The following is a 144,179-nucleotide window of genomic DNA, read 5'->3' as shown; positions in this document are numbered from 1 at the left end:
GCTAACCCAAGGCCATTCCCAAGGAGGAGTGGGGAATCAAACCCGGTTCTCTCAGATAAAAGTCCACACACTTAACCACTACACCAAACTGGCTCTCTAGCTGGATCTACAATCCAGTTAAGATGACACACTTTGATGGAAGGTCCTTTACAGAGCCAGTCCATGCCCCTATTATATCAGTAACCTGTTAACACCAGCATAATGCTGATGTGGCTTCATTAGTATCCTACACACTTTCACCAGAGCAGTAGAAAGAAAGGTCAATATAATTTAAAATATCAGAGAACCTAGCAAACCCACCAGGCCTATGGCTGAAGTTCATCTGGATTGCCCCCCCCCTCATGCTCGGTTATGCTTTGTCATGCTCTGTCATGCCTTGTTATTAGGGTTTCCAGGTCCAAAAGGGTGGAGCCAGGAGACTTTGGGGCTTAGAGGGAACACTGGTTCCAACCTGCAGCTTTCTCCTCACAAGGTTTTCTGCAGAACATCAAGCTTCTTGCAGTCCTCTGGTTACCAGGTGGTTGCTTCTGTTGATTTTAGCCAACTGCAATGCCCCAGACACAAGAGTGTCTTCTGCAGGGGCAGCACATGGGAGTGGGCAGGGTAGGTGGCCGCCTAGGGTGCCACCCTGCCAGGGTGCGCTGCTGGGCACCCCCTTACTCCCCCTTCCCATGTGGCATGATCTCGCCAGTCAGCAGGCAAGCCGAGAGCCCCAGGCGACGCTGCTGCGCTGCCACTTTTCTTCGCAGGGCAAATGTTGCCTGTGCTTTTCAGAGAGCCCCAATTTACCACTGCCTGCTGCTTTCAGGTTGAAAGCGGCTGGGTGGCAGCACTTTCCCATTGCACTAGTCAGAGCTGATGAGTGCAATGGGGAAGTGCCGCCCGCCCAGCTGTTTTCAACCCGAAAGCAGCGAGCAGCAGTAAAATGAGGCACTCTTTGGAGGCTTCCTTTGGAGCCTCTGACAAGCACAGACAACGTTTGCCCTGTGAAGAAAAGTGGCGGTGCGGCAGCACTTGTGTGCACTACCTGGGGTTCTCGGCTTGCCTGCTGGCTGGCATGATGATGTCATTGCTGGTGTGCAAAGAATATCTCCCCCTTAGAAGCACACCGGGAGGCATGCTTAGGGCAGCAGAACCTCTAGCGCCAGCACTGATCTTCTGCTCCTCTTCTTTTGATATTTTACTAATCCACTTATATCCCTGACTGGCTGTCAAAGTGCTAGAATTGTGCAACCAATCATTGGTACAAAATAATCAATTTAGCTGGGCCCATCTAGATCTTCTCCTGTCAAATACTTGTCAAACTAGATGGCCTCCTGTCAGTTGGAATTGACAGTTCACAGGTGTTTACTATTTTACAAGCATTTGCCATTAAGAACATGGGCTTACTTAAGCTGATAGCAACCCACACAAACACTTAGAACTTGGGTATTGTCATTTTCCAAGTAATGATGCAGACAAAAGCACGCATGGTTGATGAAAAGTTCAATTTCTTGACAAGAGGCTTCTACGACTTGTGGATGGGGCACCATGGCAGTCTAGTTTGGCCCCCCAACCAAATCCTGTAGCTATGACACAGTCATTAAAAAACTAAAAAATGACCAACTGGCATTACATCAAAGAAGCCTCTATCTCCATAGTAGGAAAGCCTCTTCAAAGAAACTTCCTTATTCTTTCATGTCATTCTGGAAGCAGTTAAGTGTTTCCTGAATTGTCTGAACCCTGGAGTCCACTGCTGGCTGCCTGCTTCATTCATTACTTCATATTTCCCACATTCTGACCTTACTTCCCATGGAGCTGAATGAGATAAACAGCTGTTGCTTCAAATACTACTCTAATCTCTGCACTGCTGATGGTAAGTAATGATTTCAAAATTAAAGAAATTGCAAAGGTGACTTTTTCCCAACTATTCATGTGGGGGCAGGGTTCCCATGTCTGACTCAAGAAATATCTGGAGATTTGGGGGGTAAAACCAGGAGCAAGGTTGTGGAGCCAGGAGCAAGGTTGTGACTAGCACAATTGAACTCTGAAGGGAGTTCTGGCAATCACATTTAAAGTGACTGCACATTGTTTAAATGCCTTCCTTCTATTTGAAACAAGGATAGGGGCTCCTTCTTTGGGGCCTCATAGAAATGGTCCCTTTGGTCCAACTGTTTTGAAACTTGATGTTTTGAGTACTGGCACTGGTTGCTATGCTGAACATTTGGTGCATCAACCTCAAAAAACAGCCCTCCCAGAGCCCAAGATACCCATGGATCAATTCTCCATTAACCCTATTTTTATTTTAATATCCTTTGTTATCTTAATTTTTTGTGTATATCTTTTCAAGTTGGAGACTGCAGGGCTGCCAGTTTGTTGGAACTGAATCTATTTGAAAGAGAAGTGAATGAGCAAGACTGAGAAGTAGGACTTTACTGACCACAACGTTTTGCAAGCCAGAACTAATTGGTAAATTGAACTCAGATTGCCTGTTGCTTTTCCTGTTTACTGCTACCTGCATATTTCATCTTCATTGGTTTTGTTGCATTGTTCTGTATGATAGAAGTGATGCATTGTACTATATTTCAACTGCTGTTACCTGCCCTGAGCCCACTTGCGGGGAGGGTGGGATAATAATTATAAAGATATTTCAAAAATTTTCTGTGTATGCAAATGTTACTGTGGTTGATTTTGTAAAACAATTTCAAGTTTCAGTGTCTTCTTTACAACATCTTTACCCTGTGTGCAAATATGTCACTGCATCTTTTAGTCCACTTCTTGAAAGTAGATTTCCAGGGGGGCACTGAGTAATTTTTTTTCTGAAAAAGGGACGTTGGGCCAAATAAGTTTGGGAACCTGGTTCTCCCACACAGTTAACCACTATACCAAACTGGCATAAATGCTGTGGGGCAAAGCAGCTGTCCTACAGCACCACCTCCTGGGATCAGTTGACCAAATAAGAGTGGACACACCTGAGCACAGTGCTCCCTATTCCCAACCCACCTGCCTCTCCAGAAGTCAATGTTATCAAAAGCTGCTGAGAGGTACAGGAAAATCAATAGAGATGCATACCCCATCACTCTCCCAGCATAGTGCCAAAGCAGTTTGTGTTCCTAGGGCTTTTTTTGTAGAAAAAGCCCAGAAGGAACTCATTTGCATATTATGCCACTCACCCTGATGTCACTGGATGTGACATCACCCATTCAGTAGGTTACTTTCTGCATATTGACACAGAACAGGACAGTGCCACCAGCTGCATTTCATGGATGTGCATTCTCATACAGCACAATGAGAGACCTTGCTTCACCCCCTCCAAACACAGGCAAAGAGGGAGAGAGCCACATGTGGCAGAGCAGGCAGCAGCAGGCCCAGCTTCTCCCAGGAGGGGGTGCTCGTGAGCAGCTCTGTGTCTCTCAACCTCTTTGCAAGGCCGCTGGAGGCTGGAGGTGGCAGAGAAGATGGAGTGCATGTCTGGGAGCATGTGGCTGCCTAGTGCCTTCCCTCTGTTAGCGACCTTTTTTGAGCTGGAGCCCTGGCCAAGCCAGCTGGAACTGCATTCATGCTAAAAAAAACCCCTGTGAGTCCCAAAACCAGACCTGAATCCAGACTAAAATGGGTCTAAATAATCCATCTGCTGCAAGACTACGTGAAACTGTATAGCTACCACCCACTAGAGCACCTTGCCCAACAACAGAATATTAGCCACCATGTGGCAGTTGTTTAGGATGGTCATTTCGGTCCAGGATGTGTTCTTTAGGAGGGGTCTCACTGTCGGTGCAGGTGTGTGCAGAGTGAGAAGTGTGATATATACAACAGTGAGCTCCAGTAAGTAAGTGAGCCAGACACCTGCAGCTAGTGCTAAAACAGTGTATTTACAGATTATATACAACGTGTTCACTAGTGCAGTAATATACATCAACCTTAGGATCAAAGTGCTCCACCAGCATGTGACTCCTCGAAGAGAGACCTGTGCACTGGTAGTGCAGTCCATATATAGTTCCATCAGCCAATCCTGGCGGTCCATAGTCATGCTGACTCAGCAGGTACTTTCCACCTGTCCTTTACCGGCTAGAACCGGCTTGTAGATAAGGTCACTGTGACCTAGCCTGCCAGCTAGATCACTTGCTGTCATGTTGTAGTTGTCAAACTGTGTAAAGGCAGACTTAATACTAACACACCTCCTAGTCTAACGTACACAGTTTACATAGACACTTGGCAACTTCACACCATACACAATGTTATGCAATGTTCACTCACATGCCTGTACATTGTTTTCTGGACAGCAGTATCACAGCAACACACTTTTGCACTTTGTTATTTACACTTTACCATTTCCAATCCAGGCACTCATCATCACTGTCCTGGTCAGCCATTTCCCTCTGGCGTTTGGCCTCAGCCTCCTTGTTACGTGCCTCACACTCTGCAACCCAGACCTTCCATGCTTCGGCTTTTTTCTTTAGCATTTCTTGAAACCCTGGTGGTTCTGGTGTAGTAATCAGTGTTACATAAGGTACTTTGTACCTAGCAGGAGGGATACCCTTTGTAGCTCTGGAAGATACTCGAGGCCCTGCACTAGCACTGGACTCGTCTTCTCCAGGCTGACTGCTTGCCACCTCCTGGGCTGGCAACACCACCTCCTGGCTTGGAGGTTCCACCTCCTGACTTGACACTTGAGGCTCTGTACTAGCACTGGGCTCACCTTCTTCAGCCCCCTTTGGTGCTAACTCTTGGTCGGGAGATTTTGGCTCCTGCTTAATCTCCCTGGGCACGGCTCCAGCACTGTTATCAGTACTTGGCAGCAAAACGACTTTCCCCTCAGCACCATGCAACAAAGGCCAGCTGGTATGTTCGTTAAACTTCGCTGAGTGACTGAAAGTCAGCTTGGCCTTCTTATCGCAAAAGCGATAACACTTAGTTTCTGGCTTGTAGCCCAGAAAAGTTAGGCGTACTGCCCGGCCAGCTCCCTCCCTCCTGTTCTCCGAGGGAATATTAACCCATGCCTGCGTCCCGAAGACTTTTAAAAATCTTAACTCAGGCACTCTTCCATATAACCTTCTATAAGGTATGTCATACACAGCTTTACTCCAAATTCTGTTATACAGGTACACCGCAGAGCTAAGAGCCTCAGCCCAATATGCAATTGGTAAGTTGGCATCCTCTAACATAGAATACATCAAATTCTGTAGGATTGATACATGCCGTTCTGCTAGCCCATTTTCTTAAGGCGTGGCTGGATTTGCTAACCTGTGAGCAATGCCTTTGCTTTCCAGCCAACGTTTAAACTCATTAGAAGTAAATTCCCCTCCGCGGTCGCTCTGAATTGATTTGATATGCAAGTCCAACTCCCTTTCAACCGCTTTAGCCCATTTGGTAAACAATTTGTACACCTCGGACTTGTGCTCCATGGCAAACACCCAGGAATACTTTGTATAGTCGTCGGTAGCCACTAGGCAGTACCGCCTCCCCGACAGACTTTTGGGAAATGGGCCAATTACATCGAGATGTATTAGCTCTAAAGCACGTTTGCTCTCCCTGGTGCTTTTTCTAGTCACAGCACAAGCTCTGCTCTTGGTCTTTTTACAGACCTGGCTTGCTAGGTAACACTTGCAGGGCTTCACCTTCAAACCTGGCATCATCTGTAGGGTTTTTTTCAGTGCGTAAAACCCACAATGCCCAAGTCTTCTATGTAACAGATGGATACAGTGGTCGTGCACTGGCACATTGGAAACTTGTGCAGCCTGGGCACAATCACTCTTGACCACATATACATTTCCATCCCTTTTGCCAGTAGCAAGCAGCTTCCCCCAACCTCCTAAGAACTTACAACAGGATTTCTTAAACACCATCTCATAGCCGTCATCAATTAAATTGCTGACGCTTAGCAAATTAGATCTTAGCGAGGGGACACATAATACATTCTGGAATATGCAATTCAATACAGGAAAGTTTACACTCCCAGTACATTTTACAGCCGCAGAAGAACCGTCGGCTAATCTCACATGGGAGAGTTCAGGAATGTCAACATCTCTCAGCAGCCTCTCATCGCAGCAGAGATGGCTTGTTGCACCAGAGTCTAATATCCACAAAGACCCGGCACTCTCTCCTGCTGAAGTGACCAGCTGGGCTTCTTCCTCACATCTGCTGGTGGTCCTCATCCCCCGCTGCCTCCGTCCACACCGCTTCCCTTTCTCAGGGCAAACACGTAAAAGGTGCGAGGATGAGCCACAACCAAAACAACGCCTGACCGACAGTGCTGTCGGCTCCTCTTCAGCCTTTGGTTGTCTACCAGCAGCACAAGCCAGCTCCTGCTTGGACGTCTTCCCAGACGCTCCGATAGCCACACGTTCTCCAGCCAATACTCCCAGATGGGTCACAGCTGCAATCCGCTCCTGGAAATCATGCAAGTGGGCACACACGTACTCCATAGTCAGAGTAGCCACATCAACCGTTTCCAGGGAGGTAATTAGCGGTGTAAACTCCGGCGGCAAAGATGACAACAAGATATACACTCTGTCATCAGGAGCAACAGTTTTGCCCCGGGCTTCAAGCTCCACGAAGCAGTCTGTAAGCTTCTTGATGTGCTGCCTCACACATCCTCCAGCCAGCATCAAAGTGCGGAACATTTTTCTGGTCAAGGCCATTAGGGAGCCTGCAGTGGCACTCACGTATACCCCACTGAGCGCATCCCAGGCAGCCTTGGCAGTGTCCTTCCCACGCACATACACTAATTGGTCATCTCCCATGGCTAGCACAATATTTGCCAGCGCCTTCTCGGCCAACACAGTCTCGTCAGTAGATAACACAGCAGGGGGATTACTCACAAACAGCCATTGACCCTCACGCTTGAGATAGTGTTCCATTCGTAGGCTCCACACCACGTAGTTGGCTGAATTGAGCTTCTCCACGGCCACTGCAAGCTGCTGCTGAGCCATGTCGCAGACTCCTCCAAACAGCTGGCTGCCATCCTCCCCCTCGCTCTCGGACTGAGATAGCTGGTAGTCTTCATCCTCCACGGCTTTCCTCGCCTCCGGCTCCTTCACAACTCTCGGTCAGCTCAACATGCACGACACTCCTCCACGCAGCAGAACCGCACTGGGCCCATAACCCTGTCGGTGCAGGTGTGTGCAGAGTGAGAAGTGTGATATATACAACAGTGAGCTCCAGTAAGTAAGTGAGCCAGACACCTGCAGCTAGTGCTAAAACAGTGTATTTACAGATTATATACAACGTGTTCACTAGTGCAGTAATATACATCAACCTTAGGATCAAAGTGCTCCGCCAGCATGTGATTCCTCGAAGAGAGACCTGTGCACTGGTAGTGCAGTCCATATATAGTTCCATCAGCCAATCCTGGCGGTCCATAGTCATGCTGACTCAGCAGGTACTTTCCACCTGTCCTTTACCGGCTAGAACCGGCTTGTAGATAAGGTCACTGTGACCTAGCCTGCCAGCTAGATCACTTGCTGTCATGTTGTAGCTGTCAAACTGTGTAAAGGCAGACTTAATACTAACACTCACAACCATCTCTTTCAAAGTCTTTGGAACTACACTTTCCTGCAGAGAGGCATTTAACTTCCTAGACCCAGTTAACAAATCCAGCCTGGCATGATATCAGCCATGAGGGGCAAGGGAGGATGTGGGCGTTCACACACTTTGAAGTACTTTGTCTACATCATCAATTCTCACTAACTGTTATGTCACTGAAGAGTCTAGGGTTGCCAGACACCCTCCTCCGCCAATGCAGGTGGAGGTCTTCTGGTTTCAGGTGCTCTCCCCCCCTATCATCCCCTCTTCCTGGCAGGAATCTGGAAATCATTGTGATGTGCCTACAAAAACTAGAAATGACATAGGAACATTGGAGATGTTGGGGGATGATGCTCTGGTTTGAGGGCAAAACTCTATGATTTGAATTTTACTACAGTTTCCCCCAAAAACTGGAGCATTGACCCCAATGTGCCTACATCACTTCTGGTTTAGGTAGGCACATCACATAGCTCCCCTCCACTCCCAAAAGGTCTTTCCCCTCCTCCCCCACCAGCACAACAATTGGACCTGGCAACCCCAGATGAGTCCCATGTGCCAGGTACTTAAAAAAAAAAAAAAAGGATAGCATAGGAGACTTAGCTGGAATTCTAAACCTCTCCAGCCAGTCTTAGTCGGCCAAAAGATCACACAATTAATGCCATAGATTCCAAGGAGAGTTTTAATGTAACCAGGTTTACGTAATTCCAGTGATTTCAATAGCCAGGTCCCTAGTTTTGTGATAAACCATTTTACAGCTCCAGTGTGGAGCTCATGCCATTCTCAGAAGCTGTTAATTATTAGACAAAAGGCAAACTCACTGTGTTAAGTAATACTGGCAGGAAATCCCTCTGGAGCATCTGGTGCTGTATATTTCATTGGACCAAAATAGCTGTTATTTTAAATCAAGAAATTAATCTGAAGAAAGAAATCTGCAGCAATGTGGGCGGGTGATGATTACACAAGGCAAATTTTATATTTATAAGCCTCAAGGTGCATTGAATTAGGAATGCACATATATATTTAGAATATTATTGCTTGAAGTGCTTTAATAATAGTGTCAGGGAGATCATTTATCTTAAATATAAGACTCCTGAGAGTGGTTAGACAACTGCATGGCAATTAGCCCATTTTAGCTTCATGTCAAATGCCAAGTCATGCTGCGACAGTTATTATGGACCTGCAACACCAGTAAAGTAGTTCTCCCCTCCCAAGCATTCATTTTCAGTTTGGGAACCCTGAAACATGTATACTTTAAAAAACCACAGGGAGACATAAAGACCAAAATGGCCTTCTTGCTCCTAGCACAGTGAGTAAAATGAGACTCATGGGAGAGAACACAGCCAGGACTGTGCTGGCAGGACCCAACCACAGAACCTTAAATCAGAGCTTATCCCAGAAACTAAGTCAAAACATATCTTCATACACTGGACTCCCAGGAAATCTAATGGTTCATGTTTTCCCATGAAATAAGCTAAGACGAGGGGCCAAAACAGAAACAGTCCAGTGCCGGATTAAACCCTGTGGAGGCCCCTAGGCAACTGAAATCTTGGGGGCCTCCTTGAAAATTATTTCAAAGTCTGAGCACCCTAGGGTTGCCAAGTCTAATTTAAGAAATATCTGGGGACTTTGGGGGTGGAGCCAGGTGACTTTGGGGGTGGAGCCAGGAGACATTAGGGGTGGAGCCAAGATCAAGGCTGTGACAAGCATAATTGAACTCCAAAGGGAATTCTGGCCCTCACATTTAAAGGGGCAGCACACCTTTTCAATTCTTTCCTTCCATGGGAAATAATGAAGGATAGGGGCACCTTCTTTTGGGGCTCATACAATTGGACCCCCTGGTCCAATCTTTTTGAAACTTGGGGGGAGTGGCACTAGATGCTATACTGAAAATTTGGTGCCTCTACCCCAACGAACAGCCCCCCAGAGCCCCAGATACCCGCAGATCAATTCTCCATGATTTTCTATGGGAATAAATCTCCATAGGGAATAATAGAGTTCCCAGCAGACATTTCCCTCCCCTCCCCCCACTTTCTGACGACCCTGAAGCGGGGTGAGGGTCTCCAAACTGGGGGATCCCCTGCCCCCACCTGGGGATTGGCAACCCTAGAGCACCCACCCCACTGCCCACAGCCCCCGCTGCAGCCTGCAGGCACCTTCTTAAAAGCCCCCTTTACTAAGCTGCAGGGGAGAGGCAGAGAGAGGCAAACTTGGTGACAATGCCAGCAGCAGCCACATCAAGCAAGCTGGGCAAAAAGCAGCTTAGTTGCTGGCTGCACATGCAGGCTGGAAGGGTCACAAGCAGGGGGAAAACCATGGGGGGAAACTGGCCCAGGGCCCTTAAATGTGTGGAGGCCCACAGGCTAGTGCCTACTTAGCCTAATTGTTAATCCGGCTCTGCAACAGTCTTCCTGTTTCCCAGCTGGAGGTGGGACTAGGTAAGGGCTGTGGCTTGGTGGAAGAGCCCCAAGCACCACCAGTTAAATGGACCTGGCAGTAGGTTATGAGAGACCATTGCAGGGCTCTCCAATACTGGCCTTGATGAATCAAGGATCTGATTCTGTATCAGGCAGGTTCATATGTTCATGAAGCCCAGACAACCAAGAACAGCCTGTATCTGTCACTACACTACATACAAAGCCTGAGAGCCAGTTTGGTGTAGTGGTTAAGTGTGCGGACTCTTATCTGGGAGAACTGGGTTTGATTCCCCATTCCTCCATTTGCACCTGCTGGAATGGCCTTGGGTCAGCCATAGGTCTGGCACAGGTTGTCCTTGAAAGGGCAGCTGCTGTGAGAGCCCTCTCAGCCCCACCCACCTCACAGGGTGTCTGTTGTGAGGGAGGAAGGTAAAGGAGATTGTGAGCCACTCTGAGATTTGGAGTGGAGGGCAGGATATAAATCCAATATCTTCTTCTTCTTCTGATCTTCTGAGACAAAACTTGCTCAGATTTCCCCAAAGACTTTCTAAAGAGTAGGGCTCTGGAAATCTCCACAGGTCTACAGACAGAGGTTCCCACTTGGGGCCACTCTTGCTTTTGAGATCCAACTCAAATCAATAACTCTCAATGTGGCCAAATATGTACATATTTAAATGCAGATATTAAAGCCATGAATAGCAAAGATAGACCTTTCTACAAACCTGGAAAAGTACTGGGTTTGTTGGAAAATTTGAAGGAAAAATGGGGGCATTAACCCACCTACGAAATAATAGGAGCAAGACCTGTAGCTTTAGGGGGGAAATGTTCTGCCAATGAATATTGGCAGCCAACTGGGCTCTCCTTCCTTGGAGGTTTTTAAACAGAGGCTAGATGGCCATCTGTCAGCAATGAAGATCCTGTGAATATAGGGGGAGGCATTTGTGAGTTTCCTGCATTGTGCAGGGGGTTGGACTAGATGACCCTGGAGGTCCCTTCCAACTCTATGATTGTATGATTGTGGTTGTTGCTTGGCAACCACAACTGTATTGCAAGCCTTCAAATCTTGGTATTGGCTAGTAAAATGCAGGAGGAAGGGGCAGGACATATTCAAGGACTGTTTGGGCTTTTGAGAGAATACTCATTCTGGCAAAGCCCTGCAGCAACAAGTGGGTAAATTTCTACCACCCAACTTGCATGAATCACCCAGGCCCTGCTGCCACCCCATGAAAACCAGTGCGGTAAAGTAGTTAGAGTTTCACACTAGGATCTGGTAGACCCAGGTTCAAATCATCACTCCGCTGTAGAAGCTCACTGGGTGATCTTGGGCCAATTTATATATCCTTACCCTAAATTAACTCACAGGATTGTTGTGAGGATAAAGTGGAGGAAAGGAGAATAATGTATGTTGTTTTTGTTTACCACTGTGGATAAAAATGTGGTAAAAATGAACTAAGTAAATAATAAATATAGATGAATATGGGAATGATTGTGAGAGAGAAAATGAATCAGGCAAAGCTGAATATATGGGGATTGCCAAGAGAGGAAATAGTAAGAGGAAGAGATATAGGGGCAAATTAGGTGCCCCCCACAAGTCTTTGCAGGTGTCCCACTGCACAACTGGGCCTGTGGTTAGGGTTGCTAGGCCTGTGTTGGAAATACCTGGAAACTTTAGGAGTGTTTGTGGAGGGGTTTGGGGAGGGGAGGGGTCTCAGCATGGTACAATGCCATAGAGTTCACCCTCCAAAGCAGCCATTTAATCTAGGGGAACTGATTACCTGGAGGGGAACCTGGAGACTGGCAGCCCTACCTGTGGCTCGCACCATGCAACTGGATCATAGTTTTCCAGGATATTTTTATGAAGTGGAGCAAACAACAAACACCCAGTTCCATTTGGCTGAAGGCCTCTTTATTAATAGCAACTGTAGGGCAGGTAAGTTGTCTACTTGAATAAAGAATAGCAATATTTAACTAAGCCATTCTAGTGCTAAGCCAGAGTTGTCCTGGTCTGCTTCTGCAGATTCTTGGCAGGCCCTGCACTTCTGCTGGCCATTAGCAGGAAGACTGAGAAGAGAAGCACTGAGTCCCTCCTACTCTCCAGCTTGCTCTGAGGATAGTGTTATGTCTTGAAACATAAGCTGATGTACCGCATGGCGATCGCTACAGAGGCGACCTCACGGGTCCCCGGATGTAGCTCGCCAGACGCCCCACCCATCTAGATCTGTGGCGGGAAGTTTGACTGACCAGGATTGGTGAACTCTCAGATTTGTCAAACTTTCTAATATTACACCCCCACAAAAAATGGGAAAATAACCAAAATATAAAAAAGCAGACAGATGGAAATCTTCATTATGGCACTGTGGCCACATAGGAGAAAGTAATTTAAAAAATATGATGGGAGTAAAGTTTTATTATGACAATTATCATTCAATAAGCATTTTAAGGTAAATTTAGTACACCTTCCGGTGATGTCAAGGGTGTGTGGCATGTGCAAATGAGTTGTGCTAATGAGCTCCAGCACCTCTTTTTCTATGAAATGACCCCTGCCTATATCACATCCTGTCACTAAATTGTGCCTTCCTCAGACTCCACCCCCAAGCCTCCAGATATTCCCCAACTTGGAGGTGATCCAGATCCATACAAAAACTAGCTAAAACAAGTTAAAGGGAGAAAATAATCTGTTCACTGTATCTTCTTGAGGCAGCCAGTTTTTGACCAGTGGTTCCATACTCTATGCAAAAGTGAGTAAGAAAGAGAGTTGAGGTTAAATACTTGGAAAAACTTTACTTCAGTGCTACCAAGTAGCTGTACATTTAATATGTGTGGTTTTTTGGAAAATCCCATTCTGCTTTTGTAAGGTCTTCTTTTGTTCACAGTACCTCACTGCATGTTTTTTTTTTCTTTTCAAATCCTAGTGTGAGGTAGAAAGACCATAAATTACTAAACTGGTTGCTGAAGACTTCATTGTGAAGTTTATCTTGAGACATCAGATATGATTATCCTACAGGCTTCGTAAATATACTGTAATATATATTCTTTTTGCTTCTCTGTATGAATTTAAACATTAATTAATTTATGTGGATTAGATTTGTGAAGAAAGAAACCATTTTTATTTCAAATGCCTCTGTAATGAAATAATGCTCTTTGTTTAGGACATTATTTTTGTTTCGCTGAAGAAAAACTAAACTCCTGGGGAATTCTTTGCAAAATTCCAATTTGTACAAATACAAAGTCTCATGAAATGTTTGTAATCTTTAACAAATAAAAAATGTTCTTGCTGTTAAGCAATCTTTGAGGAGAAAATGCTGTGCACAGTTTCAGTTCTTTTTCTATATTTTCATTCTACATGGTTTTTTCATTGTATTCTTCATTTCTGTTGCTTTCAATAAGAAACACATTTCTGGCTGTAGCTTTTCTCCATCCAATTAGGAAGAAATCCTGAATGACTCTAATCCCTTACTCAAAAGATCCTTTCTGTACAATTCCACACATTGTCCCAGTTTCATATTTTTATATTTTTATTTATATTTATATTTTATTTATATTTATTTATTTATTTGTTTTATATAAAACATTTTTATGCCGCCTTTCCACCCAAGCCATAAGGAGGCAAGTCCATAAGGAGGCAAACGTAAGAACATTAAAACATTCAAGCAATTAAAATGCAATTGAAGATAAAATAAAGATAAAATGCAATTAAAGATAAAATAATTCAATCAAAACACATAAGCAAACAACACTAGGAGCAGTAACCAGAGATGGAATTCTAGCAGGAGCTCCTTTCCATATTAGACCACACCCCCAATGTAGCCAAATCCTCCAAGAGCTTACAATGCTCTTTTTTGTAAGCTCTTGGAGGATTGGCTACATCGAGGGTATGTGGCCTAATATGCAAAGAAGAACCTGCTAGAATTCCACTTCTGGCAGTAATCATTATTGGGGGCATGGCAAATGAAACAAAAAGTCTTTGCCTGTTGGCAAAAGACACAGATAGAGGGAGACAGATGAATCTTACTGAGCAAGGAGTTCCACAGTTTTGGTGTCACAAGTGAGAAGGCCCTTTCTTGGGTCACCATCAGTCTATCTTCAGAGAGCAAGGGCAACCAAAGCAGGGCCTTCAAAGATGGCTGGAGTGTAAGGGTAGGTTCATATGGGACAAGGCAGTTCTTAAATGCATTGGTCCCAGACCATATACAGCTTTAAAGATCAATACCAGCACTTTGAATGGAGCCTGGAAGAAAACTGGAAGCCAATGTAAAAGGAACAAAACTGGATACAACTCATTCCTGACAACAGTCTGGCCATAGCATTATGTACAAGCTGTAGCTTCCAGAAAGTCTTCAAGGCAGTTGTGCGTAGACTGCATTGCAGTAATCTAATCTAAATGCTATCAGGATATGCACCACAGTAGCAAGACTTTTTCTGCCCAGGAAAGGCTATAGCTGGCTCATAGCTGTAGCTGGTGAAAGGCACCTCTGGCCATTGCTGCCACCTTTTTATCCAACAGGAGACTTGGGTCAAGGAGCATGCCCAACCTAGGAATATACTCCTGTAGAGAGAGTGCAACTCCATCTAGGTGATAAGCCATTTCCTGAGTCAGACCTTTCCCTACGCCAGTAGCACCTCCATTTTGTCAAGATTAAGTTTCAGCTTTCTAGCCATCCATTCCAAAATGGCATGGGGGACAAGATGAAGCCTTGAAGAACCCCATAAGCCAAAGGCCAAGGGGCAGAGCAGCACCAGACTCTCAAACCAGTCTTTAAGATAGGACCAGAACTACCACAGAACAGTGCCTTCCAGTCCTGAAAGGTGATCCAGAAGGATACTTCTGACTTGATGGAATCAGAAGTTTCCAAGAGGTTCAGAAGCATTAACAGGATTGCGGTCCCTGGGCATATCATTCACCAAGCCGACCAAGGCCATTTCAGTCCCACAACTGGTCCTGAAATCAGATTGGGATAGATCTAAACTATCTGCTTATAGACAATTAATACTCTTTCTTGTAGAATATGTGAGGGGAAACATTTGGCAGATATAACAAAGAAAACTGGCACTTATGAAGAAACATAACCTACAAACAGTGTTCAGACACACCATAAAAATATATCAGATGATATGATCTGCAAAAGACAGAAGAGACTCCCTCACTTCTGCAGGAGTATAACACATACCCTGCAGTTGTGGACAAGTTTACATCGGGACCACACAATGTAGCATCCAGACAAGAATAAAAGAACGTTAAAGACACTGCATTGCAGCGCCTGAGGGAGTTGCCTCATTCTAAACCAACATGCTTCAGTGGACATAGAATGGTGTAACTGCTCAGGACTGTACTGTTTATAAACTGGACCAGGAAAAATATTAGTTAGATGTGATTATGTATTAATTCATTTATTAAAACATTTGTATCCTACATTTCCATGTAGTCCATGCAGCTTCCAAAACCCAGAGGGATCTGAGCTTGTGCTTCTCACATGGCAAGACAAACATATTGGCACAATCTTCTTCAGCAGTAGGATCTCTGGTTATAACTCTGCTGATTGATAACTATCCCTGTCAGTTTCCAAAATATTTCCAAAATATCACCAAATGTTTTACTCTTCATATGAAAGCAAGAAGCATTTTGGCTTGAGTGCTGATCACTTAATAGCAAATATCAAAGCTCCTCTCCCCTGCCTTCCATTCCCTTGGCATTTATCCTTCTTGACTTCCTTTCATTCTCTACCGTGAAATGAAATGTGAACACATTATATATATATACATAAAAAGATGGCTTGGCAATGGTATTTGAACTTAAAAAGCAATATTGCTTGTAACAAATAGTCACCTTTTCAACAGTTTTCACAAGCTGCCACAAATTGCCATTACACTTCAGTACTTCCTCTCATTCTCTTTTTCATTCTCTCTACAGTACTTTGGGGTAGAAATCCTACCACAGCATGTGAAACAAAAGTTTCTTCCAAATTCTCACAATTGAAGTAGACAAGCAAGACTCCCTGCTGCTAAGCATTTCAAAACTATATCTGTAATATCAGCGTGTCCTGCTTTCTTGGCTTCCTGTTGGTTGAATGTTAATGTTATCAGAAAATGTCTGCTCTGTCATTGCTGTCTTCTTAATGTCATTGAGCACTGAGGCACTACAAGATGCCTTCTGGATACCACATGGTCATTTTTTTATTATTCTTTGTGAACTGAGAGGCAGAGGTGGCTGAACTGTAACTACAATACTGAATTTTCAAGTACCAATTTAGTCTCTTTTTTCTAGCATGAAAAAGTTTTATACTGGCAACATGAGGAAAGAGCAGTTCTCAAGAGATAATTTGATCTGTGGAGTAGATAGGATTCATATTTTAGGTTCAGCAGTGTGTCCTGAATAAAAAAACATTATTAGTCAAATATAATAATTAAAAATTGAATTAATTAACAAGTTGCTTTTTGCTAATCACTGGGTTAGGTATAGATATCTAGATACAAATTATTGATGTTATCATTGAAACACTTTTTGCTGTGTTCCACTTTAAAATACATGAGAGTGACAACTGGGCCCCCATCAGGTTCTCAGTCGTATGTAATTTAATGGGAACGTAATCCACTAAAATATGTTAGACTTACTTCCTGTCTTGCTCCCAAGGTGCATCGAGGAGGTTCTTTTTTTAAAGGAGCCCTGTGGACAGAGCCATTTTTGTATTCCTGTTCAGTACCATTTTTTTCCATCCTCCATCCACAAGATGCCAGATGGAGGGCAGAATGTGTCTCAGTCACTTTGATATCATGTCAAACATTATCACATAGCTAAATAAACCACACAATGGTTTCTTGGCAGGGTAGGACAGAGAAAGTAATAAGTATCTTAAGGTGCAGCAAGAAATGTAATCGCCTCAAATGCACCTAGAATTATTTATTTATTTTATTGGTTTATATCCCGCCCTCCCTGCTGAAGCAGGCATTAAGGGTGGAACAAAAAGGGTGAACCGGGAAACCTTTCCCTCCCAAGACACACTCTGCCTTGATCCAAGGAAGCTCACTGAAGAAATATTGGCTTAACTTGACCAAAAGTGCAAACATTGACTCTTAAGCGACAGTACACCAAGTCCATGCTGGGTTTTCCAAGAGAAGTAGCTTTATGGCTATAATAATTAGTGATAATACTTAACATGGTGGAAATGACTTCCCACTAAACAAGCAGTTAGGGAAATATATGCATCTTTTGAACTGAACTCAGAGTCTTGATTCAGTACAACTCACATGACCAAGTGAGCATAAAGAGATTGTGGATTTAGTGTATAATAGAGCCCTGTGGTGCAAAGTGGTAAGCTGCAGTACTGCAGTCCAAGCTCTGCTCACGACCTGAGTTCGATCCCAGCGGAAGCTGGGTTCAGGTAGCCGGCTCAAGATTGACTCAGCCTGCTATCCTTCTGAGATCGGTAAAATGAGTACCCAGCCTGCTGGGGATAAATTGTAGTTGACTAGGGAAGGCAATGGCAAACCACCCCATAAAAAGTCTGCCATGAAAACATCATGATGCAACGTCACCCCAGAGTTAGAAATGACTGGTGCTTGCAAGGGGACTGCCTTTACCTTTTAATGTCACTATAGCACTGACGAGTGCTACAAGCACTTCACGTGCATTATCTTCTTATCATCTTTTCAGCAATCCTGTAAAGAGGGTTGGTCTTATTTTCTGCATATCACAGATCGAGTGTGGCTTGTCTAAGACTAAGTGTAAATTGATGGTTAAAGGAAAATTCAAAGCTGGGATTCCCTGAATTATGGCTTGGACCTTCAAGTATTCTGTTGAATCATCTCTAATTAGCGTGCCTGGCCTGAGTTGTGCTTCTAATAAAGGGGCTGTGTGATTGCTTCTTGATGCACACAGGGTTTCTGACGAGCAAAGAATACAATCCCATAGATAAATACAGTAATACAATACAGTCAAGCAAAGGGAGGTGACTGAAAGCTCAAATGTGCTATCCAAATGCACATGATTCTTTTTCAGGGTCCCCCCCCCATCATCAAAAGCTCCATTAGGCCTCTCATTTACCCATCCACTCCAGACTCAATTTCCCACTTTTAAGGAAATGAAGAATAGGACAAAAAAGTGGCCTCCACATAGTAATGCTCTAGGAATTTTCCATTGTGTCTTTGGTTTAACAACCAGGGCTTTTTTTGAGCAGGAAAGCACAGGAATGTTGTTCTTGCTGGCTTGGTGTCAGGGTGTGTGGCTTAATATGCAAATAAGTTCCTGCTGGGCTTTTTCTACCAAAAAAAGCCCTAGTAAAGACTATAGCCTGGAGTGTGGCCTTGAGATGACATCACATCTCCGTACTGTAATCTCTGCAGAAACCTAAGCTGCATGCAAGCAGAAAAAAGTACATGAGAAGGCTGCTTCATGTCTCTTTTTTCTGTTCACATGCAGTCTATGGTTCTCAGTATTGCCCTGGCAAATGCTCCGAGATTTGGGGGCAGGTGACCCGCAAAGGAAGGGTTAATCAGCCTCTCTCTGTGCAATGACTCAAACTGTCCAGGATAGTTTGGGTTAAAAAGGAAAACAAAGGAAAGAATTATTGAGCTCTGTATTATGCATTTTAAGCCTGAAAAATGGTACAATTCTCATACAGACTGAAGCTTCTAGTTCAGCAGAATAGCACTAAGATACTAGCATTCAGTTTTTCATCTTACAGACAATATCTACGCTATCTAATGTTGGAGCTTTATACTCCAGTTTTAAACCTACAGAACTGAGATTGAGATGGTGTGATTTGCCCATGGCCATTAAATGAGTTCATGGATGAAAAGAGATTTCAACCCAAACTCAACATTCTAGCTAAATTAAGGTATTCTCTCTCTTTCTCTGTGTGTGAGAGAGAGAGAGAGAACTGGGGAGCCTTCAGCTCTCTACTTCCTATACATTTTGGTCAGTTATTTTGATTCAGATATCTGGAATTCATCTTCATTTAGGAAAATAAACAAAACACCTCTTTTTCTCATTATCATTTGAGAAAACTGCCTGGCTTATGCTTTTCTGTCCATCCCGTCTCTCAACAGTTGGAACCAAATACAGGGCCAGCCCTCCCACTAGGCAAACTAGACATTTGCCTAGGGCACCGGGCTGGGGAGGGTGCCAAATTGGGCCCTCCCGGCCCAGCACCATAGGCAAATGCCCACATTTTGCTGGCACACAGTCTCTGTATTGCTCCCTGAGCGTCCTCCACTGGGAGAACGCTCAGGGAGCGATATAAAGATTGTGTGCGAGCAGGAGCCTTTCCTGCCCCTCTCTGATGTTTCCAAACATTAGAAGATAAATACAGAGGGGAGGAGGGAGGGGGCTGAAGCACAGCACCAAAGATAAAAATAGGGGAGGGGCAGTCCCAAGGGGTACACCCTAGGGCTACCCCTGACTGAATAAGCAGTTCTAGGTAGAAGACTGGAGATAGAAAATATGTGTGCTTTCTCTTCCAGACACAATAGCAATCACAATAGTCAGGGGAATTGCATGTAGCATGTTTTTCCTGGATGCAAGTTCAAACATGATGGAAAGGGCTTTACTCATTGCAACAATAAAATGTGTATTTATTCATCCTGGGAGTTCAGGGCAACATACCTGGTCCCATCCACCCATTTCATCCTCCTATGAAGTAGGATAGCCTGAGAGAGTAAATGACCCAAAGTCAACTTAATATCATAGCATGGATTTGAACCCACATTTCCCTGATCATAATCTGCCACACTAACCACCAGACTACACTGACTCTTAGTCCTGAAGGAGTTGAAAGCTGCAGTAGATATACCCATTCCCAAAGGATGCTACACTGTTATGTATTAATGACAACTAGGAAGAGGCTGGTCCAGAATATCACCCCAATCAGAGAGATAATAGATGATTCCCTTTAGGAAACTCAGATTAGTTCTCAATACTTTGTCTATGACTCTTGGGAACAGAAACTATTTGGCTGACTCTAGTATAATTTCTTACAGTGTTTCATTTAGGACTCATTATAACAGGGTTGGGAAACGTCCGTTTATGACCCTCGAGATCACTTGTTGCAGCCCCCAGGGATTCCTTCCTTCCAACATCTGCTGTTCATATCTTGTGGCTCTCAAACATCTGACATTTATTCTATGTAGCTCTTATGTTACGTTTGTCCACCGCTGCCCTAGAAAGACATAGCCAGTCAGTGTAAACAGGATTGGACTTGATAGACAAATGGTCTAATTCAGAATAAAGCCATTAAGAGAGGAGGGTTGGGGGCTAAAATTCGGGGGAAGGGGGGGGGGTCCAAGTCGGCTGGATGGCCCCTCAAGCCAGCAACATGCTGTATTCACTGAATGTATTTTTTAAATTCCTGATACAATTCTGACTGTAGTCACTAGGGGTGCAGGAAAGCCTTTCTGCAGAGTTTACTAGGAGGCTGAGGGAAAGCATTTTGTGATCAGATCTTATTAGCCAAACTACCACTGGAGCAAGACATGACCAGCCAGGACAAGCTTCTCATTGCAGGACACTAGACTCCTCATAAGGTCATTATTTATGGTTTCTTTCTTTTTTTAGTTTCACCCAGCTCTTGCACAGCCAGATCTTGCAAAGGGGCAGTACTATTAAAGTGTAGTAACAACCCCCCTCCAAAACAAACTTTCATTGTCTATCCCTACATTTCCCTCTTTTCCACACTTTTCTCCTTCATTTTGCTCTCCTCCTTTTATGATCTGCTATTTGTCTATCCCCACTTACAATTTTTCTCTCCTCACTCCTTATTTTTTCAGTCTCAACTCTTCATCTATCCTGTTTGGCAACTTAGAATGCATTTAAAAGTAGTACAGCAGCAAACCTTTGTTAATGTTATGAACAGAAAGGGGGAAGTTAATATTTCCCCATAATCAAAGTACTAAAAGCATCCTTCCCCTCCCTCCACCTTTTACATGCATAATAATAGAATGTTAATCTGCCTTAGTGGCAACAAATGAAAAAAAAGATATTGGATTTATATCCTGCCCTCCACTCTGAATCTCAGAGTCTCAGAACGGTCACAAACTCCTTTCTCTTCCTCCCCTGACGTCACTGGCACGATGATGGCACTTACTAGTGACGTCATTGCACCAGCGATGACACGTGCCAGCTTCTCTAGGAACTTCTGAGGAAACTCTATGTTTTTCCCGGATGCTCTAGCAATTTGGGAGGAAAACTTTATGGTACCAACTCTATGGTAAGAGGCAGCAAAACCATAGAGTTTTCCCAGAAGCTCCTAGAGCAGTCAGCGCACATCACCAGCACGATGATGTCACTTATGTGTGACATCATGATGCGCCTCATGCAAAGTGCACGTGAAAACAGTCCCCTGCCAGAGGCCATGGGGGACTTGCGAACCCTAACCTAGCATTGTCAGGTCTGGGTTGGAAGATTCCTGGAGACTTTGGGGTGGATCCGGGAGAAGTTGGAGTTTGGGGAAGGGAGGGGCCTCAGCATGGTACAATGCCATAGAGTCCACCCTTCAAAACAGCCATTTTCCCCAGGGGACCTGATCTCTACCAGCTGGAGATCAGTTGTAAAAGCAGGAGATCTCCAGGCCCCACCTAGAGGCTGGAAACTCTAGATGGGCCAAAGCCACCAAGTAAGCTTCCATGGCAGAGTGGGGATTTGAACCTGGGTTTCCCTGATCCTAGTCCAACACTTTTACTGGTTACACAAGCTTAGCTTTCAGTGCAAATAACATGGGGGAATCTGGAGATAACAAGGCCAGAATATTCCAGTTCCTTCATTTTTGGCCCTGGAACTCCCACAATCATCCTGAACTTAGCCAATTTTGGAATTTCTGGTTTTATTTTCTGATAAGCTATGCCTGCCACATGGACAGACAGATGGACATGTGGATCCTTTTATTATTATAGATGTGTGGTAAGAGCCAGCAAAGTTGTTTTGTTCTGATATTTAGTTTGGATCAGGGTCATACGGGGGGACCAGATGGAATCTTTGTCCAGGGCCCCATGACAGCTCTCAGCAGCCCTGGCTTTGTGTTTTCATTATAGATTTGCATGGAGAAATTCTGTGGCAATAAAGATGCAAACATGCTGCTAAAAGAAATCTCCAGAAATATTTTGTAGCTTTGATCTTGATGTCACAATAATATGTTTAACAGTATGATGCTGATCACGTACATGTGTGGATGGGCAGGGGGGCATCTATTTGCTTTGGAGCTTGAAAGAGATAGGACAACATGTGTTGCATCTATCAGAGCATAACATTACAGCATTCGCAGAAGCTGGGGAAGGAAAACTAGCAGTGATTCTAGCAAACTGTTTGTCAACATTTTATTAAAAAAAAAAGAGAACTGCAACACCTGTGCGGTGTGCCTGAGGCCAGGCTTGTCAGGAGCAGAAAGACAGCAGCAGGAAATGGGCATGAGGAGAACCATATGCGCCAGACATCAACAAAGCTGAAAATAGCAGTTGTGGAGGGAAGAAAGGCAGTTATCTGTCCTTGAAAGAAGAAAGGAGAAAAGAAATGAAGTCCTACTGGCTGAGGAACAGTGGCTGAGTATAAGCTGCTGAGTCTTTCTATTATTTCATATTTCTGATTCTTTCCCTGTGAAAATGTCCCAAATGTGTCTTCATTTTCAAAAGCCACCAATCTAGTCTTTTCTTCAAAGATTATGTAATGGTGCCCTAGAAGGGCTTCCTAGTTAAACAGCAACAGTGAAACTGCAATTCCCCTTTTCATACTACCTGTGAACAGGAGAACAAGTTCATGATTTTTGTGAGATGTTCTCCTTGTATTAGAGTTTCCTAGCCTTCTCCTTGCTCTCCAGAGTACAATCTGATTCTGCCCAGGTCTTTTCTGTAACAGTCCTTGTAGTGAAAATTAGATAAGTGGTGAGCCATACAGCCCTTCTCCATGTGAATGGTAGTCCCAGGACAGCAAGAGGTTAAATCCTACACAGCATTGTAAATGAAGAACACCTGGGATGGGAGAGCTGTGTAGATAAGAAGCAGGCAACTGTGGAGAGAGGGCGGTGGTGGCTTTGGTGATGGATTCAGCAGCAGCTTTGGAAGACAGGGGCTTTGGATGGCAAAAGGAGAACAGCTTCAAGAACAGAAGACAGCTCAGGAGTGAAGAGGCCTCACAAGGCAGAGGACAAACTTCTAAGCTGTGTGCAAGCTGTAGAAAAACCCTGCACTCCAGCCTGGTTTTCTGGACAGTCTGCTAGCCTTGTGAAGTAGACATTTCTTTCTCCTTATATATGTCACTGGGTGGGTGAGGGATATTTGTTAGAGTATTTTGCACGCAGCAGAAGAGCTGAAGGAGAGGGACAGGCAAAACACAGGAATTAATAGACAAGAGAAACAGCTGTATTCAATGGTAGATATATTTACCAGGAAAGTATCCAATATTCAGAGTCGTTGCCAGGCCAAGGTCATACACAGTAATCAGTACACACTTCAGTAGATAACAGTATACAGCAGTAAGTATACACAGCACGATCCAAGCACAGTAGCCTAGGATCCAACACCAGCAGTGATCGCTGCCACCCAGATAGTGGGCCGCACAGTACCCACAATCCTTACAGGCAGACTGAGCAGGCTCACTGAGCTTCCCTAAGTACACGTACCAATCATGCAATCTTACCAGAAGGTTGCATCAGCTCTGTGAGTCAGCACAAAGCCTAATTACAGGTGAGGTCATCCCACCTTACCTCAGTAACAGGTAACAGCTGGATCATGATGCAGCATGACTCAGCATGACATTGCAGAAACAACATTACTATTACTAAGATGGAGTCAGTCAGCCATTTTAGGACTGAGTTCCAACATTCTCCTCTTAATAGTTCTGTTCGTTTCTCAATCCGAGCTTTTTACAGTGCTCATTATGCTTTTCCATAGTCTGGGGTTTCGTAAACATATCTGCTGTATTGTGGCCAGTATCACAATACCTTATGTTTATCAACCCTTCCATGATACATGATCTGACATTCTGGTACCTTATGTCAGTGTATCTATTCCTTGTCTTTACTCCTTCCGCTTTTGCAATCTCAATCACAGCTTGATTGTCTTCCAGAACTTCAACAGGCTTCTCTGCCTCTATATGCAGGTCCTTTAGTAGCTGTCTAAACCATTCTACCTCAGTACAAGCGGTAGAAAGGGCGCAGAACTCTGCTTCTGTGGTGGACAAGGCAACTACACGCTGCTTTTGTGTCTTCCAGCATACTAACACCTCTCCCAAATATATGGAAAGACCTGTTGTTGACTTTCTGGTTTCACAGTCACTTGCAAAACTTGCATCTGTATAGACTTTCAGTGCTAGCTCCCCCCTAGGTTCGATATAAAGACACCAGTCAGCAGTGTTCTTTAAATATCTCAACACTCGCTTAGCAGCAATCCAGTGATTCTGCTTAGGGTTCTGGGTAGCTCTTGCCAACAGATTACAGGCTACTGATATGTCTGGCCGTGTCCAATTACTGATATAGCTCAGACTACCAATTAACGACCTGTACATTTCAACATTACATGGTGGGCTATCTGTAACATCATTTACAAAGCCAGTCACCATAGGGGTTGAAACAGTTTTGCAATCAGTCATGAGACACTTCGGTGCGAAGGGCGGGGTATAAATCCCAATATAAATAAATAAATAAATAAATAAATAAATAAATAAATAAATAAATAAATAAATAAATAAATCTTGTACTTGTCCAACAAATCTATGATTTTAGGTTTTTGTGACAGTTTAAAACCTTGTGTAGTTTTTGCAATATCTACACCCACATAGATCTGTACAGTACCAAGATTTCTCAGTTTAAACTTCTTACTTAAGGCTGAAACAATATCATCTGTTTGTTTCTTTGTCTTGGTTAGAATCCCCAAGTCATCCACAAAAGTAAGAACAATACATCGTGTTTCACCACTTCCCTTGGTAAACACACATGGATCAGCAATGCTCTGGGTAAACCCTAGCTGTTTAAGTGTACCCACTAGGCATTTTGACCATTGATGACCACTTTGCTTTAGACCATACAAGCTCTTATTTAGCAACCAGTATCCCTTTCCAGTACCAGGAATACCTTCTGGTCTCTTTAAATAAATTTGGTGCTCCAAATTAGCATTTAGGTATGCCACACAGACATCCAAATGGGTAAAATGGAGTTTTTCTCTGGCTGCCACAGTTAACGCAGTCAGAAGTGAACTGCTCTTTAATGTTGGAGCAAACACTTCGTCATAAGTCTCATTAGTCTGTCTGCAACCTTGTGCTACAAGCCTCGCCTTATACTTTTTTCCCCCAGACTGGTCTGTTTTCACCTTGTATACCCATCTACTGCCTATGGGTTTTACACCAGCAGGTACAGTATCAGTCTCAACATAAACATTTAAACGTTTCAGGGAAGAAAGTTCATCGTCCATAGCAGCCTTCCAGTTACACTGCTCTTCATTGGACAAAGAGAAAATGTCGGTATATTTCTCAGGCTCATGTATAGCAGACATTACAGGACTAAATCTCTCAGGAGCTCTTCTTTCACGTGTAGATCTCCTCAATGCAGGCTCATCGGTTGGCACATTCCTCCTGGATAATTCCTCACTGGTAGGCATCATATCCGTCTCCTCCTCGTCAGGCATCTCTTCTTTTGGGGTTAACTCAGCCGCCTCTCCCTCCTCTGGGTTGCTAGGCATCGAGCTGACTTGTAACCGGATTCCCTGGTCATCCTCAGGACAGAACGCTGGCGATTGGGTGCAACGATCCCAGCCCTCTGATCTCTCCAGAAACGTGGCTGAAGCACTAATCACCACCTCACGACTGTCGAGCGTGCCAAAACGATAACAGCTCCCGTTTCTCTCATACCCGAGAAACCTCATACGTCTAGCCTTCAGTTGGCCTTTACGTCTGAGCTGTTGAGGAATATGAACAAAAGCTGTAACTCCAAATACATGCAAATTTGCCAAGTTAGTTACCTTGTCATGCCATAGGCTTGCTGGTATTTTGCCAGTAGATGAACACCAAACTCTGTTCAGGTTGTAGTTGGCACAGCACATAGCCTCTGCCCAAAATCTCCAGGGCATATCTGCATCACGTAACATACACTGGCACATGTCTTGCAATGTACGGCCTCTTCTCTCACAAAAAGCATTATGGGTAGGTCTGTACGGAGCAGTCAATCTGTGCTCAATCCCAAGCTCTGCAAACAAACTTTGAAAACGTTTATTAACAAACTCAGAGCCTCGGTCAGAAATAATGCATGCAGGCACATTTCCAGTTTTTCTCTTAACAAACCTTAGCCAATTCTGCATATTTTGAAAGGTTTCAGTTTTAGCTTTCAACAGGTAAACAAAACCATACCTTGAATAGTGATCTTCTATACTTAAGACATATTTGGCCCCGCCCACTGACTCCTTAAAGGGCCCTATCAGGTCTAAGAACACTAGGTCAAGAGGTTTCTTACTAGTAAATTTACTTGGAGTACGCACAGGAGCTTTTGTAGACTTCACAAGCTTGCAGATTTCACAGTCAAGAAATTCCTTGCAAGGTTTAAGACTAAGGCCTTCTGCCTGTTCCACAGTCTTCTTTAGAGCAGGAAAACCAGCATGGCCTAATTTCCTGTGTAAAAGATGACAGCAATTATCATGCACTGGTTTATTCACACAGACGTTATTACACGTTTGTACCTTGGTATGCAAGAAGTATAAATCTTCCTTCAGCATTGCCTTGACACACACACCATCACTGGTCCTCAGCTCACAGCACGAGGTGTCAAATTGCAGTTTGAAACCTTCCCTGCACAGAGCAGACACAGACAGCAGATTCATCTTAAGTGAAGGAACAAAACCCATTTGAAGCTCCTTCCTTAGGCTTGGCAGGAACACTTTCCCTCTGCCAAAAACAGTTGCTTTAACTCCATCTGCTAAAACAACAGACTGGTTATCAACAGGTGTGTAAGTAGTAAACAAACTCCTCTCTCTACAGAGGTTCTCCGATGCTCCGCTGTCTATTAGGAAAGATTGAGTGTGGTTAGTTGACTTACCAGTAGTAACGAGATGCACATTACCACTCTTATCAGCAGCTGACCTCTTTTCAGACCGTCTCTCTTTCCCTTTCTGGCCTTGACAATTCCTAAACAAATGTTTAGATGAGCCACACCGGAAGCATTTCTTCCTTACAGCCATTACATTACCTGTTTGACAGTCAGGATCCTCCTTAACAGTAAATCCACTGCCCCTCTCTGGCTTACAGACAGGCTTTTTCTCCACACGTAGAGAGGAATTGGACTATCTCTTGCCATATTCATCAAGAAGCCGTCCAGTTACGACGTTCATGGTTAACCCTGTCTCAGGCAAACCCTCCAGGCTCGTTATCACAGCGTCATATGATGCATCTAAGGAACTTAAAAGTATGCACACCTCCTGTGATTCAGAAAACATTTGGTTATGCTCTCTTAGCTCTAGAAACATCCTACGCATAGACTCTATATGAGATAACATATCAGCATTAGCTGCCAGCCTGGTATGCAGAAGCTTCCTCACCAAACGAATCTGAGAGCCGACAGTTCCTCGGACGTAAATTTCCTTCAAAGCATTCCAGCAGTCATGAGCCGTCTCCAGTCCTGCTATATGCACCAGCTGGGAGTCGTCTAGAGAAAGACCTATTAAAGACAAAGCCTTAACATCCTTTTTACGCAAAAGGTCCACAGCTTTTCTGTCTTCAGCAGCTGCCAACAACCCCCGTAAAGGAGCAGCCACTACCTCCCACAGCTCTTGGTGCTTTAATAACAGACTGACCTTCTGGGACCAAGTAGCATCGTTAGTCCCGTTCAGCTTAGTAATGCTGAGCCCAGAGAAGGAAACAACATTTGCAGCTTCCATCTCTGCTACTTATCACTGGACACCTGGGCAACTTGGCAGTCTGCCTCCGTCTCTTCCAAAAACACTGTGCTGCCTCCTCTGTCTTCAGAACAGCAGCACCTCTGGAAACACTGGGAGCACTGGGAGCTCTGGGCCCATAACCAATGTTAGAGTATTTTGCACGCAGCAGAAGAGCTGAAGGAGAAGGACAGGCAAAACACAGGAATTAATAGACAAGAGAAACAGCTGTATTCAATGGTAGATATATTTACCAGGAAAGTATCCAATATTCAGAGTCGTTGCCAGGCCAAGGTCATACACAGTAATCAGTACACACTTCAGTAGATAACAGTATACAGCAGTAAGTATACACAGCACGATCCAAGCACAGTAGCCTAGGATCCAACACCAGCAGTGATCGCTGCCACCCAGATAGTGGGCCGCACAGTACCCACAATCCTTACAGGCAGACTGAGCAGGCTCACTGAGCTTCCCTAAGTACACGTACCAATCATGCAATCTTACCAGAAGGTTGCATCAGCTCTGTGAGTCAGCACAAAGCCTAATTACAGGTGAGGTCATCCCACCTTACCTCAGTAACAGGTAACAGCTGGATCATGATGCAGCATGACTCAGCATGACATTGCAGAAACAACATTACTATTACTAAGATGGAGTCAGTCAGCCATTTTAGGACTGAGTTCCAACATTCTCCTCTTAATAGTTCTGTTCGTTTCTCAATCCGAGCTTTTTACAGTGCTCATTATGCTTTTCCATAGTCTGGGGTTTCGTAAACATATCTGCTGTATTGTGGCCAGTATCACAATACCTTATGTTTATCAACCCTTCCATGATACATGATCTGACATTCTGGTACCTTATGTCAGTGTATCTATTCCTTGTCTTTACTCCTTCCGCTTTTGCAATCTCAATCACAGCTTGATTGTCTTCCAGAACTTCAACAGGCTTCTCTGCCTCTATATGCAGGTCCTTTAGTAGCTGTCTAAACCATTCTACCTCAGTACAAGCGGTAGAAAGGGCGCAGAACTCTGCTTCTGTGGTGGACAAGGCAACTACACGCTGCTTTTGTGTCTTCCAGCATACTAACACCTCTCCCAAATATATGGAAAGACCTGTTGTTGACTTTCTGGTTTCACAGTCACTTGCAAAACTTGCATCTGTATAGACTTTCAGTGCTAGCTCCCCCCTAGGTTCGATATAAAGACACCAGTCAGCAGTGTTCTTTAAATATCTCAACACTCGCTTAGCAGCAATCCAGTGATTCTGCTTAGGGTTCTGGGTAGCTCTTGCCAACAGATTACAGGCTACTGATATGTCTGGCCGTGTCCAATTACTGATATAGCTCAGACTACCAATTAACGACCTGTACATTTCAACATTACATGGTGGGCTATCTGTAACATCATTTACAAAGCCAGTCACCATAGGGGTTGAAACAGTTTTGCAATCAGTCATGAGACACTTCGGTGCGAAGGGCGGGGTATAAATCCCAATATAAATAAATAAATAAATAAATAAATAAATAAATAAATAAATAAATAAATAAATCTTGTACTTGTCCAACAAATCTATGATTTTAGGTTTTTGTGACAGTTTAAAACCTTGTGTAGTTTTTGCAATATCTACACCCACATAGATCTGTACAGTACCAAGATTTCTCAGTTTAAACTTCTTACTTAAGGCTGAAACAATATCATCTGTTTGTTTCTTTGTCTTGGTTAGAATCCCCAAGTCATCCACAAAAGTAAGAACAATACATCGTGTTTCACCACTTCCCTTGGTAAACACACATGGATCAGCAATGCTCTGGGTAAACCCTAGCTGTTTAAGTGTACCCACTAGGCATTTTGACCATTGATGACCACTTTGCTTTAGACCATACAAGCTCTTATTTAGCAACCAGTATCCCTTTCCAGTACCAGGAATACCTTCTGGTCTCTTTAAATAAATTTGGTGCTCCAAATTAGCATTTAGGTATGCCACACAGACATCCAAATGGGTAAAATGGAGTTTTTCTCTGGCTGCCACAGTTAACGCAGTCAGAAGTGAACTGCTCTTTAATGTTGGAGCAAACACTTCGTCATAAGTCTCATTAGTCTGTCTGCAACCTTGTGCTACAAGCCTCGCCTTATACTTTTTTCCCCCAGACTGGTCTGTTTTCACCTTGTATACCCATCTACTGCCTATGGGTTTTACACCAGCAGGTACAGTATCAGTCTCAACATAAACATTTAAACGTTTCAGGGAAGAAAGTTCATCGTCCATAGCAGCCTTCCAGTTACACTGCTCTTCATTGGACAAAGAGAAAATGTCGGTATATTTCTCAGGCTCATGTATAGCAGACATTACAGGACTAAATCTCTCAGGAGCTCTTCTTTCACGTGTAGATCTCCTCAATGCAGGCTCATCGGTTGGCACATTCCTCCTGGATAATTCCTCACTGGTAGGCATCATATCCGTCTCCTCCTCGTCAGGCATCTCTTCTTTTGGGGTTAACTCAGCCGCCTCTCCCTCCTCTGGGTTGCTAGGCATCGAGCTGACTTGTAACCGGATTCCCTGGTCATCCTCAGGACAGAACGCTGGCGATTGGGTGCAACGATCCCAGCCCTCTGATCTCTCCAGAAACGTGGCTGAAGCACTAATCACCACCTCACGACTGTCGAGCGTGCCAAAACGATAACAGCTCCCGTTTCTCTCATACCTGAGAAACCTCATACGTCTAGCCTTCAGTTGGCCTTTACGTCTGAGCTGTTGAGGAATATGAACAAAAGCTGTAACTCCAAATACATGCAAATTTGCCAAGTTAGTTACCTTGTCATGCCATAGGCTTGCTGGTATTTTGCCAGTAGATGAACACCAAACTCTGTTCAGGTTGTAGTTGGCACAGCACATAGCCTCTGCCCAAAATCTCCAGGGCATATCTGCATCACGTAACATACACTGGCACATGTCTTGCAATGTACGGCCTCTTCTCTCACAAAAAGCATTATGGGTAGGTCTGTACGGAGCAGTCAATCTGTGCTCAATCCCAAGCTCTGCAAACAAACTTTGAAAACGTTTATTAACAAACTCAGAGCCTCGGTCAGAAATAATGCATGCAGGCACATTTCCAGTTTTTCTCTTAACAAACCTTAGCCAATTCTGCATATTTTGAAAGGTTTCAGTTTTAGCTTTCAACAGGTAAACAAAACCATACCTTGAATAGTGATCTTCTATACTTAAGACATATTTGGCCCCGCCCACTGACTCCTTAAAGGGCCCTATCAGGTCTAAGAACACTAGGTCAAGAGGTTTCTTACTAGTAAATTTACTTGGAGTACGCACAGGAGCTTTTGTAGACTTCACAAGCTTGCAGATTTCACAGTCAAGAAATTCCTTGCAAGGTTTAAGACTAAGGCCTTCTGCCTGTTCCACAGTCTTCTTTAGAGCAGGAAAACCAGCATGGCCTAATTTCCTGTGTAAAAGATGACAGCAATTATCATGCACTGGTTTATTCACACAGACGTTATTACACGTTTGTACCTTGGTATGCAAGAAGTATAAATCTTCCTTCAGCATTGCCTTGACACACACACCATCACTGGTCCTCAGCTCACAGCACGAGGTGTCAAATTGCAGTTTGAAACCTTCCCTGCACAGAGCAGACACAGACAGCAGATTCATCTTAAGTGAAGGAACAAAACCCATTTGAAGCTCCTTCCTTAGGCTTGGCAGGAACACTTTCCCTCTGCCAAAAACAGTTGCTTTAACTCCATCTGCTAAAACAACAGACTGGTTATCAACAGGTGTGTAAGTAGTAAACAAACTCCTCTCTCTACAGAGGTTCTCCGATGCTCCGCTGTCTATTAGGAAAGATTGAGTGTGGTTAGTTGACTTACCAGTAGTAACGAGATGCACATTACCACTCTTATCAGCAGCTGACCTCTTTTCAGACCGTCTCTCTTTCCCTTTCTGGCCTTGACAATTCCTAAACAAATGTTTAGATGAGCCACACCGGAAGCATTTCTTCCTTACAGCCATTACATTACCTGTTTGACAGTCAGGATCCTCCTTAACAGTAAATCCACTGCCCCTCTCTGGCTTACAGACAGGCTTTTTCTCCACACGTAGAGAGGAATTGGACTATCTCTTGCCATATTCATCAAGAAGCCGTCCAGTTACGACGTTCATGGTTAACCCTGTCTCAGGCAAACCCTCCAGGCTCGTTATCACAGCGTCATATGATGCATCTAAGGAACTTAAAAGTATGCACACCTCCTGTGATTCAGAAAACATTTGGTTATGCTCTCTTAGCTCTAGAAACATCCTACGCATAGACTCTATATGAGATAACATATCAGCATTAGCTGCCAGCCTGGTATGCAGAAGCTTCCTCACCAAACGAATCTGAGAGCCGACAGTTCCTCGGACGTAAATTTCCTTCAAAGCATTCCAGCAGTCATGAGCCGTCTCCAGTCCTGCTATATGCACCAGCTGGGAGTCGTCTAGAGAAAGACCTATTAAAGACAAAGCCTTAACATCCTTTTTACGCAAAAGGTCCACAGCTTTTCTGTCTTCAGCAGCTGCCAACAACCCCCGTAAAGGAGCAGCCACTACCTCCCACAGCTCTTGGTGCTTTAATAACAGACTGACCTTCTGGGACCAAGTAGCATCGTTAGTCCCGTTCAGCTTAGTAATGCTGAGCCCAGAGAAGGAAACAACATTTGCAGCTTCCATCTCTGCTACTTATCACTGGACACCTGGGCAACTTGGCAGTCTGCCTCCGTCTCTTCCAAAAACACTGTGCTGCCTCCTCTGTCTTCAGAACAGCAGCACCTCTGGAAACACTGGGAGCACTGGGAGCTCTGGGCCCATAACCAATGTTAGAGTATTTTGCACGCAGCAGAAGAGCTGAAGGAGAAGGACAGGCAAAACACAGGAATTAATAGACAAGAGAAACAGCTGTATTCAATGGTAGATATATTTACCAGGAAAGTATCCAATATTCAGAGTCGTTGCCAGGCCAAGGTCATACACAGTAATCAGTACACACTTCAGTAGATAACAGTATACAGCAGTAAGTATACACAGCACGATCCAAGCACAGTAGCCTAGGATCCAACACCAGCAGTGATCGCTGCCACCCAGATAGTGGGCCGCACAGTACCCACAATCCTTACAGGCAGACTGAGCAGGCTCACTGAGCTTCCCTAAGTACACGTACCAATCATGCAATCTTACCAGAAGGTTGCATCAGCTCTGTGAGTCAGCACAAAGCCTAATTACAGGTGAGGTCATCCCACCTTACCTCAGTAACAGGTAACAGCTGGATCATGATGCAGCATGACTCAGCATGACATTGCAGAAACAACATTACTATTACTAAGATGGAGTCAGTCAGCCATTTTAGGACTGAGTTCCAACAATATTTTCATTTGTTAAAGTTGAATAAAGCTTCATTTTTTTGGTCACAATTTATTTTTTGTAGGAATCTCTAAAATCATGGGTAATGCAGTCCTGCTGTTTAGAACCCCATCAGGGATGAAGCAGACACCAACCCTGGGTATCTTCCAGAAATTAAACCATTAAAGCAGGGCTTTGTTTGTAGAAAAAGTCCAGCAAGAACTCATTTAGATATTAGGCCACACCACCTGACATCATTGTTTTACATAGAGTTCTTTTGTAGAAAAAGCCCAGCAGGTACTCATTTTCATATTAGGCCACACCCCCTGATGCCAAGCCAGCCGGAACTGCATTCCTGTGCGTTCCTGCTCAAAAAAAGCCCTGCATTTAAGATATCTTATTGAGCAGCTAGATTAGATCTGTCTTATCTTTTTAATGAGGTGTTTTTAATAGAAGTTATATTGTATTATACTGTAGTTGAGGATCCTGACTGTGATTGGGAAAAACCCTCGGTAAATGGCGAGTGGTAACAAACAAGGGTCCCCTCAGTAAATGGAGAACAGAGAACTATATTCTGATTGTATAAGGTGTGGAATTCTACCCATCGGTAATGAAGAAGGCTTGTGCGATGTCTGCTGGATATCCAGGAGAGCAATTAAACAGGAACTAAAGATAGGCAAAACACATACTTTATTGTAAAATCCAACAGCCAGGAAAACAGAAAGAAGATAAAAGACACGCAGACCAAGGATACTAATAAAATACTAGAGTTAACAAGCTGCAGGAGCATTAATTCAAGAGAAGGAACACTTAAAGAAACACTACATCACATCTTCCCTCTCAAGACAAACAATAGACAAATCTTCTTTGCACAGAAAAATATACAGTCATCAATAAAAAGGAAAATGCAACAACTAATAGAAACTTGAATATGTTGTTCAGGTACATATCTTTCTGGCAAAAAGACAACTCTACCCCGAGATGCAACATACTTAGGGTGCCTATCTTCAGTTTGTGAGACAACTGTCTCATCCTGTGTATCACGCATATCCTCTTCCTGATGCACATTTTCCTCTTCACTAGAATCACCCTACTGTTCCCCCTTTTTCATTTGAGAATCCAGATCTCCTTCTGCCTTAACCTCCTGCCCTTCACCATCATACCCTATTTCTCCAGAGTCCCTGCGTTGGTACTTAAGCTTACATCTATTTCTCCTATAAACAGATCCATTGGAGTCATAATGTGATAGGTATGAGGTTGATCACATTTTTCTATTATTTTGGCAGGAAACCATCGCTCCTTGGACTCCACCCACACTGAATCTCCCACTTGTAAGGGTTTAAGGGATCTTGCTGCGCGATCATGGAAAAATTTCTGTTTTGTTTGAACCTTCTGGAGATCCTCTCTCACTCCAGTTGGTATTTGAGGATGCAGCAAGCCTTTTGATACAGGGAGTTTACTTCTTAGCATTCTACCCAACATTTGAGCTGGTGAATGCTTAATTCCAGTGACAGGTGTACTCCTAATGCCAAAAATGGATCCTATTGTGACTCTTCTGCCTTCCTCATCAGCTGTTTTATTGAGCCAATTGCTCTTTCTACCATCCCATTTGTCTGTGGGTACCCTGGGCTGCTCAAACACTGCTCAAAACCCCACTCATAGGCAATTTGCCGAAAGTCTCTGCTGGCAAAAGGCATATTATCACTCACCACAATTTTAGGAATGCCATGATGCGAAAAAATAGCCTTAAGCTTATTAATCACAGTTCTTGCAGTTTTATCAGTGAGAGTTATTACCTCTGGATATTTTGAGAAATAATCAATTACAAGAAGAAATGACAACCATACTCAAAAATATCCACTCCCACTTTCTCCCATGGCAACTCAGAAACCTCATGTGGTATGAGTGGTTCCTTTTGATTTCTTGAGGAAAAATGAGCACACACAGAACAATTTCCAAGAAATATTTCAATGTCATTAGACGTACCTGGCCAATACATTATTTCTCTTGCCCTGGCTTTAGTTCTCTGAATGCCCTGATGTGAGTCATGAAGCGGACCAAGCATATCTCGCCTCTGCCCAAAGGGAATAACCACTCTTTCCCCCACATACAGAATGCCATCCTCCCTATGGAGCAAGTTCTTAACTGGTCAGAATGACTTAGCCTCACAAGAAACATCTCTCAAGTACTGTGGCCATCCCTCTTCTATCAAAGTTGCTACTATCTGAAGTTGATTATCTTGTTTTGTTGCCTCCTGCAGTGGGATCACTCCCTCTTTGTGCATGGCTATCGTATTCACTTGATGTACCACTCTCTCACCTTCTATAGCCTCTTCATCACTCATGGGAGGATCTACTGTAGCATGTGACAATGTATCAGCCAAATACATTTGCTTTCCTAGAGCATACACTACATTTAGCTGATAGCTTTGTAATTGTTGCAACATATGTTGCAACCGTCCAGGTGCACTCCCAATTGGCTTCTTAAAGATTACTTCTAAAGGTTTATGGTCAGTCTGAACTAAAACAGTTTTACCAAATACATACTGGTGAAACATTCTCACAGCATACAACACAGCCAATAGTTCTTTCTCTATTTGTGCATAATTTTGTTCAGCTACATTCAAGAATCTTGAGGCATATGAAACTGGCATATTCCCTTGAAGCAAACAGGCTCCAAGGCCATTTTTTTTTTTGGGGGGGGGGGGGAATCTGCTTGCACCATCACAGGTTTCATTGTATCAAAATACTGCAGCACAGGTGCTTGGCACAACTTTTGTTTAATCACTTCAAATGCTTTCTGATGCTCAGACATCCATTGGAACAACACATTACTTTTTAACAGGCTCCTCAAGGGTGCAGTGAGCTCTGCTTCCTGTGGGACATATCTTGATAAATACTGCACAGATCCCAGGAACCTCAAAACACCCTGCCTATCCTGTGGGGGCGGCATTTCCCGAATGGCTCTCACTTTTTCATTATCTGGGCGAACTCCTTCAGCTGTTACAATATGTCCCATATATTTCACAGAGTATACCTTAAACTGAATTTTTTCTTTATTAAACCTGATGTTTTTAGACCTTGCCGTCTCCATAACCTGATGAAAAATATGGTCATGCTCTTCAGATGTTCTAGGTGCTATAATCATGTCTCAGCTATGATATGCACCCCTTTTATATGACCAAAAGTCTCATTTTTTTTGCTGAAACACTTCACTTGAAGACTTAAGCCCAAAAGGTAACCGGTGAAAGCAGTACCTTCCCCAGGGAGTATTGAATGTACACAATCTTGATGAGGCCCCATCTATTTATTTTATTTATTTATTTTGATTTATATCCCGCCCTACCCCATCAAGGCGGGCTCAGGGCGGCTCACAATACAAAGATTCTAACATAAGATTCAAATTTAAATATAATAACAATTTACATAGTTAAGAAATTAAAACATTAAAAAACATTATTTATCTAGCTTCACTTGCCAGTATCCATCCTTTTCATCAACAATGGTAAAAAAATTCATCCCAGCTAATTTACTCAAAACATCATCCACGGTAGGAATTGTATGATGTTGCCTATGAACTGCCTTATTTAAATCACGTGGATCAAGGCATATATGCAGCTTTCCATTCTTTTTTTCTGTTATGACTAAACTACTTATCCACTCTGTGGGCACTTTTACTCTAGATATTACTCCTGATCCTTCCATTTGGCCCAGAGCTTCCTTTAGTCTATCCAACACAGCAAATGGTACCTTCCTACACCCATGGATAACTGGGGGCACTGGTGGATCAATCTAGATATGATGGTAACCTTCAAATTCTCCCAGTCCTTCAAAAACATCAGGATATGCTGCAATTAATTGCTCTTTTGATGACAAATTAGCTGGGTGTATAGCATCAACCTGACGAACCAAACCCAAATTTTCACAAGCTGTCCTATCCAAAATTGGGAGACTTGATGTATCAGTTATATATAAAACAATAACTTAACTGTTTCCTTTCCAAGACTGCCTTCAAGGACAATTGTCCCAAGAGGCTTTATTCTTTCCCACCATAGGCCACAAGTACTACATCACTCTTAGCCAAAGTTTTCTGACCAGACAAATCATTAAATATCTTCAATGGCAACACATTCACTTCAGCTCCTGTGTCCAACTTAAATCTCACTGCACACCCTCTTAAAGTTATAGTGGTGTACCACCCTGGTGCCTGAGTTGCAACAGAATCATTGGCATTGTAAGACAACACTCCAATGAACAAGCCATGTATATCTACATTATGATGTCGATGCCTCTGTGAGGCTCTGCTGTCAGTTGCAACATTCACACTGCAGAACTTGGCATAATGGTTCTTTTCTCTACACCTGAAGCAGATTTTCCAAAATGCTAAACAGCTTCGAGGTTTATGCACATTGCCACACCGAACACATCTTTTTTTTCTTACATGATCTTGTATAGGCTCTGCACTTGACTTCTCATGTTCAAAAACCTGAGCAAGAGTTCCAGAAGAGTCCTTATCAGCAGCCGACACTTCACTGAGTTGTTTTGATGACGTAGACATAGCTTGTAATTGTGTTGTTGTCGCTGCAGCTAGCTGACAAATCTCAACCGCCTTCTCAAGAGTAAGGTCAAATTCTTTTAACAGTCTTTCCTGTAACTTCTCAGTTGCACTGAATACAATCCTATCTCTAATCATTTTGTCAGCTGTAAGACCAAATTCACAACCTTGGGCTTTCAGTTTGAACTCAGTCACAAGTTGCTCAATCGTCGCTCCCTCCTTCCACAAATAATTCCAAAACGAGTAACGTTCAAATACAACATTTTTTCTGGGAGTGCAGTACTTTTTAAACTGCTCCAAAATTACTTCAATATCATCTGGCTCTCCACCAGGAAAAACAAATGTATTGTAGATAGACACAGCATCCTCTCCCACAGAACTCAACAGGATGCCAAGTTGCCTTTTCTTCGAAAACTTCTCAGCTCCAATGGCTGCAAAATAAAAATGAAATCTCTGCTCCCAGGTTTTCCACTTTTCAGCCATATAACCTTGAAACACAAAGGGAGTGGTGGTCGAAGAGAGTCCATACTTCTGACACCATGTGATGTCTGCTGGATATCCAAGAGAATAATTAAACAGGAACCGAAGATAGGCAAAACACATACTTTATTGTAGAATCCAACAGCCAGGAAACAGAAAGAAGATAAAAGACATGCACACCAAGGATACTAATAAAATACTAGAGTTAACAAGCTGCAGGTGCATTAATTCAAGAGAAGGAACACTTAAAGAAACACTACATCACAGCTTGACTGTTCTGTGTCATAAATTATTGAGAAGAATATTTCCAGCTCCTGAAAAAGGTACTTATTTGAACTTTGAAATGATTGTCAGGTGATGGGACCTTGACATCTTCTGTATTCATTTTCTGGTCTTCTTGGGTCTGGTGTTCTTGAATATTGATATTTCTGGAACTTAATTTTGTACACCTATGGACTCATGATGAAAGACCTTGTTTGCCTCCACATGGAGTTAGGATTGTATGTGCTATATTGTTGGTATTTAGTGAATTATGATATGAGTTTTGTATTTTGATATTGTTTAATGGTGATAATACATACATACTTGCTAATAGCATTAATATTTTCCTTGCTATTTGTGCTTGTGTTTGGGAAAAGGCAGGATATATGAATATGCCAAATAAACAAGAGAATAATGTATTTAAAATATTTCTGTGTTGCCTTTCAACCCAAACAGTGTCTCCAGGAAAGCAACCATCAAACCATTAAAACAGTGTTTAAAATAAAATATATAAAAATAAACAATAAAATAGAAACATATAAGCACACAAACACATATAACAATATAACCAGGGAGGAGGGCCAATAACAATAATTGATGTTATGCTAAACAAAACAAAAAATGTCTTCAACCTGCTGGTGGAAGACAATGATAGAGGGAGACAAACAGATCTCCCTGGAAAGAAGCTCCAAATATTTAGTGCCACAATCAAAAAGATCTTTTATTGAGTTGCTAACTATCAAGCCTCAGATGGCAGGAGCACCCAAAGCAGGCGGTCCAAAGATGACTCCACTGGTCAAGTAGGTTAATACGGGAGAAGGTAGTCCTTCAGATATGCTGGTCCCAAGTCATACAGAGCTTTAAAGACCAATGGCAACATCCTAAACTGAGCCCAGGAGCTAATTGACAGCTAGTATAGATGGAACAGAATTCTGTATCACCTGTAGCTTCTGGGTAGTCTTCAAGGGCTGCTCCACAATAAATAGATTTCAGTAATCCAGGACGTTTTTTGTAGAAAAAGCCCAGTAGGAACTCATTTGCATTTTAGGCCACACCCACTGATATCAACATTGTTTCACACAGGGCTTTTTTGTAGAAAAAGCCCAGCAGGAACTTATTTGCGTATTAGGCCACACACCTAATGTTAGGCCACACACCCTGACACCAAGCCAGCCAGAACTACATTCCTGTGCACTCTGGCTCAAACAAAAAAAGCCCTGTAGTAATCTAATCTATGTTACCAAAACATGTACCACAGTGGCAAGATCTTTCTCTCCCAAGAGGGGCTGCAACTGGCTCATCAGCCAAAGTTGGTGAAAGGCACCTCTGGCCATTGTTGTATCTGTTTATCCAACATGAGGCCTTGGTCCAGCACCACCCTTGGCTATGAATGCATATAAAATTTCCCCCCATAAGATTAGCGTTTCCAGTTTTCAAATGACTTGCTATTTACTTGGAGAACTAAGGTTGTTGTTGTTTTGTGTTTTTTAAATTAATGCTAAAAGCAAACCTTATAGGTAATCATATTTCAGTCTTCACAGGGCAATGAAGTCACCGAATTCCTTTTAATAGCTTCCATTGGCCCTGGCTAAACAGTTTATTCAAATAAGGAAAGTCTGATCTGGCAGCATGCATATTAGTAATCTATATTTTCCAGTCACTATCCACATCCTTTTGGCTTAGTAAATAAAAAAATCTCTCCCAAACTAATTAAAGATTGAATGCTCTTGGACTGGTTTTCACATTGTCTTGACTTATTGTGGCATCTTTACCACAATTTCATTTACAGTCTAATTAACCTCTCACGGTATAAATTTCATTATTAATATTATCAAATACAAACGGATCAACAGAGTCCAGATTCCCATCCAACAAAGGCCTTTTCTTCATACTGGCATACCTAAAATCTGAAGGGAAAATAGAGAATTTAAGTAGAGGCAACCCAGGCATTATTTAAACTGTTATATATCATTGTTAAAATATTTAAACACAGTATTACATTTCTTCTTTGGATGCTCTATGAAACGACATTTTCTTGGCAACTTGGCAACTATTTAGAGAGAAGGAATAACAATAAGGGCCTTATTGGACACACTGACTTTCTTACAGTGACTTTGCAATGGTGACTGAATCAGACAGATGATTTTACTCCAGGAAGTGATCCTATTCCTGGAAAATCAGAGTCTGCAGCAATTATACCAGTAATGATAGATGCTGGGAAACATTAATTTTTATCCCTAGCCAGCTTGACTATTGACTATCAAAAGCATTTTTCTGTAGGGACTATGGTCAAAGTGTTACCAGCATCTACTAAACATGACCCAAGAAGGCAGTAGTTTCTGCCATACGCTTTTGCAGTACAGTGACAAAGTTACGTTTGGGCAATTTTAGGCTTTTGGGCAGCTGTTCATTCAGGACAGGGTTGTCAGCTTGTATACATTGAAGCTTTGTTTTATGACTTGACCTGTTTATTTACTGTGAACTAACATTAGGCCATTTGCTACACTAACCCTAGAATGGTAGAAGACTCGTCGGGAGGGGGGAGGCCAGTACTCCAACAGGCCTTTGAAATGTAAAACATCTAGCCATTCCCAGGCACCTGGAAGAGACAAGCAAGGCCATCGAGGCGAAGGAGAGGCGGCTATGTAGGTGGGAGATAACAGATAACTGCCCTGGCTTTTCTCAGCCAAGAAGTCCCAGGTTTATGGTGGGAAATGATTTAAACCCCCTAGCCTTTGATGTGTATGTATCCTTATATACTCATGCTTGCACCCTTTTCGTTATTAGTATCAACGACCCTGCGTTGTGGTATGCATTGCTGTAATCAATAAACAGAAACTTTGTTTTCAACAAAGCTAGCCTGTCTTATATTGAAATCTTCAATGTCCCTACGCTGACAAGGGTTGGCCCACCAGTCAACTCACTGCCCATTGTATCTGTGGACAGATGTAGACAAATATTCCATGCAACCAAGAATGCCATTCTGTAGCTTAACTTCTTATTTCCTGTGTGTCATATGTCAGCAAGGGCAGTCTCAAGGACAGCTGGGCTTGCCCACTTTCCTGGTGGCAGAGAAGCCCAACATATTAACGTAGCTAGATTCATGGCCAGTAGCACCTTATAGACCAGCAAGATTTTTGAGCTCCCTTTGTCAGCTACCCAAGGGAATTTTGACTCTCCAAAGCTTGGAGACCCAAATCTTGTGGGACTCCAAAGTGCTGCTGGACTCAAATCTAGTTGTTCCACTGCACACTAACATAGCTACCCTCTGAAATGCTCGAGCACAGAAAAAGAAGGCACATGCTAGAATTGCAGGCATTTTCAAACAAACACATAGGCAGTCATCCATGGCAACAGCCAGCACATAAGGTATTATATAGTGCAGTGTAAGAAAATACCCCCAATATTCAAAACATCGTAGTCACCCGCCTGGTTGCCAGGGTGCCTGGAAACTGAACTCACACACATCTGCTAGGAGAACGTGGGTTTGGCTACCAGACTGGAAAGGACTTATGAGTACTAACAGCCACAATGCTAAAGCAGCACTCCGTGTTTCTGGAGGAGTGCTAGCGAGAAGAATGGATGGTTTCCAGTCGCTTCATGCGAACACCATCTATATCATTGGAGCGGAAGAAGGTGCACCTCTAGGAGCTATCCAGGCCATGCGTTTTTCAGCCTTGACCATAGAATCTACTTTGGGAGGCTAACACCAGCTATCTTTCAGCAGTGTCAAGACTCCATTTCAGCAACGTGGGAGGCTCACTTACTCAACAGATGTCACCTATCCATGAGGCCATAAAGCTTATCTAGGTGTGGACCCTGCCGGACCGCCTAAGCCTTTGTCCAACAGAACTAAGGACAAAGACTGATGTGAAGAAGAACACTGAAGAAGAGGAAGACCATTTTCAACCAGAGCCAAGTTCTTTGTGTAAACCAGGTGTTACCTAGGTAGTAATTTGGCCATCTATTGTCATCTTTTTAGATAACTTTAATAGTCTTAAGTACCCCTCCACCCAGTGATTTCCCCCATTCTTCTCCCCAACGGTCATCCTGGAGCTTCCCCACCCTGGCTCATTGTTACCTAGAGGTCCAATCAGGTAACCAGGGCCCAAGCTTGTTCATTGGTCAGTTATGGGTACCCAATTAGGTGCCCCCAATTAACTTGATATTGGCTACTGCAGAAGTCCAGCCCTTATGGTCACTGCAGAGCCTCCCCTTTTTCCACCCCTGAACCTCCCATCCCCTGAGGGTCTAAGGTAGTCTATTTAACCTCTGACCCAATTCCACTCAGGTGTACATCTAGCAGTACCCCAGTTTCACTGTCTAGATCCATCCCGATTCTGGCCACAGTTGAGGGTCCCATTTCCCCCATCCTCTTTCATCGCCATTGGAGCCTTCCTTGAAGACTACAATTGGTAATTATCACCCTGTTTGTCTATCCATGTGTTGTCTCTATATCTCTCTCTATTTTTCCTAGGACTGTATGTATATTTCATGAGCACATTGCCTTGTATGTATGCCTATATTTTTATGGAATAAATTTTAAATTTTTTACTTAATTAGAGTCCTTGGTAAATTTAAGCATTAATTTCTGGGCGTGGATCCTGTATACATAGATAAAAGATCCTGATTAAGCCAGGTGCCCACCTGACAATTCCCCAACCTCGTTTTGAGGGCATTTTGGCTTACAGATATTGGTGGAGAATGCAGGCAATCCTGACTGTGTGAATACATGCCAGTCAACACGTGTGTCTTCAAACAGCCAGACGTGGGATTACACCATCCAGAAAGTCTTGCTAGCTAGGCTATTGTGTGAATAAATGAGTGATTCTTGACTTGTGTGAACGGCTCTAGAGAGCATTTCTATATAGTGGGTTGGGCTGCTCCCCCTCTATCATTCAGTGCAGATTCTCTAGCCGCACCCAGAGGGCCAGATACCACCGAAAGAGGCTGAGCCTGCCTGGAAGGCAAGGGGAGAATCTCGTGAATCCCGGCCGCTGTCCTGAGGCCTTCCTAAACATGTCTGTCTGGGGAGGGAACATCAGGATAGGTCAGGACTGTTTCTGAATGGATAGGGCTACCTTCCCCACATTTTTCTCTTTGTCTGGAGCACCGTGTATTATATACACATGGACATATACACTCTACACGCATCCACACATGTAAAAGTCCTAAGAGCTGGGCAAGGTAAATGGATCAGCTCTAGGCAAACACATAGAAAAAATCCAGGGGTTCTCCTCTGCCAGTTGCAGACAACCCCAGTGTAGGGCACTGAAGCAAAAGTCCTAGGACTGAGCAGGCTGAACAGGATCAGCTTCTACTAGGCATTCCCCTTGTAATTCCCATGGTCCAGAACAAGTCCCACAGTTAGGAGAAACTGAATGGACCAACTGGCAGGGAACTTTCCCTTAGATTCTCGGGGCCCAGCAAGTCCTACAGTTAGGACAAACTAAATGGACCAGCTGGCAGAGAACTTCCCCCTGTAAGTCCCGGGATTCACTTCACCATTGCAAAGTGACCTTAGTGTTAGGGCAACGAACTTCCCCCAAGAAACCAATCCACGCGTTTACCATGGCTTTCTTTGCAAGAGGAGAGAAAGGACTTTTGCTTAGTTGCAGGGAAAACATCCCTGCAGTCAGCAAGTAGTTTTAAAAATCTCCCCTCCAAATTCTTAGGAAAATAGCACATAGGAGCCAGAGAGCATCTGGAAATATGCTGCTAGTTCTTTCTCTTGGCACCTGAACCCTCCTGGCAGAGGCAGAGGCTAGAGAAAAACCCCTCCTGAGGAGCTCAGCAATGTGTGCAAGGCCATAAGCCCATACCACACACATTTGTTAGTGTTGCAGAGGACTAAGGAAGGTCCTGCAACTCTCTCCTTCATTTGTGAGACACACAGAGGTGTCCTGCAAGTTCTTTGCTCTCCAATAGGCAGGAAAGTGCCAGGGAAAGCTCCTGCATCAGTTAATCTTGGTGGCCTGTGGCTAGGCACCTAACAGTGCAGGAAGACCAGCCCTGCAAGTAAAGTAAGAACTTTGAGAGGAACTAAAGTGTAAGCCATGGCATTTTTAGCACAGGAAAATGAAGAAGTTCTAAAACTAGAGAAATGGCTAGCCAAGAAGGGAAACAATCTGTGGCTGGCAGGATCTTTTAAGAGCCCCGATCCCTACCAGGTCTTCAGAAATACTTTCCAAGATCACTGCATAAAGGCAAAACTTAATACCACTAAGTGGGACCTTTTTGCATCTTGGGGATTATTTACAACCTTGAGAGATAGCTCTGCTGTTATTAAGCAACTGCAGAAACAGTTGGAGCAAAAGGACCAAGAGGTAGAACAGATGCGTAAAACATGTGAGCAAACAGTGGCCAAAGCCCAGAATAAGATAGTAAAACTGGAAAAGGCCCATGATGCCTATGCCCAAGAAGTTATGAAGGAAAATAATAGCTTGGAGATAAAAAAATGGAGATTTGCAGGAAGAAGTGTCGTATGTTAAATTGGAAAAGCGCACTTTAACCATTGCCCACCAAGATATGTTGCTAGCCTTAAAGTGAGCACAGCAACAAGCAGCCAAATTTGAGCAAAAATTTGAAGAGATCCGAGCTCAGATCAGCAAACTACAGCATGCTGCTGAGTATCTGGCAGAGAAAAACAAGAAGACACGTGATGTGGTCAGTCACGTTGCTTGCCAAAAAGAGATAGCAGAACTCAAACAGAAGTTGGAAGTAAAGGGAGCTCTGATCTCAGCAATTTCTCCCTCTGCACTTTATGATTTCTCGTCAGACGAGGAGTCAGGAGAGGATGAAGCGGTTGAGTTCCACAACATAGAAGAAACAGCCCCAGTTCGTCCCGTGGTTACTAGGAAAACTACCACTAGGAAGGAGGATGGATCTGAGTCTGTAAAAGTAGTGAAGGAAACTAGAGCATGGCGATTGGAGGATGTTAAAATGGCACATCAGTTCTTAGGACCATACACTCGAGACACATCCATCATGTGAATGGCTCGGGCTCAGAAGCAATATCCGGGCATTACAATTGGCGAATTGAACCAGGTCCTAAAGGTAGCAGCAACAGGCCAGGAATTGACTGCCATAGAACATACCATAGATCGTAGAACGCTAACGTCCTCACTACCCTGGAGTGGATGGTTGAGGTAATATCCTACACGTGTGATGGAGATACCATGAGGCACATCTACTACCACAATGTGCAGAGCCCAGACGAGGCCCCTGATGCATATTTAACCAGGAAGAAATTCCTAGCAGCAGCAGCTAAAGTAGTATTGCCCAAAGACAGTGGGGAACCAGATTATGAGAATCAAGATTTCATATCTGATGTGATCACAGGTCTCAATATACCCACCCAGGAGTTGTTAGGCATAGCAGCCATGAGAGAAACCACCTGGAAAGATCTAGAGGCTAATCTCTACCAAGCTGACAAATTTATGTTAAAAAAGAGTCGAATGAAAGCTGACTATGCAAGAAGGGAAATATTTCATGAAGACTACACAGCTAGAGTAAGTGATTATGAGAAGGAGATAGAAAGGTTTAGGGCTGAGAAATATGAGTACCTAATAGACAAACAAAATCTAACCCACACTCTCCATGAGGTCAAATGCAGACTGGAGAATGCTTTAAAACATGTCCAAGTCTCTGAACAGAAAGTTGCTGTTTTAGAAACACAACTCACTCAGGCACAATATAAGAATAGCAGAGGCAGGCACCCTGCTTACTGGAATCAAGAACAAGATGAGCATGGAGAAGAAAGCCAGAACTGGAAGTTCCAAAACAATGGCCTTGGTTCCAGCTCTTCTTGCCATCCCCAGCTTGCCCCAAGGGTTCCCCTCCACAGGCGGGCTTATGCTCCTAGGCAGACACAGTCAGCCTCCCCTGTCCTCACTCGGCCCAGTGGACCCCTCGAGACAAAGTCAGAATGGCAGCTTGGTCCCAGCTTAGAGCCACTGGAGCAAAAATGAGGCCATTTGATAAGCAACCCACACATGTGCTGTTAGATGCCCTTTCAGATGCCATGAAGCCACCAGGGCACATGGCTGCCAAAGACACAGGGTTTGCAGAAAATGGATATAGCTTCCCCAAAGCTACTGCTTTGGAAAATATTCACCCAAAAGGAAAAATAGGGGAGCTTACAAATCCTACCCATGAAAAAGATTTAGAAATCAAACAGCTTGCTAAGAAAAATCAGGAACTTCAGCAAAAGTTAGAAGCTAGTATTAAAGAAAGGGCAAACCCAGCTGTGCAGCCCCAGACTTCTTTCCCCCATGAAAATGAGAAAACAGTCTCTGTTTCAGTTCTCTTACCCCACAATCATGAAGGAAATGTGGTCTCTGAGCCTATACAGAGTTCCACACTCATGGCACAAGGTATTCCTTTTAGCAAGGACTTGCTCCAGGCACTCCCACATGAGATAGATGAGATAGATAGATAGATAGATGAATTTATTGTCATTGTTCTCAACAAAAAGAGAGCAACGAAATGAGCAAGCCTCAGTCCTTTTTGCCAGAATTTTTCTGTCCTTAGCTCATCCCATTTGGAGAACCTGAAAGCCAGAATTCTGTGGAACTTCAGATAATGGTAGTCCCACATGGGCAGGCAAGGTTCCTTTGTCACTGAGCCTCCCCCTCCCCCAAGGAAAATCTAACTTTTTTGAGGGTCCCATTCCCCCGTCCTCTTTTGTCGCCATAGGAGCCTTCCTTGAAGACTACAATCAGTAATTATCATCACCCTGTTTGTCTATCCATGTGTTGTTTCTATATCTCTCTCTATTTTTCCTAGGACTGTATGTATGTTTCATGAGCACATTGCCTTGCATGTATGCCTATATTTTTACGAAATAAATTTTAATTGTTTTACTTAATTAGAGTCCTTGGTAAATTTAAGCATTAATTTCTGGACGTGGATCCTGTATACATAGATAAAAGATCCTGATTAAGCCAGGTGCCCACCTGCCAATTCCCCAACCTTGTTATGAGGGCATTTTGGCTTACAGCAGGGGTGGCCAACGGTAGCTCTCCAGATGTTTTTTGCCTACAACTCCCATCAGCTCCAGCCATTGACCATGCTGATATAGTGAGTTCAGTCAGCTTGAGGTAAGCAAGAACATTTATTGAACAAGAGCAGAACTGAACACAAACAGGCAACACCACTCCTTATATACATTTGGCCTGAGTTAAACATGCCCCCTTATGCGGGCAGCAATCCACCCTATTAGTCTTTCCAGAATCCTTCATTTGCATTTCCTGAGAGAAATGTGTTGCATCCTGATTGGCTGGTTCTAAAAGAACAGCCATTCAAAAAGTAGGCATCAGGATCCTGGAGGGCCATAAACTTGCTTCAAGGTCAACTAACTGACATAACAAATCAGCAGTCAAAACAACAATACACAATATAAGGTCACCCATGTTCCACTTCACTTGTAAGAACCAGGGAGGGACTATTCACTCCATGTAATCTGGCAAATGATGTGTTGAGCAATCATCTTTCATGATTTTAAATATAGAACATCATTCTGGCTGCCAACTAAGATCCAAGTAATAGATGGCTGCGCCTGAGTATTAAAAGTATATATATATATAGCTGTTGGGTTTTATGTAAGAAAACCTGTTTTACCATATTAATTTACGAGGAGACAGTTTTGTACAGATGGCACATAGAAAGTCATTCCCTGATCGAAGTCCTGAGTAAGTTGATCTGTGGTTTCAGAATTTTTATCAAAATTAAATAAACATTTGATCTTTGGATTTGATCTGCCTTTTTCTGCAGCTGCTACTGTGCTGCAGCAATTACTTACAGACTGGGCTTAAAGTCCAGGCAAATGGAGTTCATTCTTGTTGCACATCTCATTGGACTCTCTGAAAATACATACAGTAACCTTCTACACATCTTCTGACTTGAAAGCTATGAAAATACAGTACAGTTTTATTCAGACTTGGCAAACTAGCTGTGTTGAAATTCATTGTGAATATCGAAGACTATTCATGCCAAACATGTTTTATTTAGTTATGTATTTCATTTCAAATTCATGACCTGCCACATGCTTTTCAAACTCTCCATTTATTTTCTATTCAGAATTTATAGCAGCTATTACTAATAACACAATTAAACAATGCGATAAAATTCATATCACCTAAACACAAAAATGTGAAATTGCTGAAATTCACTAGGGAGTTCATAATGAGGTCACACACCCCCACACAAAAAAAATCCTGTCCTTTGTACCTGTCAACCTAACATCAAACAATATTGGTGCTCTCAGTAGGGTTTTACCTGATAACCTTTATTTTTGGTGTCAAAGCCTGGCTGATTTATAGTCATCCCCTAGGATTTTAGAGGCTTCAGGGGTGGTTTGTCATTATCTGCCTCTGTGTTGTGACTTTTGTACTCCTTGATGGTCTCCCATCCAAATACTAACCAGGGCTGACCCTTCTTAGTTTCTGAGATCTGCTAAGATTGGGCAACCTGGGCCATCCAGGTCAAGGTACCTGGTAACATAAAGGACAGAGAAAGGTCAGTTGAGATATGTTGTACAGAAGCTGCAATCTTAAAGATGCTTACCTGGGAGTAAGCCCCACTGAATAACATAGGATTTACTTTTGAGTACACCTGCTTAGGACTATTTTCTTTGTGACTTAAAGGTCAAAACTATCATTTTGAATTGTGTCCAGAAACAAATTGGAAGCCAATATAGATATTTTAGCCCTCTGGCCAATTCCTGCCAATGTGGATCACTGCATTCTGAACCAAGTTCACAACCAGTCTTGGAAAGCAGTCCTACATAGAGTGCATTACAGTAGTCCAACCTGGAGATTGCCTGAATAGGTATTAAAACAACAGTCAGGTCACTTTTTTCCCCAGGAAGAGGTGAAGAATATGTTTGTAACCAGTCTAAGCTGGTAAAAAGTACTTCTGACTACAGATGCTTTTGGACCCTTTAAAGCAGAACAAAATCTATTAGCATTATCCACATGAGCATATTTCATAACCTCTACTGCAGAAAGAAAAAAGTCTGCAGCCCCCAGTGAACTATTAAAAAGGCTGGGTGAGAAAACGAGGAATGTGTTGGGTTTATTTTTAAAAATAATTGAATTTGAACATCGTATGGTATAGTAGCTAGGATGGATTTAAACATTTTAAAGTTAGATGATGTAACAGATTTCAAATTAGGCATTCACTTCTTAAAGGTATACAAATAAGACAAGAAAAAGAAAGTCAAACAGTGGTCCTTTAATGTGTTCTCTAAGTGAGTTGATTACTATAATGCCCTCTGCATGGGGCTGCTCTTGAAAATGGTTTGAAAACTTCAATTGGTCCAAAATGCAGTGGTGAGTTACACCAATTGTATGTCTTCTGTATTGAAAGATCTTCACTGGCAATCCATCTGGCACAATTCAAAGTGCTACTTTTAATGCCCTAAATGGTTTGGGCCAGGATAGGGTTGCCAGCTTCCGGTTGAGAAATGCTTAGAGATTTAGGGGATGTAGCTTTAGGGCAGGGTTTGGGGAAGGGAGGGGCTTCAATGGGGTATAATCCCACAGAGTCCACTTTCCAAATTGACCACATTCCAATGCTGAGGTTTAACAAATCAATAATGAAACCAAAAAATAGCTGGAAGAATGTTTAAAAAAAACAGCTGGCAAATAGTTGGCAACCAAGGCTCCATATTTCTGGTAGTTTCAAGGTGCCTTCTTCAAAGCCAGCAAGCTAATGCGATTTTCCAATTAAGTCAGAACCATGCCTATAATGAATTTCTTAGCAGCGTTAATTTTAGAAAAGCAAGCAACATTCCTCTCTATGGCATAAAGGTGTTATTTATTGTAAATATTCTCTTTAATAACATTCACAGTAGTATTTTTGTTTACATTTCCCAACAGACTGTTTCTGCTCAAACAAAATGTTTACCAAACTTCAAAGCAAGGAGGAGTAGAATTCTCCTGCCTTGAAAACACTGTTTCAAACTAGTCAGGTCAGTTGCAGGTTTTCCCCCTCTCCTTTGCTAGCATTCCTTTGTGTTCACTTATCATTTTTTTTGCACAGAGTTTGCAAAATCCCACCCCTCTTATTTGGATATGTGACTCAGTCCTTTTAAGCTTGCAAAGCCAGTGGCACTGGGTTCTGCTCGGTACTCTGTGATTGCACTGGTACTGCTGGAAACTCTATACATTGTACTGTTTATGCTGGGGTTGCAGAAATGCCCCCCCCCCACTTAGATTGTGATTGAGCTGGCATTGCCACTGGGTTCTGCTGGGCACATTGTACTGGTACTGCTGCGCTTTCAGCCTCACCCCCTTGCTTGGATTGCTTGGATTGTGATTCTGTGCTTGGCATCAGTCCTGTTGAGCTGGCATTGCCACATTGGCACTGGGTTCAGCTGGGGTCTCTGTGATTGCACAGGTATTGCTGGGCACTCTGGAAATTGTACTGGCTCTGCCAGACCTGCAAGATACAAATATTAATTCTGAGTATCAGCTTTCATTTACACACACAAGTGTGCCTGCTCATGAAAGTTTATACCCAGAATAAACTTTTGTTGGTCTCAAAGATGCCAGTGGACTCAAACTCCGTTCTGCTGCTTCAGACTAACGTGGCTACCCACCTGAATCAAATTGCAATTCACTGTAACTTAATATATGATAAATTTCACTATCAAACCATTTGTAAAAAGAAAAAAAGCTCAAGCGAGCAGAAAACTGTAATGAATTGATAAGTTTAAATATTGATTTTATTAATCCACATGGTCTCCCACTCTGGGGATTTTCTGGGCTCAAAAAGGACTGTTGGGGAGGGAGAGAAGCAAGAGAAGGGTTTGCAATCCATGTGTACAGAAATTGCTGGATGCAATCCATGGAATCTGTTCTCTCTGCCTTTATTTTGCTTTCCTTATTGACTAAAGCCAGCATAACAATCCATTTGCCAGTCAGTGGAATAAAATGTTACATTTTGATAACTAAATTTCATAGGCTGCTATTTTAACTAACCCAGTGCATGCTTTTTAATGTAAATATATATTTTCAAATTTACTTTGTCAAATGCTCTTTGGAGTGTTTGCACTCACTGACATATCAGACTAAACTTCCAGAGATTTCTAAATGCCCAACTCGATAGTTTTCTTACTAAACACTAGGCAACTGTTATGACATTTCAAAACAATTACTCCAGGGACCCTGATAAATATGAAGCAGCTACTACAGCAGTCACTGTGCTAGAGAAACTGCCCATGGCCTATTGATCAAATATATGTGTATCAAAGAATGTCATCAGAAAACTTGTCCATTCTTTAGACTAGCAGAGTGCTTCACCTGGACACTGCCTGTTTCAAGAGAGTGCTCTCTGATGCTAATTAATCAATCCAAAAAGAATTTTTTTCCAAGAAGAAATGGATAGCATGACAAAATGCTCCCACCCATACAAAAACATTACCAGCACATCTAAAACTAGATGTCAGGAAGAAGGATGCCGACATGTTAGTTTAACATGGAGGAGTGTTTATTTATATAGCACCACCACCACCACACCTAGTACTACCACCTGCACCTTGAAATGGTACAACCTGGTAATGATTTTACTACCTCATCCATCCTTTGTACGTACTGTGCCTGAACTTAGATTTCAGACAGAGAACTGACCCAGGCTTTAGTCTGGTTGATTCATACTGGCTGAAATGGATGCATCAATAACTAAATCAGTCCTCATGTTGGGAGCGTTCTCTACACCTGTAGAGCTGGGCATAAATTCCAGGGAAATGTTTGAGTCTACTGTATACCCAGTTCTTATATTGGCCTAATAAGTCTTCTGGAGGAATAAAGGGGGGAACAGTTACTTACCCAGAAAGGAACTCAGTTGACCTAACCAAGACACAAATTAGCAAAGGGAAGCAAAATGATAACAATACAAGACAGCAAGACAACAATGCAGCAGTCGTGTTTCAAGAGACCGGCGGCTAGAAATATGTGGAAGGACCAGTATTTCAAGAGAAGGGGTTTGGGTACTGGAAAGAGTGTACCAGCCTTCTGGAAAGAGTCCAATAATATTTAAAGAAAGTGTACTGAAGTGTTTGGTAAAACACTGGAACAAAAGCTTCTCAACAAAAAGATTTAAGTAACTGTGAATAGCTTAAGAAACTCAAAATATCATACTGTGACAGGGTGGGACAGCCAGAATTCTTCAGGAAAGAAAAAATATATATTAAAAGGGCAGCTGGGTGAGTCACCAAAGGGGAAAAAAACAGAGGGAAAATCATGCCTCTGAGAAAGGGAAGTGGACACGGCTGTCATAGCATCTTTTTCATGTGGAGATGAAATAAGGTTTTTTTTTCCTCTTGCCACCTGAAACTGACAAAATGGGCTGACAGCCTGGACTGGAAGCAAACAGGCATCATCAGCCCACACTGCAGGTGGGAGGTGGGAAAGCAATCTGCTTGGGAAGAGAGTAGCAAAGTGATTCTCCCACTCACCCCCAAACTGAGAGCTCGGGCTGCAGAGAATAGTAGTGGATTGGTTCTCCAGCAGCTTGAGCTTTCAGTTTGCAGGGAGATGGATTTGGTCCTATTCTCAGCCCAAACTTTCACCTGAAGGGAGAAGTGCATTACTTCTCACTCCACCACAAGCTGCAGTTTGGGCTTCAGATGACAGGAGCAGCTTTGGGCTGTTTTCCTTGGTGGAGAGATGGAGATAAAAGAACAATCCTTCCCATCCAATCCTACACTTCAGTGGAAACCCAAGCTGATAATCTGGGGTGAAGAGAACAAAAATCAGTGGGATTTCTGGTGCCTCTGCTGCCACCACCCTTTTGCTACAGCACGGAAAGGCTGGGAGGCATCAGACTTTCCAGGATGGGAGAACTGAGCATCCAGCTGATGTCTGCAATTATCTGAGAATTGCTTCCTGATACTTTGCTGGGTATATATCAGAATTTCCCCAGGAGATCAGAAGATGAGTCTTAGCTGATCCCTCCTCAAATAGTCAGGATCTGACAGCTAAAGGCAGCCTCTTTCTGTGAACAGACTGAAAACCACCAAACCACCTGTTGATTATCTGACTGACTGCACGGTGTATAGCTTGTGAACCAAACCAGCAGGTAGTCAGACATCCCTACAGTTAACTACAAAGATGGATTTAAGCAGGGCTTCTTTTTGTAGAAAAAGCCCGGCAGGAAAGTATTTGCATATTAGGCTACACTCCCTGATGCCAAGCCAGCCAGAACTGTATTCCTGCTCAAAAAAAGCCCTAGATTTAAATATGAATTAGGTTTTCTCAGTCGTTGAAGAGTGTTAGATGGTTTTGACAATTTTGCCATTCTAAACATTGACCATCACCAAACTTTTAGAGAGATAGCTTAGTCTATAGGGAGATAGCTTGGTGGCCTGCATGCTAGGAGTTTAGCTATAGCTAAAACTCTGTCTCTGTGCACACAAAATTAAACTGGTAATCTACCCCAATGGGTGTCTAATAAACACGCAAGAACATGGTTGCCTTGTTTTGTATCTACCCACTTACCCTCTGGTAGTGCTGGGAAAAGAGAGCACTGATCAGAAGTACGTGTGCTGGAAGTGTTACAGTATCTTTAGCAAATGAAACTATTCTTGCTTCTTAATCCAAGGAAATGAAAAAGCTCTAGTGATAGTGGCATTACCCTGCCATCTGCTGTTCCAGGTGCTCCCCTGCTTTAAAGGAGATGAAAGAATGTGACCTAGAATCCCATTACTTAACTTGGCACATTCCCAGATGTCCTTAGTTATATTTTCCTGTGTGACACAGGATAATGATGGTAAAACATGTGTCTGTTGTACATCTCATTGAGCATTTATTGTAAAGTATACATTCAGACACTGTAACAATTAATAGCAACCAGGATAAAGAGGAGACACCAAGCAGGATTCCATCGGTGTTCTGTGTCATCATCATTATTTTCTTTTTTACAGTCAGGGGGGCATTGGCCATCATCTGACTTCTCAACTAAGTGTGCAGCACTCCTCTAGCCCAAGGAACTTAATCTAGAGAAAGAGCCTCTACATCTGGAGGAAGTCTCCTTGGAACAGAGGAAGGGTCCACACTTAAGATGCTACTGTTATAATTGTATATAAATAAAGATATTCAAATCCAAAGTCTTTGCAATATGATTTTTATAATCTTTCCAAGCTTATCAAAAATAAGTGTTTTTATAAAATATTATGACAAGGTATGAAGGTAAAGGTGCAAGCACCAGTCGTTTCCAAGTCTGGGGTGACATCGCATCACGGCATTTTCATGGCAGACTTTTTACTGGGTGGTTTGCCATTAGTGTAGATGACTGGAGAAGGCAATGGCAAACCACCCCATAAAAAGTCTGCTGTGAAAACGTTGTGAAAGCAACGTCACCCCAGAGTCGGAAAGAACTGGTGCTTGCACAGGGAACCTTTCCTTTCCTTTCTTGCCATTGCCTTCCCCAGTCATCTACACTTTCCCCTCCAGCAAGCTGGGTACTCATTTTACTGACCTCAGAAGGATGGAAGGCTGAGTCAACCTTGAGCCGGCTGCTTGAACCCAGCTTCCGCCAGGATCGAACTCAGGTTGTGAGCAGAAAGTTTGGCCTGCAGTACTGCAGCTTTACCACTCTACACCATGGGGTATAGCCAAATGTAAAAAACCATATACACCATGCCAAAATACAAGAAATGACATCAAATAAACAAACAAGAGTCCACTTCAACTACAAGAAACCAGTCCATAAATACACTAGAACAGTCCTGAATCTTAGCAACGTGTATGTTCAGCAGTAACCAATCTGGAGCCCTGGTAGAATTTTGGTGGGCAACTCACTGTTGAGGTCTCACAGTGCAGATAAAATTAGCAACATTCTGAATTCCAGTGGCCTGATGTGCCACTCAGGTATGAATCACATTTCATTCTTCTTCATAGTCATCAAATGGAACTTCAGATCTGGAGCTGAAATTATAGAAACAGGTAGAACATCAAATCAAATGTATGTATCAAGGACGAACCATGGAGATGCATAGATATTATGGCTTTGAGGCTAAAACTAAAAGATGTCAACAATTCTTCTAGAGCAGAGTGTACTGACAGAATAGGAGAGAGATGCAAAGCCTTATGGGGAAAAGAACCAAACAGAAATGGCTATGAGACAGGAATTGGTCCAGTCTCGCTTGGAATTCTGCCACAATAACAACACACACCATTTTCAAGCCCAAGGAGCAATATGCTTCTAACTCAAGAAAGTTGATCACAGCTCTCATAGAACCTCAGCTTTTGCCTAGTATTAATAGCCCTTCTCAGTTATTTGCAGCTGTGTTAAAGGAACCAATCTGAATTTACTTCATACTAACTTAGTTAAATGAAGCATGCCAAATCCAAAGACTGATTTAATCGCATTGCTGTATGTGACTAGAGTCTATATGTCCACATGGTTTCTATTTTTTATGAGTATCTCCATGATTGTATTGTTGTTTAATGCGTTTTGCTACTATGAAAAAAATGCATATCTTCTGCTGAATGACCTTGTTCTACATAATTTTATTTATTTCCTTTGATTTATATCCCACCCTTCCCACAATATATTTATTTATTTATTTATTTATAACTGACCAAGCAAGCTTCAGTCCACTGGAATTTGGGTCTGCTGCACTGTGTGACCTCAATGTGAGATCTCAACAGTGAGTTGCCTTACAAAATTCTACCAGGGCTGTTCTAGTACATTTATGGAGCCATTTTTTGTCACTGAAAAGGACTTCTTTTGTATATTTTATATAATTTTTTTGTATTTTGGCATGGTGTATATACAGTTCATATATTTGGTTATAATTTGTCATTATATTTTTATTAAAACACTTATTTTTGATAAGCATATAAAATTATTAAAAATCACATTATGAAGACTTGGTTGGGTTTGAATATCTTTATTTATATACAATTATAACAGTAGCATTATTCAGCCATTGGTTCTATCACAGTGGAATTGTTTTTTTCTGTAGTTACTCACAATACGTTTCCCTGGTTCTTTTAATTCCACACTTAGATAAACAGGGTGGTAGGAGACAAGCCTTTAAAAAAACCACCAGGGTGTTAAACTATGATCTAGGGGGGGGCAGGTTTGAATCCCCACACTGCCATGCAAGTTTGCTTAGTGACCTTGGGCCAGTCACAAACTCTCAGGCTAACCTTCCTCACAGGGTTGTTGTGTTAAGCCAAATGCCCTCAAAACGAGGTTGGGGAATTAGTTAGGTGGACACCTGGCTTAATAGGAATCTTTTTACCAAATGTATACCAGGCTCAATCATCCAGAGAGTGAATGCTCAATAAAAGGACTCTAATTTAATAAAATCAATTGTAATTTATTTGGAATAATAGTTCTTTCACACAAGACAAAACACAAAACAATCACACATTCACACAGGTCTAGGAAATATAGATAGATCGATAGGGGAACATATATGGATAAACAGACAGGGCGATATTTACCATCGTAGTCTTCCAGGAAGGTTCCAATGGCGACTTAAGAGGACAGGGGAAATGGACCCAAAACTGTGGCCAGAATTGGGGATGGATCTAGACAGCGGAACTGGGATACTGTTAGATGCACACATGAGTGGAGTTGGGTCAGAGGTTAAATAGACTCTCTTAGACCCCTTAGGTGCTGGAAGGTCTTGGGGAGGAGCAGGGGGGAGGCTCTGTGATGACCATGAAGGCTGGACATTAGCAGAGCCAATGGTGAGTCCCTTGCTGACACCTAATTGGATGCCAGTTTGGGCCAATGAACTTCACCTTAGTCCGGTGAACCTGGAAATTTCCAAGCTACAATGCTGCCTGGGGCGGCTCCAAGGTATTAGACTGGGGTGAGAAATGGGAATGGCTGGATACTTAAGTTTAAATGGGATTATTTGGGAAGGTGACAATAGGGAATCAAATACTGGCCTAGGTATCACCCGGGTAGACAAAAGAGTTGACAATGACAGGAGATGTTCTTCTTCTTATCCCATCATCTTATGGGCAGGAAACATTGTTTAAGGTTCTGCTAAACAATCAGGACTAACAGTTGGGCTATTAATCCATTCATGAGGCAAATGGGTTGCTTGCAGGCAAAGGGTGACACAGGGTGATTACGTGATCTTCCCACTGAGAAGGAATGGAGTCTAGCCTGGCAGGGTATGCTTGGATCAGGAAAGCAAGATGGATTCTGCTGTTGTTAGCCTTAGGTTCATGGAGGCAGGCTGGAAACATGGTGGCCTGGCTTCTTCCACTGCAGTGGCCAAGACTGGGCACACAAGGAGCAGCTGTAGTTCTGGCTAACACCCTTCAGAGATGTAGAATGCTGCTGCAAAGCTGAGGCTTATAATGTCCTCATAAGCTTTAGAAACTGTAAGCAAAGTCCACTTCTTAGAGCAGATGTGTGAGAGTCAAAACTCCAGGCACACTGGCAACCATACTGGTGATCACGATGTCCATATGTATGAAAAGTAGGGGGCTTTTTCCTCACAGTTGTGAGGACAAAACAGAGGAAAGGAGAACAATGTAAGTCAGTTTGGGTCCCCATTGGGAAGACAGGTGGCGTATAAATGAAGCAAAGAATTATTTAAAATTGAATTTCCAAAACTTCCATCCAAAATAACCGAAGTGTTGGCCAATTTTGTTTTGTTTGTTTTTTTGTTTGTTTTTTAAAAAGGTGAGCTTTTGGGAATCTGCTTCCGCTTCATTCTGTTGGTCTTTGCTGTAGCGGAACATATGAGCTCTCCCTGAGAGATTTCAGCTGATGCAGATGGAATGTTACAAAGTGCTTTACTCTAAACAGGGGAACCCTTACTGGAACAATTGTCAATACATCCCAAAAGCAAGCCAGATGGTCACCATCAGCAGCCAACTCAAAGCCATCCAACACACTTATATTTCCCACTTCATGCCTGAGGGATGCCCACTCGGTTTCTTTACACTATTGCTGTGGGCTGAATTTCTGACTGGTTCATTTGAATAAACGATGATGACTCATTTTCAAAGGCTGTGATGGATTAAGTAGTCCTAAACAAGCAGGTTGTGCATGGCTGGCTAGAAAGATATTGCAGAGGGCATATCCTGCCCTCTTCCAAGCTCACAGCGACTCTCATCCAAAAGCAGCAGAACAGATGACAGACTGGAAACAAATGGACTCTCATAGAGCCAAATTTTTTTAAAAAAACAAGACACACACACTGAAGGATATTCCTTGAACTCATTAATGTTGTAAGGCCTTTGATCAATCTGTGTGCCAAAACACTGAGTTATTTTAAGGCCGATCCTTTCAGCTATGAAATGTTCCCTCTTGACCCACTCTCCTGAAATAATAATTCTGCAGTTATGCATAATGAACCATTTCACATCACTGACTACAAGAGACCAAGTTTTATAGACTTGGGTCTCAAGCCATTTTTTTTACGCTCATTGGTATTTTAACAAGCTAGTAATACAGCACTATGACTCTACCCCCAATTGGTTTTATAGAAATGATTTCAGACACAGTTCAGAACTACTAAAAGTGTTTTTAGAGTCATAATGCTTAACCTGCAGAAAAATAACATAATTGTACAAGGATCTCCTCCCCACTCATACCCATTCCAGCAAAAGAGATCTGTGTGCACAAGTAAGCTTCCTCCTTATGTACCACTTCCTGGATCACCCTCTGGAATTGAATTTATATATGTGTTAACCTTAATTGTTGGTAAGTTGCAGTAGAGAAAAGGAGGTGAAAGAGGGTGAATGAGGCAATTGGTTGGTGACTGAGTGTGGGTGGAGCTAAAAAGTATGTGTGTGGAGAGACAGAGAGAGAGAGAGGGGTCAGCAGTTTGCTCTCAGCAGAGTGATAGCAGTTAACTGTCAGTCGTGGTCAGTCAGCAGTCCTCAGAATCTGAGAAGCATTCTTCTCAGATTAGAATCCCACACGAGTGCAGTTAGGATCCCACACTAGTGCTGTGAAAGGCATTAAGATTCCAGAGAAGAAAAGTAGAATACTTTAGAGTGCATATTAAGAGCTAGATAGAGAATGAAAACCTAATATTGTCAGAGTATTATGGGAGTGTGAGAGACAGAAGCAGTCAGAAAGTTGAGTTAGGAAGAGAAAGGAGGATTTGAGAGTGAAGAATGTGTGAAGTGAAAGAGTGATACCTCAATCAAAAGTTGTTATTATTAACTGAAGAATTAAATTATAAACATCTTGAAACCAATACGCTTATTGTATAAATAAAGTTTTATTTTGTTTTATATTAATTCTGAGTCCTATGATTTTAAAATGTAAGAGTCTCATTCTCAGGGCCACATAGTCCAACAAAGAAGCCTTGGGATTTAGGCACAATTCAGTGGGAAATCTTAAACTAAGTGTTTGGAAGTAAATTTCTCATGGCAGCATTACATATACCGTTTTCGCACACAGCTTACCTCACAGTCACAATCCTGTTACCTCCGCAGCATCCGGTCGGATTTCCCACCATCTGCGCCAGAGTTACAGGAAGTGCCGCGGCTTTTGCATAGCAAACGTAAACCGCTAAAACCCAGTTTACGTTTGCTACGCAGAAGCTGCGGCACTTCATGTAACTCCGGCGCAGATGGTGGGAAATCCGACCGGACGCTGCGGAGGGAACAGGATTGTGACTGCGAGGTAAGCTGTGTGCGAAAACGGTAATATTTTGAAGAGGGAAGTCATGACACCTACCAACAATGCATTACTTGCCATGAGATGCATATTTGAATACACAGGGGTTGCACATTGGAATGTGCATGTGAATGTTCAGTCTACCACATGTAGACTGAACATTCTACATTCTAAATGTAGATAGACATCATCTGCATTAAGAGGAACATGTGCATGCCCTTTACTCCACAGCTCCTGATGCAGCAGGTGATGTGTGCAGTAGCCTGTTTCACTGCAACAGAATGAAATTGTCTCACACAACAATAATAGGTGAATTGGATTGTGACCAGTTGCCTTACCCTGATGTGACTGTCGGTGAACTACTCATTAAGAGGGAATCCCATTTTTCCTTTTGAGCCTAAGTATACAGTAGTAGCACATGCAGGAGACAATTGTGGAGGGGGAGTGCTTAGGAAAAGTTGAGTCCTCCTTCCACTTTCTAATCATCACGTAAAGTGTTTCTCACTTCTACGTTCCTATTAACCAGAAGACATATGTTTGGCAAATAGGTGTGTCGGTATAGCATCTAATTCTGCTCTCACTTTTTAAATTAATTTGCCCTTTAAGTTCCTTTAAAACTTGGAGGGCAGAGCAATTTTCAGCCTCAATACAATGAATGCATGGATTCAGACAGTAAATCACTAACTGGTTATAAAGCTGTAGCTTTGTATTTAAGTCAAAGTGTCACTATAAGGAAGACCAGTCTGACATGCAGTGGCCTCATACATATCAAACTGTGCATATCATTATCAAAATAATAAGACATATTCTCACCCTATGGAAGTACTTTTAACCAAAATCCTTACACTATATGTTTGTATATGTAAACACTTCCTGATGGCCAAAGTAGATTTCAACAAGTATATGTTCAAACTGTCTCATATTCCTGAATCTGGTAGAACCTAAATTGATAATTTTCCCCATATTCATGACTTCTGTGCATAGATTAATGCTTTCTGTAGGAAGATAGGCTTCAAAAAACTGGATTGGTAATTAAGTTTTTTGGACCTTTGTATAATATGCTACCTAAGTTCAAGATGTGGCATGGTATCATTAGATCTCGAAAGCTAAACAGCATTGGGACTTGGATGGGAGACCATCAAGGAAGACTCTGCAGAGGAAGGCAATGACAAACCATCTTTGCCTCTTACCTGCTTTGACATCCCTTTGCTGGGTTTGTCATACATCAGTTGTGATTTGACAGCAAATAGTAGTATCAAAATTCTTCAGCAATCCAGCTTCAGAAAGTTTTGTACTCATTTTAACTAATCATCAGTTGGTAATGTGAACGCTTTTCAAAGAGAACTACCTAGATACAGCATCCTATCGTTTCCTTGTCAGCCTACTTCGTATTTCTCCAACAAACACAGCAGTTTAAATGCATATCCACCACTTCAACAGATATTTGTTTACTTCGTACTCAGATACTTGAAGTGAAACACAAAAGGTGAGATGCAACCCTTAAGAACACAGTAACCAACATCCATTTGGTTTCAATAGCCTTTGAATGTACCTAATTCAAAATTGGATTGTGGTCATTATCTTCAGGAAATAGATCTAGGCTTTTTCTGCATTTATATTTACCCCACAGTATCTGCATAGCTGATTCTGTTCACCTTTACTTCAGGTGCAGCGCTTGTAATTCTGCACCTCCAGATATTTCCCCAGGAATCGCAAAGTATGTGGATTATGCATCTACACCCAAAACCCACAATTTTGCTTAATTGTGGTTAATGTGACTTGTGGGAGTGAGCGTCCAATTGACAATACTTGACTGAGTTCACATGCAAAGGATGGGGCACATCACACCCTCCTCCTCTCCTGTCCACTAAAGCATTACATGGAGAAACATTTCCCATTTCAGTGTCAATCATTCCCCCTTTATTTTGTGTATTTGTGCATTTCCATTCCACCCCTCACTCCTCCCACCTTCCATTTATATCTTCCTTGTTCAGTTCTGTGAATGCAACTGACACAGGGAAACAGTCACTGAGTTCACTGAGCTGGTGCACAAGCAATGGGGCACACCACAGCCTCATGTTTCTCTGCTCTGCACTCCCCCACCCCCTTCAACTTACCGCTGCTGGGCTACTCTGGCCATGGGTGACCAGAGCTGATGGAGACATGGTTCTTCTGAGGGGGGGGGGGAGGAAAGAAATCTTTCCAGCAGAAACACTTCCAGAGAGCAGAGTTTTTCAACTTTCAGGAAGGAGTCCAATAAAAAGTAGATCTTTCACTCCCTCCATTGTTCTGCCTCCAGCTGTGCATAGAACCATATGGATGGGCAGATGGCAGCTCCCAGCAATGGGAACCAGCTTTGCTGGTGTGAAGAACTCATTTTTGCAAAAAAAAAACCCCAAACAAACAAAACAAAAAACCAAGAAATCTGTACCTGCTTTCCCCAAAAAAGTGAAACAAAGAAAGAAAAAAGAAAGACAAGACAACCAGATTTAAGCCCAACCACACTGCTGATTACCTCCCTGGACTGGATGCAACTTACAGAGGTGAGCTGAGAGCCCTGGCCATTTTACAGAATGCAGAAAGCCCCATTCAAAACACATGCTGCACCCATACAATACTTTCCCTTCAGTTGCAAGCACAACAAAGGACTCCCACAGGAGGACATAGAACGGAATGCATGGAGGAGTGGCCTCCAAAGGTGCTGGAAAAGGGGCAGGGGAGGAAATTCGAGGAAATGGTTCTGCATTCCAGTTAATCTAGTGTGGAAGCAGGACCAGGGGAATGTCTGGGGTTAAATAGCATTCAGAAAATCCAGGGATTCAGAGGTGTGAAATCAAACTGAGACCTGGGTAATGCAGAATTAAAAAAATAAACTGGTGGAAATGCAGCGTGAACCCCAGAGGCAATGTAGAATTAAAAAATATATAGTGAATTTAAAGCAGGAGTCATTGCAGAACCAAAAATATACCATGAGGTAGAACAGCTGTGAGTATGGGGGGAAACCCAGTGCAGAAAAAGCCCTAGTGTTCTTGAACTGACCATGGCGCTGAAGTTATTAGCCGATATCTTTGCCTTAGTTAGGTTTTAAATGTTCCTGAGTAATGAACCCCGACCAGGATAGCCCAGATCCAAGTGGGCAGCTGTGTTGGTCTGATGAAGTTGAACAAAGCAGGAGTCAAGTAGTACCTTTAAGACCAACAACGTTTTATTCAGAACGTAAGCTTTCGTGTGCTAAAAGCACACTTCTTCAGACGAGGGAATAAGGTACCTTATTCCCTCGTCTGAAGAAGTGTGCTTTTAGCACACGAAAGCTTACATTCTGAATAAAACTTTGTTGGTCTTAAAGGTGCAACTTGACTCCAGGATAGTCCAGGTCTGCCTGATCTAGGGAACTAGGCAGGGTTGGCCCTGCTTAGTATTTGGATGAGAGACCACCAAGGGTTGCCAACCAGAGGCAGGCAAAAGCAAATCAGCTCTGAATCTCTCTTGCCTTAAAAATCCTATGGGTTTGAAATAAATCGGTTTTGACTTAACAGCAAAACAAAAACAAAAAAACTCCTGTGATGAACTAGTAATTTTGTGAACATTTATGAATTTTGGCTGGCTTAGCAAACATCTTCCAATTACAACAGAATCAGAATATAGATTGTATTAGAAAATAATGTTTTGAGTGGTAAAAAACACTGCTTTCCTACATCCTAATTCATGCTTCTTTCCTTCTCTCCCATCTCTCTCTTCTCCATTATACTATCCCCTTATCTCTGCTGCTCTTCTTTCTCCCCATAATTCAGGTCAATCTGTCATGTCAGTTATCATTTTGAGGAGTGGACATTGTGCCATGGCCTACAATAAACAAAAATATGGCTAGATAAAATGTCATGTGTGTCCCAAAATTTCCCTGGACATTGTTTTTTCTAGGCAGCTACAAAACGTGTAAAAATAAAATGAAAGGTTGCTGCAAATCATATTGATAAAAACGTGCATTTATTATTATTTTATTATTATTTATTAAATTTAATTAGTCATCCATCCCAGCTCACGCCAGGCTCTGGAGAATTTACAATATAAATAATCAGACAATAATATACAGCATAAAACTTTGTAAAAATTATAAAATTCAGATGGTGCCCTATAGGTTTTTCTTTCTCTATCCTGGACTACCAGGGCAAGAGGAAATACTGGCAAAATTTAGAAAATTTTGCTCTCTAGACATGAATTTCAGTGGATCAGAATCAGTCTAAAAACAGAAAGAGCACTTGCTTCTAGTAGCAACTGGTTTCTTTGTTGTTCTTAAAGGTGGAGAGCAGAAACTGGAAAGCAGTGGAGGAGTGACAAGTGGAGTGCCTCAAGGATCTGTCCTGGGACCTGTTCTGTTCAGCATCTTTATAAAAGCTGTTGTTTTGTTCAACATCCTTATAAATGATTTGGATGAAGAAATAGAGGGAATGCTTATTAAATTTGCCAATGATACTAAATTGAGAGGGGTTGCAAATACAGTAGAAGGCAGAAACAGGATACATGATGACCTTGACAGGCTGGAAAACTGGGCTAAAATCAATAAAATGAATTTTAACAGGGATAAATGTAAAGTTCTGCATTCAGGTAGGAAAAATCCCATCCATGGTTATAGGATGGGGGAGACTTGTCTTAGCAGTAGTATGTGTGAAAAGGATCTAGGGGTCTTAGTGGATCATACGCTGAACATGAGTCAACAGTGTGATGCGGTGGCTAAAAAGGCAAATGCAATTTTGGGCTGTATCAACAGAAGTATAGTATCCAGATCATGTTATGTGATAGTATCACTTTACTCTGCTCTGGTAAGACCTCACCTGGAGTATTGTGTTCAGTTTTGGGCACCACATTTTAAGAAGGATATAGACAAGCTGGAACGGGTCCAGAGGAGGACGACAAAGAAGGTGAGGGGTCTGGAGACCAAGTCCTATGAGGAAAGGTTGAAGGAGCTGGGGATGTTTAGCCTGGAGAGGAGGTGGCTGAGAGGTGATATGATTACCATCTTCAAGTACTTGAAGGGCTGTCATATAGAGGATGGTGTGGAATTGTTTTCTGTGGCCCCAGAAGGTAGGACCAGAACCAATGGGTTGAAATTAAATCAAAAGTGTTTCCAGCTCAACATTAAGAACTTCCTGACCATTAGAGCAATTCCTCAGTGGAACAGGCTTCCTTGGGAGATGGTGGGCTCTCCTTCCTTGGAAGCTTTTAAACAGAGGCTAGATGGCCATATGACAGCGATGAAGATCCTTTGAATTTGGGGTAGGTATTTGTGGGTTTCCTGCATTATGCAGGGGGTTGGACTAGATGACCCTAGTCATAATCCAACTCTATGATTCTATGATTCTTTTTCAATGGTAAATTTAGCTTTTACCATAGAGTTTTTGCCAAATACTTGAGCTTCACCCAGACATCAACAACTCAATGACATCACTTCCAGGTCACATCAGAAGTGACATAGACACGTCGCTGGGCCTCACTCCTTTTCTGCATAAGTCTGCTCTGCTGGCCAGCTGATCAGTGGTGGGGCAGTGGAGCCTGCAGGCAGGGGACCCTCACCTCCATTGAGGGGGGGGGGGGTGGCAACCCTATGTGAGTGAGTCAAATCTCCCCTTCCCAGCTGCTTCTCAGCTGAGCATTAGCTGGGGATTTAAAGGGCCAAGCCACAGAAACTGCAGTCAGTTCCCAACCTCACTTGCCATTGCTTGTATTGGAAACTGGCCTGATCCATGAAAACTCTTGCCCAGTGATCCCACCCGGCTGCAGCCCACTCTCCCAACAGCTCAGCTGGGCATCAGGCTGGTGGCAGGAGCAGGCTGCTGCAAAGACCATATGACCCCCTACTTCCCAATGGCCTGGTTTTCAGGACACCCTGGCTAGTGCCTGTCTCACCCCCCCCCCCCCCCGCCCCAAAGAACATCCATCAGTTCAGCAGGGCAATGCCATCATCCCTCAACACATTGCACAGTTGGAATATTTAGGCATCCTATTTATTAACCAAAACACAAAATTTTAACGATATAAATCACATGGTAATTAACCAACCATTCATGCCTCTGCCTAAACATCTGAGGGCTGAAACTCTTGCAGTCCCTATTTGTATGTCAGTTGATGCCTCTACAACTCAAGACAAAAAAAGATCATTTTGGACAAAGAGTAGCATACATTTTGGGACTGTCCAGGAAAGAGGGTCTCATGCTACATACTGCTACCAAAGTTTGAAGAAGATGAAGAAGAAGATATTGGATTTATATCCCGCCCTCCACTCCGAAGAGTCTCAGAGTGGCTCACAATCTCCTTTACCTTCCTCCCCCACAACAGACACCCTGTGTGGTGGGTGGAGCTGGAGAGGGCTCTCACAGCAGCTGCCCTTTCAAGGACAACTTCTGTCAGAGCTATGGCTGACCCAAGGCCATGCTAGCAGGTGCAAGTGGAGGAGTGGGGAATCAAACCCAGTTCTCCCAGATAAGAGTCCACACACTTAACAACTACACCAAACTGGCTTTCTTTGAGAAAGTTTGAGAAAGAGAGCAAACCCTTCTTCTTTTGTAAGAATCAGTCTTTCATTGCTCTCTCCAAAATACTTTTTCATAATTAACAGCACAAAATACCACCAGGATCCAGGTTCATTCCCTAACTCATTAGGTTAAAATGCCACAAACACAACATCGGGAAGCACTGGAACATGTGGGCAAATGAACAGATGGCAACAAAAGTATACAAATTCAATCTTTCCCCCTGGACTGCCAAGAAATACAAACAGGAGATGGCTGCACAGAGCAATTCCCACAACTTAACAAATTGAACATTATAATTACAATAGCTCATCAGGCAAATATATAAAGCTCCATCTTTGAAATTCAAGTCACACCAGAAAGGATCACAAGCACAGAGACAAAGTGCATACAAAGAAGCCAGATTAGAGGGGCTATTGGTTATGGTGGGTGGAGGAGAGGGATATTTGAAAAGATGTTAAACAGAAGTTAATCAGCTTTTGTATAATTTGTTTCCCTATTCTTTCTGAACTGGCTCACTTTGGGGACAGCTACTTGTGAGGTTTACAGCCTGCATATGGTTAGAGGGGCTTCACTTGGCAGTCACCCCAAATGACAGAATAATGAGTAAATGGGGGAGGAAAGAGCTGAGTATATCATTTAGAAAAGATACAGCTGTATCAAAGCCAGTGAAAGATGAACAATTCATTTTTTATAGTCTCCAGTTATCTGCCATGAACCTTCCCTTTTACGATATGCTACTTTTGATTTCGCTATCAATAAGCCACACATACTGCTGCCAGCTCTGTGAACAACAGAGATTTCTTTCTGATGACTCCAAGTAACTTCATCCATGTTATGTGCTAAAGGAGAGATTCTAATGTACAGTATTCAGGACACTGGATGGTACCTTGAAAGATAATATGGTAATAGAACTGGTTGGGAACAGCCTTTTTAACCTAACTGGACCTACCTAGAATTCTGTGTGGCTTTCACTGATCTAGATTGCTGTGTTCAGCCATGGTGCCGACTCTGTGACTTTGGGCTGAAATTTTCCTCATATGGAATTTTCCAGGGTTTGGATTCAGTTGCTTATGCTCATTGGGGACAGTCCAGATTCCTTCATGTTGCAGGCCCAGTCTTCTGTACCAGATCTATGCTATAATTTTTTGTTAGCAATGCATTTATACCTCTCTTTACTGAGACTTATATTTGTGCAGTACAACCATTCCAGGGCATTGCACTGAGTGCAGTGGATATTGATTTCTACAGGAATGCTGCTCATAGGAGTGGAGGTTTTTATAGTGGGATATGGGACTCCAGCCAAAAGTGGGAGTTGTAAAATATGAAAATAGTCATATTATTTAAGACACAAGAGTAGGGTGTTTTTATGCAGTATACTTCAGCTTCTTCTGAATTCTGCTGGAGGAAGCTTTTATACACTTAACGTATGCTGAAATATATTTATCAGCTTCATAGTCAGGCACTTGACAGCTAAAACCATCCCTCAGAAAAGCTGCCACTTTTGCTTTAAGCCAAGGTTATTTTTGTTGTCCGCTGTTTCGAGAAAGAATGGAAAGGAAGGACACTTTGTGACCACATTTCCTCAAACTTGGCACACTTGTCTAATAAGCAATGTTCATACAATGCAAGAAACCTACCCCAGAAACAATCCCATCTTCCAAGTTTTAAAAGGAAATTTCTTGGCTAAGATTCAGATTCCCCATCTGGACTCTCCCACTGTTTGTGTGTGTGTGTGTGTGTCCCAGCAAACAACAGAAGTAATGATTTGGGGAGGGGCATTCTCTGTTAGCCGTCAGAATAATGTTATAGTTAACTCAAATACATGTTACAATTTCTTTCTTCTATGTTCATTTTAAACAATGACTTTTTTCTTTTGCAAATTTAGCAATGCAAATGTTTCCCACAATGGGGGCAAAGGCATTCCAAGAGTAGCTTTTTCCCTCAAGAAAATGGCAGAAGAAAGGCATTCATGTTTCCCTCTTTACCCATGCCACTCGTTTCCTTGATAAAATAATCCTGGCACCTAAATGTGTAAAAGGGAAAAACAGTCCTTTAAAAGAAACATGGCAGATATGTTGTTGTGAGTTCTAACAAGCAGCACAAAGGAACATAGGTGCTAAGCTATCATAGCTTCATAGAGCTAAGTTTCATAGAATCATAAAGTTAGTAGATACCTCCAGGGTCATCTAGTCCAACCCCCTGAACAAAGCAGGAAATTGACAAATATCTGTCTGCACACACACACCCAGTGACCAGTGTTTCCTCTAAGCTTCAGAGTATTGTGAGTAAAAATTCTGTTTTGTGAGCTACTGGTTTTAAAGTAGTGAGCTACCGGCATTAAAGTTGTGAGATACTGCATAAATTATTGTGCTCTGGGGCCATTTTTCCTGAGCTAAAACAAACATGTGTGAGCTGGAGACTAAAAATATGTGAGCTAGCTCATGCTAACTCAGCTTAGAGGGAACAGTGTCAGTGACCCCCTGCTTCATGCCCAAAAGATGCCAAAAAACTCTCCAGGATTCCTGGCCAAACTGGCTTGAAGAAATCAAAGATTGCAGGTTTTCACGGCTGGTAACATCATTAGGGTTTGTAGAATCTTTCGGGCTCAAGTGCCGTGTTCTACTGGAGAAAGTTTTCCTTCCAGACGTTTCGTTCTCAGCTGCGGAGAACATCCTCAGTGGTATTGCAGCCAGAGCAGGCGCTCTGACCTTCTTGGCTGCTGTGCATTGAGTGGGGCCAGGGCTGCTGGAGAGCTGCTATTTCTAGGCTGGAGAGGGTGTGATGAAAGGGCAATTGGTTTGTGGATGTGCCCATTGTTTGGTGGGGCTTCCTGGAAGGGTAGTGATAAGGAAACTGGCTGTTGAATGTGACCATTGTTCTGTGTTAATTGCTGGGAGGGTTGGAAGGGGTGTGAAGATAAGGAAGATAGTTGTTGACTGTGCTGATTGTTCTGTGGAATGTGCCGGTTGTTCTGAGACCTTCTGCAATTTATAGTCTGTAGGGTGTTTTGCAGAGCTGGGTACCAAGATTGGTGGATGAAAATGCCTTCTTCCTTTCTGTTAAAATTGTGCTGCCAAGAAGCTCAGAGCGCCTGCTCCGGCTGCAACGCCACTGAGGATGTTCTCCGCAGCTGAGAACGAAACGTCTGGAAGGAAAACTTTCTCCAGTAGAACACGGCACTTGAGCCCGAAAGATTCTACAAACCCTAAAGATGTTACCAGCCATGAAAACCTTGAAGAAAATTGCTTCCTTACCCCAAAGAGGTGATCAGTATTTCCCTGGATATGTAATAAGGTGGCTGAGGGCCTCAAGAACTAAGCACAGATGCAACCCTTCCTGCCCTCCTTCCCATGATCTGCCTAAGTTCATAGAGTCAGCATTGTTGTTATATAGCCAGATAGCCTCTGTTTAAAAACCTCCAAAGAAGTAGAGCCTACCACATCCAGAGGAAGCCTGTTCCACTGAAGTACTGCTCGAGCTGTCAGGAAGTTCTTCCTAACATTCCTTTTCATAAAAATAACTTGTGATGGTACCTTCAATATTTCTCTTTTAAGAAACTTCCACCATTCTTGAACTTTATTCTCCTTAAGTAATTCTGACCATGAGATTCTACCCAGCATAAGTCTGTCAAATTTTGCTTTCCTGAAGTTCAACCTATATGTCTGACTACATACGGCTTTTCCCTTCCCCAAGTCTGTAAATCCCAAAATTACATGGTCACTACTACCCTCTACTTTCACCTCATCAACCAGTTTTTTTTCCTGTTGGTAAGAATAAAATGGAAGACAGCAGATCTCCTTGATTCCCTCTCCACTTTCTGGAAAATAAAGCAAGGCAAGTCAGGAATTTATTTGACTTTTCATTTTTAGCAGAATTGGACTTCCAGCAGATATCCAGGTAACTGAAATCCCCCATGACCACTGTGTTCCATTTCTTTGAGAACTTTGTAATCTGTTCTAGGAATGTCTCATCCAAGTTTTCTGCCTGGTTTGGTGGTCTATAACACACCCCACCACCACCATAATATCACTATTATTTCTTACTCCTTTATTTTTACCCAGAGACTCTCAACTGAACTTCCATGCCCAGATTCACATACTTCCTCACAAATATATACCTCCTTCACATATACTGTGATTCCTTCACCCTTATTTGTCTATCCCTTATAAACAAGTTGTACCCCTCAAGTAGTAAAATTGTGAATGTCATCCCACCAAGTTTCAGTAATGCCTATTAGTTCTGTATTAGGACTTCAAGTTCCTCCTGCTTGTTTCTCATACTTTGTGCATTAATGTAGAGACATTTGGAATCTATGTTTTATGCTTTTTGAGGTTGTCATTTCTGTACTTTCTTGTGAGTTAATGTTACCTAGCTATGTGCCACTCCATGCAATACTTTAGAGTTCTTTTCTCCAATTACTGGCTTCATACTAGGCTTTTAATTTTTGTCTCACTCCCCCATAAGACTTAGTTGAAAGCCCTCCTTATTAGGTTTTTAAGGCTCTTACCAAACACATTTTTCCTACCCTCATGTTTCCACAGGGCCCCTGTGCCTAGAACAGTGCATGTATGTCCCTATGCCTATAACAGTGCAAGACAAATACTTGAATGCCAGCTACATCTTTCCTCCCAATGGATGCCCAGAATGAGTACTGAAGTGTTCATACACAGCTGTGTATCAGGCACTCTAGAAAGAACTAGTAGGAGGACTGATTCAAAATGGGTTTCCCATTCATCCATGCTGTTGTTGCAGGCTTTGCTGGTGAGGATTAGGGGTGAGGAATATCTTAGTCACTGTGAAATTTGGGACCTAGATTACCAACCAGATCATGAATTTTTCTCTAACAGTACTGTAGAATATGTGCCTCCAGAAACAATAACGTCTCCTTTCAGTGAGATGCATTCGGAAAGAATAATCTATCCCAATTAGGCTTCCTTTAACCATTTTCTGTTGAAAATAACAGTATCCATCCACATTGAATTAGAAGGCATTATGCCATAAATTGCTAGCCAAGCAGTTAAGAACCCAGTTCATTGACGTACATGCAAGACTCTCATTATGTCATTTTCTGTTCCAGACCCTAGATCCCTATGCTGAATCAGAAGCTCATTATTCCTGAAACTTGGATGATGCAAGCAAAAAAACAAAAACAAAACCAGACAATGAAGAGGAGCTGTTATTTGGAAAGAAAATAAGATACCTTGCAAGCCTGTACATGAACACAAAAATATTATAGGATTGGAGTTTTGATCTATGGGTGCGCAGGTAGGTGTTTTAGTTTGGTCCTTTGCAATCCCCATCCACCTTCATTTTGCTGAGGATCCCCACTGTGTCCTCAGATGGAGAAGGAAACATATTCATGAACATATTCATTCTCCACCCTTTGGTTTCCATTCACGGTTTGTAGCAAGTAGCTGAGTGCTGGGACCCACCTCCCGGCTTCTTTCAAAGAAAGCATGGCACACTGCACATTTCTTTTCATATTCTTCAGCCTCTAGTAAGAGTGTTCCATCTCACCAAGAGGCCAAGAGACAATCTGACTGCCAAGACAATTGCTTCTTACAGCCATGCCTTGCCTGCCATCTCCGCAGAACTGCTCTTTTGACTGCTCTTCAAATGTCACTTCTGTTGTGGTGGCCACCCATCCTCCTTTCCTTCTTTCCCAGCATAATTGCAGCAGCATCCAACAAATTAAGTTTATCTTATTCCCGGTGCAATTCAGCTATGACACTGCATACATGGCAAAACTGCTCAGATATTTGTCAGAGTTTAAATAAACATATAGAAAGTGGCAGTTGGGATTATACCTGCTGGCCCTACTAAATACTAATTAGTATTGATATTATATTATCAGTCTTATCAAAATATCAATATTATAGAATTATAAAATCATAGGTCATCTAGTTTGACCCCCCCCCCTGCACAATGCAAGAATAACTAAGCACTGATGCAACCCTTCCTGCCTTACCTCTCATGATCTGCCTAAATTCACAGAATCAGCATTGCTTTCAGATGGCCATCTTGCCTCTGTTTAAAGCCCCCCAAAGAAGAGCCCACCACCTCTTGAGGAAGCCTTTTCTTCTGAGGAACTGCTCTGTCAGGAAGTTCTTCCAAAAACTCGTTTGATTTAATTCCAACCCATTGGTTCCGGTCTATCATTCTGGGGCAACAGAAATTATCAGAAACTATCAGTATATTCAGTATTATCAGTACAGATCATTGAAAAAACAGTGCATGTAACCATTTATATGCCTAATGTAATTTTGTTCTGTCCTGCCACCTACAGAAGGATTGATAATAATAGTTAAGCATAAAATCCTACATTTTTGCAGCCATCTTACCTTCCTCCTCTGTTGCAGTTCCACTTCATTGGGATGGTTAGGCTGATTTCATGAAATGTACTCACTCTTGAGCATGCATTGGGATCTATAAATATGGTAGTTTTCAAGATGTGGTGGGTAGGACCATGAAAGAGTAAGCTTAAATGAATACCAAAACAGGAATTGTAATAAGCCACTTTGTTTCGGTAGAAGGTGTCCCTTCACAAAATCAGCCTGCCTATCTAGCAAAAAGAATAAAATCTCCCTAGCTACCAAAGATATGTATTTAGTTCATTTTTGCTGATACCTTGCAAGCAATGATCAGATATTTTCTCCTGTTTTTAATTTCATCCTCTGATGAGCTTGGGGCAGCATGCATGGTTCGCTCTTCTCCATCTGATTCTCATAACTCGGCTAAGAGATAGTAACAGTGCCATTTCGAACAGAGTGCACCCTACTAGCCCCAGTGACTTCAGTGGACTTAAAAAGTGTAATTCTGCTTAGAATAGCACTATAATTGACCAAGGTCATCCAGTGGGCTTTTTGGCTGAATGGATATATGAACCTGAGTCTGCCAAGCCCCAGTCCAACACGCTAACCCTTCCACCATACTGGATCTCTCTCTCTCTCAGCTTGACTTCGCGAACAAAGATTTAAGAAGGGTGCAGTAGTCCACGTCTGCTGCAGGCTCGCTGGTGGCTGACAAGACCAATGCGGGACAGGCAGATCCGGCCACAGTGGCTGCAGGGAAAAGTCTGATTTGGGGTTGGTGCTGTAGCAGTGCGATTCTTCCTCAATCTCCTTTTGTCCTCAAGACCAGCTATGCATGTGTTCTCAAAGGAAGATACAGCCTGGTGGATGGTGTGCCTCCATGCTTTGCGATCTGAGGCTAGGTCAAACCACTGGTGATGGTTGATGCGACAGGTGCCAACGGATTTCTTCAAGGAGTCCTTGTACCTCTTCTTTGGTGCCCCTCTATTTCGATGGCCGGTGGAAAGTTCCCCTGCCCAGTGCAGCTGCGTCTTCAACAGCAGTGCCTCGATGCTTGTAACCTCCGCCCTCTTGAGGACTTCAGTGTTGGTCACAAAGTCACTCCAGTGGATGTTGAGGATGGTACGAAGGCAGCGCTGATGGAAGCGCTCAAGGAGTCGCAGGTGATGACAGTATAAAGCCCACGATTCGGAGCCGTAGATGAGGGTTGTCATCACAACCGCTTTGTGAACATTGATCTTTGTGCCTTTTTTCAGATGCTTGTTGCTCCACACTCTTTTGTGCAGTCGGCCAAATGCACGGTTTGCCTTTGCCAGCCTGTTGTCAATCTCCTTGTCGATCTTGGCATCTGAGGAGATGATGCACCCCAGGTAGCTGAACTGCTAGACTGTCTTCAGAACTGATTCACCCACAGTGATGCAGGGAGGGTGATAATCTTCCTGAGGTGCAGGCTGGTGGAGAACTTCTGTCTTCTTCAGACTAACTTCTAGGCCAAATAGCTTGGCAGCCTCTGCAAAGCAGGACATCAAGGCCCAGTGAGCTGAAGTATCATTTCTTGCAGTCAGGACACAAAGATGGACTTTCAGAGAATGACTGTCTTTATCTACATTGCTTAAAAATGAAAGCAATATAGAGTTCAAAGTGTGCTTGAAACATCTCTAGGTTAATCTTTTTTTCCCGTTGTTGCCAAGCTACAGGACAAAGCAATTTCTCATGGATGAGATTACGGACCTTTTAAGAAAATGGGATTTGTGATGGAAATATTGGTGCTTCTCTATTGATTTCATACTTTAAGGCTGCAAAATGGCACTCGTGAAAACTGCTGTAAATAAATTAAAATGAATTCATAACAAGCTCACCCACAGCAAAGGCAGGGGAGAGACTAACAGCACTATATTCTTCAGGAACACAAAATAAATGCTGTACATGTTATTCCTGGGTTCTGGACATCTTGTTTATTTAGCTATATACTCTGTAGGGAGGCAGAAAGTACACAACATGAAGATTCCCATCTTCTTTCTTCAAACCACATCAGATTTCCTGTCCAGTGGTCTTTCTTTCATAAGAACATAAGAGCCCTGTTGGGTCAGACAAGTGGTCCTTCTAGTCTAGTCTTCTGTCTCACACAATGGCCAACCAGTTAATCTGGAGGGCCAACAACAGGACATAGGAGCTGAGTAGTGCGCTAAGTCTTACTTTGCTCCAGGTGGAGAATCTTTTTTCCTATGGTTATCATAGAGCTTAATCTATGGTTATCATAGAGGTTTTTTCCAAATGCTAGAATGTTCCCTCATGACATGCCCTGTGCAATTACATCACTTCTGGGTGATGTCTATCAAGCATCGGTATTTCAAATAAACAAGCAGTTGTTTGATACAAAGACTCTTGTCCCGCCCAGCCTGGGCGGGGACTGCACGGAGGAGACCCCCCGTCACCTGCCAGCCGTTCCAAGCCCTCGTCGTCGCCCCAAGAGCCTTCCCCACCTCTCCGAGCCCGACTCCAAGTCCACGAAGTCTGGCCAGGGCAAGACGCTGGGGAGCAAGAGGGAGAAGCTGAGCCCAGCACCGAGCCAGGAGGAGGAGAGCCGTTCGTCTCGTCGCAGCGTGAGACGCCCCATCGCAGCACGCAGCCGAGGGCTAGGACGCCCGAGGCACGCCCAGTCAGCCCAGCCCTGGCTCACCTCTCCCGGGCGTCTGGGGCTTTGAAGGGGGGAGGAGCCAGAGAGGGGCAGGACCCGGGGAGGGGGAAGGTTGGGTCGGGAAGCATAAAAGGAGGGAGGGAGGAGGTCGCTGAGGAAGCTGGCTGATGCGCAAAGAGGCCGCCTCGCGAGAGAGAGGGACAGGAGCCACAGCACAGCCGGGAGGGAACGGGGGCCTGCGGTGAAGTAACCCAGTGCCCACCCCTGTTTCTGAGACCTCCGGGGAACGCCCCAGAGTGCCCGGGAGGGGCAACGGCGACGCCGGGAGGGGTAGCGAAGACCCGACAACTCTTTTTACTGATAATCCGTTGTTGGCTCAAGGTAGGATACCTTGAGAGTGATACAGAGCATCACACAGCATAGTGTTTTAAGGGCTACTTCAAAGGCAATAGAAAAGATAGCTTCAAGTCATAACATACAGATGTGAATTACTACAGATATTTAAAAATACTACCCATTGCTATCATGCGGTTACAACTTCCTTGGTTCCCAGACATTCCTGCTTCTTTTGATAAGCAGTATGAATGAGACCAATTCGGGGGAGGCGCCTCCTTTCTTTCTATCATCAAAGCTACTGGCATTCCTACATTTTCTACCCAGAGGTGAGAAAAGAAAAGGAGAGGCAAGAAAAGCGGAGGGGGGGGGAGCAAGCTTTGAAATGCAATTAAGGGAAAGAAGAGCTTCCAGGACAGAGAGAGAGGAATTGGATACCAATAAATGTATTGATCTAGTAAACAGAAATAGCATTCTTGACATACTGCCTCCCCTAAGACTTTTTCCGGGGTGTATTTGGGTTTAACTTATAAAATTTCTTTATCAAATTTGCTGCTCTCACATTTGAAGCCTCCACCCACTCATTGTAACTTGGTGGGAAATGTTTCCATCTAATTAGAAGGTACAACACCCCTCTTTTCAATTTGGCATCTAGAATTCCTTGAACTTCATGGCGACTCTGATTCCCAATCTGGATAGGTTGTGGAGCTTGTGGTCGAGGGTGCCAAGACATAGCTCCAGGATCCCGGTGTAATAGGCTGCAATGAAAAACAGGGTGGATTTTACTAAACATTTTTGGTAGTTCTAGTTCCACGGTAACTTTATTGATGACTCTCTTTATTTTGAACGGACCCAGAAATTTGTAAGCTAGTTTCCTTGAAGGTTGAGACATTGGTAAGTTCTTAGTTGATAGGAATGAGGTCTCCCCTACTTTGAAGTCCCATACTGGAACATGATTTTTATCATAATGTCTTTTGTAAGTGTCTTTAGCTGTTTCCAAGTTCTCTTGTATTACTTTCCACACTTTCCCTAAGTTTCCCCACCAATGTTCAAAGGATGATGGTAACTCTGGGGTATCTCCCTCTGGTAGCAGGGGAAAAGGTTTTCCTTCATAACCATTCACTACTCTGAAGGGAGAGATTTTTGGATTCAGGAATATGTTTTAAAATAAAATCAAACTTGGCGAAAAATCCTGCCCACCAAATTTGTTTTTCAGTCAGTTTCCGGTGTCCCATGAGTGCCTCTAAGTTTTTATGATCTGTCCAAATTTCAAACGGGACTCTGGCTCCCTCTAGCCAAGACCTCCAGTTTTTTAATGCAAATGTCACTGCAAATGCCTCTTTATCCCACATGGACCAATTTCACTGTTCCTGAGAGAATTTTTTAGAAATGTATGCACAGGGCCTTAGTCTCCCTTCATTGTCTGATTGCATTAAAATGGCTCCTACAGCGACATCGGAGGCGTCGTATTGGACCACAAAGGGTCGTAGCTCATCTGGGTGACCAAAAATGGGTTCATTAGTAAATAGTCTTTTCAGTTTATTAAATGCCTCTTGACACTTGGCTGTCCATTCTAGTTTTGCACCTGGTCTCTTTTCTTCTGGGTCCTTCCCTTTTGTTTTAAGGAGGTCCATCAATGGTAACATGGTATGTGCAAATTCATGAAACCGAGAAATGATTGGAGCTGCCTATGTGTCCTCAGGGGTTCCCAATCTAGTACTGCTTGTATCTTAGCGGTACATTGCTAACCCCTTCCTGGATACTCTGTACCCCAAGTAATCCAGTTCTGTTTTGTGGAACTCACACTTAGACAATTTGGCATATAGCTTATGTTCATATAGAGCGTTGAGTACTTTCCGTACTAATTTCACATGAGATTATAAATCTTTGGAATAAATAATTATATCATCCAGGTACACTACGACCCTTTTATACAAGTATTCCCTCAGTACTTCATTTATGAAATTCATAAAAACTCCAAGAGCCCCTTGTAATCCAAATGGCATGACTAAATATTCAAACTGTCCCATAGGAGTATTGAATGCCGTTTTCCACTCATCTTCTTTTATGCGCACTCTAAAGTAAGCATCTCGCAAATCTAATTTTGTAAAGATTTTTCCCCCAGACACTGTGCTTAATAGATCCTTAATTAGAGGTATAGGGTAGGCATTCGAGGTAGAAATCCCATTGATCCCTTAAAAATCCATGCAAAGTCTAAGCCCCTCGTCCTTCTTCTTTCTAAACAGTACTGGGGCAACATGTGGGGCGGTCACAGGTCTAATGAAACCTCTCTTTAGGTTTTTATCTAAAAACTTCCGTAATTCGGCCTTTTCTGCCCACCCCATGGAATACAGCTTAGCCTTAGGGAGTTCTTGCCCTGGGATCAGTTCTATAGCACAGTCGGTATTCCAGTGGGGAGGAAGTTTGTTTGCCTCCTCTTCGCTAAACACCCTTTTCAAATCTTTATACTCCTTGGGGATGGAACGTACTTCTACTGTTAAACATAGTCTTTCATTCCTTGAGGGTGGCTCCACGCCCCAAGTCTTGTCCCATTGGTGGCGTTTGCATTTACTATCGGTAAAGTCTATAGTTTGGTCTCCCCATTTAATGTCTGGTTCATGCTTCGCCAACCAACCCACTCCTAATACCACGTCGAAAGATGCTGAGGGGACTATTACAAAGAGTTCGGTATCCCAGTGGTTTTCTATGCCCACTGGCACTGCTTGAGTTTGATCAACGCATGGTTCTCCTTTCATTACTGTCCCGTCCATCTGCTCAAATTGTGGTAATGGGATCTTGGGGAGACCCAAAGCTTCCATTAACTTGGGCGTGATTATTTCTCGAGTGCATCCTGAATCAATCAGGGCCCGCACATGTACAAATCTCTTTAGTTTCGAGTATAGCAAAGTCAATGGGACAAAAAATAAAGATCCGGTTATTCTCACCCTTAATGGTGCCGTTAGTTCCACGACCTGCTGATCAGTACCTCTCAGTGCAGGTCGTTCCCGTTTCCCGCTGGCTCATCTTTCCAGGACATCTTGCTCATTTCATCGATTATGATGGTTTCTTCATCCAGTGAAGTGGCGGCCACAGTGCTCCCTTTTGCTGATTCTTTAGGATGACTGGTAGTCTTCTTTGGTGCTGATGCGCTGGGCTTCAGAGTAAGGGGGGGCCTCGAGGTCATTCTGGCCAGTTAGCAGCCAGATGGTTTGAATCCCTACACCAGATACAACATCGTGGGGTAGCCGGTTTGCAGGTTCCCTGGGGGGAGTCACTTTCTTCCCTTCAGGTGTTGCCCCAGACTGAGACTCACATCCCCCCTTTCCCCCTTGCTGCTGTTGGCGTTGCAAGGGCACTCTTTTCATGTTGGTTTCTACTTCGCCTGCTAATTGCACCCATCCCACCAGCGTGGCGGGACGAGCTTGCTGTAGAGCTCTATCCAGCACGCTCGCATTCAGGCCCCTCTGGAACTGCTCTATTTTCATCAATTTGTTCCAACCCCGGACTTTGGCCATGTTTGCACCAAACTCGGACGCATACTCATGTACCAATTTCAACCCTTGCTGCATGTCTCGTAGTTCTGTCAGCCCCCAAGTCTCCTGAAGTGGGTCTTCGTACTGCATGAGTAAAGCTTGGAGGAAAGCGGCCACTGTGTCTAATTCAGGGCTTCTGGTCTCATACAGACTCACATACCATCATTTAGCGACCCCTTTCAACTTCGACCCCAGGTAGTCTACTCGACTGAATTCATCAGAAAATGTATTCCCCCAATAGTGCATGTAACTATTGGCTTGGATAGAGAAGTATTCCACTTCTTCAGGGTCCCTGTTGAACGTCATGTCTAGCTCTCATCCTTGACCATAGTCTCGAGGGACCTGTAACGGCGCCATCGGTGGTGGCATTGGGGCTGGCAGTGGTGGTGTGGCAGGTTGCCTCACCAGGAGAGGTATTGGTGCTCCCCTCGGGTTGGTGGGTCTTAGTACCCGATTGAGCTGCCTTCTAATTTCTTGCGCCATGAAGGTGGCATTGGCTTGAATCTCGTCCCTCAAGCCTAGGGTGGCCAGACCGTCCCGGTCTCCCGGGACATTCCCGGTCTGGCCACCCTAATCCCGGCTCCCGGGCTGCCTATACCGGGACCATTAAAGGTCCCGGTTTAGGCAGCCCCGGAGGCGGTGGGCCGCGGGCGCCGGCGGGGAAGGCGGCGAGTGAGGGAGGGAGCGTCCCTGCGCCTGCGCAGGGACGCTCCCTCCCTCACTCGCCGCCTTCCCCGCCCGCGCGCGGGGCCGGCAGCGGTGGCGGAGGCCTCCCCGCGGCCTCCGCTGGTCCCTGGAGGGCCTCCAGAGTCTCTGGAGGGCCTCCAGGGACCAGCGGAGGCCGCGGGGAAGCCGCGAAGCACCCGGCGCTGGTCTCGGAAGGCCTTCCAGAGCCTCTGGAAGGCCTTCCGGGACCAGCACCGGCCAGCGAAGGCCTCCCCGCGGCCTCCGCTGGTCCCTGGAGGCCCTCCAGAGTCTCTGGGGGGCCTCCAGGGACCAGCGGAGGCCGCGGGGAAGCCGCGGAGCACCCGGCGCTGGTCTCGGAAGGCCTTCCAGAGCCTCTGGAAGGCCTTCCGGGACCAGCGCTGGGCAGCGAAGGCCTCCCCGCGGCCTCCGCTGGTCCCTGGAGGCCCTCCAGAGTCTCTGGAGGGCCTCCAGAGACCAGCGGAGGCCGCGGGGAAGCCGCGGAGCACCCGGCGCTGGTCCCGGAAGGCCTTCCAGAGCCTCTGGAAGGCCTTCTGGGACCAGCGCCGGCCAGCGAAGGCCTCCCCGCGGCCTCCGCTGGTCCCTGGAGGCCCTCCAGAGTCTCTGGAGGGCGTCCAGGGACCAGCGGAGGCCGCGGGGAAGCCGCGGAGCAGCCGGCGCTGGTCCCTGGAGGCCTCCAGAGGCCAGCGCCGGCAGCTCCCTCCCTCCCTCGCCGCGAGGCCGCCGCCGCAGGCCCGCAGGACTCGCCGCCGCCGCTGGACTCTCCGCCGCCCTGGAATCAGGTAAGGGGGCCGAAAGCGCGGGGGGGGGCGGCGGCCTTCCTTTCTTCCCTCCCTCCTCCCTCCCTCCCTCCCTCCCTCCCTCCCTCCCTTCCTTCCTTCCTTCCTTCCTTCCTTCCTTCCTTCCTTCCTTCCTTCCTTCCTTCCTTCCCTTCCTTCCTTCCTTCCCTCCCTCCTCCCTTCCTTCCTTTCTTCCTTCCTTCCTTCCTTCCTTCCTTCCCTCCCTTCCTTCCTTCCCTCACTCCCTTCCCTTCCTTCCTTCCCTCCCTCCTCCCTTCCTTCCTTCCTTCCTTCCCTCCCTCCCTCCCCCCTTCCTTCCTTCCTTCCTTCCTTCCTTCCCTCCCTCCCTCCCCCTTCCTTCCTTCCTTCCCTTCCCTTCCCTTCCCTTCCCTTCCTCCTTATGTTCTTATGTGACACAGAGTGTTGGACTGGAGGGGCCACTGGCCTGATCCAACAGGGCTTCTCTTATGTTCTTATGTGACACAGAGTGTTGGACTGGAGGGGCCACTGGCCTGATGCAACAGGGCTTCTCTTATATTTTTATGTGACACAGAGTGTTGGACTGGAGGGGCCACTGGCCTGATCCAACAGGGCTTCTGTTATGTTCTTATGTGACGCAGAGTGTTGGACTGGATGGGCCACTGGCCTGATCCAACAGGGCTTCTCTTATGTTCTTATGTGATGCAGAGTGTTGGACTGGATGGGCCAGTGGCCTGATCCAACAGGGCTTCTGTTATGTTCTTATGTGACGCAGAGTGTTGGACTGGATGGGCCACTGGCCTGATCCAACAGGGCTTCTCTTATGTTCTTATGTGACGCAGAGTGTTGGACTGGATGGGCCACTGGCCTGATCCAACAGGGCTTCTCTTATGTTCTTATGTGATGCAGAGTGTTGGACTGGATGGGCCACTGGCCTGATCCAACAGGGCTTCTGTTATGTTCTTATGTGACGCAGAGTGTTGGACTGGATGGGCCATTGGCCTGATCCAACAGGGCTTCTGTTATGTTCTTATGTGACGCAGAGTGTTGGACTGGATGGGCCACTGGCCTGATCCAACAGGGCTTCTCTTATGTTCTTATGTGATGAAGAGTGTTGGACTGGATGGGCCACTGGCCTGATCCAACAGGGCTTCTGTTATGTTCTTATGTGACGCAGAGTGTTGGACTGGATGGGCCATTGGCCTGATCCAACATGGCTTCTCTTATGTTCTTATGTGACAATACTGACTTTGGTGGACCCAAGCACTGATTCAGTGTAAGGGAGCTTTGTGTTTGTGACTGGAGTGGACAATACTGACTTTGGTGGACCCAAGCACTGATTCAGTGTAAGGGAGCTTTGTGTTTGTGTCTTCTGGTGCAATTTTGTTCTCAGATCCTGTATTTACTTCATCAGTATATGGGATAAGGCACTTTCTCAACTGTGCTGCATAATGCAGCCTATTTATTTTGTCCTGTTTGCTCTGTTGGCTCTATCTGCGCCACCTTCATCACTTTCGGGGTGCGGATCCCCCAGTGGGGTGGTCTCCCGACTCCCTCCGCCGGCTGTTTCTGATAGCCCTGCGCCCCCTCTTTCATTTGATATGTGTCCCGTGCGGGTGCCACCCTCCCGCCGGGAGATGCCGCAAAATGAGCCCCCTTGAGGCTTATGGCGGCAGGGCTCGGGGGAAGCGAGCTAGACTGCTGTTCTTTTGAGGGGTTATAGAGTGTTTCGAGCCCGTCCCTGTGGCATCGGTCCCATCGTTGTAGGGCCCAGGGGGCCGGCGCAGCGGCCTGCTGAAGCAGCCTGTCGGTCACTTCTGGGTTCCTGTCCTGCATCTCGACCTGTGTTATTAGTGACAGGCTGCTTCGGCGGGCCGCTGCGCCGGCCCCCTGGGTCCCACAACGAGGAGACCGATGCCACAGGGACGGGCTCGAAACACTCTATAACCCCTCAAAAGAACAGCAGTCTAGCTCGCTTCCCCCGAGCCCTGCCGCCATAAGCCTCAAGGGGGCTCATTTTGCGGCATCTCCCGGCGGGAGGGTGGCACCCGCACGGGACACATATCAAATGAAAGAGGGGGCGCAGGGCTATCAGAAACAGCCGGCAGAGGGAGTCGGGAGACCACCCCACTGGGGGATCCACACCCCGAAAGTGATGAAGGTGGCGCAGATAGAGCCAACAGAGCAAACAGGACAAAATAAATAGGCTGCATTATGCAGCACAGTTGAGAAAGTGCCTTATCCCATATACTGATGAAGTATATACAGGATTTGAGAACAAAATTGTTTCCGGCGGTGATATTTGGGGGATTTTTGGGGACGTCACAGGAAGTGCTGTGAAGTCACTTCCTGTTTCCGGCAGTGGCATTTGGGGGAAATGATGTCATTTGGGGGAAGTGATGTCAGAGGAAGTGACGTCACTTCCCGTTTCCGGCAGGTGACGCGGGGAAATGATGTCACAGGAAGTGGTGTCACTTCCTGCTTCCGGCGGTGGCATGACATCACCGGAAGTGACGTCACCGGAAGTGACATCACTTCCTGTTTCCAGCGGCGCACGCGCGAGGCGCGCGCACACCCCTACCTTCCCCCCCCTCCCAGGTGTCCCTGGCTGGCCTTCAGACATTATGGTCACCCTACTCAAGCCCCTCGCCAGGTCGTCCATCTCATTTCTCACCATCTGAAGTATTCCTCGATCATCGGGTTCGACCTCCTCCTCCTCTCCATCAGGGCCAGGTTGCTCTGGAGCTTCACCTTCATCCCCCTCATCAGGTTGCAGTTCTTCTTGCTCCCCACTGCCGATGGGTCATGCGCTTTCGTGAGCGCTTTCTTGCCCACTCTCCCTGATCATTACTCTTACTCTATGGGAATGTCGCAACAGGATGGCCTCCCTCCGGGCTGGTGCCTCCTCCATCAAGGTGGTGGAGGTTCATGGTTCCCAATTTCACAGTGTGATCAGAAGTTGCTGCACATGCAGAGGGGATCCTCTCCCTGTGGCCTGCTGAGCGTCTAGTATGTGCCACGGGGGGGGGGGGGGCACACCTTGATCTCTTGTTTCAGCCAGAAAAATCAGCTGTAGCTGAACATGCACTTCAAGAAGGAGACCATGTCATCCATTTTGAAAGAACTGAAGTCCTTTCTACGATCTCACATTATCATACCCGCCTGAACAGAGAAGCTATTGAGATTTACAAACACCAGCACAATTTTAACAGAAAGGAAGAAGGCATTTTCATCCACCAATCTTGGTACCCAGCTCTGCAAAACACCCTACAGACTATAAATTGCAGAAAGTCACAGAACAACCAGCACATTCCACAAAACAATCAGCACAGTCAACAACCATCTTCCTTATCTTCACACCCCTTCCAACCCTCCCAGCAATTAACACAGAACAATGGTCACATTCAACAGCCAGTTTCCTTATCACTACCCTTCCAGGAAGCCCCACCAAACAATGGGCACATCCACAAACCAATTGCCCTTTCATCACACCCTCTCCAGCCTAGAAATAGCAGCTCTCCAGCAGCCCTGGCCCCACTCAATGCACAGCAGCCAAGAAGGTCAGAGCGCCTGCTCCGGCTGCAGCGCCACTGAGGATGTTCTCCGCAGCTGAGAACGAAACGTCTGGAAGGAAAACTTTCTCCAGTAGAACACAGCACTTGAACAAGAAAGATTCTACAAACCCTAAAGATGTTACCAGCCGTGAAAACCTGAAATCTTTGATAAGACAAAAATGTGTGAACTGGAGACTAAAAATCTGTGAGCTAGCTCACACTAAATCATCTTAGAGAGAACATTGTCCATGACCCCATTTCTTGCTCAGTATCCTAAAGTTCAGACCCCAATAATGTATACTTGAAGTTGGGATTTTTTTTTGTACCAGTGTGCATGACTTTACATTTACCAATACTGACCTTCATTTACCAGCTTGTTGTCCACTCAGGGGTATCAAACATACAGCCTGTGGGCTGGAACTGGCACAGGAGAGATACAAAGCACCTTTAAGACCAACAAAGTTTTATTCAAGGTATAAGCTTTTGTGTGCCTTACTACAGTGTATTTGTTTCTATGTGTGCATGTTTTGTTGGGCTTGTTATACCTGGCTCCCTTGGACCTCTTTCTAAAATTTGGAATAATATCTGCTGCTCTCAGGTCTTCTGGTACAGTGGCTGGTTTTGGTGATAAATTATGAACCTGCTGAACCATTATGGTCATCTTCAGAGGCCCTACTTTGGGTGTTCCTACTTTCTGAGATTAGGCAGGTGACAGCCCAGGAGATGGCCTTCTTGGTCATGACACCAAAACTTTGTAGAATATGTAGATGTCATAGCTGATATATGGATTTTCTCTCCACAAATCTGTCTAATAATTTTAATACCATTTAACTCAGAACCTGCCCAGGATGTGGCTTTGTATTGTGTGTGGGGGAGGAGTATTTTACGTTATTGTTGTTTATTTAAATCAGGTATTTTTGTAAGCCACGTTGGGTCCATATCAAGAAGAACAGTGGGGGAATAAGCTAACAAAAAAAATTGTGTTGATAGGGAGTCAGATCTTGATTCAAACCAAGGTTCAACCCTGTTTGTTTTTTTTCCATTCAATGCTATGTGCACAAGTATTTCAGGACTGAGAGTAGGAGCTTCAAAATCCATCCTGAGTATTCTAAAACAGATAATACAGTCTGAAGGAGGCTCCTGTGGCTGTCATAACTATTCTGAAGAAGATCTACCAGTTGTTTTCATTACTGGGACTCTTTGGTGCTGCTGCAGCTAAATAAAATCTTTAGGAAGGAAGCTAGCGATACATATATGCCTTATTTATGAAGGTCCATTAAATTATGAGTAGCTCTGAACCTGACCATTGCTTTGATATTACTTCTGCATTAGCCAGTGAATATCCCTTAGAACAATGAACTATTACAATGAACACTTATTGTTCAACTTGTTATAGCATTTGTAGCATGATTTATAGCCAAATCTATAATCACTGAGCAGTCTGAATAGCCCAATTTAGCCCAAAGTTGTCAGAACTTGGAAGCTAAGCAGATTCTGCCATTATTAGTATTTGGATGGGAGACCACCAAGGAAGACAAGGGTTGCTATGCAGAGGAAGCAAACTACTTTTGCTCATCTCTTGCTTAGAACATCCCATGGATGGGGTCACCATGAGTAAGTTATGGCTTTATAGCATGTTCTTCTTCTTCCGTGAGCTCTCACAACAGGGGGAATCAAACCAAAGTGACATTGAAGCAATAAGGTCTTTATATAGCTGAACTGAAACTACTCTCCTGGAATTGCCCAGGAGCTCTCACTTTTACTGCTTAAAAGAAGTATAAGGGCTTTCAGTCTTAAAGCTCTGGCTTCAAATGGAAGTATTTCAGAGAACCTTTGACATCTATCAAGGAAGGTTCCCATGCTTTCCATGTCTCCACATATGCATCCCTGCTTTCATAACCCATCAAATTTCTCTATTCATCTTTGCTGCCTTTACAGCAAAGGGCTGCTGGCAAGGTTTATGGTTTTCTGTCATTTATTAAATGATGGAAATACATTTACTTCCCCCTTGACAGTTGTACGGAACTTACCATGAGTGATTATCTTATAGCACAACTCTTAGCTCAGTGATTTCCCATACCTGTTACAACAAAAGCTTATGTTGCCCCCAATCTCACTTGTAACTCTGCAAGTGACCCCTTCTTTCTTTCTTTTTTTACCATTTGTAGATATTTTTCTTTTTCTATGGGATTATTCTAACCTATTGATTTTAAAACTAAAATAAATAGATTTTGGGTGGTAATCATCACCAGAATAACAGGAAATTTTTGTTTACATCCTAGAGTCTTTCCTGTAGTTTTTTTTTTAAAGGATGCTTTCTGAAGAATAGTTTAAACATAATTAATCTATTTTATGGTTGCAGAAATGTTACTATAACTGCAATGACAACCACCTCTGTTTCTCACTTGCCTTGAAAGGTCCTTTATAGGATCGTCATAAATTGGTTGTATGATGTGATGGCGGTGGCCCGGAGGGGCTAGCAGCAGCGGCAGGGAGGGGGGAGGGAGGCAAGCTAAGTGCTTGCCTGGGGCACTGGAGGGGGGGCGAGAGCCCAATTTGCCACCCCTCACCTCTCGGTGCCCTAGGCAACTGCCTAGTTTGTCTGGTGGGAGGGCCGGCCCTGCTCACAATCCTCTCTGGTTCTCACCACCCTGAACAATTTAGTGTCGTCCACAAACTTAGCCACTTCACTGCTTACTCCCAATTCCAAATCATTAATGAACAAGTTAAAGAGCATGGGACCCAGTACTGAGCCCACTGCTTACCGTCTTCCACTGCAAAGATTGCCCATTTATACTCACTCTCTGTTTCCTATTAATTAGCCAGTTTTTGATCCACAAGAGGACTTGTCCTTTTTACTCCATGACTCTCGAGTTTACTAAGGAGCCTTTGATGAGGAACTTTATCAAAAGCTTTCTGGGAGTCAAGGTAAACAACATCTATTGGGTCTCCTTTGTCCACATGTTTGTTCACCCCCTCAAAGAACTGTAACAGATTAGTGAGGCAAGATCTTCCCTTACAGAACCCATGCTGAGTCTTCCTCAATAACTTGTGTTCATCAACGTGCCAACTCATTCTGTCCTTGATAATGGTTTCTACCAACTTTCCCGGTATTGAAGTCAGACTTACTGGCCTGTAATTTCCCGGATCTCTTCTGGAACCCTTTTTAAAGATGGGGGTGACATTTGCTACCTTCCAGTCCTCAAGAAAGGAGGCAGATTTCAATGAAAGATTACATATTTTTGTCAGGAGATCCACAAGTTCACCTTGGAGTTCTTTCAAAACTCTTGGATGTAAGCCATCCAGACTTGGTGACTTATTAGTTTTTAATTTGTCTATCAGTTGTAGGACCTCCTCTCTTGTCACCTCAATCTGACTCAGGTCTTTCAACACCCCTTCCAAAATTAGCGGTTCTGGAGTGGGCAAACACTTTTCATCTTCCACAGTGAAGACGGAGGCAAAAAATGCATTCAGCTTCTCGCCATTTCCCTATCCTCCTTCAGTAATCCTTTGACCCCTTGGTCATCCAAGGGCCTCACTGCTTCCCTAGCTGATTTCCTGCTTCTAATATATTTGAAGAAATTTTTATTGTTGGTCTTTACGGTTTTTGCAATATGCTCCTCATAGTTCCTTTTTGCCTGCCTGATCACAGTCTTGCATTTGATTTGCCACAGCCTGTGTTCCCTTTTATTAATCTCACTTGGACAAGCTTTCCACCACTTAAAGGAATCCTTCTTACCTTTTACAGCTTCCATAACTTTGTTTGTTAACCATGCAGGCCTTTTCTTATACCTGTTTGTGCCTTTCCTAACTTATGGTATATATTTTATCTGCGCTTCTAGGATTGTAGTTTTAAATAGCCTCCAAGCTTCCCCAAGGGTTTTGACTGCATTTACCTTTTCTTTCAGTTTCCTCTTCACATGCCTCCTCATCTCAGAGAATTTACCCCTTTTAAAGTTAAAAGTGGTTGTGCTGGTCTTTTGGGGCAACTCCCTCTTTATACAAATGGTGAAATCAATAACGTTATGGTCACTGCTTCCAAGCAGTGCAATCACTTTTACATCTCTCACCAGGTCTTGGGTGTTACTTAGGACCTAATCCAGGATCACCCCACCCCTAGTAGGTTCTGTGACCATTTGCTCTATAGCACAGTCATTGAGAGTGTCTAGAAACTCAATCTCTTTCTCTCGACCAGAACACATATAGAGTGGAAACTATTTGGACCTGCTTTTTAAAGGACCTCCCCCTTAATTAAAGCACTGCTTCTTTAGAACCTGATAAGAAACTTGTTTTTCAGGTGCATTTAGGAATCCATTGCTGGTTCCTATTTAATGTGTCTTTATTTCTGGTCTGTGTTTCCAACTTTTAGAAAGAAGTTTCTATTGTATGGACACTATTGGAATTTTAAAAGGCAATTTCAGTTCTATAGGATTCCAACGTATTGTATCCTTGGCCATAAAAAGGGTTGCAGAGAGAGCCAGTTTGGTGTGGTGGTTAAGAAGAAGAAGACGACATTGGATTTATATCCCACCCTCCACTCCGAATCTCAGAGCGGCTGACAATCTCCTTTATCTTCCTTCCCCACAAGGTAGGTGGGGCTGAGAGTACTCTCACAGCAGCTCCCCTTTCAAGGACAACCTCTGCCAGAGCCATGGTTCACCCAAGGCCATTCCAGCAGATGCAAGTGGAGGAGTGGGGAATCAAACCTGGTTCTCCCAGATAAGAGTCCATGCACTTAACCACTACACCAAACTGGGTCTCGTGTGGGGACTCTTAAGTGTGTGGACTGGATTTGATTCTGGAAGAACCAGATTTGATTCCCCACTTCTCCTCTTACACCTGCTGAAATGGCCTTGGGTCAGCCATAGCTCTGGCAGAGGTTGTCCTTGAAAGTGCAGTTGTTGTGAGAGTCCTCTAAGCCCCACCCCACCTCTGTTGTGGGGGAGGAAGGTAAAGGAGATTGTGAGCTGCTCTGAGATTTGGAGTGGAGGGCAGGATATAAATCCAGTATCTTCTTCTTCTTAAAATGGATCTGACCAGACATTTTTGTTGCTGGTAAATATACATATCCTTGAGGTCTAATTAAATCTGTAATGCAAGTTCATGATAGGGTTGACAATGCTTCTAATCCTGACAAAATCTTTCAGTGAACAACAATGACCAGAGAACTTCCTTTATGCTAATGAATCCCCCAGTTTATTTTCCATTTCTGACCATTTGTTATGTGTCCAGTAATTCAGCAGTCCAACCAATGTTTCATCTTGGATGCTTTGGTTTAATGCTTCAAATTGGATGTGGATTCAGTGAAGCTTTTAATCTTCTTCCTTCTTCTACCTTCGCCCATCTGTAGATAAAAGATTATCTCTCCTGCCTCCCAGACACACAGTCTTGATGATCACTCGCATTTTGTACAGACAATTACTTTTCACAGACTTGGAAGCAGCATTATAGAGCCATCACAGACTCCAATGCACATATCAATTTATTTCCCCATTCCAACCAGTTTGAAATATCTCCATTTGAAAGATGGGGGCATATTCACTTATCTACATAATGATTCATACAGCATTTTTTTTAAAGTTAATAGTACTAGGCTAGCTGTCAGGTCAGAACAACAATCCACCAATTTACCGATTTTTAAAATCCATTTTTAAAAAATCATTTTGCATAGAACTGTCCTTTGATAAGCACATGCAAGTAATGTTTATTTCTTTCCCTTTAAAGGTCCTGCAGAACTGAAATTGACTAAATCAGGTAGATTACATTTACAGTGCAATCCCAAGAAGAGTTACACCTTTTTAAGTCCCTTAAAATCAATGCGCTTAGAATGGTACAGCTTTGTTTCAGATTGCACTGTTAGCTACTTCTAGCACTCCATTGACTTTTAATGGGCTAGAAGAAACAGCTTCTCTTTTAACTGTTTTTAGCTCTTTTAAAATTCAATACGGCCATTTGAAATAGGAAGACTACTTTTATTTTCCTTGGATCTGCCTTGGCTTGGCAACAGGATTACTATAGAAAGCTATCTCATGACACATAACATAGATTTGAATGCATAAATTTTATATTTAGTTTCCAAGTTGACTAGATTTGAAGTCATTCTCAAGGTTCCAAGAGACCTTTAGAGTGTCAATTAAGATGTTTGTTTCATGAAGTGAAGCAAACTGCTAAATTTAACCCATTCCTATAAAAAAGACAGTAACAGAACACCACTAATAGTCACATACAGCAATCAACTCAAAATGCATCATTAGTGACATAACCTCTATGGGATAATGACAGTTCTCTTTCACAAGTACTGGAGGGGCAAACTTTTTCTTGCACACAAACAATTTCTCACCCACAATAATACAACATCTAATTTGAACATAAGCACTAGTACCAGAACTTGCAATGGAATCCCCAGGACTTAACAGGGAAATTGGTCTCTTATCTCCCTACCAGTGTTCCCTCTAAGCTGAGTTAGCGTGAGCTAGCTCACAGATTTTTAGCCTCCAGTTCACGCATTTTTGTCTTAACTCAGGAATAATGGCCCCAGAACACAATAATTTATGCAGTAGCTCACAACTTTAATGCCAATAGCTCACAATGTTAATATCAGTAGCTCACAAAGTAGAATTTTTGCTTGTGAGGGAACATTACTCCCTACATATGCTAACCTCATTCAGCCCTTACATTTGTATTCTCATCAATCCCCCAGAAGGGCAATGTTATTTTATCTCTTATTTGGAACAATGGATTATAATAGTAGATTGTACTGTAACATAACAAATAGTAGAACATGGAATGTATTTGTCTGGGAACAGGGGAAATAAATCTGCACAGTTAATTACCTTGCTTCAAAGAAGAAGATACTGTAAAGTCACTTCTATACTTGAGAGGAGATCACTGGCAGGGTCTCAATTAATTACTCTCAACATTCTACAATTAAGGATACATCAATCTCTAATTTGGACATATTTATTTCCTTCACTGTTTTTGCCTCAGAACTGAACCCAAACAAATTGGTTATCCTGTAAAATAAGCTTCTTATTCCTGTTTGATCCTTGAATTGGTGGAACATCTTCATTATGCTGTGTATGGTAATTTACTTCTCACTCTCTACCTCTATGCATGGACTGATAATTTCCAATTTTATTCCTGTCTCTGTTTTGACTTTAATCAGTCAATCCTGGCAATTAACCCACCCATCCCCTCTCTATCTATATGTAATGACTGAGGAAATTCCATTTCACTGTATCTGGAGAAGTGTGCTTGCAAACAAAAGCTTATACCTTGAATAAAACTTGGTTGGTCTTAAAGACGCCACTGTGTTGCTACCTCAGATCAACACAGCTACCCACCTGAACCAATCCTATAATGATTAGCTTGATCCAGGGTTCTTTCTGTATTAAATTGGTAAGAAACTGCCAATTTGGATTCATCCAGAGAAGTAATTCACACAAGATGTATGCCTTTCACAGGCCACATTCTAATTACCATATTTATCAGGTGATAATTGAAAGTCATCCTGCAAATGGTTCTGCGGTATGAACAGGCTATCCCAACAGTGATCATAAACAGAGTTTTTCTGTCAGTTTCAGACTCAATGGGCTGAACTTGTCAAGACTACCTATTAACAGATGTGTCAACTAAAAAATTTAGTCCACTGTTGAGTAGGGATGTGCATTCGGTTCGGCCGAACCGTATTTACAGCCGAATCACCACTGATTCGGCTGTATACGGAATAGACTGCAGCCGATCCCCATAGGTGCCCATTATACGGCAGCCGAATACAGCTCGCCGTATACTTACGAATAGCTATTCGTAAATATATGGCTGTCAATTCAAAAGGCGGGAAAGTAGCTTCTGCAGCCTCAAAGGAGCTGCTTGCCTACTTTCCTGCCTTTAGTTGCCTTTTCCATAGCCTCCCTGGGATCAGGGAGGGGGGGAGGGGGGAGAGGAGCCCCAGCAGTCAATCCAAAGCATGCATTTGCAAAATGCATTGCAAATGCATGCTTTGCAGGGCTTTTTAAGGAGTCTTCCTGGCTGGACTCCTCCATTGCTGCTTTGTTGGTTGGTGTGAGAGATTGTGCTGCTGGCTGGCTGGCCCTTGGCTTCAGCTGCTGCCTGCTGCTCTCTCACTCAGCCTTACCAGACTTCCCTGGACTAGAGAAGACAAGGTAAGACAGTATTGGGGTTCTTGTTTTTATTTATTGTTGGTAAAATGACTTTTTAAGACTCAGAGTCCCTTTACTTATCCAGATTTGGGTGGTGGTGGTCGTGGGGTAGCTTATTTGGGGTTAAGGGGTTAGGGGTTTCTGCTTGGGGAGGGGGCCTGGGGTGGGGGGTTTTGCCAGTTTGCCCATATCTTAATTTAGTGAGAGGACTTTTAAAAGTGCAGTGTCCTTTTACTTCTCCTGATTTGGGTGGCTTGGATTTCTTGGGGTTAGGGTGAAGGGTTTTTTTTGGGGGGGGGGGGGTTGGCAAAGTTCCTGTATTGTTAAAAGATAATTTTTTTACTGTTTTAAAAGTATTCAGTGTTTGATTTGTTGCTGCTGTGTTGTGCTGTGTTGTGCTGCTGCTGTTACTAATTTCCATTGTTTAAAAGGCCACTTTTGTCCCCCTTTTCCTGGTTCTGGTTTTAGGGGGGGGGTGTAGTTGACTGATTTGGCCTGAGCTTTCTTATTGGTGAAAAGGCCACTTTTTAACACTTGGCCTTTTGTGATTCTGCTGGTTTTGTTTTGTTTTTTTTAAATTACCTCAGGTTGGTGTGGGGGTTGGCGAGGGTGTGTGTGGGCTGGGTCACTTTCTTGTTTTTATAGAGTAGATTGTGTGTTCTGTGGCAGGGAAGCTGGCACCTGGGTGAGAGACCCAGAACCAGCAGGCTTGTTGTGGTTGGCCAGCTCTCCCCGTGTTGTTTGGGGCAGGGCTGGAGAGCTGGCATCTGGTTTTGCTGCAGACCTTGAGCAGATTGTGTTTTGTGTGGCAGTGACATTGGCAACTGGGTTTACATTGGTTCCAGGCATGCACTGCAGGGTTCATAGAGTAGATAGAGGGATGGCCCATAGGGTATAATGATGGAATAGGGGCACCCTCTTTGGGTGCCCCTGGAATGGGATCCCCTGGCCCAATCTTTTTGGGACTTGGGGGGGTTGGAGGGGAGAGCCCCCTGCAGGTCCCCTGCAAACTTGGGGGCTCTCCCTCAAACCCCCTCCCCTCCAGGTGGCTTCAAATATACCCTATTTGCCATTGATTTCAATGGCCCATAGGGTATAATGATGGAATAGGGGCACCCTCTTTGGGTGCCCCTGGAATGGGATCCCCTTGCCCAATCTTTTTGGGACTTGGGGGGGGGGGTTGGAGGGGAGAGTCCCCTGCAGGTCCCCTGCAAATTTGGGGGCTCTCCATCAAACCCCCTCCCCTCCAGGTGGCTTCAAATATACCCTATTTGCCATTGATTTCAATGGCCCATAGGGTATAATAGGGCCGTATATTCGGAAATAGCCGCGCATCTACGGTATATGCGGCTATTCCAAATGCGGTATTCAGGAGTATACGGGGATTCTGAATTCCCCCCCCCCCCCCCGTATACTTCTGAATCCGTGTAAATCCAATTTTTTTTTTTTTGCACATCCCTACTGTTGAGTTGTAAATAACTGCTTGATAATCACTTGAGGTCATATTTATGGAAGAGCAGCAAACAAATAATAATAGAAATACCAAGTTGCAAACAAAATATGAACATTCTTTTTTGGTGAAACTTTATGATTCTGTCTTTGACAAGTAATAAAAAGTAAATTCTAGCTGTTACTCCAAAACCAATCTCCCAGTAATTCAATTTACAAATCATGCACAAATACCATATAGTTAATTTATCTGTATGATACCAATTTAAACTATCAAATTTTATTGATAATTTAAACTTTTGTTTCTGAACCATCGTCACCATTCTTGCAGTGTTTCAATCTGTTATGCAGTATGACTGTAAGAAAACATGCAAAACATTTAAGAGCATCCAAGACCTTTAAATTAAATCAGCAAACTGAGAATACTGAATCAAAATGGTGTACAAGCAGAGAAGACTGAAACTAAGAGGGACAGTTGGATATTACATGATCATCTACAGCTAAGATGAAAAACAGAATTCTTCTAGATAGGTTCATTCATGCCTGTTGACAACCAGCACCTCTTTTCTTTCTGTTGAATTGACTGCAGACTAAGACAGGCTATAGGGTCTTGGAGATATTTATTTTATTTCAGTGTCTGAGTTCAAAGCTCTTAAATGCATAACAATCCTGAAACAACCAATTTGTCACAATTCTTTTATGAAACTTGCGATACATCTCTTGGGCAGAAGCATCCTCTACGAATGTTTATCAGCAGAAACCTCTCTCAAGAACTCCACAGATCCCAAATTGGGCTGAGATGCAGACTAAGAGAAAGTCTGCTTCAGAAGTCATAGGTCCAGGCTCTTTGAATGAGAAAATTGCTGCAGTACTACAGTGAGCATCCAAGGGTCCTTATAGTCTTGTCAGTTCTTGCAGCCCAAACAGTAAAGTCATCTGATAGCTATCCAGGAATATCAGAATATGCAACTCTGTTCAAGACTCTGTCCATTTAAATTCATGTTATTATTTTACTAAGGCAGAGTTTACCAATATTAAAAAATCCCTCTTGTAGTGCAAGATGTGGAGTTGGCATGAGCCCTGTCAGGAAGCTGGGGCCAAAATGTGCCTCTTTTTCCTCTCCAGTGCCCATTTGGTGGGACATTGGAAGCCACTACCTCTTGTAAGCCAAAATGCCCTCAAAACGAGGTTGGGGAATTGACAGGTGGGCACCTGGCTTAAAAAGGATCTTTGAATCTATGTATACAGGATACACGTCCAGAAATTATTGCTTAAATTCACCAGGGACACTAATTAAGTAAAAACAATTAAAATTTATTATAGAAAAATATAGAACACACATACAAGACAATAAACTCATAAAACATAAATATAGTCCTAAGAAAAATGGAGAGAGATGCAGAGATAACACTAGGATGGACAAACAGGGTGATAATTACCGATTGCAGTCTTCAAGGAAAGCTCCAATGGTGATGAACGAGGACTAAGGGGAGGGGACCCTCAACTGGCCAAGAATCGGGGATGTGTCTAGACAGCGGAACTGGGGTACTGCTAGATGCACACCTGTGAGGAGCTGGGTCACAGGTTACAAGGACTACCTTGAGCCCTTAGGGGATGGGAGATACAGGGGCGGATGACAGTGGTCAGCTGGTACATGACCTCAGAAAAGGGGAGGCTCTGAAATGACCATAAGGGCTGGACTTATGCAGTAGCCAATAGCCAGTTAATTGACAGTCCGTGATTGGATGCTCATAGCTAGCCAATGAGCAGACTTGGCCTTAGTTACCTGATTGGACTTCCAGGTAACAATGGGCCAAGGGGGAGGCTCCAGGAACACCATTAAGGGAAAGAATGGGAAACATTATTAAGGTGGGGGGTACTTAAGTCTATCAAACTTATCTAAAAAGGTGACAAAAGATGGCCAAATTGCTAGGTAACACCCAGTCTATACAAAGAAACTTGGCTCTGGGTGAAGATGTTTTTCCTTCTCTTCAATCTTTTATTGGCACCAGTCTTTGTCTTGAGTTCCACTGGACAAAGGCTTAGGCGGTCTGACAGGATCCATGCCTAAGATAAGCTTGATGGCTTTATGCATAGGTGACATCTGTTGAGTACGTGAGCCTCCCGCTTCGCTGTGATGGAGTCTGGCACTGCAGGGAGATAGCTGCTGGTAGTGTTAGCCTTCCAAGATGGATTCTATGGTTAAGGCTGGAAACCGCTTGCCTGGACCGTTCCTGGCGGCACACCTTCTTCCGCTGCTATGGCCAAGATGGGGATCGCACGGAGCGACTGGAAACCATCTGTTCTCCTGGTTAGCACTCCTCAAGAGACACGGAGTGCTGCTGCAACGTTGTGGCTGTTAGTACTCATAAGTCCCTTCCAGTTTGGTAGACAAAACCCATGTTCTCCTGGTAGATGTGTGTGAGTTGCATGGGCACACCAGCAAGCAGAAAGCAAAATTCCACTCACACTCCAAAAGCTAGCCCTGACACATGAAAGCCTCTCTTTTCACACAGACCTTCCACCTTTTCCTGAGCCTGATCTCTACCTTCTCCTCCTCTTTCTACACAAAGGGACAACTCTTTTTCAGATCTCATCCCACAGGGGCTCATGGGGTATTAGATAATCTGGATAACAGGTGGTTCTCAAATCAAGAGGCATTTACATCAAAGAGATGCCATGTTTTCCCTTTAGGTTGTAAAATCTTTTGTCTCTGGTGGAGTGGATCAATTTCCAGACTCTGCCACTCCTTGGGATCTATCCTGGCTGTCCATCTCTATAACTGCCGAATTCGGTGTCCCCACCCTACTGGCCCTGGGGCCACAGTGGGCAGTCAGTCCTGGGGCCAGTCCCTGCAGCCAAAAAGGTTGGGGACCACGGCTTTAAATAACCTCCAACTTTCAAATGAATTGAACCAAGAAGTCATATTCTATGGGCCCCTGAATAAAGTACCACCAGCCATCCTGCATTGCTTTCTAGAGGGGGAAGGATTCCATGCTTCCTCCAGTGCAAATAATAGCCGGAGACGCAAGAGCAAGCAAAACAATCCTGAGCAAAATCTTCTCAAGGCAAACAGAACCAACAAGCCCAAAGAATCAGTGCAAAACCAACAATGTGGCAAGCCTAACACAACTAATGTTGAAGTAGATAATCCATTTAACAAGGAGATGCTGGAATGCCCATTGGATAAAATGGGGAGCCAGGAATGCCTATTGACTTGCATGGGCTCCATCAAAATGCAATACAGCACAAAAAATGCATTATAGCACACACATTACAATCACTGGAATCAGTGCTCTGGGTCTGGAATGGCAGCCCCCAGAGTGGAATGACAACCCCCGGGAGTAGCAGGAGTGTTCTGGGCTGCCTGGCATGACAGCTCCCAGAGTGGAATGATTGCCCTGGAACCAGACAATCTGCACTAGGACTGGAATTACACTCTCCTGAGTGGAATGACAGCCCCTGGGAGTAGCATGAGTGTTCTGGGAGTGGAATAACAGCCCCCATGACAGCATGCTACAATAACTACTGGTCAAATGCCTCCCAAACAGAACTAACAAGCTCAAAACAACCAATGCAGAACCAGGAAATCTCAGCAGAACCACAAGCCCATGTGGCTAGCCCAACACAAGCAATATCAAATCAGAGAATCTTAGCAGAACTTTACTTTTGCAAGCCCAACAGAACTAAAATCAATCCACAGACACCCAGCAGAACCCAGGGCCAGTGTTGCAGCACAAGCCCAACAGAACCAATGTCATAGCAGAAAATCCCAGAAGAATAAATTTAAGCAAGGGGGGCATTTTTTTGCAAGCCCAACAGAACAAGTGGCAGTCCGCAGAAGCCCAACAAACTTATGAGTGCACATCTCTACTCTGTATGACCATAAACATAACAGTAGCCAAACACAATGATCCCACCCTGCCCCGCCTACTTTCCAGGAGCACAGTGCTTGAGAGTGCCTTGGTGCGCAGGATGCCACATTGGGGAATCCTGGGCTAAGGGATGGATATTCTGTAAGCCTTGCTCAGTCAACTTTAATTATTGTTTCTGGTTTTGTTAATTTTATTGCATTGTTTTTAGTCTTAATTTGTGGCATTTTATTGTTACTTAAATTATGTTGTGATCTACCCTGAGCCTGCTTATAGGAAATGGCAGAATATAAGCTTACAAAATAAATAAAATAAATAAGGTCAGATCACTGTCAAAGAAGCAGCATCTGTATTGTCTGGAGCCTTTAAGAAGTCTCTTTAGTCCTGCAAAACAAATCTGTCTGTTGTTTTAATCCCATTCACGAATTCTATTTTCTGGCACTTCAAGAATAGTAACAGAATACTTTTGCTACAGCCAAGCCTTGTTCATGCTTGTGCAGCATCCTACAGGCACAGTGCTCAACTAGTACAACCAGCACAATAAAACAAACTTAATATACTAATTATAATTATAAGTACAGAGGATTAAAATGACCGCATGCATAACCCTGGTAATTGAAAGTCAACCCAACCAAATAAAATGGACAGTGCTTCTGGAAAATGTTTAGCTAGTTATCAATTATAAAGTGGCCAGTCTTCAAAGCTCAGCCAGTATTCTATTTTGGCTGAAATCCCAGTAAGGCTTGTGAGGACAATATTGACAATTATGAAGTCTACTAGTTTTGTTGTTGCTGGGTTTTTTTAAGTAAAGCAAGAAGATGCTGCCTTGGATCTAACCATGGCCTTTTTGAGCAGGAACGCACAGGAGTGCAGTTCCGGCTGCCTTAGTGTTAGGGGGTGTGGTCTAATATGCAAATGAGTTCCTGCTGGGCTTTGTCTACCAAAAAAGCCCTGTGTGAGACAAGCATGATGTCAGGGGTGTGTGGCCTAATATGCGAATGAGTTCCTGCTGAGCTTTGTCTACAAGAAAAGCCCTGGATCTAAAAGATCATTTCCATGGGTTTCCTCACCTCTCTCTCCCAGCTGGAGCCCCAAATGAGCTCTGAAATGCTGATCTGGGGGTTCCCCTGTCTCACAGAAGTAGTCGTTTGAGACACTGCAGAATTTGGAGCTACAGTGGGAAGGAGGAGATGACTTTCTAGTCATGCACTATAGATGGAAATCTTTTCATCTGCAAGGAAACGTTCCACTTGATCCAAGAATTATGTATAATGATTCCACCTAGGCTTTCTAGCTATTTGGTTTGGAATACAAATTCACCCACATTGCAAGGCTTAAATTACAAAACTATTTTACAAATCAATTACAATACTATTTCTCCCCAACAAATTTCATCTATGTAAAGTCAATAGACCAGAACCAATTCTGCACTTAGCGCTTTGCTCCCTTTTGTGAGGGACTCCTCAAGGCAGCTCTTTTTCCTGGATTCTGCATTGGCATCTCCAGAGTGGGGCTACATCTTCTCTGCTTGCTCCTTGCCCCGTGCAATCTTGAGAGCCAAAAAAGAGACTGGAACAAAGGGTAATGCAGAATCAGTCCAGGTGTCCAACATTTTGTAGGTGCATTTGCTCTATAAATATGAGTATTACTTAATCTCACTATAGTATGCATAGGTTGGTGTGAACTCTATGTCCACCAAACTATCTGATTAGACAGTCTTTTCTTCCCTGAGCATCTTCTCTCTGAGTAAATTAATTCCATCACTTCTTCCAGACATTTCATGTGGTTGTTGTGTCTCCCACATTCATACCTAAAATTTTCTCTTGTCTGTGGGTATGTTTTAGGGGAATGATAGTTGAATTTCCAAATGACTGAGTGCCATGGATAGTGCTGGGCAGGGGGGGGGGGGGGTTGTAGCAGGAACTCCTTTGCATATTTGGCCACACACCCCTGATGTAGCCAATCCTCCTGGAGCTTACAATAGGCCCTGTACTAAGAGCCCTGTAAGCTCTTGGAGGATTGGCTACATCAGGGGTGTGTAGCCTAATATACAAAGTAGTTTCTGCTACAAAAAAAGCCCTAGTACTGGGATCTATAGTCTATATTGACTTTTAAACCACATGTGTGCAGTGCCATCAGAATGCATATGTGCACATTATAAGCCAGATGAGATCTCTCAGAAAACAGATGAGCTTTCCTTTTCTGAACACTCACCAAGAAAGTGCTAAATTGCTGAGCCAATTTCAAATCAAGGCAAGAAAATTTGCCCATTGCTAATTATGCAAGTTAAACAAAAATCACACAGTCAAGCCAACTCCTCTTCTCTTTGCTCCTGGGTGATTTGCAAACATTTTCAATCTCCATCTCTGTCCCCTAATGACTTTTCAGTTTTATGATATACAACAGTAATCATTTTCCATTTTCTTGCTGGAAACATAAAAATGTAAGCCCATCTGCAATGCAACTGCTTCAAATTAAATTTTGTGGTAAAAAAAAAATGAACAAATGAGGGGTAATTGAGAGGAGGAAAGAGAAACTTGTCTCAAGAAAAGAATGAGAAGAAACTTAATGCAGTAATTGCACAATGCATTTTGTTCTTCTACAGCAGACCAAATGTTTCTGCTCTCTATGATTCATGTTTTACGCTGCACTGTTATAGCCATTTACTGGTGTTGCACAAGTTCTGTCTTTTCCTAGCTGTGCAGGAGAGAATGTCTCCCAAAACATAATGAGATTTTACAATTATAGTGCTGGGAGAACAGGCTTCACAATAATTAAGTACAGATTCATAATCACATTCACTTTGAAGTCTTGGCCATAGAAAGCATATGTATTCTCCTAAGATTAAAAAAATACATTTACGGTGATTCATGAGTTTAACACGACTGCTATCAAGGCAATTCCTCACCCTTATTTCAGATCACAAGGATTATTCAGAAAACATCTATGCATGTGACTAAATTACTAGTTCTAAGCAAAGGGTAACTATTGAGGTCCTTGAAGACAACTTAAAGGCCCTCTGTATGGATTTACATGTCAAAGATGCAAACCCCATGGTTCCAAACACCATGGCTAACACATGTGCTTATTTATTTACTTCATTTGTCATCCTTTCTCATTGAGACTCAAGGCAGATTACAAAATTGTAAAAGACAATGCAATCAAGACAGCATAACACATACAATGAACAATGCAAGAAAACTGGATTACTCAAATCAAAGAACAATGTAATAGGAAGTTTAAAAACTGTGTGGTGTGTATTTTGCAATCAGAGAGCAATGTTCCAATAAACTGGATTCCACAACCAGAGAACAGTGAAGTACATACGGTATAATGCACCTAGCACACAGCTATAGTTGTTGTGGGTTATAGAAACAATTAACATTGAACATCTCCTAAGGAAGCTTTGAATCTTTTAAACAAGCACTTTGACAATTTGCAAATTGCAAAGGGATTAAAAGTGCTTCAGTTTAGCTGGACTATGTCCTCTAGAATGATCCAAAAAATATTCAATTCCTTGTTCACCATATTTTTATCAGCATTTTCCAAGATGCTAAATTTTGTAATAGAAAGAATTAAAGAAGTAATGCAATACAGTTCTGCAGATCCAAAGGTCTGCAGGAACTTCAGTGCATAGATAGATCCGATAATCCTGTGCTTTCCATTCATTTCAGTGGAGCCCAGTTCCGCTTGGATAAAGGGATGTGTTTGTGGGATGTGTTTCCTCCTACTCAAAATCCCATATGTATCCATGTATGCACTAGAGCTCTCACATGAGCAAGGAGATGCTAGGGCAGACTGCATATGCATTTTAATTCTCCTGAAACTGAGCAAAAAATTTAAGGTGTATATAAATTAACGGGGAATATATTCCTATGGTCACTGAGTATAAGCAACCTTTGGAGCTTATTTTTCTCACAACACTTTACATCAGAGGTCTCAGCAGAGTGGTAGTAGGCATGAAGATACCAGCATTGGTAATGAGACAGGAAACCTAGGTCTCAGATTAGTATAGGAGGATGCAAAGACTAAATGGATATAAAGTCTGACATTAGAAACCACAGCATTCAAAAACCAGTGGGGGAACATTATGAGCAAGTTTGGTGTAGTGGTTAAGTGTGCGGACTCTTATCTGGGAGAACCGGGTTTGATTCCCCACTCCTCCACTTGCACCTGCTAGCATGGCCTTGGGTCAGCCATAGCTCTGGCAGAGGTTGTCCTTGAAAGGGCAGCTGCTGTGAGAGCCCTCTCAGCCCCACCCACCTCACAGGGTGTCTGTTGTGGGGAAGGAAGGTAAAGGAGATTGTGAGCCAGTCTGAGACTCTTTGGAGTGGAGGGCAGGATATAAAGCCAATATCTTCATCTTCTTCTTCTTATGATTCCCTACCAAAAAACCTTTAAATCTGCAATCTTAAAGACTGACTATTGGATATTCTACATTTAAAAGACAGGAGTATATTTCTACCATGTTTATTCTTGCTTTCTAACTTCAAAGAGCTGAAAAAAATGCCCCTTGAATCAGGATAACTCCTGTATCCATCCCCTTTCATTCATGTTATTTCTTCTGCACATATATTCCTACCCTGGAATGGTGAGGGCAGTTTATATTGAGGGGAAAATGCATTGTACAAATCAACCCTAAGTCAAGAAAACACAATAAAAAGGAAAGGAGCATAAATTGATAAGTGGGCCATTTGTCATAATATTGGCCACCAGCTTTAGAAAATTAAACACATTCAATGGTTATTGACAATGATAGCTAAATGAAACCTCCATGGTGAGATGCATTGTTCTGAATAACGGATGCTTAGAAAACAGCAGGCAAAGGGCCACAGACTTCCCCCTGACTTGTGAATTTCCTACACCAGCCAGCCAGATACCATTAGAAAAAGGACTATATTTAGCTATTATTAAATTTCTACCATTTTGCAGATGAAGCCCTCCAAGCAGTTAGCAGAACCAGAGTGTGATTCAGCAAGGTGATTCTTCTCCACAAATTGGGAGGGACGGCTATGTTTGGGTGAAACAGATTATTTAAACAACAGACATATTCTTAAAATGAGCTGGAGAAAGAGAAACACCATGGTCAACTGACACAAACCCATAATCCAAGATAGCAACAAGGTGAAATAAAGAACATGCAAAGCAAATCTTTTTAACAGTTACACGTCATAACACAATTTATTACTCTGTTCCAGCTCAAATAGGAAAGATTGTTATTTTTGAAACATTATGTTTGATTTAAATAGCATAAAGTAGCTACCTCTTGACTGAGCCAATAAATTGTTTTGAAAAACTTGAGACCTGGATAATTCACTTATTAATTTTTATTAAGTCAAATTGCTTACAAGGTAAAGAAATGTGATTCCCTGTGGATGGAGACACTAAATAGAGACACAGTTCCCTTTTAGAGGCATGCCAGCAAAGGATCTGCCAGGACTTGCATTATTTTTTCTTTTCCTTCCTGAAAACCCCCCAAAGCCTATTCTATTTTCCTTTTTCCTTCTCTTTTTTCCACCCACAAGACGCTCTACCTTTTTTTTATTCCCCAATATTCAGCTTTCCCTCCTTTTCTCCCTTCCAGCCACTGCCCAAGAAAACTATGGTCTACTTGTGTGCTGCTAGCAGCTGGGCCAAGCCCAGTTGCATGGGGGTGGACCACCAAAGACTTGCAAAGGGCACATCATTTTCTCTTGTATCCCTTTTCCTGCACTACTGTAGTGTAGTACCACTACTAAGAGCCAGTTTGGTGTAGCAGTTAAGAGTGGCAAACTCTAATCTGGTCTAATCTGGAGAACTGAATTTGATCTTCCACTGCTTCACATGCAGCCAGCTGGATGACCTCGGGTTAGTCACAGTTCTTTCAGAGCTGTTCTTTCAAGAGCAGTTCTATCAGAGCTTTTTCAGTGCTACCTCACAGGGTGCCTGTTGTAAGGAGAGGAAGGGAAGGAGATTGTAAACTGCTCTGAGAGGTCAAGTGAAGGGTGAGTTATAAATCCAGTCTCCTCCTCTTCCTCCTTCCTTTTCTTCTTCTTCCTCCTTCTGTTCTCATGGCAAACCCATACCCTCATGTTTTCCAGTTTCTTTCTCTCCTTCCCACACATCTACTAACCTAACTTCAATCTGCCCTCTAGCTTCAAGTATAATTATTATTTACTTTAGCCATATGTACCCCACCTTTAACCTACTGAGGAACCAAAGCAGCTTGCATCATTCTAATCTTCTCCATTTTATCTGCACAACAATCCTGTACAATTGTTTAGTCTAAGAGTGTGTGATTGGCCCAAGGTGAGCTTCCTCAGCAGAGTGAGAATTTGAACCTGGGTCTCCCAGATCCTAGTGCAAAACCCTAACCACTACATCACACTGACTTTCATGGAGTCACTGCTGTTGAATAACAACAAGTAGGTGGATTGGAGGAAACGAAATTACGGCCAACTGACCCTTATATTTGCTCTCCAGCTTCCTTAGGTCTTTATGCTTTTTGTGGCAAAATGCCCAATTATCTATCAGACCTAACCACTCCAAGTCATCACAGGGCATTTATGTTGGCTAGACTAAACGCGTTTCCCTCCAAAGTTTTACAAGGGAGATATCAGCGAGTCCCTTTAGCCGACAGATTTTGCTCCTATGGAGCAAATACCCCTGACTCAATCCAGCATATATTGCTTGATTGTTCTTTGTACCATAACCTCCGTAAATATTTATTTGGCAAGCTTTCTTTTTCTCCAGATTTGTCTATTCTGCCACCCTGTTATTATTTATTGAGTGATACTGAGGGGGTGGTTAGTGAGGCTGTGGCAAAATTTCTGGCTGACATCCTTAAATTTAATTCTGACCATGTTTGAATGCATCTGTAAGCTTGGTTTTATCTTGATTTTATCTCCAATGTTTAAATTTTTATATTCTGTGTATTTTTATCTGATTCTATTATGCCATTAAAGGTTTGGTATGGAACAAGCAGTTGGGTCCAGGTAAGTCACGAAAGCTACTTGGTAGCATGTAATCTGGTGGTTGCTGCTTGGCCTGATAAGTCTTCCCTCAAAGATTAAGGCAACCCCAGAAATAGCCTTGCCCCTCCATCTGCCTTTTACTGACAGAAATTAAGGCCAGCAATGCCATTGTGGTTACCTAGCAAAAACCACTGAAGACATTTGTTTCTTAAAGCTACAGGTACTCTTTTTTATTGGGGGGGTGTTAACACCTTTCTTTTAAATTTCAGTTGGGGGGGTTGCAACCCTGGGGCTTTTCTCAGGTTTGTAGGTCTTGTTTGACCATGGTCCCAGTTTCCAGAGTTAAGTATCCACAGATTGGACCAAATTGAGAACTGGATATATTCATGATGGCTGTTTTCCAAAACAGAAGTTATAGCTGCCCAGTTAAAGCTGCCAAGTGTATACTAAAAGGAGGGAAAGTTGGAAGATATTCAGTAGCAAAGTGATGGATGGGGTAGCAGCAATGAAGAAGCAGAAGAGAAAGTAGCAATTTGGAAGAGCTGTAACAAGTGGTGAGAGTAAATGTGTAATTTATCTTTCATCTAGTCAATGAAATTGAATAAATGGCAAGGAGAACCAAGACTATACAGTATTATGACTACAGAACCAAAATCTAGCCCAATCTAATACTGATGTGATCACCAAGGTAGTCCCATAAATGATAGATACCAAACAGATAACATGATATATTGAATCCGCTTCTGTTATGTAGCAACAAGCTTATCAGTCCTATAGGACTATTCTTTAGCAAACACAGAATAAGTGGCAAAAGTGCATTTGAGTATTTAATTTATTTGAAGGTTACCTCTTAGCTTGCTTGAAAAAAATCCATCAACAGCATTGACAGAAGAGCCAGTTCTAAAACAGACTTAATGTAATCTCCTTTGTGCTGTTAAGTGTGAGTTCCACGTGTGTTCTAACATGTATATGGAGCTTCTTTGAGAGAGGGTCAGCTTAATGGAAAGTTCAGAGAACATATTTCTTTTTTGAAATTAATGTAAGCACTTGTTTATTCAAAACATTTATATGCTGCCGCTTCAGAGGCAGCTCACAAAAACAAATAATAAAAATATTTAACAAGCACAAAAAAAGCTCCACAAAACCCCAGCAGCATTTCTCTCTCGTGCCGCTTGACTTCGCGAACGAAGATTTAAGAAGGGTGCAATAGTCCATGTCTGCTGCAGGCTCGCTGGTGGCTGACAAGACCAATGCGGGACAGGCAGGTCCGGCCACAGTGGCTGCAGGGAAAAGTCTGATTTGGGGTTGGTGCTGTAGCAGTATGATTCTTCCTCGATCTCCTTTTGTCCTCAAGACCAGCTATGTGTGCGTTCTCAAAGGAAGAGACAGCCTGGTGGATGGTGTGCCTCCATGCTTTGCGATCTGAGGCTAGGTCAGACCACTGGTGATGGTTAATGCAGCAGGTACCAAGGGATTTCTTCAAGGAGTCCTTGTACCTCTTCTTTGGTGCCCCTCTATTTTGATGGCCGGTGGAAAGTTCGCAATACAGGGCAACCTTGGGAAGGCGGTGGTTTTCCATCCTGGAGATATGCCCTGCCCAGCGCAGCTGCATCTTCAACAGCAATGCCTCGATGCTTGCAACCTCCGCCCACTTGAGGACTTCAGTGTTGGTCACAAAGTCACTCCAGTGGATATTGAGGATGGTGCGAAGGCAATGCTGATGAAAGCGCTCAAGGAGTTGCAGGTGATGATGGTATAATACCCACAATTCAAAGCCGTAGATGAGGATTGTCATCACAACCGCTTTGTAAACATTGATCTTTGTGCCTTTTTTCAGATGCTTGTTGCTCCGCACTTTTTTATGCAGTCGGCCAAATGCACGGTTTGCCTTTGCCAGCCTATTGTCAATCTCCTTGTTGATCTTGGCGTCTGAGGAGATGATGCACCCCAGGTAGCTGAACTGCTGGACTGTCTTCAAAACTGATTCACCCACAGTGATGCAAGGAGGGTGATAATCTTCCTGGGGTGCAGGCTGGTGGAGAACTTCTGTCTTCTTCAGACTAACTTCTAGGCCAAATAGCTTAGCAGCCTCTGCAAAGCAGAACATCATATGCTGCAGAGCTGATACCGAGTGTGAGACAAGTGCAGCATCATCAGCAAACAGTAGCTCTTAGATAAGTTTTTCCATTGTCTTGGAGTGGGCCTTTAGTCGCCTCAGGTTGAACAGGCTGCCATCGGTGCGATAGCGGATGTAAACACCATCGTCATCATCTAAATCTACTGCGGCTCTTTGAAGCATCATTCTAAAAAAGATCGTAAAGAGAGTTGGCGCCAGAACACAGCCTTGCTTTACACCTGTGCCTATTGGGAAGGGCTCCGAGAGATCGTTGCAGTGTCTGACTTGGCCTCGCTGGTCTTCATGTAGCTGGATGACCATACTGAGGAACCTTGGGGGACATCCTAAACGTTCCAAGATTTGCCACAGGCCATTCCTGCTAATGGTATCAAAAGCTTTGGTAAGGTCGACAAAAGTCACATATAGACCCTTGTTCTGTTCCCTGCATTTCTCTTGGAGCTGCCTGAGAACAAATACCATGTCGGTGGTACTCCTGTTAGCTCTGAAGCCACACTGGCTCTCTGGGAGGAGTTCAATGGTGGGCACCAGTCTGTTCAGGAGTATTCTAGCAAGGATTTTGCCTGCGATGGAGAGCAGGGTTATCCCCCAGTAGTTGGAGCAGTCTGACTTTTCCCCTTTGTTCTTGTGTAGAGTAATGATGATTGCATCGCGAAAGTCCCACGGTAGTTTGCCTTGTTCTCAGCAGGTGACAAGTACTTTGTGAAGTGTGCTATGTAGTACTGTGCCCCCATGCTTCCAGATCTCTGGTGGGATTCCATCAACTCCCGCTGCCTTGCCACTTTTCAGTTGCTTGATGGCTTTAACAGTCTCTTCTAGGGTGGGGATCACATCCAACTCTGTGTTCACTGGTTGAAGTGGGGTGAGATGGATTGCTGAATCTTGAACTATGCGATTGGCACTGAAGAGAGCCTGAAAATACTCCGACCACCGGTTCAGTATGGATGTCTTGTCTGTGAGGAGCACTTGGCCATCTGCACTATGCAAGGGACTCTGAGCCTGACATGATGGACCATATACTGCCTTCAGGGCTTCGTAGAACCCTCTTAAATCACCAGTGTCTGCACACAGCTGGGTTCTCTCTGCAAACTTGGTCCACCACTCGTTCTGAATGTCTCAAAGCTTGCGCTGGGGGTTGCTACATACAGCGCAAAAGGTTGCTTTTTTCCTGGGACAGGAGGGCTGAGCAAGACCCCAGCACCATAAAAGTGCATAAAATACCACAGCATAAAATACCACAACATTTGTCAACTGAAATTATTCTCCTAATCTTTGATCTAGAAGTGGATTGTTAAAACAATTAAAAGGTTCAGACCCCTAACTGAAAGCTTGGGTTAGAAAAAGAAAGCTTGGGTAAAAAGAAATGTTTTGGCCTGGTACCTGAAAGAAAGTAGGATAGGTGCCAGATGAGCCTCAAGGAGGAGAGCATTTCACAGACAAGGTGCCACCACTGAAAAAGCCTTGTACATGGGGGGATTTTGTGCAACTCCTGGAACTTCCAAATGTCTCAGCAAATCATTCAATCAAAATTCATAAGTTTCCTTCATTTAGGATGTGAAAAGCTAAAGCTGTCTGCATTGTAGAAGACAAGTTTAAAAATTGTCTAGAGAAAACACTTCAGCAGGTCATGTCCTCTCAAATTTACTTTGGAGCGCCATGCAGTCAACAGCTTTGCTCTTCCTGGTGATAATGTTGAAACTGAAATGCTATCTTACCTCAGTCTTCTGGATCGTGCAGCTAAATTATGCAGGAAATATCATCCATCTTGATGGTTTGGACAGAAGTTTCAGTCTTTCCACTGGGATCGTATCTCTCTTCCTCCTTGAAAGCTACACACATGGCTACAGAAAAATGTCAAATATGCTTCATAGTGTACTATCAGTGTAAGGAGACAGATTTGAATAAAAAAAAATATGCCATGATCATTCAAATATTTTTCTCTCTCATCTTCTTTCTAGACCCACAAGGCAGCTGATGAAGTAATTTAAACTGCTTTCAATTGGTCCTTTGCCAATCCAGAGAATAGTCTTTGGGACCAGGAACTGATTGCTAGTTGCAATGCACTGGGAGAGACCTGACTATTGTTTTGCTTGAATTTTAAACTTTGTGCAGTGCATGTTTTAGAGCTCATCCTGGCTGGCACAAGGGATCTAGTGATAAGAAAACCCTATCAAGGCATAGTGGTATGCTAAAATGAAATGTAAATGCTCGGAAATTATCTTCTATCAAAATATTTTATTTCTGTGTAAGGCACCATATATAATATGAATGTCCTTGATTATAATGTAAATATTCTTATATTTTTGCTTTCATTCCCTATATATCTCCTCTTTTTTCTGTACTCTTATTATCTTTTAAAATAAAAGATATATTTTAAAAAGAGGCATAATGGCTCTTTTGAGAGCCAGAGAATGATACACTAGGCTGAATGGTGCAACAGGACTATTTTGACTACACGATATCTCATAATATCTTACCTCTTAACACAACCTATCTTCAGTTCCTTCCACTATGTATGTATAGCACTTAAAATATTCTAAATATGCATGCATGTGTGTGTGTGTCCTTTGCATGCCCCACTGGGTAAGAATTCCCAGGGTTAGCACTTTTCATGTGGAAAAGAGAGCACTAGAGACTTATGGGTTTTTTGTAGTTCATGCTTTATCTACAAATGTACAAGTAGAGCACAGATGTAGGCAAAAGGGGCACTCCTGTAGGGCCACAAATCCACCACCCAAAATCAGATCCCAAAGAGAGACATCTTATTTCCCCCTGTTGCTTCAGCCAACTCTTTGCTCTTTCTGACTCTTCCACCATCAAAATTGAGCTTTCTTTTCACACCGATATGTATCTGCCTTTTCCATTAAACTAGAGGGGTTCATCTCTTCCAATCCCTAATAGGCATTTGACCACGGCCATTTCCCGCCACTTTAGTCTCACTGAGGAGATATCTACAGTCATTGTCACATTTATAATTCCTTTTGTCATGTAAAATAGACTATTTCACAGTAATCAAAGTCTAGGCCTGTAATGAAATATACAATATTATAAGAAACATGAGTGAAGAAACTTTCCTTGCTTCTGTGATCTTTGAAAATGTCATATCTTTGGGGTTTGCTCTTTCTTTCTGGATTGGCTAACAACATTTAAAACTTCCTCCCCATTAGGAATACGTTCACTGTTCTGGCAGTATGTAGAGCCAGAAGGAACACATAGCATCACTACAGCAGGGGTGGCCAAACTGTGGCTCAGGAGCCACATGTGTCTCTTTTACACATATTGTGTGGCTCTCGAAGCCCCCACCACCCAGTCAGCTGGCTTGGAGAAGGGCATTTGTTTCTTTAAATCACTTCTCTAAACCAAGCCAGCCAGCAGCTTAGAGAAGGCATTTAAAGTTAAAGCTGCTTTCTTTCCACCTCTCCACCCACCCTCCCTCCATCTATTTGTTTTCCTTCCTTCCTTGTATTTTGACTCTCAAACTCTCAAACATCTGACGTTTATGTCTTGCAGCTCTCAATCATCTGACGTTTATCCTATGTGGCTCTTGTGTAAAGCAAGTCTGGCTTGCACTACAGTATTTCATTAATGTTTCTCTGTTCTTCAAGAAAATGTTTCCAAATAAAGAACAATATATGTTATACAAAATTACCCTTATATAATCATGTAGAATCATTTCCCAATTTATTCTCTCCATAATATTCATTTTGTGTGTGTATACACTTAACTTTTCACACAATACATATGTAAATTTTGAATGCCAGCTTTTCCAAATTGGCTCTCTTTTCAATGGAGCAGTGCTCCTACTTGAGCTTTTAAAAATATAATAATACAGGGCACAGTAATCAGCAGTTTAATCCCAATTAGTAATCCACCTTTTCACAGATTTGCATCCATGTCCACTAACCTGATAATTACAATAATTAATTCCCAGAGCTCTTTGTGCACTTTTGAACAGATATTTGGCACTTAAATCACCGCAGCTAAAAAGAAAGTTCACAGTGCAGTCATGGCTCATTTGAAATATTACAATCAATAACCTCAGGGTTAAACATGACACCCACCAGAGAAATATGCCAAAAACTGGGTCATACTTATTTTAACTTCACCATTGAAAATTACTTTTCCACAGACACGAAGGCTATGAGAAAGCCGGTACTGAAAAGTGGAGATTAACTCTCAAATGTAATTAAGCACCTTCTTCAGCTCTGAGACCACATCAGAAATATAAATAGAGGGGCCATGGCACAGTACCACTCTGCCTGCGGGATTGGGGAACAACTTTGAGTCAGAGTAGACAATACTGTCAAGATCAAGACAATCTATACTATAGTATTCCAATATTACTATGAGAAAGCTGGACAATGAGGAAAGTGGACAGGAAGAAAATTGATTCATTTTAAATGTGACATTAGAAGAGAGTTTTATGGATACCATGGACCACCAAAAAAACAAATAAGTGGGTTCTAAAGGTAGTCTCCTGTGCAAGCACCAAGTCGTTACCAACTCATGAGGTGATGTCACATAATGACGTTTTCTTGGCAGACTTTTACAGGGTGGTTTGCCGTTGCCTTCCCCAGTCATCTACATTTTACCCCCAGCAAGCTGGGTACTCATTTTACTGACCTCGGAAGGATGGAAGGCTGAGTCAACTTTGAAGCTGGCTACCTGAACCCAGCTTCCACCAGGATCGAACTCAGGTCATGAGCAGAGCTTGGACTGCAGCTTACCACTCTGTGCCCAGAGTGGGTTCTAGATCAAATCAAACCTGAACTTTCCTTAGAAGCTGTTGCAAGGAGGCTTTTTTTCAGAAGGCTCCCCCCCACCTGCTTAACTGACACTATGTTTCTATATTGAAAAAGGACTTGTTGAGCTGGACTTTGTTGTCCTTTTTGGAATGTGGTTGTTGATTGGTGTTTTTAACATGTTTGCTTATATTTGTATAAGGTACCTTTGGCCTCTTTTGGGGTAGGGGAACAGAATATGCGTTCCCCTTCCCAGTAAATAAATAAATATTAAGCTAGAATGTTAGCAGCATAATGATAAAATACATAGTTCATACAGCAGCCTGTCTCTTCTTCAGTTGGGTGACAGCTTTTATAACAGTTTGTCACACAGTTAAAGAGCACGCTTCAAAATGAAAACACGCACATGTAGAAATCTTTTACCTAAGTGAGGCTGCTGTCATAGCAGTCCTTGACATTTCAGGAAATTACCTCAGTCTCACCAACTGGTCTCTTTGCTGCTTATTTAGTGGCTGGATGACAGAATCATGAAAGACACAACTTTAGCAAATTTGCCAACCTGGATGGCATTCACAATTAAACATTTTGTCCTTTGTGCCTTCACGAAGAATGGCTCAGTCCCTGTACAGCATAGGAGTGGGGGAGGAGTTGGTTGGGCCCAGAACCTCTTGGCCTAATTCTGTGCAAGATTTTCTTTAAAGTCTTAAGTGTCTATTTCAGGGTGCCCCTCAATGAACCTAGCCATTAGGTGAAGAAAGGGGAGAAATGAGAAAGAATGGTTCATTGTCTGGTGAGCTCTCTGGTTATTTTCTAGGTGGATTTCATAGGACAAGCTGGATAGCAGTATGAAGGCTTTGTGCCTATGAGCATAGAGCAAGGGTTACAAAAGGAGTGGGAGGAGCTGCGAATTTCAAGTATTGTGCAAGCAGTTGGACTAGATGACCCTTCAGGTCCCTTCCAGCTCTATGCTTCTTTGAAACTATTATGTTTTTTTTAAATAAATATTTTTATGTTTTATTGACTTTAGTACAATTGGCCATTACAGCATATGGATGTTGAAATTACAAATAACCCTCGCCCCCCCCAACCCTCCCCATCTTCTTTTAGTCTTTTCCCCTCAGCCAAGGGCACAGAGTCCTGATCTTCCACTGAATGTCCTTCCTTGCTTCTCCTGAGATCCACTCTAAATAAGGGTTCCATCTGGTCTCGATTTCCTTGACTTTATCTTCCCACGTGGAATCCTTGTTTATTGTTGCCACGATGTCAGACTGTATGTAATCAAACAAATAGCTGTGCCAGCTTTCTATTGACCATTTACTTTTATCTTTCCACCCCAAGGCGATGACCGCCTTCCCCGCTAGTATCATTGCCTTGACAAGGTTTTGCATGGGTCTACTTAGTGCCGGACTTCCTATTATGCTTAACAACATCATATTAAAGCCAATGGTTAATGGTACATTGCAGACTTTTCTAATAAATTGAATAATTTCCCCCCAAAAGGGTTTTACCTCTTCACACTCCCACCACATATGTGCAAACCAACCCTTAAATTATTTGCAATGCCAGCACTTGGAGCTCACTCTTGGGAGTATATTGGCTATTTGTGCGGGAGTTTTGTACCATTTTGTGAAAAATTTATATTCCAGTTCTTTAAATTTGGTTACTTTAATCCTTTCTAGACCATCCAAGATTTTCCCAGCCAACCCCTCTGTTAACTGACCTTCATGACTCCAAATCTTTTGTAAATGTATTATTATTTTATCTTTATTTGAAATCATTTTTCTGTATAATAACCCCACTAGACCCTTCCTTTGTTTGGCCATTACCTTATATATCTCTTCCATTGGAGTGTCTAACCAAAGCTCTCCCTTTTCACTGATCATCTTAACTCTCTTATGCAAGCCTGCTATGTTTAACCAGTATTGATTACCTAAATCTTCTATAATTTCCTGTAAGGGTTTTAGCTTACCACCCTTAAACATATCGTCCACTCTAAAATAGCCTTTGTTTTTAAGCCTTTCCCACCATTTTATAGCATGCACCTCCTTAACAATAGCTTCTAGGGGGCTCCACCTTGAAACCTTCCCTAGCCACTGTGGGTACCATTTCATCCAGGTTTCTAATGCTGCTCTTCTGGGCCCTATAGCTAATTTTAGATCTTTTGTCGACACTGTGGAAAAAAATCCAAATCTTCCAATGCCACTGTTGACCGCATTCTCGAAATTAATCCACTTCTGTACCTTATCCTCACTCAAATCAAGTAACGCTCTCTTTGAAACTATTATGTTATTACACATAGCATTGTAAAAGCAGAGCCATAAGCATAATACAGAGAATAGAGGGAAAAGGAGTAATGCTCATTGGCTGTTCAGCTCACTAACAGGTCTTGACAAAACTAAGGGAGGAGAAGAACATGAATATTAAGGAGGGGTCATGGTTCAATGGGAAAGCATCTGCTTGCCAAGCAGAAGATCCCAGATTCAGTCCCCAGCATCTCCATTTAAAGGATCTGGCTGTAGGTGATGTGAAAGTCTTCTGCCAGAGAGACCCGAAAGAGCTTTTTCCAGTCTGAGTAGGCAATACTGATTCTGGTAGACTGAAGATTTGATTCAGTATGTTTCATGAACAAGGTTAAAGAACAGAGAAAGGGAAGGCAGGCTAAATAAGAGCAAACCATATAGATCAGGGGTGTCAAACATACAGCCCGCAGGTTGCATCAGGCCTGCAGAGGGCTCCAATCAGGCCCTCCAGCAACTGGCTGTTGTCTGCTTCATTTTCCCTTGCCTGCTTTTTTCGGTCGCCATTTTGTGTTTCTTCCCAGATAAGCCAGAGCAGCAAAGCAGCCCTTCCCTCTCCCCCTCCCTTTTCCCAAAGGGAGGAGGAGGGAGGAGCAGCCTCAGCCAATGAGGGAACTTGGCTCTATAGCTCTGCTGGGTGATTAAGTTTGCCAGGCTCAATTACTCACTCTGCAGAGCTACTGAGACAAGCCTCTCTTCCTTCTAATGAATGGCTGAGGCTCCTCCTCCTCGTGCCCCAGGGAAGGAAAGAAAGAGCCAGAGCTTCCTTTGGCAGTCCCCACCATCAGGAAAGCTACAAAGAGTGCTTTTAAGACTAGCAACGTTTTAGTGAAGGTATGAACATTTTGCCTTGCTACAGAGAGAGAGAGAAAGAAAGAGAGAGAGTTTTGTTGGGCTTGCTATAGTTGTAACAGTGTTCCCCTCCTCTTTTTCACTGTGCTCATGCCCTTCAGTCTTTCTCAATAGGAAAGCATGTGAACTATTTAGAAGAGAAATATCAGCATTAGGCTGAGAGTGTGTTCCAACCCAGGTTTACCCAGCATATTTTCCTTAATTTTTCTTTCACATTTTCCTTTGATTGAGGGTCTTGAATTTAGACTTTCCAGAAAGTAACCTGACACACTGACCACTGTACATGGATGACTCTGTTCTTGTAGTTGTTTTTTGGGGGGAAGTTGTATTTTTTTAAGTTGTAGTCATTTTTCTGGGGAAAATGATAGTTCGTAGGTAAGCACATAGGCCTCAGTCTGTGCCATGGTGCCTTCACATGTTCTTGACTAGTACGTGAAGCAACTTCTGTACAAAAGTCCACAGTGCCCAACTGCTTCATGTTCCTCTGGGTCTTAGGCTCAAAGCATTGACCATGAGATGTCTGTAATGAATGTCAATGAATCAAAAGTAGGTTTGCAACTTACAGAGGTGCACACCTGAACAGCACATATTCATGACTGGTACAGCACAGACATTGTCTGCAGCTTTTGGCCGTGCTGGCTGGGGCTGATGGGAGTTGTAGGCAAAAAAACATCTGGAGAGCTACCATTGGCCACCCCTGCAATAATTCATAGCCAGAGGTGACATTTATCAGAGACTGTAAAACAAAATATTGCAAGCATGCTAATATTTTAAGCATGTTTTATTTTAAGTTAAAAAAATCTTTAATTGTGTGTCTGTGCCCTTTATAAAGTTTATATGTCCGCTACCTGGCATTACATTTTATGATACATATGGCCTGGCCCGACAAGGTTTCATTTATGTCAAATCCAACCCTCATAACAAATAAGTTTGACACCCCTGATAGAGATTGTTCCAACTATTCCAAAGCAGCATTGAACACAAAACAGACCAGCACAAGGAAGCTATAGCCATGCTTACTAGAATAAACAAGAAAGGGGTTAAGGGATCCTTATATACAAAAGGACTAGGAATTGGAATATTGTATACATAAACAATAGAGAGACAGTGGCTTCAATCCTAATGTGCCATTGGCAAAATAGCAATTCTTCTCATGGGCATAGAAGGCTGAACAGGGATGGGGGGAGGAAGTTGCCTTAATTCACCACTGTTCTGTTCCTGGTCCTTAGCAACACAGCCACAAAGAGTTAAGGAGATGGATTAATCATCATCACTATAATGGGAGTGAAAGACGCATTTGATGGGCAAAGATATTTTCAACTGATCAACAATGACAGAAATGGGTAGGATGGAAGGTTCGCAAAGAGGTTCCTGTAGAACCAAGGTTGATAGCTCATGTATAATGCCTTTAGCACCACGTTCAGAAAAGAACTGGCAATGCAACAACAACAAAAAGTAGCTGCAGGAACTTGCAACAGCCTGGATTAAAGAAGTGGAGGAGGGAGAGAAGCTGAATATGATATATTCTCAAATGCCACTGTTGCCATATGTATGCTTCCTTAGCTACCTTTAATGTTGGTATAGGGGTGTGTTTAGCTTTTAAGCTCTTCTATGAAGATGAGTCATATGACACAATTATGGTTTAGCAGGGTGTCAGATACCCAGAATGTGCTGTTTTACTGTTCCCCACATTATTTCTAACATTAGAGAAGCATTCCATCCGCTGCAATCGTCTTTCATTCCAGCACTTGCTGTTCAGCATAAGGTAAATGCTATTATGGTTCACTTAAGCTATTCATACAGAGTATAATGTTCTCTGTGGGTGCATCAAACAGATGGTTCTACCTTCTTATTTTTAAAGATACTCTCAGCTTTTAACAATTCAGTCTGTCTATGGCTGAGCTGAAGAATATTTGAGAAGCTGAAGCTAGTACCGGTTTCCTTGAGCTAGGCAATGTATTCCTGGCACTTGAATTTTATTTCATTGTCCTCTGGTTTAGCAGAAAATTCAAAACAAAAGCCCTGCAAGAAACATATACATGGGGCTCTAACAAAAAGGGAAAGCATTCAACATTGTCTCATCTAGCTAATTAAAGAGTTAGGCTGATGGACTGAAAAGCATCTTCTGTAGATTCTGGAAACAGGGATGGAGCATGAAATGGAGCAGTTTGGCTTTTTGAGAGAAGATGCAAGAAAATATATTATTGGGAAAGACAAGTAGTTGTCAGTTTCTACAGGTTAGAACCACCACTCATCGTGGTGTAGTGGTTAGGAGCGGTGGGACTCTTATCTGGAGATTCAGGTTTGATTCCCAGCTCCTCCACATGATGCCTGCTGAGTGACCATGGACTAGTCACAGTTCTCACAGAGCTCTCTCAGCCCCAGGTACATCACAAGGTGCATGCTGAGGTAAGAGGAAGGGGGCAATTGTAAGCTGCTTTCAGGCTCCTTAAGAGAGAGAAAAAGGAGGGTATAAAAACCCTCTTCTTTTTTCCTAACCTGAGACACAAACTGGTCATAGTTACCTATGCCCTGCTTTCCATGAAGATGATTGCAAAGGGTAACCATGTTGGTCTGCAATAGAACAGCTGGATACCAGCAGAGGTACCTTAGTGTCCGACAAGATTTTTAAGATATGACCTTTCAAAAATCAAAGCTCCCTGGTAAAGGGAACTTTGACTCCCAAAAGCTGATACCCTAAAAATTAGGGATGAGCATGAACTAGCTCGTGAACTAAAGTTTGTCATAAATTTTGGCCAGTTCATAGTTTGTTAATAGGTGTTCATGGAAGGGTGCCCAGGTCACAGATACAGGTCAGCCTGTACTCCTCTCTGAATAAGCCAGACTTGTCATTTGAGTAGGAGAATGGATGCCTCTGCTGGATGCGGATGGGTCCCCTCACCCAACACCCACCTCATGAAACATCTAATAATAATACCTCATAACACAACACCTACCTCATGATCACTTTAAATGAAAAAAAAATCTGATTTCCATTGGGCTGGGGGGGGCTGCCAATCTGTTTTAGCATAACTTTGGGAAACCCCTGTTGAAACTCTGGGGATGTCTGCATTTCTGTCCTTCAGAACCTGCCTTTGGAGACTTGGGGAGGGGTGACCATGGGAGGGATGCTTGCCTTGCTTCCATTGTCTGGCTGGGGGAGGAGTCTGCCCAGGTGAAGTTTCCCTGTGAGTTTGGTGTCACTGGCTTGTTCCTGAACTATTTCACAGACTCCTGTAACTGCAGCTGCCTTTTCCAGAGACAGCACTGGGGAGACCAGTTTTGGGGGTCAATAACTGGGACCCCAGAAATACAATCCACCGCAAACTTGGAGGTATTGTAGAGTGAGCAGGGTGAGGTTTCCTGTGTGCTTAGTGTGTGTAGCTTGCAGGGTTTCCATTATATACACTTGAACCTTTCGACATTTCTCCCAAAACCACTTTATTGGCTTGACCTTAGTCCTGTTGGCTTTGTAGTGCCACAATGGACTGGTTCTTCTAGACTTGCTAAAGCCTTCAGTTTCTACTGGGATATTCTCTGGTTTTATCATAGTCCATTGGAAACAATGGAAGATGGAGCACCTTTGGGAGGGGGGGTGTAACTTGGACCCAGTAAATCCAATCATCACCAAATTTGGAGGGCAAGTAAAGAAGAGTCAGTTGGAGATTAACTGCAAGTTTTGGGTCACTTAGCTTGCACAGGATCTGTTCTATGCACTCTTGAACCTCCTGAACCCATGCCTGTCAATTCTCCAGAAAGCACTTTCCTCAGGCACCTTCTTTGGGGGGCCTCTACATAGGAAAAGGTCAGTCTTTCTCCACAGTGGGGGAAGACCAAAGCAGCTTAGATTGAGCTTAAGTAATATGAGAATGTTTGCCCACTTCCCCCCACTGCATGGATGATATCCCACCATCATCCCAGCTGGATTGTGTTTGTCTTTGACCTGATTGATGTTTAGCCCTCTGTGCATATATTCCCTTGTTCCATTTTTTGTTGTTGTTGCTATTATATTTTCTTGTTTCTTTTTGTTTATGTTCATTGTTTAGGCTGAGTTCCCTACAAACTTTGGACCTCTGGTTTTAGTGGTTTTACATGGTGGGTTCATTGTTTTTATTGTTTTATCCTGAATGGAATCCTCCTCAAGGACATTGTGCTGGGAGGTGGACATGAATGATTTTTAAAGGGAGTCTCCAAAGCACAAAGACATTCCTACTATTGGGACAGGCACCATTTTTCAGTTTTTGGGGTTTTTTGTGTAAACCAATTTATTATACTGTAATATATTGTAATAACACTTATTTGTTATTAAAAATTCATACATATACATTACATTTTCTCCACCCTCCCCCCCTTTTGGTGACCCCCGGCAGTGTATTTTAAATTGCTAAAAAAAAAAGTAATCAATTTTATCTATTTAAGAATCTTCATAAAAAGAAAGAAAAGCATCATAAAGCAAAAAAGACAAAGAAAGAAAAAACCATAAGTTATAATTATACTCCATCTTCATAGTAATTCTTTTTGTCATTATCAAAAGAACGAAAAAGATATATTCCAATAGTCTCATTTTTCTACTATAATCCATTTAATGTTCCTTTAGAATTTAGAGAGCCAGTTTGGTGTAGTGGTTAAGTGTGCGGACTCTTATCTGGGAGAACCAGGTTTGATTCCCCACTCCTCCACTTGCACCTGCTAGCATGGCCTTGGGTCAGCCATAGCTCTTGCAGAGGTTGTCCTTGAAAGGGCAGCTGCTGTGAGAGCCCTCTCCAGCCCCACCCACCTCACAGGGTGTCTGTTGTGGGGGAGGAAGGTAAAGGAGATTGTGAGCCGCTCTGAGACTCTTCGGAGTGGAGGGCGGGATATAAATCCAATATCTTCTTCTTCTTCTTAATCAATGTCAAAAATCGCCAAATATCCTTTAACATTTCATTGTTTTTCAACATATTTTTGAAATTTTCCCCACTAATTTTTAAACTTCTCTAAGTCATATTCTTTTACGATTCTTGTAAATTTGTCCATTTCACTCCAATGCATAACTTTTAAAGTCCATTCCCACTTTTCTGGTAATTTATCTTGCTTCCACATCTGCACATATAATGTCCGAGCAGCTGAAATCATATACCAAATTATCGTTCTGTCTTGTTTTGGAAAAGTTTCCATTTGTAATCCCAACAGAAAAATGTCTGGTGCCTTCTTGATATTATAACTCAGTTTTGATCACTGGACATGAAACCCAGCCAGTGAAGTAGGCTGACTGGTGGGCTATTTGAAATTTCCCTCTTCACTCCACTCAGCAGTTTGCTAATAAAACTGCCCTGGAGCCACATTGTCTGAGGTTCCTGACATTACTCTAGCACTGCAGGAGTGCTCCAATGTCACAAAAAGCCTCCTTAGATGTCCTATTGTATAACTTTTTTGTTTTTTAAGATGGCTCATATCCTACATTATGCTTGAATTTTAGGAATCCTGCAGTCTGTGTTAGAGTTGATTAGAAATAAAACATTTGCAGAATGTCAAAGAATAAAAGGAGAATAAGCACTCTAGCTGTCCAATGTTAGTAATTATGTCTACTGTTATTAATTTAAAAAGAAACCCAATCAAATGAGTTATTATCTCAGTTCCGTAGCCAGGTCTGATTGATTCTCTCTCCTTATTATGCCTAATGCCATGTAATATTTGACTACAGTATAAAGATGAGGATTTAGTGCATTTATAATACAGAATCATATATATAACTTCATTCAGAGACTCAAGCTCTTAATGGATTAGATGCTTTATATTGCTTTATTGTAATATTATTCATTCTGAATGAAAGACAAGATGCCATGCTAAAAAAGTTGTTGCAACTGTGGCAAAAATATAAATAAGTACACTCTCCACAGCAGGCTTTTTTTCAGCCGGAATCTTGCTTGCTTTCATTTAAACCCCCTAAATGAATTCATTTATTTGATATAATATTTTTGAGCCTGGTTTTGACAACAGTGTTATTTTGACAGATGACTCACCGGAGATTAAAATAAATGCCTGTAGATTTTATTTTGGATATACTATATGCTACCATGTGTAGGGTTGTCGTAGTTGTTGTTTTTAATAAAGTCATGGATATCTTTCTTTTGTATCCATATGGCTGGAGGAGTGCAATGAAATACTGCAGAAGTGATATTATCATGAGGTTAAATAGAAGTAAATTTGATTAGTCTGTTATCATGCTTACTTTGCAACAGGGGTTGGAGCAGAAATGTCCAGAACTATAGGAAGCAGCTAATAAGCCTGACATGAAGGCTCTTAAAATGGATCTTGGTATCGTGTAGGGTCCAAAAACTATGTACTCTGTCTCAAGCCTCAAAACAGTTTACAGACCAAGGGTTACATCCTATGTTTTCCACCAAGTCTTCCTGCTTCAAAAAAGGACTTCCTACAACAACAACAAAAAGGCTTTTCCATGTCAGAGAAAATTTTTCTTGATCAGAAGTCATTCTTCATTTCTGCCTTGAGGAAAGAATTAGGAGAAATCATAGGATCCACCCCATTAGTGGTAATATCTCTTAGTGGGTAGAACACTCACTTTGATAGCTTCCTGAATTATCAGTCTACACTCACGAGTGCCGCTCAGGGCAATCCTCCCTCCCCAGGCCATTCTCACTTCTGCCTCTACCCAGAAGCCTGAGCAGCTAATTTTCCTTGCCTCAATCCCACAGCTATCTGTTAAAACATCAGAGCCAGCCATACATGCCCAGTACAACTTCCAAAACTGTACTGAGTTGAACCATGAACCAAACCACAAAACAATATGCTGCTTTGCAAACTGAAACAATTCATATCAGTTTGTGAGCCATATAGAGTTTAACCCCTTGCTGTTCCCCATGGCTTTTCATAAGGAGCAGAAAGCGGTGGTTTAAATGGCTCTGAGCCATTCAAACCAAACAGCTGAACTGTTTTTCATGAAGAGCTCTATGAAAGCCCCATCCAGTTCCCTCCCTCAGAGGCAAGATTTTCCCTCCATTTTTAGTTCCCTTTACTGACAGAGCTGCCCTAGTAATGTGTTTCCTTCTTTGCTGAAGAACTCTGTCTGTCCCACATTGTCACCCTATGATATGTTGACTGTTGGCTCAACCCAGGAACCCAAGGGAAGGATCAGGAACTTGCTTTAACTTAAACCACTTAAATGGCACTCAATGCATTTTGAAATTCAATAAATAATAAAATATTGTATTTAACATAGAGGGAAAGGTCAGGTGAAACCAGAGGTTGAAATTTCTGAGGTAAAACTAGTATATGCACAGACTTTAGTTCTTACGTTTCAGGCTAATGAGAGTTTCTTAAGCTTTTCACAATGACTTAAATCTTAATGCTGAGAGACTTTTGTTCCAGTGTTTCCCCCCAAACACTTCAGTACACTTTTAAGTATTTCCCTGACTCTTTTGGTTTTCAGAAGGCTGGTACACTTTTTCCAGTACCCAGACCTCTTCTCTTGAAACACCAGTACTCATCTTGAGTTTTTAACTGACTCTTAAGGTCTTTAAAGGCAGTACCTAAACACACTAGACCAGGGATCTTGCCACTTTTCAGAGCTAATTCCCTGTTTGAGTGGGCAGGGAAATTCTCCTCTCACCAGAAGATCTATTCCCTTTCCTTGGTCCAAATGGGAGTCTTTGCCTACATCCCAAACTTCCTTGTCAATTTCTCCCCCAGTTCTCCTGTCTGTTAAACTACTTTCAGTCATAGCGGAATTTTGAAACTGTCAGTACTTGACACTTCTCAGCTAGGGTTGAAATCAGACTAAATTCTCCTCAACATTCAGTTCAGAAGTCTTTCTCTGCTCAGCTGATGCTAACCAATCAGAACTCTTGGAACAGTCTGTCACACAAGGCACTCTTGGCTCTTGGAAGAATTAACTTTTAACAGTCCTTTACCTTTAGGGTACTTCTAAGATTTTAAAAATGTAATCCATCACAAGCTGTTTTGCATGAAGAGCAAAAAACAGGGGTAAACCTTTCTGCTTTCCATGAACCACCACAAACTGCATCAAAATTCATGAAAGTGGTTCTTCAGCTCGAGAACATCACTTAATGACCCACTAACTGCCCAAAATTCATGATAAACTTTACTCCTTAGCCAGTTCATGCCAATCCCTACTCCTGAGATTTCTTCTGCCTTCTGCTCAGGAGAAAGGAGGTTATATATTTTTTAAAAAAAACATTGGGGATATTTATTAGTTGCTATAGTAAGGTTGAAGGAAAATGTGGTTCAGTTTGCTTTGTGATTCATGGTGTGCAAACCATGAACCATCACAAACTTTTAGTGACTAAACAAACTGGTTTGGTTTGTGAGGTTCATTATGTGGTAGAACATTCCCCCCCCCCCCCCCCCAATGTGCTAGAGACACCAAACTTGCAGGGGACCTCTGACTGATTCTCCTCTACCTGCCTTCCATGTTTGGTAGGGATTTGATTATAACCCACCAAAGAAGGTGCACCCATCCTCCTATGTTTCCAAGGAATGGGAGGAAGCAAGAATAGGGGCATTTTTGCAAGCCCGTCAGAACCAGTACAATGTAGAGTGCCTAGCAATACCAGTGCAATCATAGAGTGCTTAACTGAACCCAGAGGCTTCTGTGCAAGAAAATGCGAAGTGAACACTAAGGAACACAGGTAAAGGGAGGGGGGGGCACTTGAAACTGAAATGAATAGTTTGAAACTGACAACAGTGTTCCCAAGGTTGGAGAATTCTTCTCCCTCCATTGCTTTGAAGTTTGGTAAACATTCTGTTTGAGCAGAAACAGTGTCAGGCTCCCTCGGCTCTCCGGGGGGTCCTCCCTGGGTTATAGTCACCTTCAGGGGCTCCCGCCAGCCCATCCCACCAGGCCAGAGGTCTCAGAATGGGAGGGGTCAGGTTGCTTCACCCTCTAGACCAGGGGTGGCCAAACTGTGGTTTGGGAGCCACATGTGGCTCTTTCACACATATTATGTAGCTCTCAAAGTCACCTAGTCAGCCAGGTTGGAGAAGGTATTAGTCTCTTGAAATCACTTCTTCAAGCCAAGCCGGGTGGCAGCTTGAATAATGCATTTAAAGTTGCTTTCTTTCTACCTCCCCTCCCCATCTATTTGCTTTCTTTCCACTTTTTCACCTTTCCATCCTTCCTTCCTTGCAGCTGTCAAACATCTGATGTTCATGTGGATCTCAAATATCTGACATTCATTCTATGTGGCTCTTATGTTAAGCAAGTTTGGCCACCCCTGCTCTAGACCCTTCTCCCTGGCTAGATGTTTCTTGGCTCCCTTCTGCTAGTGTCAGCCTCTACTACTCCTCAACCTCTCTCTATTGGCCTCCTTTTATTATCTTCCCGTGCCCCCATCCCTTCCTGGGTCCTCCCCCCTTCCCAGCCCTGCTGCCACTTTTAAGTCCGGATACCCTGGTGGGGCTTCTGGAGTGTGCAGACCTGCTTTCACGCCATGGCTGGACCAAGCTGCCTGCTCTCCCTCCAGATGCAGTGGCTTGCACCACTGCAGCCCTGTTAGCAGCCCCCCACCTGTCTGCTGCACTGCTCCCTTCTGTTGGTGCTGTGGCTTCCCCCTCACCTGTCCAGGCTGCCAGGATGCTCCATCACCCTTCCCTGGTTCAGGGGCATGCTCTGTGGGTGTACCTGCCAGTGGGTCCTGGCCATGTCGGGGTGTCTTCAGGCTGCCAACTGGATCCAAACTCCCCCAACCCTTGGCTGGCCTCTTGGACCCTTGGGTAAGCAGGGCACCTTTCTGGTGGCATCAGAGTGCCAGGCTCCTAGCAGGGTTTGATCAGTCTCCCTGCAGTTGCTGAGGGGGCAGGGTGGCCCGCTCGAGTCCCAGCCAGGAGTGGTTGGGACAAACAGTCTATCATTCACAAACCAACACAAACCTCCATGAACTGCTGGAAAGTTTGCACCAATTAACCTGCCATGAACTTCAGTTCGTGAACCATAGACCAGCCAAAATTCATCATGAACTTTAGTTCATGAGCTAGTTCATGCCCATCCCTAATATATAGTCTGATCTCATCAGATCTCAGATGCTAAGCAGGACTGGTACTTGGATGGGAGACCACCAAGGAATCCTCTGCAGAGGAAGGCAATAGCAAACAACTTCTGTTTCTCACTTGCCTTGCTGGGGTCTCTCTTAATTGGTTGTAACTTGATGGCATTTCTGTACATATAATAAAGTTGCAAAATTTGGAAAATGTGAGATCATGCATAGCAAAGATTCTTGACTAAAAATATATCAGAAACAGTTGAAACATTTTTATAGGATCATACTGATTGTAGTAAAAAGGTGATAGAGGCCTAACAGAAATAATTTTTTTAAAGTTGTGCAAGCACCAAATCATTACTGACTCATGGGATGACATCACATCACAATGTTTTTCTGGCAGACTTTTTGTTATGTTGTTATCTAGTATTGGGTCAGTGCAAACTTGATGCATTTTTATGCAAGTCTGACCAACTCAGATAAGTCTGACTTTTGCCCAGTGTGGTCTCTCACTGGAGAGACCCAGAGATGTCCTCTCCCTCTTGCAAGACTATGAGGAGAAGAGAGAATACAAAGGAACAGGAAGAGAAGGAGGAGTGACAGAAACTCCCAGCTTAGACAAGAGAGGCCTCCTGTTCAGTATTCACATGCACAATCTGGTTCAAGTGCAAAGAGAAAAAAATACAGTCATCCCAACCAGTGTTCCGTCTAAATTGAGTTCACAGATTTTTAACCTCCAGCTCACACCCTTTTGGAAAAAATGGCCCCAGAGCACAATAATTTATGCAGTAGCTCACAACTTTAATGTCAGTAGCTCACAAAGTAGAATTTTTGCTCACAAGACTCTGCAGCTTAGAGGGAACATTGATCCCAAGCCTGGAGTTCAGGCATGCTGTGTCACTTTTACTCCAACAAATCCATCTCACAAGAGTTCAGCTATCATTTTGGTTACCCCAGGCAACCAAAATGATGGCAAAATAGGGTTGCCAACCTCTACTGGGGACCTGGAAATCTCACAGAATTACAACTGATCTCCATACTACCTAGATCAGCCCCTCTGGAGAAAATGAATGCTTTGAGTTCTTTGGCATTACACCCCACTGAAGCCCCTCTTCTCTCTAAATCCCCAGTTTCCCTCTCCAGGTTCGAACCAAAAATCTCAAGGAATTTTCTAACCTGGCATTGGTCTCCTATGGCCAAAGAGGAAAGGAGTCCATAGGAGTTGGAAAGCCCAACCTATAATGACTTACCATGGGTTTTTAAAAGAGAATTAGGAGAGGGAGAAGGCAAGGAGCATTAGCTGATCTGGCTCTCAGGCAGATGAGTAGACAGAAGGCTGGGAAATTATATCACTGCCCCACAAAATTGGCTGCCTAAGGTAACTTCGTCAGTTGGTGTAGTGTAAAGCCAGCCCTGATCAACTCACTATCATATCACTCCATTTTGGATGACTAGTCAATGGAATGAATGTCAGTTAGTGAGTATAAGTCTGTGTTGCTGCAGCAGTTTTGCTGATATTGATCAGAAAAATCTGAAGTCTTTAGACTGACAGATTTCCCACTCACCCTACGCCGCTCTGACGTTCCTCTTTTCAGTGCGGCATCCTTCCGATTTCCCACTATCTGCCCTGGGGCTTCAGCTTTCGTTGGCGTTTTTGCACGGTAGACAGAAACCACTAAAAACCAGTTTCTTGTTGCCGGCCAAAAATGCTGATGCAAGCTGAAGCCCTGGGGTAGATAGTGAGAAATCAGAAGGACGCCGTGCTGAAAAGAGGAACATCAGAGCAGCATAAGGTGAGTGGGAAATCGGTCTGAGTTAAAACCAAACAATTTAACATAGAGAAAATACTGAACCAAATATTTTGAATGTGGCTCAATATGGATACTAAAATCACTAAGAATAAGAGTAGGAAAAGAAGAGGGAACAATAAAGATAGGCCAGAACACTGTCACATTGGAAAGAAGAACAGTAACAATATATCATAGTATTTTTTACATTAAAAAGAGCAAAATAAATGAATAAATAAACTAGTCTTATCTTCAAAACTAAAAAAAGAACAAAATAAAGAAGTCAGAATTTGCAAGACAATAATAAGAAAAGACCCATATAATCAGTAATGCCCTGGGAAGCCTGGGAAAAGATTAATGAACCATAAGAAAGAATAGCTGGTTAGCAGAATCACCTGGGGCGTTTTCGCACTCACCTTCAGCCGGCGCGACCCCCCTCTTCACCGCGCAGGATCTGCGTGGATTTCGCACTAAATGCCACGGAGCAGCCAGAAGAGCCGGAAACTCCCGTCACAAAAGCCGCGCAAACAGAAACTGCTTTTTGGCGGTTTACGTTTGAGCGGCTTTTGCGCCGGGAGCTTCCGGCTCTTCCGGCTGCTCCGCGGCATTTAGTGCGATATCCGCACAGATCCTGCGCGGTGAAGAGGGGGGTCGCGCCGGCTGAAGGTGAGTGCGAAAACTCTGCTGGAGAAATGCACGTCTGCAACATGAGAAAAAGACTCCAAGAGAAATGAGTCAGCAGAATGGCTGATTTATTAACTTCAGGACAATTAAGAAAAAAACCAAAGGAGGCAAAGAAGTGACATCTACATGAACTAATTGAACCGAAGAACATATGAATCTGTTTTAGGCAGGGTCAGGGCTGGGGTCTTTTGACTCACTGTTGTTTACACCTGCTGGGATGCCAGGGATCAAACTCAGGACCTTCTGCGTGCAAAGCATGTGCTCTGCTGCTAAGATACAGCCCCTTTTTACTTCCATTGAAATACTGAAGACTTGATAGAACAAGATGGATAGCCATATTAGTCTGTCTGTAGAGCAGACTTTGGAGGATGGTGGAAGACAGGAGAGCCTGGCGTGACTTGGTCCATAAGGTCACAAAGAGTCAGACTCGATTGTGCAACAAAACAACAAGCAGCAGAAAAGAGCTAGGGTGTTTTCGCACTCACCTTCAGCCGGCGCGACCCCCCTCTTCACCGCGCAGGATCTGCGCGGATTTCGCACTAAACGCCGCGGAGCAGCCGGAAGAGCCGGAAACTCCCGGCGCTTTTGCGGCGTAAACGGAAACCGCCAAAAAGCAGTTTCCATTTGCGCCACTTTTGCGCCGGGAGTTTCCGGCTCTTCCGGCTGCTCCGCAGCGTTTAGTGCGAAATCCGCGCAGATCCTGCACGGTGAAGAGGGGGGTCGCGCCGGCTGAAGGTGAGTGTGAAAACGCCCCAAGAGTCTAGTAACACCTTCAAGATGAAAAACATCTGTGGCAGGGCATGAGCTTTCATGAGTGAGAGCTGAAGAAGTGAGCAGTGACTCATGAAAGCTCATATCCTATCACAAATATTGTTAGTCTTGAAGGTGCTACTAGACTCTTGCTCTTAACTCCTGATGATATTTTCCCAAGACACAAGGATAATGGGTATTTTAAAATGACTGCAGTGAGCAATATCTCAGAAACCAAACCAGAAATTACATTGCAATGTGCAAGTGCTGCTGTGTACCAACAGAAAATAATAATTTGGTGTACTTTCCCCTTTAAGGTTTTTTAAACATTTGGTTAACATTTATACACACTCCTAATGAAGGCCAGTTATTTTAAATTAATTTCATTCCATTGGCTATAGCAATTAGAGTCTGCAAATTGTGATGCATCTTAATTATGATTCTTATTGAATCTAGTTTGTGCTTTATTCTGCATGTTTGCTTTGATTCCCCCCCCCCGTCTTATTATTACTAATGCTTCCCTTGTAAAATGCTTAGATTATAAATAATGGATGTGTTTCACAGATGCAATTATATCTCTGGTACCCAGTTATTTTCTTTCCATGCTTGTATTGTTCATAGTATGCAATATTGATTTTTGATTTGTTAATTTCCAATGTATTTTAAATTTCCTAAAACATATCATTATGAAAGGTGCACAAGAAGATTGACAGGTTGGCTGATATGAACACTTGCATATGGAGGTCTAATGAAGAATATGCTGTCTGACTATGGGACATAGATCAGTTGCATCAATAAAAGCAAAGGCTCTTTTAGATGGATCTAAAGTGGCCATCAAATATGGACCACAGAATTAGGCTATTGGTGTCTAAGATATTCCAGTATATTCTGTTACGAGAAACTTGTTGTAGGCTTAATACTCTGAATTCATTTATGGTTTTTGAGAAGGCATGGATATGGAACACCTGGGACTGGCTGAACTGTACTAAGCAGCACAGAAAATAAAAACATGAATAAGGCGTAACTTTGGAATGTTCATAAAATATTTCTTTGGTGCTGTGTTCCAAAATTTGTAAATAGGCCTAAAAGCTATGCTTTATAAATATTCAGCTCTTGCAAATGAGGGTTTTCTCCCAAAGGCTGGGGCATGGAACTTTAATGCCACTGTACCATGATGTACTTTCCATTTCCAGTCCCTGCTGACTGGATGTTCATTTCTTTGCTGTGCTCGGAGGTGACCTTTATTTCATGCACCATTCAAAGTTGAGAAATGAGAAGCACCTATGTCATTGTTCCTGCGCACCTCTCATCTTTACATTTCTGAAGTCTTTGTATTTCCCCCGTGACAAGAAAACCTTCAAGGCATGATCATATTTTCCCTGGCGGTCCCCTCTGACATTCCAGCCTATGACTTTATGATACCCAGAGCAGAATTTTGGAATTAAAACTATTGAACAGAACATTTAATAAATGAGAGGATGACCAAGACAACCCTTAAGGCATTTCACCATTCTGATCATTTCACCTTTTATCATCTGTGTAAGCCTCTTTTCTTTCTGAAAATAATTCCACATATAGCCCACGTCAGGAATAAGGAAGAAATAGGATCTGTAAACTCATAAGTACTCAGTATTTGTGTCCATTCGATGTAATTCATGTATTTCAGCCAAAATGTCTGGCTCATTACTTCATTCCTAAAGAAGCACTGACTAATAATTTTATTTCGCTATAGACTCATCAAATGAATCTGCTAATTTAGGTCCACCCAGTCTTTAGTGCAGAAAACCACCCTGGATCAAGAAAACAATCCTACACATGTCTACTGAGCAATAACATCCACTGTGCTCCTTGGAGGTAACCATGCAGTTGAATTCACTCCAAAAATAATGAATGCAAAACATAAGTAGGAAGCACATCTGGAGTGAATGATTCCAAAGAAATAATTGTTCCACTAACCAACTGACTAAACAGAAGATGGGTCACCCAGAAACAAGGTAACTGCCAAAGTATATGGTTGTTTCTTTGACATCAGTGACAATTAGGGTTGCAAACAGGCTTTGGGGGGGGGGGGATGCCCTGTCCCTTTAATAGAGGCTTAATGAGTGGAATAGCAGCTGAAGCTTTTCATAAAATGAAGGCAAATAACATCCCATTAAGATCTAAATAAAAGGGCAGGACATATTTTTCTCTAGAAGTTGGCAACCCCAAACAAGCATCCAGTAGTCAGAGTGCTGGATCCAAGCAGCCCCAGCAGAGTGAAGCTGGTGGAACAGGACTTCCCCAGCTGCAGCCCACTGAGAAATTCTAATCCTGTGGATCATCTGGCTCACAGGAGCCATGTAGAGAGCAAAGAGACCAACAGAGAGAGAGGAGAAATCAGCACAGAATCTGCTAACAAAAGTGCTAACACCAACATACCTGTCAGCAGAATGGCACCTTTTGGCTCCAACCTAGATGCACAATAAATGGGTAGCACTCCATTGCTCCCTGTGTTTTCTTTTACCTTTAATCAGAATATTCTGCACTCAGGAGAGAATTTGGCATGACTGCCAGAATGCATGTGGAGCTCTTGATTGGGGTGAAATCATGGAAATGCCATCTGTGGTTTTGTGTTGCTTAAGCAGTGATTGCATCCTGCCAGTGGTCTAATCACACAGGAGGTGGCACATCCAGACTGGCTTGGTAGAAAATGGGCAGTTTCCTCCCCTCCCCCCCCCCCCCCCCCCCCCGCCAATCAGAAGCTTTTGAAATGCAGCCTTTTGACTCTTTCTGTTTCAAGCTATATTGCTTTAGAGGTATGGAGAAAATCTGACAGCAGCAGGATCTAAACAGCAAGAAGGAAACCGTTCCTCTCTTCTGTTGACTACAACATCTTTAAACGAATGGGGAAATTAGATCCATGAGGATGTGTTACTGCATTTCTTTTAATGAGAGGAACTGCCATTAAAGTTTTCTTCCACTTCTTGAACATCAGTTGAATGGAAATGCACTTCCTTAATGTCCCCCTTTTTTGCCTCTGTCACCCTTATTTATTTATTTTGTGGGGACTTCCACCACCACTGAACCAATTCCAGTGATCTGAAGGAATACCTTATGTTCATTTCTGTAAACAGTGGTTCTATACTGTTCTTAACCCCTTCTAGCATTTGGAAGGGAATGGAAAAAAAGCATTTGATACACACTTGTAAGAAAAAGCCCCCTACTTTTCATACACATGGACATTGTGATCACCAGTATGGTTGCCAGGGTGCCTGGAGTTTTGACTCACACACATCTACTCTAAGAAGTGGACTTTGCCCACGGTTTCTAAGGCTTATGTGAATACTATAATCCTCTGCTTTGCAGCAGCATTCTACATCTCTGGATGGGTGTTAGCCAGAACTACAGACGAGCCTCCAGCCTCTCTTTGCATGCACAATCTTGGCCGTTGCAGTGGAAGAAGCCACGCCGCCATGAACTGTACAGGCAGTCTCCAGCCTGTTTCCATGAACCAAAGGCTAACACCACCAGAATCCATCTTGTTTTCCTGACTTCATTACAGCAAAGCAAGAGACTCACATATCCAACAGCTGCTTCAACTTCTGCGTAAGGCAATCAAGCTTATCTTAGGCGTGGATCCTGCCAGACTGCCTAAGCTTTTGTCAAACAGAACCCAAGACAAAGGATGGTGCCAGCAGAGAAGTAAAGAAAAGGAAGAACAGCTTCACTCAGAGCCATAGTTATTGTATAAATCGGGTGTCACCTTAGGTAGCAATTTGGCACTCTATTGTCACCTTTAGAAAAGTTTGATAGCTTGTTAATCACTTCCACCCCAATACCCTCACCCATTCTTTGCCCTAATGGTCACCCTGGAGCCTCCCCCTTTTTGCCCATTGTTACCTGGAAGCCCAATCAGGTAACCAGGGCCAGGTCCGCTCATTGGCCAAGTATGGGTATCCAATCAGGTGCCCCCAATAAACTGGCCATTGGCTACCGCACAAGTCCGGCCCTTATGGTCATTGCAGAGCCTCCCCTTTTTCTGAGGTCATGTACCAGCTGACCACCTGTCATCCACCCCTGCACCTCTTACCCCCTTAGGGGTCAAGGTAGACTTTATAACCTCTGACCCAACATTCTGCACTTGTGCATCTAGCAGTACCCCATTCCTGCTGTTTAGATACATCCCCGATTCCTGATCAGTTGAGGTTCCCTTCCCCCATCTCCCTAGTTTGTTGCCATTGGAGCCTTCCTCGAAGACTACGATTGGTAATTATCACCCTGTTTGTCCATCCTTATGTTACCTCTATATATTTCTCTCTATGTTTATTAGGTCTGTCTGTATGTTATATGTATCTATTATCTTGTATGTGTGTTCTATATTTTTCTGTAATAAAATCATAATTGTTTTACTTAATTAGTGTCCTTGGTAAATTCAGCAATAATTTCTGGAAGTGGAATCCTGTATACATAGATTCTAGGTCCTTTTGAGCCAAAGTTGCCCACCTGTCAATTCCCCAACCTCTTTTGAGGGCATTTTGGCTTACACACTTCCCAAGAATGTCTTCAGCAGAGATCATTTCACGGGATTTTAAAAGTAAGTGATACAGATGTACATGAGGTGTAAATGACTGTTCACTCTGGTGGCAAATTATAATTTTGATAGTTTATATCAAAGACAATTGTAACAGCAAAGAGCCTTGAAGAAAGGGAAAAGTTTAGAGACTCAATCTGCATCTTATTAGGCAGTATATCAGCAAGATCTTTTTGGCAGAGCCTGAAACAATTTCCTATTTTTTCCTCTCTCACATAATTGCAGTATATATCAAGCCATATTCCTCAAGATATTTGTGATAAAAGCTATAAAATGAATATTAAAATTTTATGGTTTCCAGCTTTTAATAGAAATACTCCTCAATAGAAGTGCCTTCTTTTTATTATTATTATTTAGAGACACTCTGCTTCAGTAAATCTCTGCATATTTGAGATGTCATTTCCTGCCATGGGTAAATAAAAGCTGAAGCTGCTAATGCTGTTATTACTCTCCTTCTCTTTATGATGAGTGATAGCTCCTCTGCACCCTACCCCCCCCCCCCACTTCACATATGCTGGGAGTGCCAATGCAGCTATAGTAATCAGCTGAATGGTTACATATTGAAATAGCCTTTACACAACAGTAAATCTCTAATAAAGGAAACAAGATAAAGGCCAGAATGTTTACTATTTCCATGGCCAAGGTTCTGGATAGATCCTTTCAATTTAAACCTTTAATTAGTGAATTTACATTCTTTTCTCAAAAAAATTTGCAGGGTGTAAATCTAGGTTTGCCAATCCCCAGGTGGGGGCAGGGGATCCCCCGGTTTGGAGGCCCTCCCACCGCTTCAGGGTCGTCAGAAAGTGGGGGAGGGAAATGTCTGCTGGGAACTCTATTATTCCCTATGGAGATTTATTCCAATAGAAAATCATGGAGAATTGATCCACGGGTATCTGGGGCTCTGGGGGGCTGTTTTTTGGGGTAGAGGCACCATATTTTCAGTATAGCATCTAGTCCCTCTCCCCAAAATACCCCCCAAGTTTCAAAAGGATTGGACCAGTGGGTCTAATTCTATGAACCCCCAAAGAAGGTGCCCCTATCCTTCATTATTTCCTATGGAAGGAAGGAATTGAAAAGGTGTGCCGTCCCTTTAAATGTGATGGCCAGAACTCCCTTTGGAGTTCAATTATGCTTGTCACAGCCGGTCACAGTTGCTGGTGAAACGTCAGGTCTCACAATGCCAAGACCATGGCTACGCAGCCTGGAAAATCTACAACAACCAATGATCTTAAGGCTTTTTGTGGGACATATAGGGAGAGGCAGTCCCACAGGTATGTTGGTCCCTGGCTGTTCAGGGCCTAAAAGGTCAGAACCAAAACCATGAACCTTATTCAAAACTCTATTGGGAGCCAATGCAGTCTGCCGGGGACTGGCTGAATATGCGCACATAAAAGCACCATAGACAGTAAACGTGCTCCTGCATTCTGCACCATCTGCAACTTCCAAATCAGGTGCAAGGGTAGGCTCACATAGAATGAGTTACAATAGTCTAATCTGGAAGTGACCACTGCATGGATCTCTGTAGCCAAGTCGTGAGAAGAGAGGTAGGGAACTAGCTGCTGAACCTGCAGAAGATGAAAAAAGGCAGATTTGGCAGCCATTGTGACCTGAGCCTCCATAGATAAAGAGGCATCCAGCATCACACCTAGACTCTGAACCCCGGAAACAGGCACTAATGATACCCCATCCTCAGTAGGAAGTAAGATTTCCTTGCCCAAGTCTCCATGACTCAGGTACAGGACCCCCGTCTTTATAGTCTACTGCTAAGAAATGTTCTTTTTCCTAGAGTGAAAAGTTCTGGAGTTTATATCTGATTAGGCAAGGGTTGTCCAGTCCCCCCTTGCCACCCGCAGGGGGTGGGGCATAGGGTTGACAGATCTCATGGGGAGGACATGAACCTTAGTGGGATACAATGTCATAGAACCCACCCTCCAAAGCATCCACTTTCTCCAGGGGAACTGATCTCTGTGCTCTGGAGATGAGCTGAAATTCCAGGGGATCTTCAGGTCCCATCTGGAGGCTGGCACACTGAGACTGGGCAGTTTTGCCTTTATCTCTGGTCCAGATCTTGGCAGAGGAGCACTATTCATTGGTCAGTACGAAGCATTCTGCCTATGCACAGAGGCACAAATGCTCTCAATCTCAGAGAAGCAAGCTGGCTTGCAAATAATGTTTAAAAAGAGATTCAATGGAGTGAACTGGGCATTCATTCTTCTGCCCTTGTCCCCACTCCCATGAGCTAACCTACTCCTGAGGCAAATTCTCCACTACAAACAAAGGAGGCAACCCCTAAACACTTACTTCTCACTCAGATTTCCTGCTAAAGATTCTCACTTATCACTGTGGATGTTACAGAAAACCAATCGAAAAAGAAGTAAAGGGTCAAAGAAAACAAAATGCTAGGTCCTTATCAGACAAGGATGGATTTGGTCACAAAGGGCTTCATTGTGTCAGCTTTGCAGCTTCCTCTCCCTTATTCCTCTCCAGGAAATCTAGACAACAACTGCTTATTTATTTTCTTCTGTATCTCCAACGTGGAAATGGCTAATTTTTTAAATTACACTTGGAAATTCAGATGTGTTGTAATATCTGAGGGGACATTGCTCCCATATACCACCATAGCAACAGCCTTGCTCCTTGAGCTACAATTTGGCCAGCAGACAAAATTGTATAGTATCAGTTTCCATATTTTCAATAGCACCTGTGGGCTGGCAATTTCTAAGAGAGAATAACTAAAGTATCTCATTGACCCAGTTCAAAATGAACTCTCACAGTTGCTTTTCAGGGGTAATATACATGTCATCCAGACTTGGAACTGAATACAATTGCTAAAACCATTTGGAGAAGATATGTAGTAATGGATTGGATACTACTAGCTTTTCAGATGATGTGTGGGGGGGGGGGGGGCACTTTGTCTATGAAAAATGCAGTACTGGGAATAATAAGACCTGCATGGACAAAAGTCATGTGGAAAAGGGATGAAGTAAGGAAGAACAAGCAAAAACTTGGCTGGATCCAACCCATGAATGCCCATGTAGCATGTAATTTGGCACTGTAAGATTTGTTATACAGGCCTGGCATTGGCTTAAGTGATAAGTTTTCATAAATTAAAATCATTATAATGCATTATTGTAAATATGAAGAGTGGTTGGGGGGGGTGGTGATTGACAATGACAAATGCATGAGAGCTATGATGATCCAGCATGCACAGATATTTGGTAATGGAGATCCCTGGGTCTATATTGAGATTTGTGTAATATTTAGGTTTCCAAGGTGATAGTTAATTACCAAATGAGCACAACATATGTTACTGTCTGTGCACAGAAATTCTATGTCTTAAAATATTATGCACGTCTTAAAATATTATGGACACACAGCTTTCTATGCTACCTATTTCATAATTTATCCCTGGTAGGATTTATAGACACATTTAAAACTAATGAAAATGTTCTTCTTTCGCAGTGGAGCTATGTGCAGATTGTGGGCTCATCCTGTTCTAAGTATGTTCAAAGAAATGTATGAGCAGAGAAGATGTGGCATTGCACTTAGCCTTCTGGCCACTTGCTGAGACTAAATATATCCTTCTCCCCTAGAGTTTCATACAGAAAGTATGGAGATGGCCGTCCCTGCCTTCTCTGGACTCAAAAGTGTTCAGAAGAGTCAAGCTTAAGCTGCTACCATTTTGGCTTTAAATATTATGTCTATCTCACCCTAAGGGTGCAACATACAAGTCCCATTGGTTTCACTGGGGAGAGTTATTCATGCACCTCACTTTCTTTCACCAAAACTAGTAGGTTCACATTCTAATATTCTTCACTATCTCTGTGTTGTGCCTTAACTTGTTCCCCTTTCAGAGCTACAACTGACACTATATATTTCTGTCAGGGCTTTTTTTGAGCAGGAATGCACAGGAACGCTGATCCAGCTGGCTTGGCATCAGGGGGTGTGGCCTAATATGCAAAAATGAGTTCCCACTGGGCTTTTTCTACCCCAAAAGCTTTGATTTTTGTCCTTAAGTGGACAACCCAAAATCCATGTTAGGCAAAAGCAATGCAGTAGTCACTGCCTCACCAGCCAATTGCCTTCCAGGAAAACAGATGTGGCAGCAGTGGTTGAGAGAGAAGAATACTGCAGCTAGCAGGAAGAAAAGGAAGGAGGAAAGAGCAGCTGGTCACTGCCACTCCTCCACATGCACCTGATGGATGACCTTGGTCAGCCACAGTTCTCACAGAGCTATTCTCTCAAGAGCAGTTCTCTGAGAGCTCTCTTGGCTGCACCTACCTCACATGGTGTCTGTCGCAGGGAGAAGAAGGGAAGGAGATTGTAAGCCACTCTGAGTGAAGGGCAGGTATAAATCCAGTCACCTCTTCTCCTTCTCCTTCTCCTCAGAGGAGAGGTGGTGGAGGAGGGGAGGTGGAGCAGAAGTTGCACCAATCCCTGCCACCCCCCCCACTTCTATTCTTATATTTTGCATATATACTACATGTAGAATCATAGGTAAGTAGGAATGAAATATGAGAAATAAAGGAGAACAATATTTTCTAGGATTGACTATGTAGAGGATTTCAGAACCCTGGGTAATTCTTACACTTCCTGTATCTAACAGAAGTAGATGTATTTGCATAATTAATTAATAGTAATAATAATTTTTAATTTATATCCCGCCCTCCCCGCTGAAGCAGGCTCACATAATTTATATAATGTCCGTAATTTCTGGCAAATGTTTAGATTTTTGTTTGAGAGTACACACAGACAGGTATAAGAAAAATCATTACCTCACATAAACACTTAGTTAATATGTGTTCAGTTCATGTACACATGTAGACTGTGCGTCTACAGAGAGCCAGTTTGGTGTAGTGGTTAAGTGTGTGGACTCTTATCTGGGAGAACCGGATTTCATTCCCCACTCCTCCACTTGCACCTGCTGGAATGTCCTTGAGTTAGCCATAGCTATTGCAGGAGTTGTCCTTGGGCAGCTGCTGTGAGAGTCCTCTCAGCCCCACCCATCTCACAGGGTGTCTGTTGTGGGGGGAGAAGATATAGGAGATTGTAAGCTGCTCTGAGTCTCTGATTCAGAGAGAAGGGCGGGGTATAAATCTGCAGTCTTCTAAGTGTATGCACACTGACTCATTATTTCCATTATACGTGCATTCATTCAATGCACAATACATGCATTCTGATATCTAGTACTGGTTCCCAGGTACACATTTCAGTGTCAGATATTTATGTGTACTGTACACAAATACAACACCAATGTATGTGCATACAACTTAAAATATGAAAAATTATACTGTAAATGACCACTTCTAAGCAGTTGTGGTATAGAAAAACTGAAAATTAAGCAAGGGACTGTTTTCCCTTAGCCTCTCAAGATTTCTTCCAATACTGTCCAACCAGAAAAAAATGGATAATGGGGCATCCCCTGCCACAATAACTAAGCTTAGATATATTGTAAAATTACTAGACTCAATTATGCACCATACCAAGGAGATGCACAGTTTCAATTGAGACCAATTCCCCACTCACCTTGTTTCAGTCTTATTGCTCCTTTTCCCATGGCACTTCTGCTGGATTTCGCACAAGCTGCCCCGGGGTGGTGAGCTGCCCGGCCTCTTTTCAAGTTCCCTGAATGGAAGGCAGGATCCTCTGAAAACCAATTTCTGTCTACCATAGAGGGAACTTGAAAAGAGGTGGGGCAACTCACTGCCCTGTGGCAGCTTGTGCAAATCCAGCAGAAATGCCTCAGAAAAAGGAGCAACGAGACCGGAACAAGGTGAGTGAGGAATCAGTCTGAGTTTTCTTAGCAATCAGAGGCAACCAATTGAACAGCATGGCACAGACTTTGTCTTCTAGTGGCAGCCAGGCATTTGATAGTTTTTGCAATAATGTGCAGTGGGAGCCTCTTTTATTTGTTTTATATGTAGAGTATGGCAGATGATCTGTTGCCATATTTTCATCTTATGATGGCTGAATAGAATATAATTATAAAAGCATCTTTAGAAACCCCACTGGTTTGTTGTATGCACACAGAAGAAAGAAAGGACTATTCTGTTGTTCTGGTAACAATAGGTTGGATCCAGCTAGTTTCTTCACTTAATCTTGCTCAATTCCCCTACCTACTGCGGCCCCCCATCCCACATGGCATTTGTCCATACAGGTCTCATGATCCCCAGAGTAAATTTTGTGTTTGAACTGTTGGCCACCTTGCCCTTGATTGGGCAGAAATGTGGCCTACAAATTGTAAATATATTCATATCGGTAAACTACTGCACACAAGAGAAGAGTTCAACATAGCCCACAATAGAGGAATGGTTGGTGAAGGTGCTGGAACTTGCAGAGATGGCTGAACTTCACTGATTAAAGACAACATGTTTACTGCTGATTGGAAACTCCTTTTAAAATATATTATAATGACTTGATTTGAAGATCCAGAGGAGCCAGCCATGTTAGTCTGTTGCTGCAAAATAGTAAAGAATCCAGTAGCATCTTTAAGACTAATAAATTCTATTGTAGCATAAGCTTTTGAGAAACACAGCTCTCTGTGATATATATATGTGTATTCTCTCCCTCTCCCCCTCCCCCCCCCCCTCCTCTCTCTCTCTCTCTCTCTCTCTCACACACACACACACACACACACACACACACACATTGTATGAGTATCCAAACTTGGGTGCAGAAAATGATGTGTTTTTGTTTGGTTTTAGTGGTTTTTAAGATGTGTTTTGATTTTTAACCTGTTAGCCGCCTTGGTGACCCTGATGAGAGCAGAAAGGTGAGGTATGAATTTTGTAACTATTTTTTTTAAAAAAAAAATGCCATTGTATGCTATGCTAGTTTTCCACTTAACAAGGAATTATTAATATAAGAAAACATGAAACAAAATAATCCCTTATCTACAATCTGAAGTGGTAAATTGCCCCGGCACTATTTCTCCTTATTGCACTAAATGTGTAGATCACATGTTAAACTTTGGCATTTCTAAATTGGAGATGTCTAGACAGAGTTTCCATACCAATTATTTATGCACTAGACCATCCATTGCTCCTTCCACCCATAACTGCATTCCAATTGTGATTTATCTTTACAAGCTGTTCGCCATTTGAAAGGTTAATGTCCTCATTGGTGAACTGCTCTGACAATGTGAAGACACTCACACTTTTAGATTACATTATTATGATGTGGAACTCTCATTCCTAGGTCCATATACATGATCACGAGCATGGATCACCATTCCTGCACACAGGCACACACTGCGGCCAGAAAAATAACCCTTTCTTTAATCTGTTGTTGTTGCTGATGTTGTTCAGTCGCACAGTCAAGTGATTCTTCACAACCTCACGGACCACATGCCAGGCCCTTCTATCTTCCACAGTCCTCCTAAGTTTGCTCAAATTCATGTTTGTTGCAATAACATTGTCTAACCATCTCATCCTTCACCATCCTCTTCTTTTTTTCTTTAACTACATCACCTGTAAACAGATAGTTTAAGATGAATTGCAGGATAAATAATATGTGTAACTTTGATTATGCATGATAGTATTTTAGATATATTTTACCATACCATATGAAATCCTTCAACCTGACAGTTTCCTACACATAAGCTTTCTTATTATCTGGTGGGTTTTTTTTTTTACAGATCTTTTAATGAGACTATTTTTACAGAGCCTTTTTAATAGTATGCTTTGCGTGTAATCTTTTTGTTAAATCTACGTCACCAGCTTCTCACATCCTGTGGCCTGACTTTCAAGCAACAGTTTCATTAATGCACATATCACAAATTATCTGGCTCACATCTGGATGCTGCCAAATTGCTGGCTTTAATACCTTTCTGAGCTCCTCTGATCTGAAAATACTGTCTGGCAGATTTCTTTTTTTTTTTTTTAATCTTGCATGCCATTGTAGGAATGTTTCTTAGAACCTTCCCAGCACTTCTTCAAAGAAACTTGCTGTCAAACAGCAAATATAAGACATATGAAAGGTGCCATTTTGAAGTCAAACCTTCTCCTTGCTTTTCATCAACATTACTTTTACACTAGACATTCCAGCTGTGCATATTCCATTTCTTCAATACATAGTTTAGGGTTTTTTTGTACTCTTCTCTAACATTTTCAATTAGATGCTCTCCAGAGACGCCCATAGCCCTAGAGAATGATTATTTCTGTGGCTTCTGACATGGACTTTGTTTATTTGTTTCTGATGTGTGGACAGTGCTCAATGAAATGTTGATAGATCTTTCAGATTTTTAAAAGGATCCTTGAGTGTATTTTAGATGACCTTTTCAACTAAATAAATATGTCAAAGGTAAAAGAACTAGACTTGGTGCATGTGTGTGGGGGGGAACATAATTCATAACAAATTCTACTAAAGTAACAAAAATGGGGTTTCAGTAAAGAATTTCCTCCCCCCCCCCCCCCCATTTTCTTACATTTCTACTTGCTCAAGAGCTTTAGTGCAAGAGGACATTTTATGCTGCAGGACCGGATCTACATGTTTTTTGAGGGGGGCAAATTAAAAAATGGCACCCCCTTATGGGCCCATAGAATAGAATGGACTCCATACCCGATTTGGCACACACACACCCCCCTCCAGAGGCACCGGGAACAAGCACCCCCCTCTGCCCCCCCCTTGATCCGGCCCTATGTGCTGCAGCCAAACCCAGAGCTGTCATTTTTAAAAATCCAATCATTCCTCCATTGAGTTCAAGGCAGTTTTACATGGTTTGTCCCTCCTTTTAGACTCACAACAACGCTGTAAGGTAGGTTAGAGAACTGCAAGCCTTAGAACACCCAATGACCTTCATAGTTTAATGGGACTGTAACCTGAGTGTCCTAGCTCCATCCTTAAACCTCTACAGCACACTAGCTTGACATATTCTGTGGGTCTTCCCCATTACTGCTATAAGATACTCTCCTATGATCATCAGGCCTCGGATTCAGTGGGAGCTCACAGGAGCACAGCTCCTGAACCTTTCTGAGAGTTCCATCTCCTCCTTCTGGGAGTTCCACCTCCTTGTCCATCGAATAGTAGGTGCAGCTGCATAACAATCCCTGGATGAGCTCCACCACCTATCGTTCTACAAAATGACCCCTGGTCATCATTCCAGTATACTTTGGTTGTGAGTCAGCTCTGAAATTCTGGCAGTTTCTAATTAATCCATTCAAATGATGGGAGCAGGCCTGGTGCTAAAGGTTCTGCCACCTCAGGCAGAAACCTGCCCCCCGCCCTCCAAGGACTAAAATTGCACGTGCACAGCACGCACAGTACAATGATGCACCAAAAGTGATGTCATCATGCTGGTGTGTTCTGCTGGCCCAGGCAGCTCCCTCTGAAGGGGGCAGGAGTAGGTTTTCCAAGTCCAATTCAAGAAATATCTGGGGACTTTGGGGGTAGAGTCAGGAGACTTTGGGGGTGGAGCCAGGAGACATTGGGGATGGAGCCAGGAACAAGGGGGTGAGAAGCATAATTGAACTCCAAGGGAGTTCTGGCCATCACATTTAAAGGGACAGCACACCTTTTAAAATGTCTTCCTTCCATAGGAAATAATGAAGGATAGGGGCACCTTCTTTTGAGGCTCATAGAATTGGATCCCCTGGTTCAATCGTTTTGAAACTTGGATGGTACTTTGGGGAGAGGCACTAGATACTATACTGAAAATTTGGTGCCTCTACCTCAAAAAACAGCTCCCCCAGAGCCCCCGAAACCTCCAGATCAATTCCCTATTATACCCTATGAGAATCGATCTCTAAATAGGGAATAATGAAGTGCTCAGCAGACGTTTCCCTCCCCCCACACCCTGTTTCTGGTGACTCTGAAGCGAGGGATTGGCCTCTCTACTCATGAGTTGCTGCCAACTTCTTCATAGTAACACAGACACACCATCCCAAGAGGAAGCCTTTCAATCGGAGACTGAAGCCTCCGGAGGTGGAAAGGCACATGGTCCTCTGGGGGCGGGGCTTCCCATCGGCCAGCTGACTGGGGGCGAGAAGGAGCCTGGGAAAGCAGAAGAACCCTCACTGGGACCTGGGGATTGGCAATCCTAGGCGGGAGGGCTGGGTGAGAGGCAGGCCAAGCATTCTTGCTCAGCTCGCTCCTCACCCAGCCCTCCCGTCCCCTTCAGAGGGAGCTGTCGGGGAAGCTGAGTCCCTCTGAAGGGGGGGAGTGGGCTGGGTGATGGGCGGGCCATTCTTGCTTGGCCCACCCCTCACCCAGCCCACCCACCCCTTTCAAAGGGAACTGCTTGGGAAGTGGCCACCTGCACGCTTCTTCCTCCATTCGGAATGGAGGAAAAAGCATGCGGGCGACAGCTTCCCAGGCAGCTGAGTCCCTCTGAAGAGAGAGGGGCTGGTCAAGGGATGGTCCAAGCAAGAACACTTGGCCCGCCCCTCACCCAGTCCACTCCCCCCCTTCAGAGGGACTCAGCTGCCTGGGAAGTTGCCGCCCGCATGCTTTTTCCTTTGTTCCAAATCAGAACAGAGGAAGAAGTGTGCAGGCAGCAGCTTCCCAGGCAGCTCTGTTGGCTCGAACAGGGATGGCGAGGGGACACCTGCCCCCACCCTCCGCCCCTGAGGCCAGGTGGCCTACCTGGCCTACTCCCTTGTGCCGGGCCTGGATGGGAGTGTCTGGGTTTTGCATGACAGCACAATGCCATAGATTACTGCAGCAGGTTAGCTTTTCTTTCAGTCTGTTTCTCCTTCCAGGCCTTATTCTTCAGCCCTGCCATCTTTTTTGCTATGTTCTCCCATTTTACCTTTCCATTCTCTGCTTCCTCTGCAGCTTGTTTCTCTTTTCAGTATCACCCCTTTTTATCTTCATTCTAGCTTTTGGCAAAAAACAACAAAAAAGTCCACACTAATTTACCCCCTTGTACAACCTTCTTGAAGAAGTCCCCATGACTCATTTGAGGATCACTTCCAGTGATGGCTTAAGTGTTGGCTTAACATACATTCTGCCTGCATCACACAGGTGGGATCTAATTGTCTACAAGCACATGCAGACTTTGTTGCTTATTTTCATAAAAATCTTGCTCCATGAAAACATGAGATGCCATAAAACCCTGGAGCATCAAGCAACAGAGTAAAAGCTACACAAACAATCTAGCTGAAAGGCTTTGCAGCCACTTATATGAGATTTCCAGTCTACAGAATTGCAGATACCATCCAATTCTTCAGTACATGCTAAACAACCTTATAACAACATGGCAAGATGATTTTAATTACACATTTTCCCTCCACAGGGAGAGAAAGATTTCCATCCTAGCTTTTAGAATTGGTGCATTAACTCTGGGAGGTGGGAGCCAGGGCCCATTTGAAAAGTAAGTGCTCCACTTTCAGTGCATTACACCCAGATCTGGCTTTTAAATGGAAAAGAATGGGGAATTGGCTGACTGAATGTTCGTCATTGGATGACTACAACACTGAATGATGACTCTTGTGTATAAATGCATGCTTCCATCACAGCCTGAACACCACAGACAGAACTTTCACATTACCTCTTATGACCTCGAATCCAGTGTTTTGCAATGGAATTGGTTTA

This window comes from Heteronotia binoei, chromosome 5, assembly GCF_032191835.1.
Source record: "Heteronotia binoei isolate CCM8104 ecotype False Entrance Well chromosome 5, APGP_CSIRO_Hbin_v1, whole genome shotgun sequence".
NCBI classification, from domain to species: domain Eukaryota; kingdom Metazoa; phylum Chordata; class Lepidosauria; order Squamata; family Gekkonidae; genus Heteronotia; species Heteronotia binoei.
This window is presented reverse-complemented; position numbering follows the sequence as displayed.